Source organism: Eumetopias jubatus, unplaced genomic scaffold (assembly GCF_037043125.1).
Source record: "Eumetopias jubatus isolate StellerSeaLion01/CBP00866 unplaced genomic scaffold, mEumJub1_p1.0 scaffold_2, whole genome shotgun sequence".
Taxonomy (NCBI): Eukaryota; Metazoa; Chordata; class Mammalia; order Carnivora; family Otariidae; genus Eumetopias; species Eumetopias jubatus.
Window position 1 is genome coordinate 135,656,029 of NW_028274808.1, and position 135,512 is coordinate 135,791,540.

At 40.8% G+C, this 135,512-nt stretch overlaps 3 protein-coding genes, 1 long non-coding RNA gene, 1 other non-coding gene and 1 pseudogene across 7 annotated transcripts; 4 read left to right on the top strand and 2 right to left on the bottom strand.

Annotated features, from left to right (window-relative positions):
* Positions 1-6,249: 6,249 nt before the first annotated feature.
* On the top strand, positions 6,250-28,919 carry COQ2 (coenzyme Q2, polyprenyltransferase). The gene is made up of 7 exons (XM_028124209.2): positions 6,250-6,506; positions 10,913-11,079; positions 21,938-22,059; positions 23,329-23,414; positions 24,834-24,967; positions 25,971-26,159; positions 28,276-28,919. Exons 1-7 carry the CDS (start codon positions 6,260-6,262, stop codon positions 28,444-28,446), a joined length of 1,116 nt encoding a protein of 371 aa, XP_027980010.1. The 5' UTR covers positions 6,250-6,259; the 3' UTR covers positions 28,447-28,919.
* Positions 28,920-32,941: 4,022 nt separating this feature from the next.
* Positions 32,942-86,772, bottom strand: LOC114224892 (uncharacterized). Its single transcript, XR_003612477.2, has 3 exons — positions 86,516-86,772; positions 63,175-63,237; positions 32,942-34,123 (listed from the first exon to the last, which is right to left on the bottom strand). It is a non-coding gene; the product is annotated as an uncharacterized LOC114224892 (long non-coding RNA).
* On the bottom strand, positions 53,640-55,185 carry LOC114224891 (small ubiquitin-related modifier 2 pseudogene; annotated as a pseudogene).
* On the top strand, positions 69,479-93,914 carry LOC114224890 (placenta-specific gene 8 protein-like). 3 transcript variants are annotated; one of them, XM_028124180.2, is made up of 6 exons: positions 69,479-69,586; positions 71,524-71,616; positions 85,825-85,953; positions 87,498-87,622; positions 91,929-92,043; positions 93,704-93,914. In XM_028124180.2, exons 3-5 carry the CDS (start codon positions 85,854-85,856, stop codon positions 92,031-92,033), a joined length of 330 nt encoding a protein of 109 aa, XP_027979981.1. In that variant the 5' UTR covers positions 69,479-69,586; positions 71,524-71,616; positions 85,825-85,853; the 3' UTR covers positions 92,034-92,043; positions 93,704-93,914. The 3 variants fall into 3 exon arrangements, with proteins under 3 accessions (XP_027979981.1, XP_027979983.1, XP_027979984.1); XM_028124182.2 differs by lacking the exon at positions 71,524-71,616 and having other exon boundaries at positions 69,491-69,586; XM_028124183.2 differs by lacking the exons at positions 69,479-69,586; positions 71,524-71,616 and adding an exon at positions 79,806-80,038.
* On the top strand, positions 81,315-81,444 carry LOC114224938 (small nucleolar RNA SNORA18). The gene has a single exon (XR_003612486.1). It is a non-coding gene; the product is annotated as a small nucleolar RNA SNORA18 (small nucleolar RNA).
* A 15,550-nt stretch (positions 93,915-109,464) lies between the features above and the next one.
* Positions 109,465-134,804, top strand: PLAC8 (placenta associated 8). Its single transcript, XM_028124156.2, has 5 exons — positions 109,465-109,549; positions 122,740-122,881; positions 124,961-125,085; positions 130,848-130,963; positions 134,526-134,804. Exons 2-4 carry the CDS (start codon positions 122,770-122,772, stop codon positions 130,950-130,952), a joined length of 342 nt encoding a protein of 113 aa, XP_027979957.1. The 5' UTR covers positions 109,465-109,549; positions 122,740-122,769; the 3' UTR covers positions 130,953-130,963; positions 134,526-134,804.
* The last annotated feature ends 708 nt before the right edge of the window (positions 134,805-135,512 follow it).

Here is a 135,512-nt window from a genome sequence, read left to right on the forward strand (position 1 = left end):
TGTCAGGGGCTGTAGAGGCGGGGATAAGGTTGCACATGCGCCTTAAGTAAACAGGCTTTCTACACTTGCACATATACTGTATGTTATGTAAATGAGGCTGAGTCTCCTTAGGTGGTCATCAGTCATTCTAGAGGTTACTCCTTTGTCCGTCTGTAGAGATGCAAGTCAGGAGTTAAGCTCAAACTGGTCTGGGCGGGGTGGAGGTCTTGCCTGAGCAGTCAGATCCCACCATGGGCGATTTCGCTTTCCATTTGCCTTGAGTTAAACTCTACTTTCCAGCTTATCTCTTAAGGAAAAATGTGGGACAAAGGTCCATGAGTAGAAGCAGTTGGGCAGGTCTAGCTGGTGACAGTTTTGTCTAACAGCCACATATCACAGTAAGGACAAAAAAAAAAAGATTCATGATGGAAGGCTTGCTGAAAACTCACAACTACGAGATTTCTTTCTGTCCCCCTCCACTGTGGTGTCTAAATGTGGTGTCTCTCCCGATCAGATGGGGGCGATGATCCCGTGGCAGCTTGGCAGCTTGGCAGCATGGTGCGGGCAGTGAAAAGAATTCACCTGGGTGGCTCAGTCGTTGGGCGTCTGCCTTCTGCTCGGGTCATGATCCCAGGGTCCTGGGGTCGAGTCCTGCACTGGGGAGCCTGCATCTCCCCTTGCCTGCCGCTCCGCCTTCTTGTGCTTGCTCTTTTTTTTGATCATCATTTCACTTCGAAGTCAAAAGAGATGTTTTCCACAGCAGGTGCTCCCCATTTATATGAACTTAACATGTTTCTGCCCTGCTTTTGTATTCACTTTGTTGTGACATTTTGTTTGGTTGAGGTATATGAAGAAAATCTGGTTTCATACAGACAGCCCTCCAGAGGCTCTACATGCACATTTTCATGGTAGAACTTCACTTTAGATTGATCAGGTGGGGATAGAATGGTTTGGGGTCTCACAAGCAGCAGTTATAAGTAGTTCTCCCTTGGATAATCAGTATCTTTGTTACAGGATTTCTTTAGTGCCTGTGGTTCTTGATCACGCCACTTGGTAGAATGCAGAGGTAAGACCTGAGGAAGAATGGTGGGAAGCAAAGCGAGGTTTATGGAGTGATAGTGAAGCTTATAGTACAAAGCTCCCCCAAAGAGGGAGGGGACCTGAGATGGTTTCCACTGGAGTTTCTAAGTCTAGGTGTTTTTACAGGCTTGTTGGTGGACTATTTTAATCTGATTAACTCTCCCTGAGCCTGTCACCCCACTGGGTTTTTGTCATCTACCTATCACATGGGAAAGGGTGGAGGGCTCCTTTCAAGGTGGTGTAAAATGCTTTTAAGGGTGGTTTCCTCTTAGGGTGGGGGCCCCCTTATCCCTTCCTGCCTTTCTTTCAATTATCCGTCATCATCTTCAGAGAGAAATTTTTTTTTTTTTTAGATTTTATTTATTTGACAGAGAGAGAGAAAGAGAGCACAAGCAGGGGGAGCGGGAGAGGGAGATCAGCAGGGAGCCCGATGTGGATGCGGGGCTCGATCCCAGGACCCTGGGATCATGATCTGAGCTGAAGGCAGTCGCGCTTAACCATCTGAGCCACCAGGCGCACTTCAGAGAGAAATTTTTGTGTCTTACCTTGACTAGTATACACTTGGTTGGCCAAACTGAGAAAGATTGCTAATGATCTTATTCTTAAATATATATACTTTATTCAGAGGTCAGTGAACTATTGCCTATGGGCCATAATACTTTATTAAAACACAGCAATATTCATTCATTTTGAAGCAGGAGAGCTAGGTTCTTGTCTCACGAAGTTGAAGAATGAATCTCGCGGACAATGGAGAGTGAGTGAAAGAGATAGAAGTTTATTAAGTGAAGATACAGAAAAAGCTCTCAAGAGCGAGAGGGGTCCCAACAGGGTTGCCCCACTTTTGCAACTTTAACATCCCATGTGGGGAGTCAAATTATTTTTTTAAGATTTTATTTATTTGAACAGGAGAGAGGGGAAGTGCAGAGGGAGAGGGAGAAGCAGACTCTCTGCTGAGCAGCAAGCCCAACCTGGGACTCTATCCCAGGACCCTGGGATCATGATCTGAGCCGAAGGCAGATGCTTAACCGACTGAGCCACCCAGGTGCCCCAAATGATTTTTTTTAATCTAAAATATCTTCTTTAGGACTCACCCTCCAAATCAGAGGAAACAGCAGAGAAGTAAAAATTGTTCTAAGGATCAAATATTATTATGAGTACAGAAGTGCTTAAAATTTGTAAATCTATTAAAGGATACACTTACATTAGCCTTCTCTTATCCACAGGAGGTAGTTGCCGAGACCCCCAAAGGATGCCTAAAACCACAGGTAGTACTGAGCCCTAAATATGCTATGTTTTTTCTATGCACACATACTATGATAAAGTTTAGTTTATAATTGATAAAGTTAAGAATAATAACTAATAATAAAATAGAACAATTATAACAATATACTATAATAAAAGTTATGTGAATGTGGTCTCCCTCTCTCTCTCAAAGTATCTTATTGTACTGTACTCACCCTTCTTGTAGGACACCCTTCTTCTTATGAGATGATAAAATGCCTGTATGATGAAGTGAAGTAATTATGTAGGCATTGTGATGTAGCATGAGGTTCCTATTGGCCTCTGTTGATATATCAGAAGGAAGATCATCTGCTTCTGGATGATGATTGACCTCCGGTAAGCGAAACCATGGAAAGTGAAAGCATGGAGGCGGGGTTGGGGTGGGGTGGGGTGGGGTGGAAGGATTACCATAAGTGAAGTGTTCTGGTTGACTCATCATTTGAACAAATATTTGTGGAGTGAATGAATTTATTCACCATCTACTAGGTACTATGCCCCCGTATTAGGCAGGATTCTCTAGAGAAATAAAACCAGGAGATTCTATAGGAGAATTTATATATAAATATAAATATATAGATATGATTTATTTTAAGACATTGGCTCACATGGGTAGGGAAGCTGACAAGTCCAACATCTGCAGAGTAGACCAGCAAGCTAGAGACCCCGGAAAGAGCCCCAGGAGACTCAGGAGAGAAGAGGGAGGCTGGGGATGAAGTTCAATAACCAATGGCCAGTGATTTAATCAATAGTGCCTATACAATGAAGCCTTGATAAAAACTCTTGAACAACAAGATTCAGAGTGCTTCCTGGTTGTTGAACATGTTGATGTGGCAGGGGGATGGTTTACTCTGACTCCACAGGGACCTATCTGTGTTTTGGACCCTTCTGAACCTCGCCCTATGTACCTCTTCATCTGGCTGTTCATTTATATCTTTTATGATAAACTGCAATCATAAATGTAGTGCGTCCTTGAGTTTTGGAACTCATTCTAGATCATTATCAAACCTGAGGGAGGATCACAGGAATGCCTAAATCTGTAATCCATAAGGCAGAAGTGCAGTTAGACTGAAGACTCCATTTGTTACTTGGCATCTGAGGTAGAGACAGTCTTGGGGGACTGAGCTTAAGTCTTGGGGGACTTAACGTATGGGGTCTGCACTAACTCTGTCCAATGAGTTACAGAATTGAATAGAATTGTAGGACACATAGGTGGTTTCAGAGAATAGGAGAACTGGGAATTGTTGGGGAAACAACACAGAACTTAACCTAGGAGCCTAGTTTGGGCTGTAACCATGTGTCCCTTTCAGGGAGATAAGAAATTTTATTATCCTTCTGGATCAGAGCAATTCACTAGACAAATGGATATATCTGATCTTCTTGGTATATAAAAAATAAAATACTCCTAGGGGAAGTGAAGGCAAACATTCTCTATCGTTATACTATATACATCTCAGTATGCCAGGAGGTTAGTGCTTTTTATAGGAGCACCAAGAAATTTGGGAAGATCGGGCGCCTGGGTGGCTCAGTTGGTTAAGCGACTGCCTTCGGCTCAGGTCATGATCCTGGAGTCCCAGGGTCGAGTCCCGCATCAGGCTCCCTGCTCAGCGTCTGCTTCTCCCTCTGACCCTCCCCCCTCTCATGTGCGCTCTCTCTCTCTCTCTCTCTCTCTCTCTCATTCTCACTCTCTTAAATAAATAAAATCTTTAAAAAAAAAAGGAATTTGGGAAGATCTATTTCCCTGCAGAACTTTGTATGTGCTCTTAGACTAGCACATCCTGCCTCCATCCCTCTCCTTCCCCTATCCTATCTTGGGTTAGTTACTTTGGACCTGAGCTTCAGATCTCAGACCACACATCCCTTCTTCTGGAAGACTTTCTTGACCTCACCACACCAAGCTCAGCAAGATGTTCCTCCAGAGTGCTCCCACAGTGCCCTGGGTCTAGAGAACAGAGCACTGTCACCTAGTATCGAACACTGTTTTCCCCTCTAGTCTGTGTGCTCCTTGACAATAGGACTTTTCCCCCTTGACATGCCCTCTGCTAAGTACAGTGCTTTCATGAAACAAGAATTCAATACATATTTTGTTAAATTTTGTTAAATATCTAACTCTAAGGAGTTTACAATCAAAATGAGAACATAAAATTAGTATAATACAAAGGAAAATTACTTAAATTCTGTAAAACAGAAAAAAGCAAAATTCTAGTAGTGTTTAAGGAGAAAAAAATTGTATATAGTTGAAGGACTATGTCTACAGCTCCAAATGCCACAGCAGTAGTGATGGAAAGTTACTGCTCTCTCATGTAACGTTCAGTGGTAAAGTGTAATCAAAGAAAATACTGAACTCAGAAACTCAACTTTCACCTTCATCGCTGCCCCCCGACCCCAATTCCCCCCACCCCCCACCCCAATCCAGCTCTAGGGCTCTTTCTCCAACAAACACAAAAACTGCTCTGATGACAGGTCTAATGATTGCTCTGAAGTAATGAGCCCACCAAGGAAGCTAGAAGCCTAGCTCCAGACAAGGGCACTCTCACTGATGGTGACAATTGCAGGACCATGTCTGGGAAGAGCACTTTTGCACCAAGCTGCAGAGGAAGGGCTGTCCGCTCTGAAAGTTTGTTTTCTCTGTACCTCCCCTGAGCTCCTTTCATCAGAGACAGGACAATGCACAGCATTCTCACTCCAAATCTAAATCTTCTAAAAATGGTGAAAAGGAAAGGAAGGGGCACCTGGGTGGCTCATTAAGTTAAGCGTCTGCCTTCAGCTCAGGTCATGATCCCAGGGCTCTCTGCTCAGCAGGGAGTCGGCTTCTCCCTCTCCCCACCCTCCCCCTCCCCCTCCCCCCCTTGCTCACTTTCCCTTCCTTTCTCTGAAATAAATAGATAAAATCTTTAAAAATAAAAAGGAAAGGAAAATGTGGGATATTCCCCCTCAACTCTACATAAATATACACTGCAAGGCTTCCAAGAAATATAACTAAGGATCACATGGCATAGATATATTCCACTTTGGGGACAATCTAGATCCTTGATATGCCTTGATATACAGAAACCCATCTTTCCAAAGGCCAAGGCAATTATATAGCAAAATTTCCCGATGCCTTGATCCCTCCGTCTACAACCAGCGAACAAGCGGTGAGCTAGTTTTGTAGAATTATCAAGGACTGCCCCCTCCTCACCCACCACTGGAGACTCAAGATAGCTCAGAATCACTTCTGGTTTTAAGGAAAAGAGCTTAAAGACTAACCCCATTCTCTATAATACTACAATGCAGATGAATGACTAACCTACGGTTACTAAATGGTTAAATGGGATAATACATGCATAGCGCCTGTAACAGTGCCTGGCAGACAGCGCTATCCCAGAATTGTCTATAATTAAGAGCACGACCAGATGTTCTAGCTGCAGGCTCTTACCATCCCACAAGCTCACTGCCTCTTGATTACACAAACTCCTCTGAACTGTCTGTCAAATTTAAGGTTTTCATTTGTGTAATGCATGAATGTCCCTTAACTCTGAGCACGGTTTTAATTTACATTCTTACATTTGGCGCTTGGTGCCCTTTCCGCTTTAAAAAGGAAACACCTGCCCGCAAATCAGTATTTTGGTAGGTTTTACGAGGTTTCCTTTTTTTCTTGCTACAACTGTTCCAAGTGAGTAAACACTATCCTTGTTCATTTATTAGAAAAGCTGATAATAGGAATTCCTCTTAACGCTAAGTGTCTTGGGGAACGCCGCCCCCAAGGTTACAGGGACCTCGATAACACTCCCTCGGCGTTACTAGAAACGCTCGGACCACATCGCCACTCAGACCCGGTGGACGTGGACCGTCACTCACTGACGTCACTGCGCAAGCCTGCCGCGACCTGACGCCAGGGAATGACCTCAGGCCGGTGCGGGGCCACGCCCTCCCAAGCGCCATGCTGGGCGTTCGCGGCGCGGCCGTCGCGCGGGGCCTGCAGGTCCTGACGCACTCATGGCGGCGGGACTCCCGCGCCCTGGTCCTGGCGCGTGCGTGTGGCGCGCCCCCCACGGGGCACTGGCAGCCTTCTGCGGGGCCGGGACCGCGCAGGCGTCGGCTCAGCCTGTCGGCCGCAGCGGTCGTGAATTCGGCGCCGCGCCCTCTGCAGCCCTACTTGCGCCTCATGCGGTTGGACAAGCCCATTGGTGAGTGCGGGCGGACGGGCCGGAGCGCGCGGCGCCGCAGGTCGGGGAGGCTGCGGGCGTAATGGAAACGAAGGCGCCCGGTACTCTCCGGACACCCGGACTCCGAAGTGGCCCCCCGACTTTCCCATTCCCCTGAATCCGGGGTGCTCCCGGCGAGCAAAAAGTTGGCTCATTCCACAGTCCTCATTTAAACAGTGCATCGAGCGGAAATTCCGTTCTCGTGCCCCTTTATTTACAGTATGGAAGCACTTCCACATTCATTGTTAGAGCCTTCCCATTATTCTGTAAGGCTCCAAAGCAAAGAACTAAAACTGTAATGACGTTGAGGAAAGCAGAGCCAGACCGGGTGAACCATATATGGGACATTTCTATCTAGTGCCTACTGTAGAGCCTGGCGGTAGTATCAAACGAATTGCTACCACATCGCCTAGTCTCAGGTACTGAAAGATCTCTGGAAACTCCCTGCTTCCAAGGAACTCCTAGTCTAGTTGAAAAAGACAAATTATTGGGTGAGCTAGGAAAGTAGGAGATCAAATGTTAGTGGTACAGAGGGCAAGTGCTACAGTTAAAAAGAGTAGTTACCATGGATCTCCATTGCTAGAAAGTGTCAAGAACAAATTGGATCTCAAAGAGCAGGTAGATTTTGTAGAAGAGAGAAGAAATCTTGATGGGTGGGAGAGATGTTTTTGCAAAGACTCAAGGGTGGAGAGGTGAAACGCCAAGGATATGAGCTGATCTGGAATGGCCAGTGGGTGTAGAAAACACTGAGAGGCAAGGCTGGATAAGACCGAAGAAGGATGGACAGTGGGAAGGGAGGGGCGGAGCCTGGATTCCAGGAACCTAGATGATGGCCATTTGCCTGGCAATGCATGGAAATCCATTAGGATGCCTAGATATAGTCACTCCACCTCTGCCCAGCCAAGACCCCAAATTAGGTCTTGCTTATGGTATTCTAGATTTATGCACTACTTATTTGGGAGCAGAGCACTAGTGTTAAAACAATTAGCTATTAAAGTATAAAAGCAAATTAAAAGCGCAGTCCTGCCTTCACAACCCCTTGTATTTTGGGGCCAGATGAAAGTTGATAGGCATACATTTCCAAGCCCAGTTCTCATCTGAAGCGTAACTATAATCCTGTTTTGGTCTCTGTGTCACGGAGCAACAGTATAGGCCTACAAACATCCAGGACGGATCAACAGCTGCCATTATTCCCATTTCCACAAACCTCTGGCTTTTACATTAGTGGCTAAACTACCCCACCACATAATGAGAGGCTAGCTACCAAGAGGTTATGAATAAAGCTCTGGAATCAGACCTCTTCATTTCTCATCCATAAAATGAAGATACTAATAGTACTGTCTTTATAAGGTTGTCAGGAGAATTCATTTATACATATGTGTGTGAAGTCCTTAGAACAGGGCCTGCCATAATAAGTGCTCAAGAAATGTTAGGCATCAGTACTTGAGAAGTGGGAATTGAAGAAGACTGGGTTAACAGTTACGTATGTTAAGAGGATACCAGCCTGCCTGCCTTAGTTCTAAATAAGATGATGATTACAGGGTTTTTTAGACAATTTACTAATAGTACTATGTTAACAATTCATTCAACAAACATTTTTTGAGCCCCTACTATATGCCAGGGACAATAAATTGACAGTAGAATTGCAGGTTTGATATTTTTTTATTTAAATTATTCTTTCATGGGGCAATTTCACGTTCATTGTTTTACTTTGTTGAAGTTGGATCTTGTTTTTGTAAGCCAAAGTGGAATTCATTGTTTTTCAGAATGGATTACAACTTCTTTCAAATGTGTCACAAACCATGGTATTTCAGAAAGTTTCAGCAGGTGGCACTCTTTACACTAAATTGGTGGTGTAATTTTTGTTTTACTGCATTTATGGGTGATTATGTTGTCTTGAAGATAATATGCAATTAAAAGAATCTTAGGTTCTATTTTCACAGGTTTTTTTGGTCTGCCCACCACCTCCTCTCAGAACTTGTTCAATTTATTTCATCTCCCAGAGAATTTTTCCTTTTTCTACAATAGACATTTCTTTCTGAAATGCATCCTCGTTACCTCTGCGTCCTTCTTCACGGAGGAGAGAATAATGAAAGTACCAAAGGGAAGAGGGGCAAGAACTGTGGCTGAGAATCAGGAGCGCAAAGGAGCAATAAGAACTTAAGTGTATGTAGAGATTTAGGTATGCTGAGTGATAGTATTGGCCTTAGACAGACTAGAGCCAGGCTACGTGAGTTTAAATTTGAACTCTGCCACTTTTTGCCTTTGTGATCTTGGGCAAATTACTTCCTCTGTGCTTAAGTTTTTGTATTTGTTAAGTGGGTATCATAAAAACTGCCTATCTCATAGATTAGTCATGAGAATCAAAAGTGTTCAGTGACAGCACCTGGGACATAGTAACAGGTACATGTTTGCTCTTACTGTTTTTGCATCGTCACCAGTATCCTTTGCTAATAACAGTTCTGAGGTAGATAGTCTTTCCCCTCATTTATACATGAAGAAGACTGAACCTTAAAGTTTAATATACTTTAGTGTCTAGCATCACTCCATTTCTTAGTGGCAGACATCAAACTGAATGTCTGACTTTCCCCTTCATTATAGGAAGCCCCCCTCATCTATAGGAGTGCCCTACAGATTCCTATAGGTAAGTGAATATAGTACCCGTAATGTAGACTGATGGCGAAGGAAATTTTGTTGCTAATGCAAAAATGCTGTAGGTGACTACACATCTTTTCTCTCCAGAATTCTTTTTTTAAATAGTTCTAATTGCACCAGGAAAATCACGCCTTTGAAGTGGTGTTCTTTTGTTCCTGTCAGGGCAGGGTCACTCTGTCCCTCTGAGCTATACTGGTAGATCCAGGAAAAAGGAAGTAAACACTTAACCTCTCTGAGCGTTTGCTTCCTCATCTGTAAAATAGGAACAGTACTGGTGCCCACTCTGTAAGGGTGTGGTGGAGGATTAAATGAGTCTGTGTGCATAAAGCATTTAGAATAGTAGCTAACATTTCAGTAGATGTTAGCTGTTGTTGCTTTAGTTTTCTATGGGACACACCAAATAGGAATCTGTTCAGGACAACCTGAATCTGAATTCGAGTCTGAACTGGCCCTTTCTTGTTTTCAGCCTCTCCTTGTCTTTTCTGCTGTGTCCTCCGTGGTCCCTCCCCCAGTGACTTGGGTGGCGCTGTTATTTATGCCTTTGTAGGACCCTGTATTTGCCCTGTTTTTGAATTGATGTATTTTATTATTGTTTAACCGTGTTTCTTCCTTTTTATTTATAAGCTTCTCTCCCTTAGTCACTGTTGTATTCTCAGTTCCTGTATGTGCTTTAAAAATACTTATAAATGAATAAAGCTTAAACTTACAAAGTTTAAATATGATTATAGGCACTTTGTCATTTAGTCATTTTTATATAAGATCTCATCTTTATTTAGCCACATCTCCTTTTTCTCTGATGTACCTAAATTGGGAAGTAAAGATCAGAATTTATCGTAATAGGCACCATATCCAAACACTTGTTGAAAGACTTTCTTTTTAGAATATCAAAGTTTACATGTGAAATCTCTTTTCTGTACAATCTATTTGGTTTTAGCTTAATTTCATCTAGTTTAGGGGCTAAGTACCAAGAACTAATGCCATCTGAGCATGGAGCTGCAAAATATTTAAAAAACAGTAGGTTAATGACCTCCTTCCTGCAGGACCATTTTTCTTTTATTGTACTAACAATAGAAGAAAGTTTTGCTAACCTTTTTTTAGCAGATAGTATATGCATATGATACAAAATTGAGAAAGTGCAAAGGTGTAGAGTGAAAACTAAGTCTTTCTCCCCTGTCTCCCAGCCACCCAGTTGCCCTCCCCAGAGGCAAGTATCAGTTTCTGCTGTATCCTCCCTGACATGGCCTATGAATATACTGACATTCAAGTGTATGTATTTGGTGTTTGGGGATGCATATGCACGGTAAAAATAGTTTGGTTGCCCTCCATAGGGGTGGACTGCTTTGTAACCTCATGAGAAATGTGTGAGTATCTGACTCCCCAGGGTGTGTTGTCAGAATCATTCTGACATGTGAAAAATGTTACCTCGATATAATTTTGATGTGTTATTCTGAAAGTTGATCTTTCATATAAATAAGAGTCATTTGTATTTCTTTTTCTGTGAACTTCTGTAATCTTTTTGGTCTGTTTTTCCGTTGGGACTATTGATCTTTTTTCAGTTTCTAGGAACCCTACGATTTGGGCCAAAGATATGAGTTGTTCATTTACTTTCCCAGTTTTGTCATGTGTTTTTTTGATTTTGTGTTCTTTACTTCTTTGGGATGTAGTGTTTGAACAAAGGAAGACAGTTAACTAACTCGAATGTGTACCTTTTTTGTCTTTTTATTTTTGCTTAGGCACCTGGCTGCTGTATCTGCCGTGTACTTGGAGCATTGGGCTAGCAGCTGAACCAGGTTGTTTTCCAGATTGGTACATGTTATCCCTCTTTGGCACTGGAGCTGTTCTGATGCGCGGAGCAGGCTGTACTATTAATGACATGTGGGACCGGGACTATGATAAAAAGGTAGTTTCTTCCTGAAAAGGAATAGGGAGGCTCCTCTCAATTCCGTAGAGTGACATGGTGGCATCACTTTTGAAGTCCACAGGTGGCAAAGGATCATTTAGTGGACTCACTGAGATCCAGCATGAGAAGTACCGTTTTTCAGTTGAGTAGCTGGTATTGCACTGTGCATCGCTCGTCCTTTCCTTTCCTCACACGAGAGCGGCCCTGCAGGTGGGGTGTGTACTTCATTCTTACAAAATTAATTAGAATTTAGAAGGCCAAGGGAAGGATGTTAGGAGCAAAGTGAAAAGTTCATCCTGAACCTTTGCGCATCCAAAAGAACAGTTGCTCTTTCCTTTGAGATATATACTGGAGTTGTAACTATTCTTCTATAAATCAAATCTTAATTAAAATAAGCCAAGGAAGCCCCTATTAGCATTTGCTATAATTGTTTCTTTAAAAAATGTAACTTTTGTTCTTTTTTTCTCCTTAGAAAAATAGTACTTATTTAATCTGAAAAATTCAGACAGTACATAAATAGAAAGTATGGAAAGTGCAAGTCTTTCTTTTTTTTTCTTTAAATTTTTTATTGTTATGTTAATCACCATACATTACATCATTAGTTTTTGATGTAGTGTTCCGTGATTCATTGTTTGCATATAACACCCAGTGCTCCACGCAGAATGTGTCCTCTTTAATACCCATCACCAGGCTAATCCATCCCCCCACCCCCCTCCCCTTTAGAACCCTCAGTTTGTTTCTGAAGAGTCCATCGTCTCTCATGGTTCGTCTCCCCCTCCGATGTCCCCCCTTCATTCTTCCCCTCCTGCTATCTTCTTCTTCTTCTTTTTTTTTTTTTTAACATATATTGCATTATTTGTTTCAGAGGTGCAGATCTGTGATTCAACAGTCTTGCACAATTCACAGTGCTCACCATAGCACATACCCTTCCCAATGTCTTATCACCCAGCCACCCCATCCCTCCCACACCACCCCCACTCCAGCAACCCTCAGTTTGTTTCCTGAGATTAAGAATTCCTCATATCAGTGAGATCATATGATACAGGTCTTTCTCTGATTGACTTATTTCACTCAGCATAACACCCTCCAGTTACATCCACGTTGGTGCAAATGTCAAGATCTCATTCCTTTTGATGGCTGCATAATATTCCAGTGTGTGTGTGTGTGTGTGTGTGTGTGTGTGTGTGTGTGTGTGTGTGTGTGTATACACACCACATCTTCTTTATCCATTCATCTGTTGATGGACGTCTTGGCTCTTTCCACAGTTTGGCTATTGTGGACATCGCTGCTATAAACATTGGGATGCACATACCCCTTCGGATCCCTACATTTGTATCTTTGCGGTAAATACCCAGTAGTGCAATTGCTGGATCGTATGGTAACTCTATTTTCAACATTTTGAGGAACCTCCATACTGTTTTTCAGAGTGGTTGCACCAGCTTGCATTCCCACCCACCGTGTAGGAGGGTTCCCCTTTCTCCGCATCCCTGCCAACATCTGTTGTTTCCTGACTTGTTAATTTTAGCCATTCTGACAGGTGTGAGGTGGTATCTCATTGAGGTTTTGATTTGGATTTCCCTGATGCCGAGCAATGTTGAGCACTTTTTCATGTGTCTGTTGGCCATTTGGATGTCTTCTTTGGAAAAATGTCTGTTCATGTCTTCTGCCCATTTCTTGCTTGGATCATTTGTTCTTTGGGTGTTGAGTTTGATAAGTTCTTTATAGATTTACAATACTAGCCCTTTATCTGATATGTCATTTGCAAATATCTTCTCCCATTCTGTGGGTTGTCTTTTGGTTTTGTGGACTGTTTCTTTTGTTGTGCAAAAGCTTTTTATCTTGATGAAGTCCCAATAGTTCATTTTTGCCCTTGCTTCCCTTGCCTTTGGCGATGTTTCTAGGAAGAAGTTGCTGCGGCTGAGGTCGAAGAGGTTGCTGTGTTCTCCTTTAGGATTTTGATGGACTCCTGTTTCACATTTAGGTCTTTCAACCATTTTGAGTCTATTTTTGTGTGTGGTGTAAGGAAATGGTCCAGTTTCATTCTTCTGCATATGGCTGTCCAATTTTCCCAAAACCATTTGTTGAAGAGATTCTTTTTTCCACTGGACATTCTTTCCTGCTTTGTCAAAGATTAGTTGACCATAGAGTTGAGGGTCCATTTCTGGGCTCTCGATTCTGTTCCATTCATCTCTGTGTCTGTTTTTGTGCCGGTACCATACTGTCTTGATGATGACAGCTTTGTAATAGAGCTGGAAGTCCAGAATTGTGATGCCACCAGCTTTGCTTTTCTTTTTCAACATTCCTCTGGCTATTCAGGGTCTTTTATGGTTCCATACAAATTTTAGGATTATTTGTTCCATTTCTTTGAAAAAAGTGGATGGTATTTTGATAGGGATTGCTTTGAATGTGTAGATTGCTCTAGGTAGCATTGACATCTTCACAATATTTGTTCTTCCAATCCATGAGCATGGAACGTTTTTCCATTTCTTTGTGTCTTCCTCAATTTCTTTCATGAGTATTTTATAGTTTTCTGAGTACAGATCCTTTGCCTCTTTGGTTAGATTTATTCCTAGGTATCTCATGGTTTTGGGTGCAATTGTAAATGGGATCGACTCCTTAATTTCTCTCTCTTCTGTCTTGTTGTTGGTGTATAGTAATGCCACTGATTTCTGTGCCTTGATTTTATATCCTGCCACTTTACTGAATTCCTGTATGAGTTCTAGCAGTTTTGGGGTGGAGTCTTTTGGGTTTTCCACATAAAGTATCATATCATCTGCAAACAGTGAGAGTTTGACTTCTTCTTTGCTGATTTGGATGCCTTTGATTTCTTTTTGTTGTCTGATTGCTATGGCTAGGACTTCTACTACTATGTTGAATAGCAGTTTTGGTAGTTGATACATCTCTAGGAATGCATCCATTTCTTCCAGATTATCTAAGTTGCCCATAATATGTTCTTATAATTGTTTGTATTTCTTTGGTGTTGGTTGTGATCTCTCCTCTTTCATTCATGATTTTGTTGATTTGGGTCATTTCTCTTTTCTTTTTGATAAGTCTGGCCAGGGGTTTATCAATATTGTTAATTCTTTCAAAGAACCAGCTCCTAGTTTCGTTGATTGGTTCTACTGTTCTTTTGGTTTCTATTTCACTGATTTCTGCTCTGATCTTTTATTATTTCTCTTCTGCTGGGTTTAGGGTTTATTTGCTGTTTTTTCTCTAGCTCCTTTAGGTGTAGGGTTAGGTTGTGTATTTGAGACCTTTCTTGTTTCTTGAGAAAGGCTTGTATTGCTATATACTTTCCTCTTAGGACTGCCTTTGCTGCATCGCAAAGATTTTGAACAGTTGTGTTTTCATTTTCATTTGTTTCCATGAATTTTTTTAATTGTTTAATTTCCTGGTTGACCCATTCATTCTTTAGTAGGATGCTCTTTAGCCTCCATGTATTTGAGTTCTTTTCGACTTTCCTCTTGTTACTGAGTTTTAGTTTCAAAGCATTGTGGTCTGAAAATATGCCCGGAATAATCCCAATCTTTTGGTACCGGTTGAGACTTGATTTGTGACCTAGGATGTGATCAATTCTGGAGAATGTTCCATGGGCACTAGAGAAGAATGTGTATTCCGTTGCTTTGGGATGGAACGTTCTAAATATGTCTGTGAAGTCCATTTGGTCCAGTGTGTCATTTAAAGTCTTTATTTCCTTGTTGATCTTTTGCTTAGATGATGTGCATTTCAGTCAGGGGGGTGTTAAAATCCCCCACTATTATTGTATTGTTGTCAATGTGTTTCTTTGCTTTTGTTATTAATTTCCTTATATAATTGGCTGCTCCCATGTTAGGGGCATAGATATTTACAATTGTTAGGTCTTCTTGTTGGATAGACCCTTTAAGTAGGATATAGTGTCCTTTCTCCTCTCTTATTACAGTCTTTGGTTTAAAATCTAATTTGTCTGATATAAGGATTGCCACCCCAGGCTTTCTTTTGGTGTCCATTAGCATGGTAAATGGTTTTCCACCCCCCTCACTTTCAATCTGGGGGTGTCTTTGGGTCTAAAATGAGTCTCTTGCAGATAGCATATCGATGGGTCTTGTTTTTTAATCCAATCTGATAGCCTGTGTCTTTTGATTGGGGCATTTAGCGCATTTACATTCAGGGTAACTATTGAAAGATATGAATTTAGTGCCATCGTGTTGCCTGTAAGGTGACTGTTACTGTATATTGTCTGTGTTCCTTTCTGGTCTATGCTGCTTTTAGGCTCTCTCTTTGCTTAGAGGACCCCTTTCGATATTTCTTGTAGGGTTGGTTTCATGTTTGCAAATTCCTTTAGTTTTTGTTTGTGCTGGAAGCTTTTTATCTCTCCTTCTATTTTCACTGACAGCCTAGCTGGATATAGTATTCTTGGCTGCATATTTTTCTCGTTTAGTGCTCTGAATATATCATGCCAGTCCTTTCTGGCCTGCCAGGTCTCTGTGGATAGGTCTGTTGCCAATCTAATGTTTCTACCATTGTAGGTTACATATCTCTTCTCCCGAGCTGCTTTCAGGATTTTCTCTTTGTCTCTGAGACTCATAAGTTTTACTATTAGATGGGGTGTTGACCTATTTTTATTGATTTTGAGAGGTGTTCTCTGTGCCTCCCGGATTTTGATGTCTGTTTCCTTCACCACATTAGGAAAGTTCTCTGCTATAATTTGCTCCAATATACCTTCTGCCCCTCTCTCTCTTTCTTCTTCTTCTGGGATCCCAATTATTCTAATGTTGTTTTGTCTTATCGTATCGCTTATTTGTCGAATTCTGCCCTTGTGATCCTGTAGTTGTTTCTCTCTCTTTTTCTCAGCTTCTTTATTTTCCATCATTTGGTCTTCTATATCACTGATTCTCTCTTCTGCCTCATTTATCCTAGCAGTTAGTGCCCCCATTTTTTATTGCACCTCATTAATAGTGCAAGTCTTTCTTATCTCCTCTTCCAAACCCCCAGAGAAGCTTCATTTAACAGTTTGATGCATTATGTTTCTCTGGATTATTTTCTGTGCATATTCTAATGCATGTGTATAATTATTTCTTCCTCAACACACAGTTATTTTCTCAAGGGAAGCATCCATCCTGTTTGCCTTTTATCCTAGCGACTCTCCCATAAAAAAGTATGAGATGATTCATTAAATGCTTGAGTAAATAATCAAATAAACTTTCAATTTAAAAGAAACCCATGGTGAATTATATAAAATACATAATCTTATATACATGTATATAAAGTGAATAATCATCCTTGTTTGCCTTTCATACTGATCTAAATTTTCCTTTAGCAAGACACACCTGTAATGATTTTTAGTTTATAAGAACAGTATCACAATGCCTTTTTTAATTAAAAAAATATTTATTGAATACTTGCTGTGTGTGAGGAATAGTGATAGGCTTTCAGAGATTTCATGGATGAAAGACAGTATTCCTGACATTGCAGTTTCATAGTTACACTCCAGCAGTACTCTTATGAGAGTGGTGTCCACAGGGGAACTTACTGAAGATCCCCTATCTCAGTCGAAGGGAGCAGAGAGAACTTTCCAGGGGGGTGACTTATGAACTGTGTCAGAATAAGATGGCAAGAAAAGGGTGGGCTGGAGAGTGAAGGTGGCTCTGGGCAGAGGGAACAGCGGATAAAGAGGCATGGCTGGGAGATAAACTATAAAGTTTAACAACTGCAGGGCTGTGGTTTGTGTGTCGCTGGAGGATAGGATTGTGGCAGGTGGCAGGAACTGATGCTGAACACATCTCTCTACCCCGCTGACCCAGTTGAGATAAGTCGATTCATTCCAGGAGATGCATACTTGCTTGATTTGGGGTTCATAATTCTGCATAATCATATGATTGAGGCTTCTGGTATATATCACTTCAAAATAATTCTTGAACATGTTTAGAGCAGCTAATGTCAAAATCCTGGTTGTAATATTTTATTGAACTGTAAAGTTTTGCAGATGTTACTCTTGGGGGGAACTGGATAAAGGGTATGTGGGATCTTTATATTTTTTAAAATGCAAAGATGTTTTTTAAAAACTGCATGTGAATCTACAGTTATCTCAGAAGAAAAAGGCTAATTAAATAAATAATATATTCAAACCAACCAACTTTTAATTAACAAAATCTGACCATTTTCGTTTTCCCTTAGGTGATTCTTTTTCTCCTTAGGTAAAAGGTTATTGATTAGATACCTTTTATCTCCCCTATGACATTTTTCTCTGATTAGAAGAGTCCAGATTCTATATACACATATAACAAAGCTCTTAAATGAATGTTTTACAGCTATTGAGGAGGTTTTGCTAACATGACTTAAAATGTTATGTGCCTCTTTCTTTTTAAAATCTAATTTCTTTTTTTTTTTTAATTTTTGTTCAGTTTATTTAAATGGAAGAAAAAAAAAATCAGTTCACCCATTTCTCCCACGCCACCCCTCCCCAGCCCCTGCCTCTGGCAACCACCAGCCTGTTCTCTTTTTTTATAAGCTTGAGTTTTTGTTTTGTTTTGTTTGTTTTAGATTCCATATGTAAGAGAGATCATACAGTATTTGTCTTTCTATCTGACTTATTTCACTGAGCATAATGCCCTTGAAATTGATCCATGTTGTTGCAAAATGGGAAGATTTTTTTAATGGCTGAATAGTATTCCATTTTGTGTATATGTGTGTGTGTGTACAACAGTTGTTTTGTTTTTTTTTTAATCCATTCATCCATCAGTGGACACCTAGATTGTTTCCATATCTTGGCTATTGTAAATAATGCTGAACATGGGGGCACATACATCTTTTGGAATTAATATATTCATTTTCCTTGGATAAATACCCAGATGTGGAATTCTGGATCATATGGTAGTTCTATCTTTAATTTTTTGAGGAACCACCATACTGTTTTCCACAGTGGTTGCAACAATTTATGTTCCACTAATAATGCACAGGAGTTCCCTTTTCTCCACATCCTCACCAAAACGTACTTCTTGTCTTTTTGATAATAGCCATTCTAATAGGTGTGAGATGATACCTCATTGTGGTTTTGTTTGCATTTCTCTGATGATTAGTGATGTTGAGCATCTTTTCATGCATCTTTTGGCCATCTATATGTCTTCTTGGAAAAATGTCTATTCATGTCTTCTGCCCACTTTGTATTCGGATTTTGGGGGTTTTTTTTGTTTGTTTGTTTGCTTTTAGTTATATGAATTCTTTATATATTTGGATATTAACCCCTTATTGGATATATGATTTGCAAATATTTTCCCCCATTCAGTAGGTTGATTTTCATTTTGTTGATGGTTTCCATTGCTGTGCAGAAGCTTTTTATTTTTTTTTATTTTTTTTTTTAAAGACTTTATTTATTTATTTGAGAGAGAGAGAGAATGAGAGATAGAAAGCATGAGAGGGAAGAGGGTCAGAGGGAGAAGCAGACTCCCTGCTGAGCAGGAAGCCCGATGCAGGACTCGATCCCGGGACTCCAGGATCATGACCTGAGCCGAAGGCAGTCGCTTAACCAACTGAGCCACCCAGGCGCCCTGTGCAGAAGCTTTTTAGATTGATGTAGTCCCACTTTATTTTTGCTTTTGTCGCTTTTACTTTTGGTGTCAGATCCAAAAAAATCATTGCCAAGACCTGTGTTAAGGGGCTTACTGTTGTTTTCTTCTAAGAGTTTTATGGCTTTAGGTCTTATGTGCAAGTCTTTAAACCATTTTGAGTTAATTTTGTGTATACTGTAAGATAGGAATCCAGATTTATTTTTTCGTATAGCTGTCCAGTTTTCCCAGCACCATTTATTGAAGAGACTGTTCTATAGTTTTGGCTCCTTTGTCATAAATCAGTTGACCGTAAATGTGTGGGTTTATTTCTGGGCTGTCTGTTCTGTTTCATTAATCTGTATGTCTGTTTTTATGCCAAAATCATACTGTTTTAATTACTGTAGCTTTGTAGTATAGTTTGAAATCAGGAAGTGTGATGCCTCCAGCTTTGTTCTTTCTCAAGATTGCTTTGGCTACTTGCAGTCTTCTGTGGTTCCATACAAATTTTAGGGACATCTATTTCTGTGAAAAATGCCATTGGAATTTTGATGGGATTGCATTGAACCTATATATTGCTTTGAGAGGTATGGACATTTTAGCAATATGAATTCTTCCAATGCATGAGCATGAAATATCTTTCCATATATTTGTGTCTTTAATTTCTTTCATTAATGTCTTGTAGTTTTCAATATACAGGTCTTTCACCTCCTTGGTTAAATTTGTCTCTAGGTATTTTATTCTTTACTGCAATTATAAATGAGATTGTTTCTTGTTTTTTGTTTTATTTTTTAAGATTTTCTTTATTTGACACACAGAGAGAGATAGCTAGAGAGGGAACACAAGCAGGGGGAGTGGGAGAGGGAGAAGCAGGCTCTCAGCTGAGCAAGGAGCCCAATGCGGGGCTCGATCCCAGGACCCTGGGATCGTGACCTGAGCCAAAGGCAGATGCTTAACGACTGAGCCACCCAGGCGCCCCGAGATTGTTTTCTTAATTTCTTTTTCAGACAGTTCATTATTAGTGTAAAGAAACATAACAGGTTTTTGTATTTTAAAGGACGAGTTAAAAAGCTTGGCCAAGTTGTAATGCGTATCTCAACAGTTTCTTAAAGACTGTATATCACTAAGGATATGTTTGTGGCTCAGGGTTTTGCTTAGTATGTTAGATAATAAGTAAATTGCTAGTATATTAAATGATAAGTAAATTGTTATTCAGGTATGAGTTAAGTGTGTTCTGTTGATGTTGTGTATAATCTACCAACCCTGTGATAAGCATTAGGTCCATAAACATTGAAATAATCTCAACATACAGGTATTAATGATTTAGTTTTATTTTATTTTATTTTTAAGAAATACTTATTTCAGAGAGAGAAAGAGAGAGAATGAGTGGGGGAGGGGCGGAGGAAGAGGGACAAGCAGACTCCCCACTGAGCAGGGAGCCTGATGCAGAGCTCCATCTCAAGACCTCTAGATCATGACCTGAGCCAGAGTCATATGCTTAACTGACAGCCACCTAGGCGTCCCAGTGATTTAGTTTTATAAGCTATGAGCAAATGGTTTCATTAAAAACCACATAGAATATGTTTTGATCATCATATTATATCATTTTTAGTCTTTTGATGGAGTACTTGTTTATTTTCAGCTTTCGAATTTAGCCAGGTAATTATCACTACTGAAGGGACAGTGTAATCTGTGGTTAGTAGTGTGGTCGGGGGACTAGACAGATAGTGCTGCCCACTGTCCATGACCTTGGAAAGTTACTGAGCCTCCGCTAAAACAGATGGCAAGAACTTGTGAGTGGCTAAAAGTCACGGTTGTTATAAGGATTCAATGGTGTGATGCACACATAGCTCTTAGAACAGTAGCACATTGTAAGCACTCGTGTACTAGCTGGAATAATCATAATGTTCTAAAACAAATACAGGACATAAATATATTTCCAACTAAAACTATAGGGACCAAATCAAAGATAAAAGATCAAGTCTGGCACTCTAACCAAGGTGAGTCATTATAGTTTTTGACAAACTGTTTTATTGCACAGTGAAGCATGCTATAAAATGGGTCAGCAAATTTTTTCTATAATAGGAACAGATAGTAAATATTTTAGTCTTTGTGGGCCATACCATCTTTGTTGCAACTATTTGATTCTGTTGGCACATGAGAGCAGCCATATACAATATGTTAACAAATGGGTATATCTCTGTTTCAATAGAATTGTATTTATGGACACTGAAACTTGAATTTCATATTATTTTCATGTGTCATAATACAATACCCTTTTTTTGAACTGATTTTCAATTGCCTAAAAAAGTAAAAACTATTCTTATTAGCTCACAGGCCATATAAAAATAGGCAGTAGGCTGGATTTGGTCCATAGGCCATAGTTTGCTAACCCTTGACATAAATCAAAATCAAAATGGAAATCTGTTATATTAATAGTTTCAACATTTATTGCATACCTGTATGCTTTAGATACTGCATTTACTCTATGAGGTAGTGCTCTTGTTGCCTCTTTCTCTTCTTCTCCCTCTCTCTTTCTGTTTTTCTTTTAACAGGTAAGTAACCTGAGTCCAAGAGAGGTTAAGTAATTTGCCAAAATTCACACAGCTGGTAGGTGATGGAACTGGATTCACATGCTGGGCTCTTGGATCCCAGATCCTGAGTTCTTCTAACAATGTTGAAAATTTTGGTTATGCTTTTTTATGCTTCAGTTTAGAATAATCACATTTCATGATCTTTAGACAGGAAAAGAACAACTAATTTATCTTATTTGTCCCCATAATAGCTCTGTCTGTTCATATTCTTATATTGAGTCTGCCCTTTATATTTGGGTACAATTAATATTAGATTATAGATCCATCCTTAAATAGCCTGGCAAAAGCACTCCCATTTTCAAACCCAGGTAATCTGTCTTCTTTCTTTATTTACATTTGATTGCTGATTGCAGTGCTTCCTATAATCAAAACATTCACTGCAATTTCCTCTTTCCTTAGAATTACCATTATTATTGTCTCTCTTTTCTCTGTAGAAATTAAACATATACTTGCTAATAAGCTGGGTAGCTAACTAGCCAGATAAGGAAGTTGCTTCATTTTGTGTGTTCAGAGATGGAGATGGGAGATGGAAAGAAAGGAGAATGAGTGGTGGGAATTTTTAGTGCTTTCAAAGCTCTGTTTTAAATATGAAGTTTTGATTTTTGGCAGTGTTTCCAATGTTGATTTCACTTTTTATTCATATTTTTGCCTTAGTGCCTGCCTTGGGCCATTCTCTTGATTACATGTTTACATCCATGATTGAACCATTACATGAGGCTAAGGTATGTGTTTTTATGTATTAAGGTTATAAGAACAATGAATCGCCCAATAGCAGCTGGAGACATTTCAATTTTTCGATCCTTTATTTTCCTCGGAGGACAGCTGACCTTGGCGCTGGGTGTTCTTCTGTGTCTGAATTACTACAGGTATAGTAAATGTGTTTTTCAGAATCACGTATAAAATCTCTCTTTTGAAATGGAGAAAGTAGGAATAAATAAAATTGAAATATCTTTATCACAAAATTGTTTATTGGCTCCTTATGGAGCATCTGTAAATTAGCAAGTATAAAGAAATCACCACATGTCGTAAAATCAAGAATGCTTTCAGCCAAAGGAATGAGAAGATCAGCATTTAATTTATTCTGAACCACCGTTATACTTCCGTTACGTGTTTCCTAAGAAACACATGTCACTTTGATAGCTTTTCCAGATGCATACATGGATGTGTGTGTATACCCTTATGTATAATTTTATTTATCCTGACAGTGTCTGTAAATTAGATAGAAGTGATTATACTCATTTTGCAAAAAGATTAACCAGGTCTTTCCCAGAGTCACGCTCATAATCGATGACAGAGGGCAAAAGTGGAAGGATTCATTCCTAGATCTCTAATAGAGACAAAATTAAACTTTTGTGCATCTGATGGCTACTTATAAAGTATATAAATGAGGGAAAATGAGATAAAAAATAAGTGTCATTTTATAGAGACTAGACTTAATTACAAACTTTGCCCTGATAGCATCACATGAAAATGCGTTTAGAAGGTTTTTCCTGGAAGGACAGTGTTAGGTGAGCTGTGAGATACCTAAGAACACCTTATACTGTCATCCTTTTATAGATGCTTTATCCTCTCCTAGAGAAGTAACACCCATGTGCATATTGGGAGGGGGATCCTGACTCTAATTCTGTTGGGACACCTCCATTTACTAGCTGTCTTACTGTTGGAAAAACCACTTAGGCAGTGGCATATGGTGGGTATTAAGTTGGACTCTAGAGCCATCCTGCTCAGGATTCAGGTTTGAATCCTGGCCCTGCTACTGACTGGCTGGATGACAGTCAACAAATTACTTAATCTCTTTGTGCTTTAGTTTCCTCATCTGCAAAAAGCAAGTGGAATAAAACTGTCTCCCTCTTAGGTTTGTGGTGAAGATTATAATGAGTGAACCTGTGTAAAGCAGAACAGCGCCTAATACACGAAAGCAGCATATGTATTATTATTTTGTTCAATTGTTTTGTAACACTTAAAATATTTTCTAATCATCTTTTACCCTAATTAAAGTCTGGGAAAATAATTTTACATAACAAAAAATATAATTGAAGGTAAGTCATTTTCCAGTTAGTATTACTACTATTGTTGTCTTTAGTGATTTCTAAGAGATGGTGATACTAATCTTCAATGGCTTTTCTTGATTTCAGTATAGCTCTGGGAGCAGCATCCCTGCTTCTTGTCATCACCTACCCACTAATGAAAAGAATTACATACTGGCCTCAACTAGCCCTAGGTGAGCTTGAAATAACTACCAAGTATTTCCTTCAGTACCCTCAGACTTGTGTGTTTGTGTGTGTGTGTGTGTATGTGTGTGTGTGTGTGTGTGTGTGTGTGTGTGTGTGTATAATGTGGCAGAGAGAAAACGTCAAGTCAGTCATGAAATTTTCTAAACCAAGAATAGATTTTCATATTTAAGAGAGGGCAATTAGCCATTTTTATTGGCTAAGAAATTTTGCATACTGACTAAGATTCTCATTATTATTTTCTGAAATGCTCTTCTAAAAATCGAGGTATGTCGTGAAGAAAAAATTAACTGATTGGACCCTGCCCTTCTCTTTAGGTCACCGACCTGGATGCCCTGAGGACTTGGGGGAGTGGGGTAGAAAGCACAGTCAGGCAAGAGAACCAGGGTTAGTATGTGAAAGCTTAGATGGCCCATCTCTTTGAGGAGAAAGTGAGCCAATCTTGCCTCTGGCTCCCACAGTGCTCTGGTGTGGTGCTTACTCGTTTCACCAGCAGTAACTAAAAGAGAAGATACTGAGGGCTTTGTCTGTCCCCCCAGTTGTAAATTGTATATGCCTAACAGATAAAGCTCTCTTTGCCTTTGGATGGCCCAGTGTCTAGCATAGCACTTGGTATATCATGGGTATTCCATAAATATTTTTTTGGCAGAGAGAGCCAAAGGTAGAGAGGTAGGGAAATCAGAATCTATTGCAAAAATGCCTACTCCTAGAATAAGCTAGAGTATTCCTAGAACTATTCTAGTTGTTTGAGCTATTTTTTTAGTGAATAAAAGAAGAAAAGGGGTTTCTGAGAAGAGACACGTGGGACCCACTGAGTATGAGGTACCTGAAGGACTTGCAGGTAGGGACGTCCAGCAGACAGTCCAGTGTCTAGTCTCAAGTGTGGGGAAGTGAACAGGTTGCACAAGGAGATTTAGGAGCTGTTCACATGTAGATGTTTGTCTATAGTCCGCAGAGAAGATGGGCTTACAGAATAAATAAGTGTACCAGCCTATACTCTTGTTTCTGTAGCTTATGGGGGAAGTCCAGTCATAAAGGAAAGAACACAGGATTTTGACTCAGGTAGGTCTAAGTTGAAACCCCAGCTTCTACTACTCAATGCCTGTGCCAGGCACTGTACTAGGTAGAGTAAATGTTGTTCTCACGAAACCTCCTGTTTATCAGGGTGATGTGACTCTGTTACGTGTGTTATTTTAATTTCCCATTCATCTCTCTGAGCCTATCTCCTTTTTTGTGCAATGTAGCTAGTCACCACCATGGAGAGGTGAGAGAATTTCAGGAAGAGACATAGTAGAAAACAGTGCACAGAGCCTAATGCATAGAAGCACTTATTACGTGCTGATGCCCCCTCCTCTTTTGGGGAGTCTAAAGTGCATTTAGACTTGTCCTCTCTGTCTCACCATTTGTAGGGCTGACTTTTAATTGGGGAGCATTACTTGGATGGTCTGCTGTCAAGGGCTCCTGTGATCCATCTGTCTGCCTGCCTCTTTATTTTTCTGGAATCATGTGGACTCTAATATATGATACTATCTATGCCCACCAGGTAAAAAAAAATATCTTTTTTTCTTAACTTTAGTTTAGTTATTATTGTCATTTAAGAACTTTATTAACCACGCTTCCTTGGCACCAACAAAATATTTTTGTTTCATGTGTATATATGTTTACTAAAGAGATCAATTCTTACTTCCAAGCACTTAAACAGTCTTTATGTGCCAAGCATATCAATATTTTTGTTACAGTTGTTGTTTTGTCTTTTAAAGATTATTTGAGAGAAAGAGTATGGTGGGGGGGCAAAGGGAGAGGGAGAGAAGCAGACTCCCCTCTGAGCTTACAGTATGAAAGGAAAAACATACACTAACCCCACATTCATTATTTGGATTTGGTGCCCAGAAGATAGCCTATCAGATAGCTATCTGCCTGCTGGTAGGTGCAGAGTTCAGCATGTAGCCTCTGATAACACATGACCATATTTACAACGGTATGTGGAAATGCTTAGAAATTAAATTGCTGGAGGAGATCAGTCAGCTAGATGTGAGTGTACCACCAAAACCTAGCTCTACTTTATACAGAAAGGATTTGATGGGAGAGGCATGGAATAAATTGAGCTAGAAGTGAAATGTGAATGGATGTGGTTAGGTGGCAGTTGAGCATTTTTCTATATCTGTGATTTTAGCAACATTGAAACTAAAATGTATAGGAAATTGTTGAGATTTGAGAACTCTAATTAGACTTGAGTTTTACTTCGAATGTAGTCAGTGTGTTGTTACTAGTCATTAATAGGGTTATAAGAAGTACAACGACATGTGGAAATGGAGCTGGAAGATAATCTTCCAGCTTAAGTGACACTTAACTTCGATTCGGCCTGCACGTTCGTTCATTGCCAGTCAGCCTGTGTCTCTGAGTTACTGTCGGCTTTCACAGCTTATGTCCTTTGAAAGACACTTTCTTCTGGGATTAGGTAGTGGTGATGGTTGTACAATCCAAATGGTGAATTTTATAGCATGTCAATAAAAACCGGACAATTTCTTACTGCCTTCTGGTGTTAGGACAAAAGAGATGATGCCCTGATTGGTCTTAAGTCCACGGCGCTGCGTTTCCGTGACAACACCAAGCGGTGGCTCAGTGGCTTCGGTGTGGCGATGCTGGGGGCTCTGAGCCTGGTGGGTGTGAACAGCGGTCAGACCGCGCCCTACTACACTGCTCTGGCTGTTGTAGGAGCCCATCTGGCACACCAGGTTGGACCTTTTTCTTACCTTTCCCCCTCATTTTTCCTTGGTATAAATTTGTAAAAATTATTTAAGCAAAACAACCTCTGTGTTTACCAAGCAGGGTACTTCTTAAAACAACTACTTGGCGTATACTACCTTGAACCCTCCCCTCTCCCAACATGTCATCCATCCAAAAAATCAAGCTGAACTATTTTAGAGAAGTAGTCTAAAACTAAACCTAGATTTATTTTTTTTCCCTCTGATGTTTCTGGAATTTTGTCTGATTCATGTCTGGAAAATTTCAGCAGTGTCTGAAGGTTGTGGGTTGAGTTGAATTGCTCTGAAAGTAAACTGATCAACATAACTATATTTTTACTCTGCGGCCTTCAGTGATGGATATGGTGGTTAGCAAACTAATCATTCATAAGTTTGGGTCCCCCTGGCAGTAGCAACGAAGGCCAGATAAGACATGAAGTGCTAACTTGTCAGAGTTCTGCCTAGATAGAGGGAAACTGTCATTTCAAGATATCCAGCCAGCACCCACAAGCTTATATTGTGAATCTACATTAGTGACTTTTGTAAAATAAATGAACTAAATCTAATCTTAATGAAATAGCTAGCTTGTACATGGACTCTAGTTTTGTATCAGCGTTATTTTTATTTTCTTCAAACAGATCCAAAAAGATGTTAGCCTGTATGTAAATGATCTGTTGTATACAGATTATTGCAAATTACTTATCAGTGTAAGCAAGACTTGCATAGCAGTATGAAGGAAACTGAAATTCAATGTCCATAAAGTAAACCCCATGCCGTATCACCTTCAATGTTTTCTTCACAAGGAAAGCTAAAAGACAGGAATTGGTGATCTCCAGTATTCTCTAGATTTCACCACTTTCCTCCTCAGAATTTCATAGCATCCTCTCTTACTCATAACTCAGCTCTGTGGGAGTTGTCACCATCAATTGATTGTCTGATCAGGATAATGGATGTGTATCCATATTTAATAAAGCACTTGGATATTAGTGGAGGAAGGCAGAAATTACAAGGAAAACTATAAATACTGTAGAAATATTTGGAGCTCACCTTATAATTCTAAATGGCATTTGTGGTCTTCTCTCTAGTCCTTGTCACAATATTTTAAGATGGAATAGCCTTCTAAGCTTTGGAAAAAAAGGAGATCATGATGTTGTTTTTTTTTTTAAGATTTTATTTTTATTTACTTGACAGAGAGAGACACAGCGAGAGAGGGAACACAAGCAGGGGGAGTGGGAGAGGGAGAAGCAGGCTTCCCGCGGAGCAGAGAGCCTGATGCGGGGCTCGATCCCAGGGCCCTGGGATCATGACCTGAGCCAAAGGCAGCCGCTTAACTGACTGAGCCACCCAGGCGCCCTGGAAATCATGATGATTTAAGTCCGCAGGCCATATAATAAAGAATAGTTAGGGAAATGAGGGATGCTAATGCTTAATAAGCCTAGGAATGACTAAGACAGGGACATGGGACTTTTCTTGATACGTTTGCAGGACTCCTAGAGAGAAAAAGGAATATGTTTGTTCTAGGTCACTAACAGTAGATCTAGGTTGCCAGATCCCCTTCTCTGTGTGGGAATGGGAAGACTTACACAAGCATGGGGGTGTATTTGGTTATCATAAATAAACTGGGGAGGGGTCACCGCAGCCATTTAGTGAGTGGGGCCAGGTATGGTAAATATCTTTCATCACACTAGACAGCCCTGCACAGTAGGGAGTTGTCCTTCCCAAAGGTGACTTGTCCCCCTGTTGAGAAACACTGCTCCAAGGAATAAAGCTAGAATTGGAGGGTAGGAGTTGGAGGAGGCAGATTTTAGAACAGTCACTGTAACTGGTTTAGAGCTTTCTAAATAGAAGTAAAAATAGCATGGGTTGCTTCTCAGAGCATTCATGCACCCCTCGAGTGGAAGGTTTTAGGACATGGCTTGGATGATACCCAATGAGAGAGATGGTAGATTTTTCTATGCTGGGAAACAGTTTGGGGTACATTAAGGGCTTCCCATGGCTTAAAATCCTGTAACAAAGTGCTGTTGTCTTCTCTGTACTAATGTGTTTATTTATGATGCCAAAAAGTTTATACTAAGTGCTAATGCAGCATTGTGATCTTCTCTTACAGATCTACACTCTAGACATCCACAGACCTGAGGATTGTTGGGATAAATTTACCTCCAACCGAACACTAGGACTAATAGTTTTGTTAGGGATTGTCCTTGGGAATTTGTGGAAGGAAAAGAAAACAGATGAAGCAAAGAAAAGTAAAGATAGTAGAATAAAAATTAGCAAATGACATTGATCTAGGAGTCTTTAAAACAAAGTTTGGCAAAACACTCTCAGGTCTTGTTACCACATAATTAGATTTGAAGAAGCAGTCTTGCAATGTGTTAATGAATTAAGAACCAGAAGATGAAGACGTAGACCATATTTGCCTGGATTTAGTTCACGTATTTACTAGCAAAATCCTTCCCCTGTCTCAGAAACAAGGAACTCTTTAGGATTTGAGCGACCTTGAGTCTTCTGCTCAGGATGATTATGAGTTTGGGCACTTTAAAAGACACCTGATTTGTGTCTCATCTAAATGAATGAATGTAGGAAAATGGACTTTATTTTTAGGGAAAAGTAAAAGCTGCTGTAGAAAGTTGGGGTTTATTGTTCTTTGTTGTGACCTTTACTCACTACCAAAAGCTGTACTTGAGGAAACCAGTCTGTTTTTTGTATCTTTGGAGAATTTAAATAAGTAAATAAAAATTTTTATCTATTTTATCCATACGTACTTCTGTTGTTACCAGTCCTGGACGTTTACTTCACACCTCCAGTCTCTGTACCGGCATGGTGACCAGAGGTTGTGGGTTGAGTTGAATTGCTCTGAAAGCAAACCGATCAGCAGAGTCCCAGGGACTATTTTAATTTCTGTTGATATCTTTTTTTTATCTTCTCAGATTGTGATATATAGGATAATGGCATGTTGGCTCAAGTGTCCTAACAATTTCTTCCCTTGCCCCCTTCAGAATGTTCTCAACACAGCAGCCAGAGTGATTTCCTTAAAATCTATGTGAGGTTCTGTCATTCCTCTACTCGGAACCCTCCAGGATCTCCCAGGTTCCTCAGTACAGACTAAAAGTCCTATCAACCTGCCAGGCCCTTCGTGATGTGGCTTCATCTGCAGCTACTTTCCCACACCCCTCTCTAGCCCCGCTGGCTTCCTCACTGCTGCTCAGCAAGCTGGCGGACTTCTGCCCCAGGGCCTTTGCATGTACACTTCCCCTTGCCTGGAATGCTGTCCTTGAACTATGTCAGTCCTCCACAGCAGGTCTTTTCCTAAATGTTACCTTCTCAGAGGCTTTTTCTGACCACTGTTTATAAAATTACATAGCAAGTGCTACCTACACTTCCTTTGTTGTTTTTTTTCTCTTCAGAAATTTGCAGTATTAACCTAAAATACATTTCACTTGATTTAAGTGGCTCTTGTGGATAGTGGGGTGTGGGGGAGGCAGCAACCTTGTGTATGTGGATTGGGGGTGGCACTAAACACTAAATTGCATAATGGTGATAATGGTGGTGATTATGCAGCTGACAGAGCCCTTACGTGTGCCAGGCCCGGATAAATAAGCACAGGAAAATGTAGTGAACTGTTTATTCAGCAGGTACTGAATCATGGAGAGTGAGTGTTTAGATTTACAACAGTAGTAGCAGCCATAATTCTACTCTACTAAAGCAGCAGTGAGTCGAAGGGGAGAATAGAAATGTATCCTACTTTAAAGGAAATATGATTGGCTTCTATTTTATCTAATTCTGACATTGTATCAGGATAGATAAACTTTAAATCTGTTGATTTCTGGGTTGGTTTTTGTTTTTTGTTTTTTACAAATATATGTTTTTTCCTTTGGAAAAAATTAGGAAAATATACAATTTAAGTGTTGAGAATAAAAATACAGAGTTTAAACACATGGAGGGATGTTTTCAATAATGAAAGAAATGAGAAATGGAAAAAATTGAGCTTAGAAAAGGGTTATGCCTCTTGAAAAGACACCATTTCTCATAGCAAAAAATGTTGATTTCTAAATGCCTTTTCCCAGGCGTGGGCTCTAGAAGGATGTTGGCCAGGTTAAATGGTGGAGGAACATGGCCACTGGGGCTCTGTGCTTAGCACAGCAAGGCCTGGTGTGGCATCCCCTACATCGTACCCTAGACGACACCTTAGAGCAGAATCCCTTTTTCATTTAGGAAAACGTTCCAGTGTCTAAAAGGGCAATAACTATTAAGGACACCACTGTGACTGGTGTCCTTATTGAGGATTAGCTGTATGATAGGCCAGAATCTATCCATAAGCTATTCTAGACTAGCTACATAATTTGCAGATCACCCTGTATTTTAAAATGCTTAAAATCTTAATCCATTAGCACAACTCCAATTGGAGGAGGGTAAGTACAATGTATTTCAGTTTCATTTTCCTAAGTTGGTTGATGAAAGTTAATATGGAACAAATCCTAGAATCAGCAAAGCTGCAGCCATTTATGATAAATGGGAATAGGAGAGAATATAGATTAAAATTCAGAGATTGTCTTGCCTTCAAAAAGCTGCTCAAACTTAACTGAATTATTTTAGTTCCTTTTCATTTCATTTCTTCATTCTTCTGCCAGGTAGAAAAGCTGAAAAAGTAGTATAAATACGTAAGGGGCAGATTGAGGGGTTGGAGAGAGATGAAGTCAATTATTAGCCTCTAAAGTCATGGACTTAAAAACAATTCAGGGTTGGAAAGAGGTTTAGCTGTCACCCATCCCATCATCTAGTGCTGGGGGTGTCAGTCTCCCGCATAACCAGGAGGAGTACCATAGCTTCAAATAGATTACATCTTGTTTTGGGAGATGGCCCTAAGTTTCTGCTGCAGAATCACTGTGAGGTTGTCAAGAGCATGTGAAAGAACTTTGTAAACTGAACAGTTAACCTAGTAGAAGTTTATGGTGAGGGTGGGCATGGGGTGGAAGCTACAGGAAATCTGGCCACAGGGTCAGAAAGTAACCCATCACAAGTATGGCCTCTCCTCTTCCTGGACTTCTTTGCTAGATCGCTTTATGGCTCTTGCAGATTGTAAAGCCTTCCACGGGTCACACCCTGCTATTTCCCCTAAATCAACATATACTCTTCCCCCTTAGGCGAGTCTCTTCCCTAGCCACAGGCCACACTCATCTGCCCAGCTCTGCCATTACAACTGTCCAGGAGGCTGGTACATGGCGAGGCCTTGGTCTTTGGAGCAGGCAGCCTCGTGTGTGAATCCTCCCTGTCGTACTTGCCAGCTGGAGACCTCTGCGCTCGGCCACCGCATTTTCGTCTGTCCAAACTGGGCTTTTGGGAGCATGAGACAGAGTTGGCATGCAAACGTTTAAGCCTGTTATGGACTGAATTATATTGCCCCCAAATTCGTATATTGAAATTCTACCCCCCAGTAACTCAGACTGCATTCATGTTTGGTGATAAGGTCTATAAAGAGGTTATTAAGTTAACGTGAGGCCATTAGAGTAGGCCCTAATCCACTGTGACTGGTGTCCTTATAAGAGGAAGTCCGGACACGTGGATACTTGCCCCCAGGGATGACTGTGTGAAGGCACAGGAAGAAGATGGCCACTTACAAGCCAAGGAGACTGGCCTCAGAAGAAACCAACCTTGCCCACACCTCCATCTCAGACTTCTGGCTTCCAGAACTGAGAAAAATAAGTTTCTCTTTTTTAAGCCATTCGATCTGTGGTATTTTGTGATGGCAGCCCTAGCGAACTTAATACAAAGCCCCGGTACCTAACTTAGTCCAGAAAAAGACACTCTTCAAATACAGTTCCCTAGAAAGCTCTTCCTTTTCCACCCAACCCTACCTTTTTATCCTAAAGCACAAGTTTTAGCGCTTCTGGTAATTACAACAATGGTGGACCGAATAAAATCCTCCAAAGATGTCCATTTCCTAATCTCCAGAAACAGTTTATGTGTTACCTTATATACTAAATATATAGTATATATACAAAAGTGGCTTTGCAGATGTGATTGAGAACAATCTTGAGACGGAGATTATCGTGGTTCTCTGGGTGGGCACGCCGTAATCACAAGGCTCTTTGTAAGAGGGAGGCAAGAAGGCCAAAGTCAGTAGCAAGAGGTGGAACAATGGAAGGACAAGGTTAAAGCGATGCAAGGGGGGGGGGGGGGGCGCAGGCGTGGGCCAAGGAAGGCAGATGGCTTTTAGAAGCCGAGAGAGACAGGGACACGGGTTCTCCCCTCAGAGCCTCCAGAGGGAACCAACCAGCTGACACCTTGACTTCCACCCAGTGGAACTGAGTTTGGACTTCTGACCTCCAGAACTGTAAGATTATAAATTTGTGTTGTTGTAAGCCACTACATCTGTGGTAATTTGTGACAGCGGCAACAAGTAAACTAATACAACTGTTCGAGCTCTGACTGACCCTTCCTCTGAACGGCCAGAGCACGTGGTCGGTGCCAGTGGAGTAATTGCTAAGAACGCAAGTCCAGGAAAACAGCCTGTGTGGATTCGGGTCTCTGGTCTCTGCTCTAACACCTGCTGGCTGGGTGAACGTGAGCCAGTTACGCGATCTCTCTGTGGTTCGGTTCCTCAAATGGGACTAATGATGGTACCCTTCTCGTGGAAATGGTCAGTCTCCATCTACTAGAATGCAGAGTCCATGGTAACTGGGACTTTGTCTTAGTCACGAAAATAGCCCCAATACACCATACCGTAGGCACTTGACAAATATTTGTAATTTATCGTACATCAGTGTGCTTTTTTTTTTCATTTTTATTGTGAAAGTGTCGTTGACATGCACGTTAGTTTCAAGTGTATAACATAGTTGATTCAACAACTCCATACATTATGCAATGCTGGTGTGCTAACATTTGAATACCCACCACAACTACTGTTAGGTGCAACCATTAGAAATTATTAATGCCATACAACAACATATAAAAAACTTCACCATGTGAGACACCATAATAAAAATACACATTTTCATGTACACATGATTAAAACTGTAAAAATACATATAACAGAGATTAAAGAAACAAAAATAGAAAGCTATGTTATGGGTAGTAAGTTATTATAATTTTGCTTTATAATAAAATTGGGGGACACTGGTCCTATATTGCACATTTTAAGCTAATTTATGAATGTAACATTCAGTTCTTCCAGTATTATTTTTACTTTTTATATTTACATTTATTTTTAAGATTTTATTTATTTATTTGACAGAGGGAGACACAACGAGAGAGGGAACACAAGCAGGGGGAGTCAGGGAGGGAGAAGTAGGCCCCCCGCGGAGCAGGGAGCCCGATGCGGGGCTCGATCCCGGGACCCTTGGATCATGACCTGAGCCAAAGGCAGACACTTAACGACTGAGCCACACAGGTGCCCCTATATTTACATTTAAAAAATAGACTTCAACACAACCTATATGTAGTCCCTATAAAAACAAAGGAAAGAAGATTATTATCATCATGTTAATAACTTCTTTCCAAAATAAAGGATAGGATTACATACTATCGGAAGGTCTGTAACTTGCAGTCCCAGACTTTCATGCCTTCAAGTGATCATCGTTATCCACATCTGAAAAAGAATTACAGTTCTAACAAAGAAAATAAACCCCAACGGAGTACCCAAGTTGAAACATCCTTTTGGCTACCCATAAGTCACACTGTAAACAGTCACTTCCCCATCTCACTGTGGAACCAACATAGTTTCTTAATCAGTGATGTCCAAAGGGTTCCTAGAATGTTGGGCAATGAGTCTCCACACCTTCCTTGTTATCTGAAACATATGGCCAGGAAGAGCAACACCACCTTCTTGTCCTCGGCAATAGCTGACAAAGGGTATGAAATGAAATGGTGCCCATAGCTTTCTTTTCTTCTATCTTTTAAAAATAACATTAACCGCATTTTTTTCGTGGTGCAAAAGTAACATGTACGTTGTGGGAAGTCTAGAAATACAGAAAAGCACAAAGGGGAAAATAGAATTGATTTTAACATCATTGCCAAAAGGTATGCACTATTACCAGATTGATAGTCTTCTAGATTTTTTTATACGCATATAAAAATATTTTTAATAAAATTGGAGTCACATTGCACTTCTTTTTCAAAATCTAATTCTATTTTACTAAATATTTTCCCATCACATTAAACCTTCTTTCAAAATATGAGCATTTATTGGTTGCATAGGTTATCACATATGCCTGTACAATCATTTAATCCTATTATTGATTATGTAGGGTTTTTACTTTTTTTCCTCCACAAACACTAGTGCTATGAATAGATTCATATCTTTGGGTACATCTCTGATTATTTCCATTGGATAAATTGCTAGAAGCAGAACGTCTCTGTGTGCATATTTCCAGGGATTGTGGTGTGGGATGAGAAGGTTAGACATGGTGATAAGCACGTTTTAAAGAAAGGCCTATATTTTTATCTGCAGTACTTGAAGGCCTCTTTCCTCAGAGTCTAGTCAACACTAAGACATCATTTTTTAATCTCTGCCAGTTACAAGGTAAGATAGTACATTGTTCCACTTAGATACAGAGATATTTAGTTACTCTTCCTCACCTATTGACATTTTAATCAGAAATGGGAAAACTCCTTAGCTTTCCCGTCTCAGCAATGAGCTAGAATCGTAAGACCAAAGAGCACAGGGACTAGAACAGCATGAGCAGACACTACTTGCTTGTTGGGTGGATAAATGGAGCTGTTGGGGCAGGTGGGGGTCATAGAGACTACCTAGACCAGTGAATTTCTCTAACTTTTGTTAAATTGGCAACAGAAATACATTTTTCCAATAACATCTTATAAACACAGATGAAAGCGGAGACATGTCCCTTTAACCTGGATGAAGGTGCCTGAATCGTCCCTTCTGAGCATCCCTTTCTTGGTGAAGAGAGAGCCCCTGCTGGACTTCCGGGGAGCCTTAGGATTCTCACACAACCCAGTTTGAGAACTGTTTATCCCTTCATTTTGTTTGTGAGGAAACCTAGGACCTAGAGAAATAATTTACTCATAATCACAAGTTATTGTCAGATGAGACTTGAGATGAGAATGAACATTTAAATTCATGCAGTTACTAACTATATGACTTAGAACAAAATATTTAAACTTTTCTGGGTTCAATTTGTTTGAAACGAGGATTGAAATAACATCTACCTCATGGTGGCAGTGTAAGGATTGCACAAGAAAATAAAATAATCTCCAGTCTCATGACTAAATGTCCTCTGTGTATTGATTACTCCCAAATATGTACCTCCAGCCTAACTTCCCCCGTGAACTTGAACGGGGCAGAATTGGATATTGAACGGCCTACTCGGTATGTCTCTCGGAGTGCTAAACAGGCATCTCTAACTTAACGTGTTTCCTTTAAATTTTTTTATTGTTATGTTAATCACCATACATTACATCATTAGTTTTTGATGTAGTGTCTAACTTAACATGTTTGAAACTGAGCTCCCGCCCATCCCCCTCAAACCTCCTCCCACCCTCCGCACCATCTCACTAATGGCATCTCCTCTTCCTGTTGCTCTGCCCAGAACCTTGGGTTTGTCCACAATGCCCCCCTTTCTCTCACATATCCATGTCCAAGACATTAGAAGAGCTTCTTGGCTCTACCCTCAAAATGTATGCAGAACCCCACCTTTTCTTACTACCTCCACTCGACCACCCTGATCCAAGTACCACTCTCTCTCTCCAGATTAGTGCTTCCTAACTGCTCTCCCCTCTCTTCCCTTCCCCTCTCATTCCATTCTCACCCCAAGAGCCAGGGTGACCCTGTTAAGACATAAGCCAGCACCTGCCATGCCTCAGCTCAGAACCTGTCAGGGGCTCCCAGTTCTGTCAGTGTCAAGCCAAAGTCCCAAGCATGGCCCCCTGGCGCCGCCTGCCCCAGCCGCCTGTCACCTCCTGACTCTCCCACCGCCCTCTCCCTTGCCACGCGGCTCCAGCCTTCACCCGCCTCACAGTAGCTCCTGGACGGCCTCCCCCAAGGTCCGCCCGGGCTGCCCTCACCTCCTGCTATCTTTGCCCAAAGAGCACCACCCCAGCACAGCCTTGTCTCCCCTCTCTAACATTTGTCCAGAAACAAACGCCTTTTTCTCTTGGCTTTCTTTTCCTCCATAGTAAGTTTTACTTCTTCATTGTCTGTCCTCATCATCTAGAATCTAAGCTCCATGAGGGCAGAGATGTTTTCCGCCTTGATCAATACTTTATCTCCAATGTCTGGAAGAGTGCCTAGCACAGAGTAAGCGCTCCCTAAATGTCTGTTGAATGAATCATATATGGAGAGCTTTTAACAGCACAGTATGTGCTCATTAAATATTGTCTTCCTTTGCAGGCATTTTCAGCACCGGTGTTCCTTGCCAAACACTCTCGTTTCCTAAAGCCATCTAGGAGGAGCTACTCACTTAAGAGACAGCTGATTTTAAGGTGCTATTTTTTTTAAGATTTTATTTATTTATTTGAGAGAGAGAGCACAAATGGAGTGGGCAGGGGGAAGAGGGAGAAGCAGGGTTCCCACTGAGCAGGGAGCCCAAACACCAAGCTCCATCCCAGGACCCCGGGATCATGACCTGAGCTGAAGGCAGACGCTTAACCCACTGAGCTACCCAAGAGCCCCCCAAATTAAATTTATTAATTAATTTTTTTCCTTAGGCAACATTGAGCATTGTAACAAAAGTAAATTATCATGACTCTTACTTCCTTTATACTTAGTAGAAATATGACACTATCTGTGAAGAGAATTACTGGGATCCAAGGTCAGGTCCTGTTTCAGGAATGCCTCATAAACACAAATTGCTTTCCCTGTACATTATTTTCTCCAAGAGAGATAAGGACAACATTAACACTTTATTTTTTTTGAAAGATTTTATTTATTTATTTGACAGAGAGAGACACAGCGAGAGAGGGAACACAAGCAGGGGGAGTGGGAGAGGGAGAAGCAGGCTTCTCGCGGAGGAGGGAGCCTGACATGGGGGCTCAATGCCTGGGCTCGATCCCAGGACCCTGGGATCATGACCTGAGCCGAAGGTGGACGCTTAATGACTGAGCCACGCAGGCGCCCCAACATTAACACTTTAGAATCAAGAGTGAGTTTATGTCTGTGATCATCAGTATTTTAGTACTAAAGATAAACACTCCGTAAATATCTTAAATTCACTTGAAAATGTTACCAATAAAGTTTTTAGCACAAGCTAATTAATTAATCATTGAAAATTGTTGAGGTCTCAGGATATGCAGAAGAATGTTAGGAAAAAGGTATATGGCTTTGTAATCTTTCCCCATTCATGTTTCTGGTTTTCTTCCTTTCCTTTCTGGCTGGTCTTTCTCATCTGTGTAGACGGGCCCTCCTCTAAAGTCAATGTCAATGAAAGTTATAGTAATACATGTAAATGTGTTCTAGAAAGAAGGAACCACAGTGTAAAGCCTTACAATAGGGACAGATCAAGCAGAACAAAAAGGTCAAATTTCCGATCGTATTTCCATAGCCATGCTACATTAAAAAAGCAGTAGTGAGAGCGCTGGTGGAAAAACAAAATGCGTTTACCATATGACCCAGCAATCTCACACCTACATAATAGAGAAAATAAAACTTGGTTCACACAAAAACCTGCACACGAATGTTTACAGTAGCTTGAAACATAATCAGTCCAAACTGGAAAAAACCAAATATCCTTCAATTGGTGAAGGGTTAGCAAACTGGTGTGTGGGGGTGGGGGTGGGGGTGTACATATATAAATATGAAATGGAATATTACCCATCAATAAAAAGGAACAAACTAATGATACATGCAGCCACATGCATGGATCTCAAATGCTAAGTGAAGGAAGCCAGGCTCCAAAAGCAATGTCCTGGAGGATTCCTGGGAAAGGCAAAACTATGGGGACAGAAGACCAGGCAGCGGTTGCCAGAAACCAGGAGAAGAGTTGAATACAAAAGAGCACAAGGGAATTTGGGATGTCATGAAACTGTTCTATATCTTGATTTCAGTGATTTTACAAAGTTGTATGCATTTGTTAAAACTCAGAACTGTACACTCACACACATACACACACACACACACAAGTAAATTTTATGGTATGTTAATTATACCACACACAAAGTGAATGGAACTCATTTTCATCAAGTTGGGGTGAGAAGAGCCAAAATGCAAACACATTGTTGCTGTGCTAATTCAGTTAGGAGCTAAACTTCTATTGCTGTAAAGCTGTCTGCATATGGATTTACGTTCCAGAAGAACTACCCTTTTTCTGAGACCTACCTTCCTAAAGCTGGCATTTTAATAAGAAATAAAGAAGTGAGTAGGTAAATAAATGTGCACAGCTAAATAAATAAATATACTATTTAAAATAATATAATCTGACATAGTGGTAAGTTATTATGAAGAAAAACAAAGCTTGATAAAGGGAAAGAGTTACGGGAAAGGGAGGATGTTTGATAGATGCTGGGGAAACCATTCTGAATCACAGTTGGACAGAGGCTTCCATGATGTGATGGGGGAAGCTGTGTAATAACTGGAGCCACAGGGGCATCTGGGTGGCTCAGTCAGTTAAGCATCTGCCTTTGGCTAGGGTCATGATCTCAGGGTCCTGGGATCGAGCCCCGTGTCGGGCTCCCTGCTCAGTGGGGAGTCTGCCTCTCCCTCTCCTTCCCCCTGCTTGTGCTCTGTATCTCTCTCTCTCTCATTCACTTTCTCAAATAAATAAATAAAATCTTTAAAAAAAAAAGTAACTGGAGCAACAATGTTCCAGGAGAAGGAATAGCAAGAGTGTCAACCTTGTCAACCTTGAACCGGGGATGAATCAGATACAAGGAGCAACCAGAAGGGCAGATTTCTGGTCTTCTCTCCATAGTCCAAAACATTATAAATTCAGATGATTTTAATTAACACTTATCAAAATTATAAAATACTGGGAAAAATTTGGTCTCTCTCTTTTAAAACGATAACTTGAAGATACGCACAACTACTGTTAAAAGAAAATTGGGAATCTAAAGCAAATGTGTCAGTGTGACTACTTGCAAACTAGTCAATATAGGCAGATAACTTATCAAGAGCATATCAGGAAAAACCCAGAAGTGAAGAACCAGTGTGCTAATTATTAATTTTTGCCTCTCAGCTCTAAATTCAGCCTTCATTACTGGCTCTGCAATAATGGAAGTGGACCCTGTAAGCATTTCTCCTTGGTAATGAGCGTGACATGAAGCTTTGTCAGTAGAGGGCGCTGGAGGGACCCTGCAGGAAGAAGGGCCCCTCTTCCTGGTTCAGGCGTATTTCAATTTGCTTCTTGCTTCTAACATGTGGCTGTCAGCAGCATGTGCTGGGGACATCCAATAATGCTCCTTCCTGAGTGTTAAGAACTGAATTGTGAACCCCCAAAATTCTTCTGTTGATGTCCTAACCCCCAGTACCTTAGAATGTGAATGTATTGGAGATAGGGTCTTTAGAAGGCTGATTAAGGTTAAATGAAGTCATTAGGATGGGCCCTAATCCAATATAACTTGTGTCCTTATAAGAAGAAGAGCTCACACAGAGGGAAGACCATGTGAAGACATCAGAAGAAACCATCTACAAGCCAAGGAGAAATGCCTCAAAAGAAATCAACCCTCACAACACCTTTTCCTTGGACTTCTAGCCTTCAGAACTATGAGGAAATAAATTCCTGTCAGTTTAAGCCACCCAGTTTGGTGCTTTGTTACGGCAACTCTAGTAAACTAATATACCATTAATGCACATTAGGGCAAGCCCTTAGCCCCATTGCAGCCCAGCGACCACTTAGCTGCAACCACCCTGACATTAGGCTTCAAGATTCTCAGCTGGAAAACGGGTTTCCTGATGCCCTAAATCCCTGCACAGTCCCATCCTCCAGCCTTCATTTTCCTGCACCTTGGAGTGGCTTGCCACCCTCGCCCACACATACCCCAGAGGTTGTTTCCTGCTTGCCAGTCCTGGCCATGATTTCCTGGCCCGGCTCAGCCCTCTTGCCCTCCAGAAGGGTGTTCCCTACTTGTCCAGTGCTACAGACCAGCTCTGGCCAAGGGCCACCCAGCAACTTGGTCACCATCTAGTGGGCTGAAACCACTCCTCCAACCAGGTTTGAGTCCCAGCTCTGGGAGAGGGGACCCCTTCCAAGTTTATTTTTTCCTTACTAAGACATTCTTTAGCATTCTTTTTATTCCTTATAGTTATTACCCTGTTACCATTAATAATTCTTTTCTTTAAAGATTTTATTTATTTATTTATTTATTTATTTATTTATTTATTTATTTATAGAGAGCATGAACAGAGGGAGGGGTAGAGGGAGAGGGAGAGAGAGAATCTCAAGCAGACTCTGCACAGAGTCTGCGCTGAGCACGGAGCCCCACATGGGGCTCAATCTCACAACCCTGAGCTTATGACCTGAGCTGAAATCAAGAGTAGAACACCTAACCGACTGAGCCACCCAGGCACCGCTAGTTAATAATTTTTTATATTAAACTTTCCCTGTTCAGATGTTGTTTGGACTCTCATGGTACACTCTGACGGATACAGATTTGGCACTGGGAGCAGCCCCAGGAGGGAGACCTGCAAAGGTGGGATTTGGGGGTTGGCTTGGTCATGCTCTTTGGTTAGAGCTGAGCGCCGAGCTCCTTGCCAATGAGAAACGGGAATCCCTGGCATGTTGGGACATCACAGCCACATCATCACCCGTGTTTGATTGTGATGAAGTAGAAACGGAAGCAAGGATCTTAGCAGCCGAAGTGGTTGCTGCATTTGACCGTTGAGGCAGTCGATGAGGACAATGAGGAGTGTGGTGTGAGATGGGGTGTGGAGAGGGCACCTGAATACTTATAAAATGACAAATGCGACTCTTTGAACCCTCAGCTTTCTCAAGCCAGAAAGCTTCCATGACAGCCCTTGAGCAATCTTTTCTTTTTACCCAGAGGGCTAATATTGCTGAAAACTAAACACAAAATGTAATTATCTAGGTTGCTGAATTATAACAATGGTTGAATTTACAGTTTCTGAGCCTTTCTTTCCTGTGGAAACAGCACGCAAACTAAGCCCAAGCAAATGAGTCTTCCTTTGCTTAAATACCTGTGAAAACCTTGTCTGGGGCAAATTTCTTGGAGGGATCTTTGATTCTCCTCAAGGCCCAGCCCAGCCACCTCCTTTTATAGTAGATGCATAAGCTAGAGTGAAATCTCAGCCTGTTCCCAGAGGCCGGGGACGCACTCTGACCCAGGAAGAAATAGTTTACATGCCCAAAGAACTGCCACACTTCTCTAATATATCATCAGAAACCTGGGGAACATATGTGGGAGACCAAGAAGTGGGAAATATAACACAGGGCCTGGCCAAATTCACTGCTAGGAGTATGCTTACTAAGAGCCTTCCCGGCACGATGTGGAGGCGGCGGTCCAAAGCCTTAGGGAGTTAGGAACACTGGACTGGATTCATCATGGGCAACCTGCGCATCCTCCTCCCATCTATGTTCCAGGAAAAGATCCAGAAGACCGTTTCTCTTCGCTAAGGCATCTGCGTCCTTGGAAAGCTCTGCGGCCGCTCTCTTTGATAGGCTAGCTGATTTCAGTGGGATGGGATGATGGGAACGCAGAGTATCAGAGGCCTACCGGCAGCATTTGTTTTTGAAGATTTTATTTATTTATTTATTTATTTATTTATTTATTTGACAGAAAGAGAGCAAGCACAAGCAGGGGGAGCGGCAGGCAGAGGGAGAGGGAGAAGCAGGCTCCCTGTTGAGGGACTCCCAATGCAGGACTCGATCCCAGGACCCTGGGAACATGACCTGCGCTGAAGGCCGACACTTAACTGACTGAGCCACCCACGTGTTCCCAACTGGCAGCGTTCAACAGCCAAAAACAAGCTGTGCGGGCATTTTCACCATAAAGGGCGGCAGGGACATATCAGTAACCAGATTGCTTTGGCTCACAAAGATCTGGAAGCAGCTAAGTGATCAGAATACTTGGGCAGGCTGCCATATGGCTTGATCTGGACCACAGGGAAAAGTCTAACTCTGGTAGCCAGAGACCAGGCTTGAATTATTTTACTGACAACTCACTGCCATTCCCTCAGTTTCTTGAGCTAAGTGAATTTACAGACTCAGAGGTCTTCGAATGAAGAGGGTGGGTGTCTTGTGGCCCACCCTAAACAGAGCCACACAGGGAGAGGAATTCTGGGCCACCCCCCACCCCCACCACACACACACACACAGTAAGGGGAAGAGCGGGGATTTGAGTGCCAGCCCCTAATCTTAACCACTATTATCTTTTATCTCCCTGTGGGGCACGAGGTGCTAAAACCCTCAACCCCGGTCTGAAAGACACGTAATTACGTCCAGCTGGAGCTCACCATGACGTGAATGTTGAGGACAGTACATGGCATTCTAGATCCTCAGTGGCAAATCTGCAGGGGCAATAAATATGACTGCTTTTCCTCTTTCCTCCTTTGGGAGAAGAGGCTCCTGGGAACACACAGCCAGAGGACAGTATCTGATGCCTATGTGTCCACCCTAGTTTTTTCCCTATTGTGGTTAATAACTGTACCGATAAACTCAGCGCTGCTGTATCAATAAACTCAGACCTTTCTAGGCTGGCATGCGAGGACTCCTTACCCCTTAGCTAGGTCCCGCTTTGCCTGGGACTGAGCTATTTCCTGGGATATGAGACTTTCTGTGCTACAGCTAGGCAACTCCCAGGCAAACCAGAACCCTTATAATCCTGTTGGCTTGCCCCCATTCCCACAGCTGCATTGCCTAGGAGTACAGGAAAACAGAAAAATGAATCGCTCAGATCTTACCTGATTTGGGCTCTACTTTAGGATCGAATTAAGTATGTCAATCTATGTGTAATTTTTTTGATAAAGGCCACTCTAAATTTTATATATATTTTAGCTACTAGTATTGATTCCAATCAGATGGTAAAATATTTATCATAAACTCAGTGGATGAATAGTTCATGTGACGCAGCCTCATGGCCCCAAATTCCATAAAGTCCATCATAAACAAACCTGACTTCAAAATAATTTCCCCAGAATGTTCAATATATCTTAACACCAGTAAAAAAATCTACAACTTTTCAGGGGGAACAAATAGTATATAGATGAACTTAATGCTCAGGCAACGTGGAAACTCTTTCAGACTTTCTTTCAACAGCTGCCCACTGAGCCTTTTTTTTTTTCTTTAAAAGATTATTTCAGGGACGCCTGGGTGGTTCAGTCGATTAGGCATCGGCCTTCGGCTCAGATCACGATCCCGGGGCCCTGGGATCAAGCCCCGTGTTGGGCTCCCTGCTCAGTGGGGAGCCTGCTTCTCCCTCTCCCTCTGCCAGCCTCTCTCCCTGCTTGTGCTCTCTCTCTCTCTCTCTGTGTCAAATAAATAAATAAAATCTTTTAAAAAATAAGAAAATAAAAATAAAGTAAAAGATTATTTCAGTTCTATTTTTAACGCTTTTATTTCTTCATATAGGAAGACTAATAATCAGGTAAATGTTTAGAAGGCAGACCACAGATAAAGGACAATAACGAAGCAATTTTCTTCCACGCTGGAATCACAGGTTCAAGCACTAAACTTCAAAACAACCCCAGCAGCCATCTGACCTGGCACCTCTAGTTACCTAATAGAGAGGTAGGTCATGTGACATGCTAAGACTGATAAAGTACAGAAGTACTTGTTACTGGTTTTCTTCTTTTTTTTTTTTTAAAGATTTTATTTATTTATTTGACAGATAGAGACACAGCGAGAGAGGGAACATAAGCAGAGGGAGTGGGAGAGGGAGAAGTTATCTTCCTCTGACCACAGGGGTTAGCCATTATGGCCAGTTCCTTAGAGGAGAGGAACGGGAAATTGACATCAGGACCTTTAGAATTGTGTAAAGTGCAGAGTGGATTCAGTTCTTTTTTTCTTTTTTTTTTTACGGTTTTGAGGTTTTTGAAATTGAAGTATGATTAACACACAGGGTTACATTAGTTTCAGGTGGACAGTAGAGTGACTCAACAATTCTCTACTCAGTGCTCATCATGTTAAGGGTACTCTTAATCCCCATCCCCTATTTCAACCATTCCCTCTCCCACCCACCCACCTCCCCTCTGGAAACCACTGGTTTGTTCCAAGTAGTTAAGAGTCTGAGGTTTTTTGTTTATCTCTTTTCTTCTTCGTTCATTTGTTTTGTTCTTTAAATTCCACATACGAGTGAAATCATGGCATTTGTGTTTCTCTGACTTATTTCACTTAGCATTATGCCCTCGAGCTGCATCCTGTTGTTGCAAATGACAAGATCTCATTCTTTTTTTATTAAAGATTTTATTTATTTATTCATGTGACACAGAGAAAGAGAGAGAGAGAGAGAGAGGCAGAGGGAGAAGCAGGCTCCCCGCAGAGCAGGGAACCTGATGTGGGACTCGATCCCAGGACCCCAGGATCATGACCTGAGCCGACTGAGCCACCCAGGCGCCCGATCTCATTTTTTTTATGGTTCAATAATATTCCATTGTTTTTATATACCACATATTTTGTATCCATTCATCTATCAGTGGACACTTGGGCTGCTTCCATATCTTTGCTACAGTAAAGAATGCGGCAGTAAACACTGGGATGCATGTATCACTTTGAATTAGTGCTTTTATTTTCTTTGGGTAGATACCCCACAGTGGATTTATTGGGTCATATGGAGATTTCTTTGGCTTTCTCAGCAGCAAAGCCTATGTGAAGCCTGCGGCCCTGAGATCAAAGCCAGGTCTCACATGGGGACCCCGCTTTACCACAGAGGACATTAGCATTGGTTCTTGCTATATCTCACACTGGTAATCTTGAAATCCATTAAGTGAGGTCTGAGATCCTTCACTACCTGAGTCATTATCCCCATTTGAGATACCTAGGATTTATCAACTCGAAGTGTCCTTGCACTCTGTGCAGGGGACACAACGGGAGGCTTCTTTCCAGTTTCTTAGGAGACACTCAGCAGTATGTATCCACATTGAGTCACGATTGGTTTGGTCAAACAGCATGAACAGATAAAACAAGTCAGCTCCTCTTCTAGATTGGAGGCAGTCATCTTCCTTAAATGACATCTGTAGTCAAAACTCTGAAACCAGCCTTCAACAGCCAGCCTTGGTGGTCCTGCACAGTTTTTAAATAACTTCCACTGCCTCTTCCTTCCTCAATAAATTTGATTTTTAAGTCCTTTTTATTGCCTTGGAAATTTTTCACAAGCATCACATCATTACAAGGATTGAGCTTCCTGACAATTGTCTTTCAGTTCAGGGCCAAGTGAAACTAACCCTCGTCCATCTTTTGTGCGTGTCCTTTGATAGCTGACTTTCCTAGAGAATTTACTAGGCTGCTAAGTGTGTCACTTTAGATAATTCTCCCTTTTCTTCCTATCCAAGATCATCCTTGTTTGCAAGATTTAGAATCTGATTTTAAAGCACTTCTTCTAGACACTTGTCATCTTCCCTTTAAGGGTGGTCCAGGGACTGCTCCCATTTATCATAAAATTTCAGGTCTGGGGGCACCTGGGTGGCTCAGTCGGTTGACTGTCCGACGCTTGATTTCGGCTCAGGTCACGATCTCAGGGTCGTGAGATGGAGCCCCGCGTCGGGCTCCACACCCAGCACGGAGTCTGCTTGTCCCTCTCCCTCTGCTCCTCCCCACCGCCATGCCCCACCCTCCATCTCTCTAAAATATATAAATAAAAATAAAATCTTAAAAAAACATTTCAGGTCTGTGTCAACAAAATCTACGTTACCTATCTGATCACATCCAATCCTCCCTACCATGAACCCTAGAATAACCAGATTACTTCTTTCCCATGAGTTCATGTCACTTCTACTTCCCTGACCAGTTCCTCTTGTGGCTAGCACTTAGTACTTACTTCCTCTACATTCTGAGAAAACTTCCAGGTTTAAAAAAAAAAAAAAAAATTGCTCACTCCCTAAGGCATGATAGTTTTGGGACAAAAAAGAACTTTGAAGTCAGTAACCACTGCTTCACTTTGTTATATGAGACATCCGAGGTCCTTAAGGGTTTGAGGTGTTTGCCCAGAGTCAGGGAATAAAACTGCACTGAAACATCATCTCCATCAGGGCCACTGTGTACTGTTGGGCCAGATGTTTATTGCCGAGGGGCAACCAGCCAAGGGCTGAGTGGGAACTTAATTTAGTGTGGGCTCCACTCCCTGCTTGAGGCTCTACCCCTCCTCAGGGGAGACAGTTGCTCTCTAATTAGTGATCTACCGTCACTCCACCATCCCATCTTTTCATCCGAGGAAACGGCACTTTCAGAACCAGAGCATAGTTACAGGAAAGGAGAATGCTGCATTTTTTCAACCTCTGAGTGCAGTTCAACCCATTATACCTGGCCCTTCCAGTTCCAGGAGGCATGCTGTGCACATTATCCAGGAGTCACAGAGTTCAAATATAAATTGTCAGTGTGAGTCTTTTGATGCCCTTGAGGCTACTTTTGGGCATAGAAAAAGATTATTCAGAGATTAGTTTTAAAAATTAATATTTAATTTACTAGTGTTGCAATTTAAAAACTTAGCTTACCTTAAGATTTTAAGTTCAACTTAGAATTCTTATTGTTCTTTTATAAAGAGAGAAAATTTTAAAAACCACTTTCAAGGCCCTGAAGTATTATATGATGCCATTTATAAATGTTATTAAATAAACTCCCCCAAACCTTTCAAAGTACATTTATAGACCTAATATTTTATTTTCCTCATAAATATAGAACTATTTGATTAATATTAAAACTTTCCTGGGAATCTAAATAATGAACACAAATCTAATAAATCAAACTTATAAATATGGTGATTTTTAAATTAAGAGATTTAATAAGAATCTGACTTATAAGTGTAAATGATTACTCCCTTTGACATTTTATTTTTAAAATATTTTATTTATTTATTTGAGAGGGAGGGAGAGAGAGAGAGAGAGAGAGAGAGAGAGAGAGACAGATCACAAGCAGGTGGGAGAAAAAGGCTCCTGCTGAGCAGGGAGCCCGATGCGGGACTCGATCCCAGGACCCTGGGATCATGACCTGAGCCAGATGCAGACCCTTAACCGACTCAGCCACCCAGGCACCCCTCCCTTTGACATTTTAAAGTGGAATCATAATCAAACCAGAAGTTAGTCTTAAGGCTTAATTTAATTTGATCTAGGTTGAACATTTTGGGGTGAAATACAAGTATCCCCCACTTTCCGAAAGTTCACGTTATGCCACTTCACAAAAGACCTATAGTAGCACCTGTTTTGGCTAACCAAAAGAAATCCAGAGAGGATTTTTGCTTTTATGAAAAAAGTTGTAACCATGCTGGGGGGGCGTCTGGGTGGCTCAGTCGGTTAAGCGTCTGCCTTCGGCTCAGGTCATGATCCCAGGGTCCTGGGTTCGGCCTGCATTGGGCTCCCTGCTCGGCAGGAAGCCTGCTTCTCCCTCTCTCTCTGCCCCTCCCCCCACCTCCACCCCTCACTCATGCTCTTACCCAGCTAAAAGACCCTGTAGGTCTTTTATAAAGGCAAAGCAGCATGAAGCAAACTTTCAGAAAGCAGGAGATACTTCTTGCTTTATGCCATTTCAGTTTACAAAAGGTTTCAGAGGAACATTCTGCTTTCAGATAGTGGGGGAAACCTGTACTGCATCAGCTATTTCATCAGGAAGCAGAAGATGCTGCGTTATTAATGATGCTAAGTGTGGTCACTTGGCTAAGATGGTGAGTGCCAGATCTGTCTACGGGAACAGTACTTCTCCCCTTTGCAGTTAGTAAACGATCTGTAGGGTGATCCTTTGGCACCCTGGGGATATGCCATTCCCTAAAAAAATTTCACCTAATTCATTGTTGGTCTTTGCCTAAATTTATTATTACATTGGAGCACAAAATGATTTTTTAATTCTATTATTCTTTCCTTACTTTCTGACACAATAAAATGTTCTAGGTTCACATGGTCCTTTCCTAACCCGGGACATGGAATTGGCCATTTCTTGAAGTCTTACTTCTTTTTCCTGAGAGGGATGTTTCTCAGAAACCAAGATCTGGGTGCTAGTCATACTTCTTGCTACTGGAGTGTCATCATTTCTAGACTCTTTCAGTGGACATATGGAATATTTCTTTTAATTAATAAGCTCATATTGATATTTTAAAATTCAAATTTATATTTAAAGAATTTTCTCTTTACTGAGTTTATTTCACATTTATATTTGCTTCCTCCTGCACTGAAAATCATGGTCCTAAAAACCTTAATGTGTTTACTTATTTTTTTATTTTATAATATACATAAAATAATTTCAAAATTATGATACCAATATTACTACTAACAAGGCACCCACTGGGAGAAGTCTAAAATTTCTTTGCAGTTCTTTATACTCTTAGAATATATCCCACTAAATATATACAATCAGAATACTCTATTAAATAATCTGCTTAAAATAATACTTTTCTTCGTGTGATTATGTTATCCATTGGATATACAGTTAGAGTTTATATGCTCCTGTTTGTGCTCAATTTTAGCAATTTTTATTGCTTTTATTTAATTGTGTTTTTGAATATGTAGAACATTTACATGGTTCAAAAGTCACAACTGTATAAAAAGTCTATGTAGAAACATCTGCATCCCCTTCCTCTTTCCTGCCCCCCATGCCCCCTCTCCATCCCCTATGGGTGGCCATTTTCATTAGTTTCTGGTCTCTCTATTTTTTTTTTTTTTTTTTTGCGTAAATAAGTGTTTGTCCTGTAAGAGCCTGATGTTAAGCTCTTGATTGTCCAGGCATCCATTTCAAAGACATCCATCTTGAATAAGCACATTGCTAATTGAATGGCAGCTACTAGCTAACCGACCAGGCTGCTCCCACCCAGGTAGTTGCCCTTTGAGAAAGCCCATGGTAACCTAGAGAACTGACACTTGAGTGACTCTGCTTCTCCCTTCCCACTTCCTAATTCCTTTTCTTTCGGTTTTAAATTCATCATTGAAGAGTAAACCCACGAAAACCTGGGCACACACCCTTGGACCCTAACAAAGGCAGAGCCCCAGGTCCACACTTCCTCCCCTTCCCTTCACCTGCAAACTGGTTGTGTGGCCCCAGGCATGCCTCATACCCTTCATGACCTGTGAGTAATAAATCTTTTTATTCAAAATTCTCTGATGGTTGTTGCCGAGGTGCGTCTTGCAATCACAAGACCTACAAGGACTGGTTCAGCGACAACACTGGCCATAGTCAGGGCAATGTCTATGAAGGCTCGCTACAGGTAATACGGGCCTAGGCATTTCTAGCTGATAGCACTGCTGTGGATAGGCTTAGACTAACACAGCAGTGTGTTATGTATGTATGCATGCATTACATGATCTCCCCTTTATCCTTCACAAGATGTAGCATAGTGGATGCACCCACCTGAACTTGCTTTTTTCATGTAACAATATAACCTGGAAATTATTCCATATTATTTCATAGAGATCTTTCTCATTCTCTTTAAACAGCTACAAAGGCTCTTGCAATCAACATGTTGGCTGAAGCCTGCAGTCATCTGAAGACTTGACTGGGGTCTGTTGAGCCACTTTTAAAGATGACTTTCTCCCATACCTCCCCCATTGGTGCTGGTTGTTGACAAGAGCATCTCCTCGCGGGCTTATCCCCAGGCTGCTAGAGCTTGCCCACAACGTGGCAACTCAATTCCCCCTGAGCACCTAATCCAGAGAGCTGGGATAGAAACATCAGTGGCTCTTATGACTTAGCTTGGTCACATACTATCCCTTCCAGAACATTCCATTTGTTAAAAGCAAGTCACTAAGTCTGGCCCACATTCAAAGGAAGGTGAATTGGGCTCCACCTTTTGAAAGGAAGCATATCAAAGAGTCTGTGGACATATCTGATTCCTCAGTAAGGGAACATTCTGCACAGGACACTATTTACCTTGTGTGTAAAGTAATGTAAATTTTTCATTACGATAGCCAAGTAGTGTTCACTTAGCTCTGGAATTAATATAATAACATGATATATTATTATTTACATTATATTATATATGGGCATACATAGACATATATATATATACATAATGAATATATCAATAGATAGGTAGGTAGATAGATGATAGATAAATTCCTGGAGCAGCTCTTTATTTTCTTTATGAAAAGAACAAGGATTTATTGAGAATTTTTTCATGTAGACATCTCCATTTTATTATACATAACTCAAGGTCCTACTTCTCAAATTAGGGGACCTGTACTCCCAGGAAGGCTAAGGTGGGAAAATGCACAGGAAGGGTCAGATCTTACAGGAATGACTTTATGTGGTGGTACGCAATATGAAAACATTTTTATCCTGAAACAACTGTAGATGTATTTGTGGAGTAAAATGCAGTGTCTACACATATTTTTTTAAAATCAAGCATGAAAGTTCAAAGAAATTTTGAACTTAGGGAGTTCAAAATAAGCTACTTTCGCCTACTTCTTCCAACCTCCCTGAGGTGCTTTTCCAATTCTCTGTCCTTAATGGTACATCAGTACAAAAGTCTGAGAAGTGTTGGCTTTAGAGTACATATCTGTATTTTGCCCATGAGGAACTGGTGGGAACTTTTCTTCTAGTCTTCTAGGGCATCTAAAGGAATCACCCTTGTTCCTATGTGAGTTATTCCAAGTCTGCTGTCTGCCCTCTTCCAATTTGGATAAGGGTGTTTGTCAAGTTATTCGAGGTTTATGTCAAATGCACTGGGATGGGCCTCCTTGGTTCATAGTTCTTATTACCACTTGCAGATTTCCTTGGCCTTTTTATTTTTTAAGCAGGCTCCACACCTAGCATGGAGCCCAATACAGGGCTTGAACTCACGACCCTGAGATCAAGACCTAAGCTGAGATCAAGAGTCAGAGGCTTAACCAACTGAGCCACCCAAGTGCCCCTCTTGGTCTTTTTTAATTGTTCAATGTTTAACTTAAGTGCCATTTATCTGTTGATTTCTACAAAGCTTGTGCCTTTGGAAAACACAGGTCCTGGTGTCTTTCTTATGTCAGGAATGGCATCTCATGCTAATGTGTGCTCTTCCTGGATCAGCCCTCCCTGTCCAGGCAACCCAGCAGATCACTGATCCAGGGAGAGGACACATTACAGCCAGGTGCCATCACTGGGACCCTCTGCTCCTTTGGGCAGGGAGCTTGATTGGGCTCCAAGCTGAAAATGGATTTCCCTCCTTTGCCATACTCCACCCAGAGCTGAATTACCCAACAGATGACTAAAGCAGAGGCATCCAAACAATGTTTTGGGTAAAATAATTAAATATTTCCCCCCAAAATCAAAATTGTGATGGCCTAATAATTATTTTATGATTTGGCATAGTTTTAAATTTTAATTACATCGAAGGGGAAGAAGGGAGAAATCATCTCTTCTGTCTCAAGGTCTCTGCTGGTCTTACTAGGGCTCTGGCCACAAAGGCCCTATAACACACCAAGGACCCTTCCCTTGCTGGCCCAGCTCTGGTTAAACCCTGTGTGATCACTCTTCTGCCTACTCTTAGAAAAGTCACACATTTGGGAGCATGGCTACAGTTCCCGTCTCTGTAATCCTCTGTTGGAAATACACGTGTGGTCTTACTACCCTTGACGCTACCATGGTCGGGTACCTCAACTGTGAGGACTAAGCTCATGGGTAGTTCATTGCCCCTAGTTCCTAACCATGGAAAAGGAAGTATGAGCGGCACGGCTCGAAGGCAGGGCTCTCAGCTGGGGTCCCGGAACAAGGATGAGGGGACAAATACATCTTTATTCTCACTAGCCTTAAAATGAAATTTAGCATTCCGATTGTGAGTGTAGGCAACAAGCTGCAGCCGTTTTAACAGAACCCATGACATTTTCACCAGAAGAAATCAAGATATTCTCATATCCAATTCAGTTGTTAAAAATATCTTGAAATATCACTTCACTCATCACTGCTTCAAATGTACGGAGGTGTTCAGATCCCTAGCAGATCCCGTGTGGTGCAGCATTCTTGTGCATCACTGCTATTGAGCCATATGAGCCCAGATGGCCCACATTCTACATTGCTTGTCCAGAGATATACATTGCTTCTTGGCTCCTTCATATCTATAAAATTCCCTATTTCTTTAAAAAGAGAGAATATCTGAACTGAGCTGAGGACATCTACAAACACTTAGAACTCTTTCAAAACTTATTTCTATCATAATGGCATCAAAGCTGACCATGAATTTATAATCATTTTCTTTTTAATATAAGTCAATCTATTGATCTATTGATAATCTATTGACATTCATCTATTGATCTTTGACAAAATACTTATTTCAAATAGGGTTGTACTTAAGTCTTGGATGATTCTGGTGTTCCTTACAAGAAGCCTCCTGTGTTTGCTTTGTAAAATGAGATATGGAAGGTTTCATTTCCTTTGCAATAATATATGTTTGTGAAACAGCCTTCTTAGCCCTCGTAATAGCAAAACAAAAAATTAAGATGCATTGAAAGTCTAGTATGACATGCATATTTCCTTGTTGTTTTAAAATATGGGTTTCATTGTTATTCAGATATGGCAGGCCAGTAGATCAGGAGACCATTGCCGTTGACAAGATAGCTATTTATTATATTTATCTGCTCAGGCTGCTATAGTCTGGGTGGCTTAAACAACATAAAATTCATTTCTTTCAGTTCGGGAGGATAGAGGTCCACAATCAAGGTGCCAGCAGATTTAGTATCTGGTGCGAGCTCTCCCCCGGGGGTGTAGACAGTCAGTACCCTTCTCCCTGTGTGCTCACAGGGCCTTTCCCCGGTGCATGTGCACAAGGAGCAAAAAGAAGGAGAGGGAGGGAGGGAGGGAGAGAGAGTTTTCCGTGTCTTCTTACAGGGATTCTGTCAGATACTAATCCTATCAGATCCGGGCCCCAGCATTATGACCTCATTAAACGTTACTTCCTTAGAGGTTCCATCTCCAAATACAGACCCACTGGGGGTTAGGGCTTCCACATTTGAATTTGGGGGGACACACACATTCAGTCCATAACACACTGACGACCCCCAAGAGAAGGGGTACATCATACCGTGGGGTTGGGGATAGGGTCCCAAGGGAAGCACTGGGGTCTGTCAGGAGGCAGACTAAGTTAGAGGGAAACATGGACATGGACCAGGTGAGGCAGGGGGGCAGGGTTAGGATTGGCTCGTTTGAGTCAGTTCAGTGGTCTCTGGGACGTAGGTGATCTCCCTAGTTGTCTGGTACCTGGCCTGGGGGGATTAAGGCCAGTGGCTAGTGGATAGTGGAGTGGGAGAGGGTATGTACGGGCTCTGAGGTGATTGGTTTGCTTGTGAAATGTCATTTACCATCTCTGGGAAGTTCCTAAGCCCAGGAGGGGCAGCTTCTCCAAGGTCTGCAAGGACCCAGGTAGCACAGCAACAAATACAGAAACTAGAAGATGTGATTATTACAAAGTTTGCCCCACTTTTTTTTTTCGTTTTAAGCAAGAAGTTTATTTAAACAACAAGACTTGAAGGGAAAACTATCTAGGATTCATTTCTTTTAGAGTAATTTATCCCTACTTAAAGACAGATTGCCCTACATGTAACAGCTACGTACAAAAAAGTTGTAAAATTGTCCTTGATTTTACAATGATAAATGAAAAACATTAAAATTCTCCAATCGAACAAAGTGTGCAAGGATTTTTCTGTTGTTCTTTTTTTGTTAAATAGTGAGAGCAAAATAACTTACTGGAATATAAAGATAAGAGCTGACTGAGCATGCCTCGAATGGAGAGGGGTATTTTCACAGAAGCAGTATTTTCCCCATCCCATCTCCATTTGATGTCGATCAAAACATACCACTGGCCATTTAGTTAAAAAAAATGCAATATGCTTGTGCACATACACAGTTACTTTATGTACAATAAAGGAATAGGGAAGGGGAAAATGAAAGAACAGAGAAAACTATCCTGCAGTTGTCAGGATGTGCTGGAACCACATTGCGGCTTTCTAACTGAGACTGTCTTCTTGGTCTGGAGGAACAGAGTTCTGGAGTAAAGTAGCAGGTTCCCCTTTTTTAGTAGACACCTCCTGTCTGCTGCTGGAACACATCAGTTGTATCTTCATTTCTATTTCCAACTGTCGTTCACAATAGGCTTTCATTAGTTTACTAAGTGGTGTATGGTTCTTAATCTTAAACTGCACCACAGAACCGTCCTGCCCCGCCACCTTCAAATTAATATGATCGTTGTTCTCAGTCTTGACTCCTTCCTTGGGCTTTTCATCGGCCATGGTGAGTGCCGGAGTCTCCTCAGCTACTGCTTCATGAAAGAGGTACCGGGTCCCCACTGAACGAGCACACGAGAAGCACTTGCCCCACTTTTTAATGTTCTTATTCAAGCTAAAGAGCAACAGCTTCCATATTGATGTGTCTTCTAAAACATAATTTTAACTTTAAAATGCCTATATTGGGAACATATTTTCTCATCACTAAATACCACACATATATCCCAAATTTGCTTTATTTTAATGTGTTGACGTATTAGCTACTCATTGCTGCGTAGCAAGTTACTCGAAAACTAGTGATTGAAAACAACAAGCACTTATTATTTCACGGTATGTGTGGTCAGGAATTCGGGTGCAGCTTAGCCAGGTGGTTCTGGGTCAGGCTCTCTCCCGGGGACAGAATCAAGGTGTCAGCCAGGGTCTCAGTCTTCTTGAGGCTGAGCAGGGAAGAATCTGATTCCAAGCTCGTGCACGTGGCCGTGGGCAAGTCTGAGTCCCTTGCCACCTGGGCCTCTCCATGGAGCTACCACAGGCCAGAGCAGTTGGCTTCCTGCTGTGCAAAGTAACCCGAGCGAGAGCAGAAAAAACCACCCAGGAAGCCAGTCTTTTTATAACCTAATCTCAGAAGTGACATCCCATAACTTCTGTCATGTTTTGTCTTTAGAAATGGGATCATACTGGGTCCAGCTCAACCCCAGGGGGAGGGAATTCGTCAAGGGCACAAATACCAAAAGTAGGATCACTGAGGGTCACCCCCAAGGCCGCATATCACAATTGATAACTATGTTTCGATACAATTACTTTTCCTTGCAATTCTTTGTATTTTATTTTTTGAATTTAAACACGTTATTCTATGAAGAAGTGCAAGGGCTTCTCTAGCTATACGTAGCACGAATAGGTTAAGAGTCCTTGTTCCAGTGCCAGACAGATCTGGATTCAAACCCTGCCTCACCTCCCACCCGTGTGGACCCTGAGCAATCACTTCCCCTTTGTGAGCATGGGTGGCTCCAACAATAAAATGGAGATGATAATAGCCCGTCTCCCAGACCTGCTGTAGGGATTAAATGAGATCATGCGTATAAAACATTAAGATTCTGCCAGATTGTATTAAGCACCCAGTAAATGGTAGCTTTTATCCACAGAGAAAAGAACGTGCCTGAATTTCACACATATGCATGCTTTTCTATTTCACGTAATTACAAAAGCCCAGGGATCACGTTTATTAATGGTCGGGTTCCACTCTTTCCCCCTGTTGTATACCTTAAAAATCTTGAGGAATATATGTGATGAAGCCCAATGTGTCTGTACCTGCTCCCTCACCAGAAAGCACCACATAAAATCCTAAGTATTATTGCAGCTGGAAGGACTAACGGTCAGCATAAGAGCCAGACGCTGGGCCAAGATCATCCATAGGGTGGGGACATATAACTCAAGAAATCGCATACAGCTGACAGAATCTCAACCCCAGCAATTAGCATTTTCAATCAGTAAAACACCAGCCATGCAGGACACAGGTAAATAGGGAAGATCAATCCCCTTTTAAGCTTTCCAACTAAGTGTCCCTACCAGCCAGTCCAGTTCAAAAAGGAGGAGGCAGGGAAGGGCCCGGGGCTACCCTATTATCGTTTTGTGATTCTTTTATGATTCTTTTAACAGAGAGGATGCATTATATAGGAATTCAGTAACAGATCAGAAACAACGTGGAAAACGGAGAGTCGGGAATGGCTTGCTGCCTACATCTGTTTGTTCCCATGCGTCTGGAAATCAGAAAGATGGGATTCGCAAGAGCAGGGCTCACTTCCTGACCTGGAGCCTGGACACAGGTAGAAATTGCTGGTTGGACTCCCCTAGAGAAAGCCTCTGTTCTAGTTGTCCTCCCTCATCTGGAGTGGCTATGACTCACAGCGCACACACAGATGGAACATGATAACAAAGAGGGGCAGCACCTGTCACCATGAAGAAGTAAGCACGTTCACATGTTAGTTTTGATTTCCCAGCAACCACGCGGGGAAACTGAAACACCGTGTTCCGCTCCACTCCCCACCCCTCCCCGGCAAGCTCACTCCCAGTTCCTGGGCACAGCTGTTCAAAACCTGGTGTACCAGAGAACTGGATTTGAAAGATCCTGATTAGCACCAGAATTAGAATTAAGCCTCACAAGCAAAGGGTACCTGGGCTCTCTCTGTGTTGTTTCTTACAATTGCATGTGAATCTACGGTTTTCTCAAAATAAAAAGTGCCATTTTAAACATCAAGCTACTCAGTGTACAAGCTACTACAATATACCACAACAGGAAGAAAGAAATAGCAACCCCCACTCACTCCATAAAAAAAGCCCCATTCTGAAAATCAACTTTTTGGTCTTTTATTAGATGAACTTCCTCAATCAAGCTAGTCCCATATAGTTGCCGTTCTGTGCCGAGTGGAAGGGGGTGCAAGAGAAAAATGACACCCATTCCTTTTTTCTCCTTTCCCCTTACCAAACTGACAAGTTTCTTAAGAGCAACTGAAAGAATATTCTGGTAGTATAAACAAGAACTGGGAAGACACATTTTTGTCTGCTCTCCAGAGAGAGCAGAGGAAGGGGCGGGGAGAGAGAGAGAGAGGAAGATATACCCTTTCATGACAGATACTTTTGGACTTTTGAATTTTATATTATGTGCACATGCTGCCTGGTCCAAAACACGATTCCCCAAATTTTACATGTCCCTTGAAGGTCTAGAGCAAACACAGCTTTCTCCATGAGCGTGTCTCATCCTACCAGTTTGAATACAGCCTTCTCTCCTCTGTTCCATAACGTGACGGTTCTCAATCTTTACTGCCAGTTGAAAAAACTGAGAGCTTTTTTAAAAAAATATCCACGCTCAGGCCCCTCCCCAGACCAACTGAATGAGAATCTCAGAGGGGAGGAGATCAACAGGGATATTTAAAAAAAAAAAAAAAATTTCCCCACTAGTGTTAAATATGTACTCAGGATTGAGAACTTCTGCCCTGGTGTTTTATGGAGCCCAGATTCCAGCACTCACCCTGTAAGTAAAATAAGTGATTACAAAAATAAAATAAATAAATAAAAAACCACTTTCACATCTTTGATCTCATTTTGTCTGCAAAACTGCCCTGTGAACTGGGTGTCATGGCCGCACTGCCCAGAAGAGGAAAGGGACTGTTGAAGTGTGAGAAGTCACAAAGTGTCCTTTGGGCTTCTGGGTTCTATACTTTGTTTAACCGGCTCCCCTGAGATTACAACTGGAGTCTCTGCTCCCCACCCATATTCTAGCACAGGACCTCATGCATAGGTGGTGTTCAACAGCAAGTTATCTGGACGGTAACAACCGAGTGGTCCCGAAGAGCGGCAGGAAGTGTCTCAGTCACCCAGAGCTCGCCCTCCACACAGAGTTCCCAGATGGGAACTATTAGCTATTAGCTATTCAGGGTGCTTTGAGATTCCGTATGAATTTTAGGATAGATTTTCCTATTTCTGCCAAAAAAAAAAGTGCCATTGGTATTTTTAAAGGTATTGCTTTGGATCCGTGGATCGCTTTGGGTAGTATTAGCATTTTAACAATATTAAGTCTTCTGATCCATGAATGTGGATGTCTTTCCATTTATTTGTGTCTTTTTCAATTTCTTTCAGCAGTGTTTTGTAGTTGTCAGTGTACAAGTCCTTTGACTCTTTGGTTAAGTTTATTTCTAAGTATTTTATTACTTTTGATGCTACTGTAAATGGTATCATTTTCTTAATGTCCATTTCAGGATATTCATTGTTAGCGTATAGAAATGCAACTCATTTCTGCATGTTAACTTTGTATCCTGCAACTTTGCTGAATTCGTTTCTCAGATCTAACAGTTTTTTGCTGGTGTCTTTATGGTTTTCTACATATAAGATCATGTCATCTTGAATAGTGATAATTTTACTTCTTCCTCTCCAATTTGAATGTCTTTTATTTCTTTTTTTTACGTAATTACTCTGACATCTAGTACTATGTTGAATAGAAGTGGTGAGAATGGGCATCTTTGCCTTGTTCTTGGTCTTAAAAAGAAAGCTTTCAGTTTTTCACCATTGACTATGATGTTAGCTGTGGGCTTTTCACGTACAGCCTTTATTATGTTCAGGTAATTTCCTTCTAATCTTAATTTGTTGAGTAAATGAAAGAGTATTGAATTTTGTCAAATATTTTTCTACATCAACTGAGGCAAACATGTGGGTTTTTCCCCTCATTCTGCTAATATGGTATATTACCTTGACTGATTTTTGTAAGTTAAACCATCCTTGCATTCCAGAGATAAATCCCACTCCTCTTGGTCATAGTGTTTAATCTTTTTAATGTGCTATTGAATTCAGTTTGCTAGTATTTTGTTGAAGATTTTTACATCAATATTCATCAGGGATATTGGTCTGTACTTTTCTTTTAGTATTGTCTGATTTTAATCTCAGAGTAATACTGGATTCATAAAATGATTTTAGACATTTTCCTTTTTCTTTAATTTTTGGGAAGATTTCAAAAAAGGCTGGTGTTAATTCCTTCCATAAATATTAATTATAGGTCTGTTTATACTTTTTAATTCTTCATGACTCAGTCTTGGTAGGTTGTATGTTGTTAGAAATTTATCCATTTCTTTTGGGTTATCAATTTATTTGTTAGCATATAATTGTTGATAATAGTCTTAGTCTCTTATGATCCTTTTTTATTTCTGTAGTATCAGTTATGTTTCCTCTTTTGTTCTGAGTTTTGTTATTTGAGTCTTCTTTCTTTTTTTTTTCTTAGTCTAGTTAAGGGTTTGTCAATTTTATTGATCTCTAAAAAAACAACTTTTAATTTTGCTGATTTTTTTTCTATTGTTTTTCTATTCTCTATTTTGTTTATTTCTGCTCTAATCTTTATTATTCCTTCCTTCTGGTAACTTTGGTGTAGTTTGTTCTTTTTCTAGTTCCTTGAAGTATAAAATGAGGTTGTCGATTTGAGATCTTTTTTTTCAATATAGGTATTTTTCACTGTAAAACTTGCCTCTTGTGTTTTGCTACATCCCACAAGTTTCAGTATGTTGTGTTTTTGTTTTCATTTCTCTCAAAATATTTTCTAATATCCCTGTGATTTATTCTTTGACCCATTGGTTCAAGAGCTAACTTCCTAATTTGGGGTTGGGGGGACGTTTATATCCAGATGATTTGAAGACCAGGTGCAAACAGGGCAGAGCTCTTCTCTTGCACAGCATGGACTCAGAAGGCACAGGCTGTGAAATGCCCAGTTTGGAAAAGGGTCATCAGAACCAGCTGTGGAAACCATGATGCTAATTGAGTCTCTTGCTCGCTATCTCCATGTGAGGCTTTGTGTCTATTTGTGGTTCTGTCCAGACAGAGCTTTGGTTTGTAGTGCAGTGACTATCCCCTGAGCATAGCACAGATGTTTCTGTACCTAATCTTGTCCCCAAACTCAGAGAGAACTAGCCACAGATAGAGAGATAGTCCATTTGGTCTCCTTATTACTTCCTCTACCTACCCCTTCTTTGGAAACCACTACTCCCCTTTCTTCTCTCTACTCCTTTCCTTCATTCAAAGGGGGAGGAAAGAGAGGAAATAACATACCATTTACTTAATATGAATTGTCTCATTAAAACCTCACTCAGCATTACTATCCTCATTTTATAGTTGAGAGAACTGAAGCTCAGTTAAGTAACTTGCTCAGTCACTGTTAAATAAGTAGACAGTAAGAGGAAGAGATTGGACCTCAAAATAAGTGCTTCTGGATCTAACACCCAGACTCTTCCCAATGCAGCTACCTTTCCCTTTCATTCAACAAATACCTACTATGTACTTGCCCTGTGCTAGGAGCTCAGGGAACTACAAAGGAAAACAAGATATGGCTCCTGGCATCCAAGGAAGCCACTGCTGGTAGAGAGACAGATACCAAACCTCTAATTACAAAGGTTTTTTTTTTAATGCTAAAGTGGTGTAAATACTATGGGAGCACAGAGAAGCAGGGATCCTAGGATATAAGTAGAGAGAAATCTCACATTTAGGGCAGGATTTCACTAGGGAAAAAAAAAGAGGAGGAAAAAGGACATTTGGGAGTTTTGAAGAATAAATGCCAGATAGTAAATATTTTAGGTTCTGCAGGCTAGACAATCTCTGTTGCAGCCACTCGACCCTGCCGCTGTAGCACAAAGCAGATGCAGACAAACATAAATGAATGAGCATGGCTGTGTTCTGATAAAACTTAATTTACAAAAACAAGAAGGCAGATGGATTTTGCCTGGAGGCCATAGATTGCAGACCCCTAAAAAATCAAAGGTGATTAAAGCAGAGAAGAAATCAGATTTTTATTCTCAAAAGACCACTCTGTACATGTAGTGGAAAGATTATGTCTTCCCTATCCTTTTCTTTGGAGTAGCTCAGAGAAATGTGCAGTGGGCCATAGGCTTTGGGTTTTGTAAGATGAGGAGAGTAGTGGGTCTGGGAACTTTCACATAACTCTCTCACTCCTTCATTCTATTCATCGTCCCAATTCCATTTCCTCCTGTGTATTTTTATCTGGCCCACCCTTTGGATGTAGATTTGCCAGATTTAGCAAATAAAAATAGAGGCTATCAAGTTAAATTTGAATTTCAGATAAACAATAAAAATTTTTTTAGTATAAGTATGTCTCATGCCATATTTGGGGCATACTTATGCTAAAAATGTATTCATTATTTATCTGAAATTCAAATTTAACTAGGCTTCCGGTATCTTATCTGGCAATGCTACTAGGGGGCACCTTTATTACCCAAAACTGGCTCCAACTCTTGGTGGATGCTGAGCTGGAAGACACAACCAAGTCAAAGAACAGGAAAATAAAGAGTTTTGATATTTTCCAAAGCAAAGTCTCCCTGAACAACAAAATGAGGGAAGTTTTAAGCTAAGAGTGGATACATATTCGTGAAGGGGCTTGAGCAATGGGGACTATAGCATGGAACTGGGGCAGAAGTCATCTTAAGCTGACAGAGTCCAGGTTGAAGTCACAAGGCTTGTAAGGGTCAGCATTATCAATTCTCTGGTTTCAGTTGGTCTAGTATCTGCATGCTCAAATGGGTTTAGGTCCTACAAAGCTGACTTAAGTATGTGTGTCAGGTCAATCTTTACTTTGAACCAATACTGAGAATTTTACCACTGATTTTTTTGTCTCTGATATGATTAGGTTATTTCCTATTTGTTCTTAACATTCTTTCACAAGATGGCCAGGGAGCTAAATGAATTTTCTTATATCTAGAAAGCTATGTCTTGTCTTTCTTTTTCTGGGGACCCCTAATTCTTTCTGCCTACACCTTCAGTCTGAGTTGCTCAGAATTCTAACATAAGAGATGGGGATCAGGGCAGCCTGATGTCTAGATTGGATTGTGAGTGATAGGCATGTGGTCAGCAGCTCCATGTAGGTTGGGCCATAGAGTGAGGCCTAAGAGAATAAGTATCAAGGTAGATTCCAGCAAAGTCTGGAGGTTGAGGGAAGGGGTTGCTGTTGAGATGTGGCTGTGAAGCCTGTTGAATAAAGTTTGGGCTGGGAAGTGAATCAAGGGTAGGTGTGGTACATTTTATAATCCCTTGCATTTGAATAGAGCTTTACAACTTTACAGAAGTGACTCCCACAGAAACCTTGCAGGGAGAGGGCATGAGTTTTAATAGTCAATGACCTCACCTAAAAGTGATAAAACCGAAGACTCAATATAGGTCAAGCAAGTGCCCATGGATGACCTAAGTTAATGGCCCTGTTGAGACTTAAATAAGGTCTTTTTTATTGTTATGTTAATCACCATATATTACATCATTAGTTTTTGATGCAGTGTTCCATGATTCATTGTTTGTTCATAACACCCAGTGCTCCATGCAGAACGTGCCCTCCTCAATACCCATCACCAGGCTAACCCATCCCCCCAATCCCTCCCCTCTAGAACCCTCAGTTTGTTTTTCAGAGTCCATCATCTCTCATGGTTCGTCTCCCCCTCTGACATACTCCCCTTTTCTTCCTCTCCTGTTATCTTCTTCTTTTTCTTTTTTCTTAACATATGTTGCATTTAAATAAGGTCTTTTGACCAAACTTCACTTTCCCTGCTTTCTGAATGCTTGTTCTATGGCCAAAGAGATGAATAATAATTATAAGAAGCAGCAGCACCAGCAACAGCAGCTAACATTTATCAAGCACTTACCATGTGCCAGGCCCTGTTCTAAGTGCTCTGTATTTTTAACTCACTTATTTCTCACAGTATCCCTATGAAATAGGTATTATCATCCCTATTTAACTGGCACAAAGAGATCAGAGCAACTAGCTCAAGATGATACAGAATGAGAATCCAGATCCAGTCATTCCTGTTCAAGAGCCCAAGTACCTGATACAGATGCTCTCCTTAACCAAACTTGAAACTCCTCTGAACCCCCTTCTCCACTAGGCCTCAACCTTGCCCCCACCCTATCCTTGCTGTGTCTCCTTGTAACAAGAACCTTGCTAAGTCAGTTGAGAGAATCCTCCCCCTTGATATCTGATCAAATTCCTCATCCCCCACCCTTGATATCGCATCAGTCTGGCCAGTCTTGGGCAGGAACCCCCCCATCCTTAATGTCTTCTCTTAGCACTTTCCCATGTACTGAATCTTCAGTCTGCTCATTGGCTATCAATCCCCAGCTGCCTTGCTGTATTTGGAGTTAAGCTCCATTTCTTTCCCCTGTTTTCTCTTTTCCTGACACCTGTGACAATAGTCCTGAATAAAGTCCTCCTCACCATTTTGACAAGTATGAGAATAAATTTTCACCATAACTAACCTGTGGGGTATGCTGCCTCCTCAGGTCCGAGGGTTGAAGACATGAAGAATCAGAGGTAGGAGGCTGGAAAGCAGGAGTTAGCACGAAATGAGACAAACTGGGTGACTGAACATCTCATCCTTCCCGGACTCCTCATCCCTTTGCACAAGCTGTCACCCAACTGGCCCCACCACTGTTCCCCACACTTCCTCACCCCAAACTCCTAGGCACCCTTCATCGCCCAGCTCAGATGTTGCCAGGTAGAAGTACCCTCCACTTCCCTAGGTAGTGTTTAGAACTCCTTCCTCTGAGCAGCAGATTTCTCTCTTAACGCCTGTGTTAGAGGACTGCATTGCCATCATTCACAAGCCTGTCTCCCTTAATAGACTGTGTTCTTTTCCATGTGAGGGCCATGCCACCTGCAACCCTAAATTCAGGACTTTTAAAACAATGCCTGATTCTCAGTGGCTCGCACAATAGAAGTTTACTGTGAATTTCAAAGGACAATTACTGATCTGCCGGAAGACTTCCACTTGGTCATTTAAAAACTTAGGCCCCTTTTCATCTTGTGACTCTACCTTCCACTAGGACCTTGAAGTTCCCTATATTCAGCTGGAAGAGGAGGTAGGAGGATGAAGGACTGCATGTGGAAGCTGGAAGTAGCGCTCTTCACTTCTGTTCACGTTCCATTGGCCACAACTCAGTCACATGGCCACAAGCTAGCTGCAGGGGAGGCTGGAAAATGCAGTCTCACTGTATGGTCTAGAAAAGTGGAAATGGGCCATAGCCAAACTGCCTGGCTTTGAATTATGGTTCTATTACTTACTGGCTGTGTGACCTTGGACAAGTTCCTTAATTTTTTAGAGTCATAGTTTCCTCATCTGTATAAATGAGAATGATACCTATAGCGTTGATATAGGAAATACATGAGTTAATATACGTGAAGTACTTAGAACAGTGTCCAGCATCTAGGAAATGCTATATGAAGGTTAACTGTTATCAACATTAATATCCTCTAATCACAATTCTCCTATACCTTCCCCGCTGACTCAGAGTAATAGTCTTTACAATGGCCCATGAAATTCTTATGGGAGATGAACCCAGTTATCTCCTGCTTCTGTCACTACACAAACCACCCTGACCTCTTTGCTCTTCCTTGAAAGTGTCAAGCATATTCCCGCCTCATGCTTTGACGTGCAGTCTCTCTGCCCAGAAGGTTCTTCCTGGGTTTCTAAAGGGCTCACTACAAGACTCCTTCCAATGTGTGCTCAAATGCCACTGCCCTGACTATTCTAACAAAAACTGCTAAGAGCCCCCCTCCTATACTTCCCATTGCCCCTCCCTAGATTATTTTTCTGGGCCATCAGCTTCACAAGGACAGGAATTTTTGCTAGTCTCGTTCCCTCCTGCTTCCCTAGCACCTACAATAGTGTGTGGCACAGAGTAGGCACGCCATGACTGTTTCCTCCGTACGTCAGCAAATGAATGAATGGCGATTCTCCACTGACACTCTAAGGTCTCTGGCCTTATTAAATGTCTGTCACAAATTGTGGTGACTCTGATTTCTACATTGTCAGACACACAATTCATCTATTAACTACGTGTAATATGCAAACACTCTGAACCAAGGGACAAAACAAACTTGTTCCCTTATTTTTTTTGTTTTAAAAGAAAGGGATTCCTTCTTCTGGTGTTCGTGTTACTTCTGCAATTGTGTCTTGTCGGTACTTTCCTGTCAGCTTTTTCTACGTGTCAACTTGGGGAAAGGGAGGAATGTAGATAGAAGTCAGCTTTTCAAGATTTGAGTCAAGCCAAACAGCACTATTTTCCTCACACAGATGCGAGAGATGGCCATCCCTTGCTTAAAGTAACACTAACAGAATTGGTGATGGGTCCGGTGTCACTTCTCCACCCAGGGGCTAATTTTAATATTTGTTTCACACAGAGTGTGTTTAAACAGACATACTTCACAGAGTATGTATTTCCCAGCCTGTGAAAACACTGAAACCGGTTTCAGCTGGTCTGGGTGGGGATCAGACGGTCTACCCACAATTCTATTGAACCCACCTGTGCAGTAACTGATCCCTCCCACCTAACAAAACAAGATTGAATGTGTCTGGCTGCAGCCAACAGCAATTAAGGACAGGGTCCTGAAACTTAGCTTTCAGAGGAAAACAAAGTGTGTGACGCCTTCCACTTCCACTCCCCCACCCCCACCCTCACCCCAGCCTAGGCGTGGTCCCTGTGTTTTATTCTCTCAAAGCACCTGTTCGTGATGTTTAGCATTTGCGGGGATTTGTAATTTTTGGTCTTGGGAAGGGACTGGCTCTCTTGGGTCACATTCACTAAACTATACTGGATGCCTGGCGCAGGAAATGCTCAATAAATACGTGTCTCGACGACCAAGCCACTGACAACCTTCTAGCTGTGGTAACACCTGCAGGGAAATTTAAAAGAGCACCGCCTTTAATCCGAACCCCTGAGTCTCATCCTTGACTCTACCTTTTCCAGCTCTGTGACTCTCTGGAAAAGTTACCTAGCCTTTTTGAGCTTTTATTTCTCCATCGGCATCTGCGTGATAAGGATGCTAATAATACTATCCTCCTCTGGGGCATTTCTAAGAAGCAAATGTGATTACGGGCTTGGAAGGACTTTGTGGATACTCAAAGCACATCAGCCAAAATCAGTTAAGTGGTCAACATTTTAGCATTCATGTTATAAAAGAACTTTGTGGTGGAAAACAAGAGGAGTAATCCCTCACTCACTTTTGCTTCTTAAAGCATTCAGCATCATTGCCCCCGCTTCCTTAATGGAAAGTTTCTACTTGCTGTCTCCAGGTGCGGTTTTCTCCTTTTCTTCTGCCTCCTCTGACTCTATCCTTCCTGGTGTCTTTGCTCTCTTGTTTCTCCTGTATTCACTCCATATTTCTGGAGGGACTGCAGTGTGCCAAGCACCATACTCCCAGTAGGAAGCAATAGATGTACAGACGGCTCCGTTGGGGTTGTTAAAAAGAAAACCACAGGCCCAAGATAGAGTCACTGATGCCAGGCCAAGTCACCAAACTGAGGCTAAATACTCAACATAACTGCAGTTTCAAAGTCCCCCAGAAATGTAATTTTAACTGCTCAGTGAGGAATTTTCTGGTAAGTCCCAGTGAGGCAATCTGTCAGATGCACCCTCTAGATCCCACAGAGGAAGATGAGGTAATCCACATGATAAGACCTCTGTTTCTCCCCCCCCCCCCCTTAGAGTAACACGGACAGAATAGCTGAACGGGACCATGCCTGAAATAATTCTATCTTTTCTTTTCCTAATAACTTCCTTGCCCTGAGAAGTTATTAAAACCTTCCTTTTTTTTTACCAGTCCTCAGACCACCTCTCTAGTAGGTGGGATGCTGCCTGATTCATGAATTGCTTAATAAAGCCAATTCGATTTTCAAATGTCTTCAGTCGAATTGTGGTTTTCAACAAAGTGCCCCCAAGGGGGGAGAGACAAGTGTGGATCAAGTCATCACAGCAATATGGACTTGCAGCGACAGCTTGCAATTGCCACGGGGACCCTGGGCCACGCCAGGGTTATACCAGTTTTGACTGGTATAACAATGGTATAACATTGTGTTACTTGTTGAGTTGAATGATCTTTTTGACTATTAATTCTAGCTAATTGTGAGCAAGGTATTTCAAAATCTCTCATTATAATCATTTAAAGTCTCCTTCCTGCCTTTATGTATTTAGTTGCTACATTCTTTGATGCCTCCCTCGACTACTATCTCTTCTTTATTATTTGTGCCTTTATCACTACATACGGATGTTCCTTACACTCTCAGTGCTTTTAGCCCAAAGTTCTACCTTGTCTGACATTAATGTTACCACTCCTGCTTTTATTTGTCTTCATTTGTCCAGTGTCTCTTTGCTCACCCTTTTATCATCAACTTATTTCAAATATGAATCAATATGTCCAATGGGCTGTATCTCTGCATGAATGCTTTCCTAGCACTTCAAACTTTAGCTCTCTAATGCTGAGCTCCTCCTTTTCTCCCTAGAGCCCCTTCCTCTTTCTTTTCCATCTCACTCGTGATGGAAAGCTCTTGTTTTGCTTGTGTGTTCTGAATAGGGTATCCAGATCCCCTTCTGCCGGGTGGTCCCTCCCCTTGCCCAGCCCAGGAGCCCTGCATGGTGTTTCCTTATGCCCACTTTAGGATGGGCATGTGACTGCCACTGGCCAAGTAGACATCACCTTCTTCTAGCCTTAGGGACCCCAGCACAACTACCATAGTACAAATGGGTCCAAAAAGATGATGGCTGTTTTTCAGAAGAGATTCTTTTTTTAGCCATAATATTTTTTTCAATTTAAATTCAATTAATTAACATATAATCTATTATTAGTTTCAGAGGTAGAGGTCAGTGATTCATCAGTCTTATATAACACCCAGTGCTCATTACACCACGTGCCCTCCTTAATGCCCAGCACCCAGTTACGCCATCCCCCCACCCCCACCCTTCCAGCAACCCTCAGTTTGTTTCCTAGAGCTAAGAGTCTCTTATGATTTGTTTCCCTCTCTGATTTCGTCTTGTTTGATTTTTCTCTCTCTTACCCTATGATCCTCTGTTTTGTTCAGAAGAGGCTGTTTGGAGCACAGACTTTGAAACCAGATGGCTGGCTCAAATCTTAGCTCTGTCTCTTATTTGTAAACTTTGGTCTAGTTACTTAATCTGTCTCAGTTTTCCTACCTACCTCATTCTTGTAACAATCACAAGAATCAATATATGCAAAAAAATTAGAACAGGGGGTGCCTGGCTGACTCAGTCAGTAGAGCATGTGACTCTTGATCTCAAGGTTGAGAGTTCAAACTCCGTGTTGAGTGTGGAGCCTACTTTAAAAAAATTTAGAACAGTACTTATGATATAGTGTGCAAATATGTGTGTTAACTATTGTCATTTTCTCTTGCCCCAGGACCTGAGAGATCAAGCCCGGAGCTGTTGGCAGCCCAGGGCATGTGAAGTCTGAGAAGGAGTGGAGTCCATATGAAGAAGAGGAGAGCCAAGGGGAGGACAGACCCAGGCCCTGCACAGGCTCGAGCCCCGAAACAAGTTGGTCCCAAACCTGGTTGCGCCCAAGATTTTTCAGACATCAGGCAATAAGTCCCCTTTTTGTTTAATATTCTGTGACTGAGTGAGAAAGCCTTAAATGACACAACTTTCAAGCAGTGTGCTGGCCTAGAAATGTGGGAGCTATTTCGATTTTCCCCTCTCCCCCACTGTCCACATGCTATGTGGCATGTCTGCACATTCTCCTTCCTCAATTTCTTCTCACTATGATGCCTTTTCTCCACTTCCCTAACTCAGGATTGAAGAAAGAAAATCAGTATTGGCAAATACCCATTACGTACTTATAGACTGTGAGGACATGTTCACTTTCTTTTTTTTTTTTTTTAAGATTTTATTTATTTATTTGGTTATTTGAGAGGGGGGAGAGAGAGAGCATGAGTGGTGGGGGGGGACAGAGAGAGAGGGAGAGCAGACTCCCCTCTGAGCAGAGAGTCGGATGTGGGGCTTGATCCCAGGACCCTGGGATCATGACCCGAGCCAAAGGCAGACACCCAACTGACTGAGCCACCCAGGTGCCCCCATGTTCACTTTTTAATCCTGACAACAACCCTGTGAGGAATCGGAAGCACGGAGACAGTGACTAACTAGTCCAAGGCCGCCCAGTGAGCCCTTGGTGATTCCAACTCCAGAGGCCACACTTAATACCACCCTGCCATACTAACTTGATAAACATTTGCTGAACAGCTAACCTCGGGAGCAGTACCATAGAAACCACTCCAGGCAGTACCCCACATGGCACAGGCCAGGGATTACTTAGTCCTTTTTGAAAATGGCAATGACCCTAACGCAGTTTGTTCATGTCAGGAGTCACACACACCCGTCCTGACTATGTTTCTCAGGGAATGTGTCATTAATCACTAAATCCACCTGTTCTTAACTCCAAAGCTTGCTGAGCCTGTTTGCAGAGAGAGAGAAGCAACAGAAGCTAGGTTGTGGCCATGCCACTTCCTTTAATCAATCATGAAAAGACTAACACATGGCCCGGGTGATGTTCTCAGCATGAATTCACACACGCATGTACATACATGCATGCATACGGACAATCCAGTCTGCCCATCTGTCTTTAAAATACAGCATTCCATAGAGGCTCTCCTGAATAGTCCTGTAAAACTATTTCCAGCTCCATTCCTGGGCTCCTCCTATTGAAAGAGAATCTTCATTGCTTGTCCTGCAGCAACCCCCCTCTCAGTTCCTTCAAATCCACTGAGCTCATGCTGGGACTTCTGCATCTACCGGGTTGCTCCTCCCACCTCCTCCACCCATCAGCAGCTGCTCTTCCTTTGGCACTGCTTCAGGGAGGCCCTTCCTGCCCACCCTGTCCAAGGTAAGACTCCCTTCTTACCAGCCCCTTAGTCAGAATCTAAGCCCCTTGACAATTTTCTTTGAGACCCTTAGAAAAATGTGCAACTATTTTGTCCATTTGTATGTTTACTTAGGTTTTATTTGTGTTTGCACGTGCTTTTCCTCTGTCTTTCTCCTTTATAAGGATGAATCTGGATAGGCATCACAACAGCAGGGAAACTGGTTGTTGCTCTTGTGTCCCTAGTATATTTCATAGGCCTGATGTATGTAACAAATTCTCGATATGTTATTTGTTGGATGAACAGTAAAAAGAATGAGAGACTAGGACAGAGGTCCTGGGAGGCTGATTTCACCCCGATCCTAGATGAGCTGGTATGGCTCTTTTAACCTGCTTAATTGGTATAGATGGGCAAAATGGGCAAAATCCCCCAGACCTGGATCCTTCTCCATTTGATAGATGGATTCTCCTGTTCATGGGTGGCTAAAACATTTACCGCGAATTGTCTGAAAACATGTTCATGTTATCCCACGAGACCCTGAATTTCATGCTTCTGTCTGGCTTGGCCCCAACTGTAAAGTCATGCTAATGACAAAGCCCTACCTTCTTCAGAGGGCTCAGCATCCAGCTGGGGAGCCAGGCAGGTGAGCCGTCCTGCTGTGGAGGAGAGAGGACTTAGGGGACTGGAGTGGAGTCGTGAGGAAGAGCATTTATTATACCGATAGTGAGTTTTCTACTTAATGGTCCATGTGAATGTGAACAGTCGAGGCAAATGTTCCTCAAGAGAAGTGAGGACCCAAGAACCCTTTTCCACTTATCTTGTGCCTCCAGGAACAACTCCCTCTCTACACGCCTCTAACCTGGGGGGAACAGAAAACAGTTTGAATGATGTGAATCATTCAAGCTTTCTGTTCAAACACCATAAAAGAAAATACAACTTGTTAGGGTCACACTGATAAGACTGAAGGACATTTTAACCTCTGCTAAGTTAACACATTTTTAGTTAGCAACCTGGAAGCAATTGTGGTTTTATATACAGTATTGGGTATCTATGTGCCTATCTAATGATTCAGTAAGTGAGTCATTCCCTCTTCTGTTCCTCTGCCCAATTCCGAAAAGCTACCTTTTCCTATTACAATTTTTTTTTAAAGATTTTATTTAGAGAGAGCGAGCGAGAACGTGGGTGGAGGGAGGGGCAGAGGGAGAGAGAGAATCTCAAGCAGACTCCCCACTGAACAGGGAGCCTGACACGGGGCTCGAACCCAGGACCCTGGGATCATGACCTGAGCCGAAGGCAGATGCTCAACCAACTGAGCCACCCAGGAGCCCTCCTATTACGATTTTTTGTTAAATCTCTCCTCTTGCTTTCCATCCCTGCTCAGGCCCTCTGCATCTTTCACTCGCTATGAAATTGCTCCCAGAGTGGGCTCCTTGACATCGGTCTCGCCTTTGAGAACCTGGCCCCACACTGGCACCAGACAGGTGGCACCGAAATGCCACTGACCACATCCCCACTCTGCCCCCTACCCTTCAATATCCCCTCTTGTCCATGCCACCCCGCTCCTTAGCTGGGAACTGAAGTCCCAACCACCTGGCCAGAGGAAGGTTGCCTATCTCTTCAGCATTTCTGAGACCTCAGACCAGCTGCCCAGTGCTTACTTTTAAACACATTTCATGCCCCTTAAATGCCTTAGGGATGAATAAATTAGAAAAACCCTAAATAAATAAACAAGCCTTGGGCCTTCATAAAACATGTCGCTGCCTAATCATAAATAAATCTCGCTGTCTAAGGGAGCAATGGTGTCAGGCAAATGTCACAGAAAATAAATATAATGAGATAAAATGCAGTGCCCACTTTCTTAAATAGAAAAATACTGACCCCCAAGGCAGTGGAGATAACTAGATTTCCTTCCTCCAGTTCCACCTCCTGACTTTGCCCACCCCTAACCCCACCCTTGCAGTCTACAGTCCAAGGCTGTGCCAACAAAGCCGTTGTGTTCCAGAGACTTCTCCTATTTGGCCTGAGCTGCTGTCTTCTAGGTAACTAGAGTGTGGTAAGTATTACTGCAATACAAAATACCTTTCAGTGTGTAAGCTTTTTCTTTCCCATCTTCTTTCAAAAGAAAAACAAATTATTAAAAAAATAAACCGTAGAACGAGTAAAACCTTACTATGTAATTAACACAAGCCAAGGCAGAATTGAGTGGTAGGTATTCATCATTTGCCTCATTGAAAAAAAAATTTTTTTAAAACTCATATGTCTGCAGCATGCGGTTGTCTTTTAAATTAAATTTGGCAGTAGTGATCCTAAGAGCCTAGTAGACTGTTTCTTTAAAATGTGCCACTAGAGATACATTTTTAAGAGGAAAAAAACTTTCTTCATCATTGCAGAAGAAAGCATTGTGTTACCATTCAGACTGGTGTGTTTAAATGGAATATTTTAAATTGCTTCTAGAAAGTTTCTTATTTTATAATTGGTTTCAGGAATTGCTGTTGGAATTAGTTTTGCTAGTAGGGAGGCACGATTTCTGCTTCCATTTTGAGGTTTATTATTATCTTATTGTCAGAATTAACTCTAAATGTCTCTGTTTTTATATAACAAAAACAAATTTTTTTGAAATTGTGATGATCTGGCCACTTGTTACCTTTCCTGATTTGTAGCATTGTTGTTCTCAGCAATAATACCACTGCAGCTCAGGGCGTCTGGTGGCTCAGTCGGTTAAGTGTCTGCCTTCGGCTCAGGTCATGATCCTGGGGTCCTGGGATCGAGCCCCACATCAGGCTCCCTGCTCAGCGGAGAGCCTGCTTCTCCCTCTCCCTCTGCCTGCCACTCTGCCTACTTGTGCTCATTCTCTCTATCTCTCTGTCGAATAAATAAATAAAATCTTTAAAAAAAAAATACCAGGGCAGCTGTCCATAGTTTCCCTGTTGAAGGAATGAAAAGCTTTTCTCACTTGCATGATTTAAAGGAAGAGGAAAAAAGAAAGTTTTTTCTCCCTCTTTTGTCCAGATCCCCTAAGACAAGCACCTTTCTTAAAAATGGTTGTTACAAGGGAGGGGGTAGGGGGTCGGGAGGTGGTATTTCTGACATCTAGATGTCTAGGCTAGAGACTTTAAAATCGTGTGTATGAAACTTAAAATTTCTAACAATAAAAAATTAAAAAAATAAAAGAAACTTAAAATTTCTAACTTCATACCTTTATTTATTTATTTATTTATTTATTTTAAGATTTTATTTATTTATTTGACAGAGACACAGCGAGAGAGGGAACACAAGCAGGGGGAGAGGGAGAGGGAGAAGCAGGCTGCCCGCGGAGCAGGGAGCCCGACGCAGGGCTCGATCCCAGGACCCTGGGATCACGACCTGAGCCGAAGGCAGACACCTAACCAACTGAGCCAACTGTTTGTTCATTTATTTAAAAAAAAAAACACCCATTGAGCATCTTGTCTGCTCCAGGCTCTGTAGTAGGATAAAAAGTTGACTGGCGAGCAGCGGCACTGTCACCCTCACTCCAGTAGAAGAGAAGGACCTGAAAACAACTGACCTGATGGGAGTCTTTAGACGTCTTAAATGCGCTGAAAAAGTTAGAGTGTGCTCCCTGTCTATACCCTTTCAGATGTAAATAAGTATAAAGTCCAATATAATTATGATTATGTCCCTCAAGGGTTACATTTATTTGAGCAGGGAGGCTAAATATTTTTCTAAAATTTTCTCTCATTTATTTTACTTTATTGCTCCAGCTTTACTGGTGCCCTAAGGATGGGCTGAGTTTACCTCCTAGTTGGTAACCAACCTTAAGAGCACCTGAAATTGTTAGCAAAATGTAGAGGAAGTCCAGCGGCTTGAGCGGGCATCCCATGGTTAGCCATCAGTTTTATTGAGACATTAGCACTGAATATTGCATGGAAGCTCACTTGGGTTTAACTTGAGGGACTGAAAATGGAGACAAATGTGTGTGAATTTAATGGATGACCCTCTTAGCACATTGACCACGTTCTGGAAGAATACATCTGGAGGCTTTTGAGAAAAAAATATTTTATAATCAAGTGTTTGTAGAGTCTGCTGCCTTTTCCCTGAACTAAAATTGTCAACATTTAAGTGTTTCATGGCCACGAGTAACTGTATTTTCACTGAAGTTTTGAGATCTATTTACACCAACTAGAAGACTCAAAATGGTTGTGTTGTTGTCTTATAAAGTATTGTATGGGTCCTGCTCAAGTTTTAGATTACAGACACCACCCAAACTCAACAACCTGCAAGTTTTGATAGTTGACTTTATGGCTAAGGACCAGCACTATCTTAGCCTGCTTTACTTCCATCATCGGTACAAGTGGTTGACAAGGGGAGGGGCGGATTGGGGTGGAAGGGACGCTTCCACCCACTTACAATAAAACAAAATTTAAAATCACTTAATGAACTTCACTGTTTAGCCAAATTAAAAAAAAAAAAGTCTATTGGCGATGTTCTGTACTGGAGTGGATGCAGCTATTGGCTATGTTGACTTACCAGGTAAGGGACCTCTGGCCCGCATATTTAAAAAGGACAGGTAATTCCAATTCAAATATGAGTCACAGCAAGATTTAAAATAGAGTGCTATGCTGCATAGCTCTTCTAGTTCTTTTAGCCAAAATATTAAATCTGAGACATCTACAGGACAGCTGTCCTGTAGATGCAGTAGATGCCAGATAGGCTAAGCATGGGAGAGCCAAACCCTCTGCAGGTCCAGTTGCTGGTGATACCCTCTTCTCCTTTTGAGATTCCTCTCTGCTGAGCTCCTACTGGAGACAAAGAGTTCCAGGAAGGACATGAAGAGAGAAACAGAATAAAGGCAATACATGAGTCTGGGGAAATAGACCATTGCCTAAGTGAGGGATCTGGTTTTAGTTGAGGGATTTTAGGATATTTGCATATGAGTTGTGACTTTTAAGTTAACTCAAAGATCGAGTCACTCAATTAATAATATTTTAACCTTTAATTCTGCAGACAGAAATAAATTGTGGGATGAGCTGGAAGAATTCCAATTAAACTCTTTCTTAGAAAGAAAGACCCTCTCTGCTCTTCTACACCAACTCAGGAGTCATAGCAGGGGTCTTAACTAATCAGATAATAATTCTGAGCTAGAGCACAATGATTGGCTATCACTTCTAAAAGAGATGAATGCTTGCTCCCCAAGTGTAATAAACAGCAAGATCTACCCTGTAGGAGAAATGGATTTATTGCCATATTTAGGAGAATATTCATTAAAACATAGTCCTGTGCATGAATTATTTTTTATTGGACTAAACATAAGGACATACATCACAAATTTCAATAAGGTTCATTTTTGAATGGTGGATTTATGAGAGATTCTTTTGATATTTTTGTGATTTTTTTAGAGTATCTTCATTGAACATATTATTTTGACTAAATTTTTGTAATTATACATGTTTGCAGTAAAAATTTAGGTGGTAGGGGAAATTTGAAACTGGGGGGGGAAATGTGTGTTTTATTTTTGTGTAAAAGACTTAAGCTCCACTACTTCAGTACTCAAATCTTCATTTCGGCTAGACTTTCTTTAATACGGTGATTTTCAACCCTCACCACACCTTGGAGTCACCTGGGAAGCATTAAACATATCCACTCCAAGGCCGCTAACCCCCTCGCCCAGACCAATGGGTCAGAATAAGAGTGAGGCCAAGTGGTTGGTATTTGTAAAAGGTCAACTCTTTGCACTATCTACGATTCCATGTTGCAGTTCTTTGGTCTCCATAACACTGCCCAGGAAGTTAGTTATTTAAAATTGGACTCCAAGGGTGTTTTACTGCCTTTTTTTATTGCCACAGTGAGTAGGTTTTGCTAACACCTGATATAAGCATTTTCCAGATTCTACAGTGCACAGCTTTGGGACTTTGATCACTCCTCTGCTCACATGCAGCTCATTAGTACATGCAGAAGATATACCTCTTAACAAAATAGTATCTGCTTCTTTTAAATACTCATTTAAATGTCAATTGTAGTCTGTATTGGCCATTTTTCCTTTCTCAGTTTCCCCACTGTTCACTTGCTAAAGCAGGCCCAGAACTGGTTTCTGAGGAAAACAGGCCTTCTCACAAATATGCCTTTAGCTTATCTCCATGTTGAGTTAGGATGGCCATTAGCTCACCTCCATGCTACACCAGGGTGCCTTCTATTCAGCTGTGTGGCCTGGCTGCATCATTTCATTTTTATAACCATGCATTTCATGCATTTGCCTTTATAACCATGTCTTTCCTTCTGCATACCTGTTCCTATGCATGATAAGCAGCCCTCATGGGAATCTGAACTTGGGTTCTCACCAAAGACTTCTAATTCAGACCCATTGGTGCCCAATTTTTATCAAATCCTAGCTGGTGAAAATACTGCTCATGAAGGGTTTCCAAGAATATACATCCACATGTCTCTCTGAACAATCTACATTTTAAATCTGATTTTTAATCCTGAATCATCCAGATGATTAGAGAGAGAAGGAGTTCCCTGGGATCATGTTAGCTGCTCATCGATTGCTCTCAGTGAATCTACACCAGCATTGCCCTTTAACCCTATAGTAGGAAATAAGTTCTCAGAAATCACTGTTCTGTTTATTGTAGATACTGTTAAAGGCTTTGACCACCTCATGTCATATATCATCTCCTTTTTGAAGACCTTGATGAGAAATTTCTCTAGGTGTCAGTCTATTTTTATTTTATACACATGGTCAATTTCCTAAATGTTTGTATTCCCTCTTTGCTTTGCCTGACAGGGAGCCCAAAACCTCATACACAGCCCATGTCCAACACTGTACGGGAATCTTAAAGCATGTGCTAAATTTGCTCCAGACTTTATTTTCCCTGTGACTGATTTCTTCATTTTTCATTTTGTATCTTGTTTTATATGTAAGTTTGTAAGCTGCTCAAATCTTCTTAAGAACAAGATGAGAGTACGAATCAGAGTTTCTCAGCCTTGACACTGTTGGGCCAAATAATTTATTGTTGGCCCAAGGGGGGATTTTTATTTTTTTATTTTTTTTATTTTTTATTGTTATGTTAATCACCATACATTACATCATTAGTTCTTGATGTAGTGTTCCATGATTCATTGTTTGTGCATAACACCCAGTGCTCCCTGCAGAATGTGCCCTCTTTAATACCCATCACCGGGCGAACCCATCCCCCCACCCTCCTCCCCTCTAGAACCCTCAGTTTGTTTCTCAGAGTCCATCGTCTCTCATGGTTCGTCTCCCCCTCTGACTTACTCCCTTTCATTCTTCCCCTCCTGCTATCTTCTTCTTTTTCTTTTTTCTTAACATATGTTGCATTATTTGTTTCAGAAGTACAGATCTGTGATTCAGCAGTCTTGCGCAATTCACAGCGCTCACCATAGCACATACCTTCCCCAATGTCTATCACCCAGCCACCCCAACCCTTCCACCCCCCACCACTCCAGCAACCCTCAGTTTGTTTCCTGAGATTAAGAATTCCTCATATCAGTGAAGTCATATGATACATGTCTTTCTCTGATTGACTTATTTCACTCAGCATAACACCCTCCAGTTCCATCCACGTCGTTGTAAATGGCAAGATCTCACTCCTTTTGATGGTTGCATAATATTCCCCAATGGGGGATTTTTAAATGGGGAGTTTGGAGGAAAGAATGGGAGGTGCATCCTTGACCTCTATCCACTAGCTGTCAATAGTAGTTCCTGGTACTGGGAAAGTACCTTTCACTTGACAGATTTATCTCCAGCTTTTAGGGAAGAAGGGCAAGAAAAAGAGGTAAAAATGACCTTCCAGCTTCTGCCATTTTCTCAAAGTCCTTCAGCTTAATAACATTCAACATGCCAAGCTGCCATATTTTAGGGTAGTGTATCCTGAACCCCAATACTTAGTATTTTCTAGGATATGTGCAAGTCACTGTTTGGGGGGGCCCAGACGACTGAAGCCCACTTTCACCCTCAGAAAAACCTGCAAACAAACAAAAAAAGAAAACAAAATAAAAATAAAAGTGCTCAGTTTGCACATCTCTGTATCTCATATCTCAAGTTAATGTAGCTTCTGAGGGCTTTCCCGATGACCCTTGGGAAAAGGAAGTGGAGATACTATTACTGGCATTTAAACAAAAAAGGCACAGAGGTAGCCAAGTACCTAGTGTAGCTAGTGCCCAGCGTGCGGACTCCCGCGTCCAGCAGGCTCTCCACCATATCATGAGAGTGTTGAAAAAGTTGAGCAGGAAGATAGGCAAATCCAACTTGGAGGATTAAGAATGGCTTCATGAAGGAGGTGACATTGAGATGTTAACAAGTAAGCAGGTAAACAAGGGACAAGAGCTCAGGGCAGGAGCGGGATGGAGGGAATTCTTGCAGACTGGTGAGCACTGTGGTCTGACTGGATAGATAAGGGAAGGAAATGGTAAAGGACTGGAAAAAAATAGGATTGGTCCTTTTCTGAGGGCACCCTGAAATGGTTCAGGAGGGAACGGGCATTCTTCCCCAAGAGCCATGTATGCCTGACAGCAGGGTACAAACTTTAAGACAAAAGCAGCAGAGAAGCTGAATTAATTAGGTCACCAGAGAGACTAGTGATGGTAGAAGGATGAGAGACCTAGGAGGATCCAGTGGATCCTGTGCTCTTTACCCCCCAAGTTAAATGTTTTAGTGGGCAAAAATCTTTACTTCCTTAATGAAAGTAGGATAAAGGACTCTCTGGTGTCAGAAAAATTCCCAGTCGAGCACTATCAAATATGCAAATACTCCTGAGAGGGCTCTTACTTTAAGGATAACAAAGCACAAGCACCATTTTTAACAAAAGGGGAAATGTTTTGGAGTAGCTTTTTGGTTATAGAAATTGTTTAGCTTCAATTAGGAAATGTCATAACTTCAATTACACACAATTGACTTTAAATTTACATATAACATAGTTTTCCTTGTTTTGGCTAAAATTTTCAGAAAATGATGTGATTGGTGGTATATTAGTCAAGGATCCTATTGTGATACAGGCAAGGCAGGGCTCTGTAGGTGATCCTCATAGCTGGCTCCAGAGGCAGATCAGACTCAGGATTAGCAGCAGGCCTGCTTTGGTGCTTCCGGGTGCTGGAGAAGCTCAAAGAGGGAGATTTTTGGGGAGGAGCAGGATCTGAGTGTGTCTGGGGAGAGAGGGAAGGCTAGAAGCCAGATACTGGTAAGCGAGGAAACTCCTTTCCAATCCAAGTCTATAAGGAGAAGGGATATATCCTCAGCTAAGGCCCAACGTGAGGGCTTCACTAAGTTGGGCAGAATGCCCTCCTGCCACCACTCCATCACCGTGGACAGTGACCAGAGGCTTTTTGTTTCCAGATATTATTTAGTTTAAATTAAGAAATGTCATCCTTTCAACTATGCATAATCATTTTTATAACTGAGAGTTTTCAGGGTTTGGCTAAAATTTCAGAAATGACTTTGTAGGAGAGAAAAACTAATTTACCCTCTACCCTTCTAAGTTCTCAACTAGGGCCCCTGGAAGAAAAGACAGATTAAGAAGAGAAAAACAGAAGTTGATTACACATGTATCTCATATACATGGGAGAGATGAAGGAAAATGAGTAACTTTCAGAGGTGGTTTAGAATTCAGGCTTAAACGCCAGCTTCAGCTAAAGGCACTAGAGAGAAAGTGTTGGGGGGAAGCCAGTTATGGGGAGGGGAGCAGGAAAATAAGGGTAAGATTTGCTATGCCGATTTAATTCCATAAGTCTTAACATTGATTAGAGTCCCTTGTGATATAGAGTCATCCCTCTCTTTCTGATAGGAGAGTGGGACAGTTACAAATGGAAATTTTCCCTTATAAATGTAAACTTCCCTTAAGGGTAACTTTGACTCTGTTTTCAGAGCTTCTCCTGTGTGTGCTGTTTCTCAAAATAATGGACTCAAAATAACTCTTATGCCAAAGAGGCATATTTTGGAATGGCATTTTCTGGTCTATATGCAATAGGTACAAAGACAGAGTCCCCATGTGATGCAGAGAAGACAGAATTCTGTTTGAGACGCAGGGTAGTGGGATAAATGGTTCCAGATGCAGACTCAGAACTAGCATTGAAAGACAGGCCTGCTGGGGGCTGTTTGGATGCTGGAGAAGCTCAAAGTGACTCAAAGCAGGGCCTTCCCAATTGACTTTATTTACTTTGCTTTTCCAGAAATGGGTTGCATATAACCCATGGAATGATCTAGTAGAAAGCTGAAAGCCAGAAGGAAGTGGACAGAGGAGAAAGGAGGGATGGAAATAGAGGGAATGAGGAGCCTGGAGAAAACCAAGATGAGCGATATTCAGTGGTTTGGTGGATCCCATCAACAAAGCTGAGACTGGTTGAGAGAAATGGAGCCTATGCAGGCCCGAGGCCAGTCAGTGCGACTCCTCCAAAGATAGGACTTGGAAGACAGGACTTGGTAGAATGGAAGAATATCGACTTTGGCTTCAGCTTACCTGCCTGGGAACTTGGCTACGCTGCTCCAGGTATTTGGTTTCAAATTAGGAGAAAAGATTGTTATGAGGCTAGAATCCCATCACGAACCTAAGATTACTTAACATGGAAACTGGCAGTAGAAACTGCTCAAGAAATTTCAGTTTCTTTCCTTTATCCGTGAATAAACAATTGCATTCCCAGAGGAAATGCTCTTCTAAGAATTTAGATAGAAAATCATAAATCGTGGCCACCACTAGGGTCCTTGGCCTCTGCTCACTCCCTGGTGGGAGCTGCAGGGTGCAGCTTCCTGCACAACCTAAGAAAGCCCCATTGTTTTGGTTTCCCCTACATCAATCCCATTCCTGTAAATTGGGAGGCAGGAACTCCCCCACCCACCATGATATTCTCTAATTCCAAAGTTATTCCGAAAACCCTCCAGATAAATGGAGAATGCCCAGTTAAATGTGAATTTCACTAATGGCTTTCTTTAGTTGAAATTTGAATTTCAACTGAAGAATGAAAAATGTTTTAGTATAAGTCTGTCTCACATATTGCTTGGGACTTACTTATTCAAATTTAACAGAATCTCCTTTATTTTTTCCCCTAAATGTGGCAACTCTATTTAATCATGTAATCATAATTTCTGTTTTTCTCAGTCTTATGCCTAGGCTTCTGCTTCCCAGATTCTTGTAGCACCTTATGGGTAAAAAGAAAGATGGTGGCATCACCAGGTATTGACAAGGACGTGGGAAAAATGGAACTCTCATCCATTACTGATGGGAATGTAAATTGGTACCACCACTTGACAATACTGTTTGGCACTATCTACCAAACCTAGGACCCAGCAGTTCTACTCTAGGTGTAGACACAACAGAAATACATACCTCATCGACCTAAAGATATGTACAAGAATGTTCATAGCACTAGGATGCTGTTCCTAATAGTCCAAACTGGAAACAATACAATGGTAGCATGGATAAATATGTTGTTTATATCTATGTGATGATTTATTATATGTCAATAAGAATAAATGAATTATCGCTGTATGCTACCTGGTTGCATCTCACAGTCCTAACTTTGTGCAAAAGAAGCCAGACACAGAAGAATAAATAGTGCATATAATTCAACATGTGTAAGGCTCAAACACAGGCAGAGGCAGAAGGCCTTCCTAAGAGAGTAAGGAGGGCTTCTGTGGTGCTGGTAATGTCCTTCTTCTTGAATCAGGCTGTGGTACAAGAACTGTTCACTGTTAAATTCATCAGTCATGTTGACGATTTCGGCACTTTACTGAATGTATATTGTACTTCAGTTAGAGGTTTACTGAGAGTTGAGGTCTATCCCGATGGGACTCTTTCTGTAGACCCACATGGTTGGAAACCCCTCTAGAGTGTATGTGTGGTTTCCTTTGTTCACAGAACTATGTGTTAGATCTGGGGGAAGGAACTGCAAGACATCTATCTGCTAAAACTATGTGAAAGACCTAATAGTCACATTTTTAAAATCTTAGATATTGGTGTATCCCAACAATCTGTATAACTCTAGGGTGTGATAGTTTAGGGGTGAGTATGATTTGAACTCATTCATGTTTAGAAGGTGTTTGAAACTGAGAACCAGGCAGATCCATCTACTCTGACCCTAACCATGGCCCTAAAGTAAAGAAATTGGACCCCAAAGATTACAGGTGGGGAATTTTTGAAGTATGTCCATATTCAAGTGGAGATCAAAGAAGTCCAACTGAAAGAAAGAACTCTACCACTTTGAACAAATTTCTTTTTAAAAGGGCTATTTTGAGGATTATGATTCTGACTTTGGAGGAACTATGGTGATTAGCAGTGGAAAGAATCACATGTAAAATTCCTTAAATAAAAATTTATTGACTTTAAATTTAAAAAAAAGTTTATTGAAAGAGAAAAAAAAGTAGAATTGAAGGGTTGCACTGTCCACATAGGAACAAAAGCAGAAGGAAAAGAGGCAGGTGGGTGGGAGGGGAACGACTAGCAGGAGGTGCCACACAGGAGAGGGATTTCGGAACAGGATGTGAACAAATCTATGGGAAAACCGGGGCATGTAATGATCCCTGAGTTCTAGCCTTTGAAACATGTGTGACTAGGAAGCAACGTTTTAGGTCCCATTCCTCACAAGGACTGCTTGTCTGGCTACTGTAGACACGGTTTTTATACCCCTGGGAAACTGAATCAGACACCATTAGAACCCCTCCAGAAGCTCATGCTTCATGATGCCCTTGATGTTTTCGAACCATGGTTTCTCAGCACTGTTGTTGACATTTGGGGATAGAACTTTATTTGTTGTGGGGGCTGTCCTGCGTTTTGCAGGATGTTTAGCAACATCTCTGGCCTCCATCCACTAGAATAACCATAGCACCTCACCCCCAATTGTGACAACCAAAAATATCTCAAAGCATTGCCAAATGTCCCCTGGGGGCGGGGGGTCAAAATAATCCTGGCTGTGAACCAGTTAACTGAATGTGTGTGGTGGAACTCTAGAGGAAGTTTTTGGGTTTTTTTGCATTTTCTTCCTCCTTTACTTTTTTTAAATAATTTTTATTGTTATGTTAATCACCATACATTCCATCTTTAGTTTTTGATGTAGTGTTCCATGATTCATTGTTTGCGCATAACACCCAGTGCTCCACGCAGAACGTGCTCTCCTTTATACCCATCACCGGGCTAACCCATCCCCCCACCCCCTCCCCTCTAGAACCCTCAGGTTGTTTTTCAGAGTCCATCGTCTCTCATGGTTCGTCTCCCCCTCTGACTTACTCCCCTTCATTCTTCCCCTCCTGCTATCTTCTTTTTTTTTTCCCTTGACATATAATGTATTATTTGTTTCAGAGGTACAGGTCTGTGATTCAACAGTCTTGCACAATTCACAGCGCTCACCATAGCACATACCCTCCCCAATGTCTATCACTAGAGGAAGTTTTTGAGTGACTGGGTTCAAGATACTAAAAACACATCCCTAGATAAATACACACGAGCACACACATACAGACCAACAGGCGTACTTCAAAGAAAGCAAAGTTAGTCACAAACTGTCCACCTCCCTATAGTTCCAAAATTTGCCTGGGAAGGGACACCTTAAGAAATGCTTACCTTTCCTTCCCAAACAGGTCTTGCTCACTTTAGCTGGCCAAGATTCATAATCCCAGATTGAGAAACTCCTTGGAAATAAGCGTAACAGCTTTGGAATCCCAAGAACTGAATTCAAATCCCAGCCCTGCCACTCTGTCACTGTGGACGTGTGACTTACTTTCTGTTTCTTTCCCCTTCATCTGTGGCTTTGTGGAAGACATGCCTCATGTCCTCATCTATAAATTAAGGATGTTGGACTAGCGATCATGACTTTTCCTTGGCCCTGGCATGTAACCTTTTTGGGAATTTACAGGTTGAAAAACAGGTGGTAAGAGTCCCTGTGTTAGATTAGGAATTAAATTAATTGACCTAACACACACAATACAATTTAGGATAGATGTGATTTGCATGTAGGGCAATCGCAGCAGATGCCCATTTCAGGATTCCTATCAGAACTGATTCTCCAGCCTGCTCACTGGCATTTTTTTTTTTTTAAGATTTGATTTATTTATTTGACACAGAGAGAGAGAGTGAGAGGGAACACAAGCAGGGGGAAACGGCAGGCAAAGGGAGAAGCAGGCTTCCTGCTGAGCAAGGAGCCCAATGCGGGACTCGATCCCAGGACCCTGGGATCATGACCTGAGCCGAAGGCAGACGCTTAACCAACCAACCATCCAGGCATCCCTGCTCACTGGCATTTTGTTTTTACACTAAACACAGCAAATTTTATACTTACTGTAAACTAGTGACTACAACAAATAGATATTTCCAGGGCTGTACAAAGGGTAACAAAGCGCTGGAGGAATAGTTAAGATAGAGTCTTTGCCCTGGAATAATTTTTAGGGTTGGGGTCTTGAAAAGAACTTTAACATAGTTTTCCATTTTGGTACGTTGGCTAAACTGATTTGTGTGGTTATGTGAACTTTTTCACCCAAAGCATTGATTCTTCTAAGAAGTAATTTTCTATTAAGAATACAGCCTTACTGGTATATTTTTCTTTTCTTTCTTTAATGATACACTCGCAGCAGGAATAGCTATATGTACCTTTCGTGTCATGCTTTTCCCAGTATATATTTTGAAGGCATTGGATCATTCATCCTTGAGGCTTCTCTATAACATTCAGTATCGAACAACACATTACCCGTGCAATTTATTCAACTTTTGTAACTATTTCTCAGGTAGTAGATTGAGTTCACATCATGTGCCCACTCTGATTGGATGATAGTAGGAAAGATATCATAATCCTCCTAAATAATCAGAGAGGAGAAAGATCTCTGGACTCCAATGAAATGTTTATCTAGCCCCATAGTTTCAACCATAATTCCGGGTGCAAGGTGACAGTAATTATAGAGCCTTCTCAATCTGGTGTTTTTCCCTTTGTGTCGTAAAGCAGGTTCTTGATAATAAATATTAGAGGCAGCCTTTTAACGTGGTCAGAATGCCCTGGCTTATATTATTCCATAATACCTCCACCCCATTTGTAGGGACTCACCTAGTGGGGTAATCAACTGATCACAGCCACGATCTCAGTGGAGAAAAAATCAATCAGGAAAAAGAGCAGGGCAGGGGAAGAGCTAAGAAGACCGACTGGTAAGGGCTGAGTGAGAGGGAAATGACCTGTAATCAATCAGTGGTCCGCAGAGCTGTCTGCATCACAGTCGCCTCTTAAAACTTTTACTCGCCCAGGGTCCACCCCAGCTACTGAATCAGAATCAAGTATGTGTGTTTTCAACCAGGCACTAAGGATGAGCCTAGTGCACAGTCAGGACTGAGATGCCCTCCGGGGGCATCTTTGATTGGGGCCCTCCCTGGCAACAGGGAGGGGCAGGTGGACAGATAATGGGGCCGGATGTTCCTTGTACCTGGCTACGGGAAGTGTTAGAGGTGAGCAGGGTCGAAGGCTACAGAGCACAGCATATGGTTAGATATGAAGTAGTAAAGAAGAAAGTTTTAACATTAACCCTTGTGAAACCAAATACATTATCTCCCTCGGGAGTTCTGAAAACTTCCAGGAGACTTCACTTGATCACTGGATGAAATCTGAGAAGTATATAGGCACCACTTTGTTTGAGGGACACTATTTCTTAGTGGCTTTACAACTACTGGATTTTTCTGTGGAAGCTTGAAATCCACCCCCCCCCCTTTTTTTTTTTTTTTTTTTTACAGATTCTGGCCTGATGATTTCACAAAAAGAAGTTAATCTTTTTTTTTTTTTTGTAACCGAGGACATCTGTTAAAACTTTAGCTATCAGGATACCACTAGCAATTACGGAATGAGGACTGACATTATCTAGAAGCATCAGTGTAATGACAACTTTTTTGGAGAAGTAAAGAACTTTATCTCACCAAGTTCTTAAGGGGCAATTGAGATAATGTCTATGCAATAGCTTTGTAAAAGTCATTACAATCACTATTCAATAAAACACCTCATGTGCAAAAAAGACGTTGTTCAGGATGGTTATCTTGAAATAGAAAAAAAAATCTTGCTGATAAAAAGAAAAAAGGGATCAGAGAAAGGGGCAACAAAACCCCCCAGAAAACCTGTGGAAGGAACCCTCACCCCACTTCCTTGATGTTTCTCATTACCAAGTATCGACAATAGTCCAGAAATGTCTTGCTAAGTCAGTTGAGGGTGGCCACCCCGATCAAGAAAAGTGTGATGAAATGTCTTCTCGACTGGGGTCTACATGCTATCCAACCAATACTGGTAGGTGTTTGATACCTTTTTGATTTTGTTTTCACAGGCAGTGCCCTTTGGAACTTAGCCTTAAAAATGAATCCAGTCGTTTCGCAGCCAGGGTATGGTACAGGAGGTGGGATGAATAGTGACTGGCAAACTGGCATATTTGACTGCTGTGATGACCTGGGGATTTGTAAGTGCACCTAATTATTGCTCCTCCTCGACTCCCAGAATGCAGGTTCCTGACCTAATAAAACCCGTCTAACTTTTCCTGTCACTGAGCTCCTGCTCTACTGTCCAACTCGGAAGTCACAAGCTGCAAGCCCATGGGTGTATTTAGCCACCGGATGTGTTTTGTTTGTCCTGTACATGATGAACTCGCTTCATGTAGTAATTTAAAAAATACAAGGAAACATATGAAAATAAGATTTCACATAAAAGTCTGGCTTTCCAATCTAGATTTCCAACTCCTCTCAAAAATTGGAAAATGTGGGAAGATGAGCCTTCATCACACATGACAGAGTTCAGCTGCTGCTTAGCATGAGCTAATCCCATTAAAAGAGATTCTCATTCTACAGTTTGCCGTATTTATTTATGCCCGCTATTGGCTATTTTGTGTTTTTCTCCCATCCATCACTCATTTTACCTGCATGATCTTGAGTTTGTGCTCCTTGTTGAGATCAATCGCCATCTGCCATTTTTCACCTCTTAGTATCCATGCTCTTAACACATGCTCCAGCTTGTCTTCTACTTACCTCTCCCTTTTTGGACAATGCCATTCTGTGTTTTCCATCTTTCAATGCCATTCTTGCAACTCTTGTCACTGTTCCATTTCAGAAAGCACTGCAGCCTTCTACTTCTTTCCCACTACAAAACACACTTTGGTATGAGAAGTTTTTTTCTTATTTCAGAGTCTCCTGCCATATGGGTTGCAGACATTCTCTGTGGGGCTCATCTCGACATCATGTGTGAGAAACAGCCTCCTTTTTTTGTGTATGATGGAAGTGCCAGGTTCTTTGGAGATAGCTTTTTGCTTAAAAACAATCAATCAAAAAACCACTGACTCTCTTATCGTATCTAGGATACAGCCATACTGCAACTCCACCCCAGCACTTTTCAAAATAGACTTTTTACTCAAAGCATATTTGAGAACAGTTTCCTGTTTGTTGTTATTTCCTTGGGCCCTTTCTGTGCCTTGCAGAGACTCTTTAAAGTGAAACTGTGCTCAACTTTTTAAACAACTGATACCAATATCCCTTAATTTCTGCTTGCTTCCATCCTCATAACGATGATAGAGTCCTTTTGCCTGAATGACCTTCTAGAATCTATTTCCGCTCTTTGTCCCTAATGATTCTTCACTCAGTGTTTTCTGACCCTCAACCCCCTCCCACGGTTTTTCGAGGGCTTCTCAGACACCCTGACGCCACAAACTTCCTCCCCAAGCATGACCCAGAGGTAACATGGGCAGGGAAGAGAGAGAATGTGAGCACGCTCAGATTGGCAAGGCAGGAACTTCTGCAATTGAATCGGACCTGGTACAGTGACTCACAAATTATCCCCAATTCCTCCACGGAGGGCTCTAGCAGCAAGACATAAGGAGCCAGATGACAACATTGTTTTCTCTGAGGGCCCGTGAAAGCCATTTCCTAAGCCAGCATCTTTTTGAAAGAGGTGTGATTTCTTTGAAAGCATGATGCCTTTCACTAACTCTTCTGTGTGCCTTCCCCCTGCACTCAGGCCTCTGTGGGACTTTCTTTCCCTTGTGCCTTTCGTGTCAGATCGCCTCTGACATGAACGAATGCTGTCTGTGCGGAGCGAGTGTCGCTATGAGGACCTTGTATCGGACGCGATACGGCCTCCCGGTGAGTCCCCCGCGCGCACCGGGACACACAAGCCGGGACACCTGAGGGCTCCCTTCGGGCTGACCACATCTGCGCGATTGCCCCCCTCACCTTCACGGCTTCACCCTAATCTTTTCTCTACTCCCATCCTAAATTTTTGAAGTGATTGACAGGAGCCGCGCTGCTGCCCATACCGGGGAACGTATTAGTAATAATATCTTATGTTGTTCCTGTAGAGGGGTCTCTGAAACAGTTGCTGGAAGTGAGTAGGTGAGGAATGGAGAGCCTTTAGCCTCTCCCCGCTTTGCTCAGCCGGACCCAGGACCCTGCAAATCTGCAGGCTGGACGATAGTTTGTTAGAAAGCCTTGGGGAGAAAATGGGTGTGTGGTAGATCCCTTCCGAGCTGGTACATCTGCCTCATAAGCCAGTGTTCATTCATTCAAAAGGGGTTATTGAGCATCTGGGCTCTGGCTAAGTCATAAATTGGTATTCATTCATTCAAAAGAGATTTGTCCTGAACATCGGACATGCCCAGTACTATTCCAGATGCTAGATCTAGGCACCTCAGTGAACAGAGCAAATCAAAATCCCTGTCTACATGTAGCTTACATCCTTTTTCTTCTTATTTTTTTAAGACCTTTATTTTAACATAGTTTCAAACTTAAGGAAAAGTTGCAGAAATAATAAATGGGGTGGGGGGAAGAGAAACAATGCAAGGAATTCCTGAATATCCTGCACCCACATTCCCCAAATACTAAAATCTTGCCACCTTTGTTTTATTTACTCTTTTTCCTCCACCTATTTGTCTATTCTTTTTTTTCTGAAACATTGATAGGAAATTACAAACATGATGTCCTATTACCTCTATTACATCATGTATTTTTTTTAAAAGATTTTATTTATTTATTTGAGAGAGAGAGAATGAGAGATAGAGAGCAGGAGAGGGAAGAGGGTCAGAGGGAGAAGCAGATTCCCTGCCGAGCAGGGAGCCCGACACGGGACTCGATCCCGGGACTCCAGGATCATGACCTGAGCCGAAGGCAGGCGCTTAACCAACTGAGCCACCCAGGCGCCCACATCATGTATTTCTTAATAACAAGGACATTCATTTATATAACCATAATACAATGATCAAAATCAGGAATTTAACACTGATACAGTACTATTAGCTAATTTGTGGATCTTTTTTAAACTACCAATAACATTCTGTGGATGAGAAGAAAATCAATCTGGGATCACACATTGTATTCAATTGTCCTTCCTCTTTAGTTTCCTACAATAAGGAATAGTTTCTCAGTCTTTCCTTGTCTTTCTTTTCCCCCCAAATACAGATCAGTTATTTTGTAGACTATCCTTTCAATTTGTTGTGTCAAATGTGTCCTCACAGTTAGACTTAGGTTTTACACTTTGGCAGAACCTCCATAGAACTGATGCAATATTTGCTGTGCTTCCTATCAAGAGGCACATAACATCAGTGTATCCCATTATGGTTGTTGTTTACTTTGATTACTTAGTTAGGGTAGAGTCCACCAGGATTCTCCACTGTAAGTTTGCCATTTTCCCCTTTATAATGAGTAAGGACCATGTAGAGAGATGTAAATATCCTATTGCTCATCAAACCTTCACCCATTGGGATTAACATCCATTAAAGCTTCTCACCTGAACTAGTTACTACTATGATGGTTGTCAACGGTAGAGCTTACACTCTAATAGGAGAAGATCGCTACACTGTAACTAAGTAAAAACCTTATAGGATGCTAATAAGTGGTACAGAAAAAAAAACAAAGCAAAGAAGAGGGATAAAGAATGTTGAAGGGTTCTAATTTTATTTTATTTTTTTTCAGCATCATAAAATATATTTTTATCTGAGCAAGGTTTATCCCAGGAATGCAAAGATGGCTCAATATCAGAATATTCTACTTACAGATTCAAAAAGAAAAACCATATGATCATCTCAGTTGATGCAGAAAAAAAGTTCAACAAAATTCAATGCCCATCCACATTTTTAGAAAGGGAATTCTACTTTTAAATAGGGTTATCAGGAAAGGCTTGGTACAAAAGTGAAAGGATGAGAAGATGACCCCTCTGGGGAAGCACCAGGCAGAAGAAAGAGTGTCACCGAAGGCTTTAAAGTAGAGTTTATCTGGAATGTTCCAGAAACTGCAAGGGGCCAGAGAGGCAGGAATAGAATGAGTGAGAGGGTGGGGGTAGGATGTCATAGAAAAAGATGACATTAGAGCAAGATTTAGAAATTCTAGGGCCTCAAGAAACCATTATAAGGACTTCCGCTGTTACTCTGAGTGAGCAGGGAAGCCACTGAAAATGTTTTAAACAAAGAAGTGACATGATGGATTCTTTTCCTGGAAACATAGCCTCTGCCCCACTCACTGCTCCCATTGCAACAGGAGCACGTTATTAATCTCCCTAAGCCTCGACCCCCTCACAGCTAAATGATCACAACAATACCTCCCCTTTAATGGGGTAGCAAGAATCATGTGAGGTAATGTGTGGAAAGGGCTTAGCACAGGACCTGGCAAGTAATAAGTGCTCAGTAAACAATCACTTTTATTTTTATTCTTTTCTCAGAGAATTACTCAGCCATTTCCTCAGGGCAGAGGTGTGTTCAGGGCCCTGGCCTCATTTTTCCTGTGTGCTTGCTCAGCTACCTGACTTGCTCAGCACTCAAGGCTGCTCTCATTCATGCTACTCCTAAGGCAGCATAACACACAGGGGTTCTTAACTTTGTGCCTTGACCTTGAACTTCCTGAATTGTATGCAGAGTGTCATGCATGGGTACTTATGTGTATGGTGTGATGGTAAGGTTCTCAAAGCAGCCCAAGACCCCAACATGGTGTATAGGAAGGGGCACTTAACTGGATCCTGGAGATAAGACTTTGGGAATAGCTCAGCATGTTCTCTGATAAATCATGTGGTGGCATCAGTTTTCTCATCTGTCATGAGGAAGTTATGCAAGATGATTTCTAGGTCTAGGATTCTAGATATAGTAGGTTTCCTCAACATACAATGCAGCAGTATATTTATAGACAGTGTATCTCTATTTCCTCCTTAGAACAGACCTAAAACTAATTCCCACGACTGATTTGTATCACTCAGGCTCTCTGTTTTCTTTCCCTTTCATATCTGTGCAAATTTTTATGAGACTGCTACAATGCAGCCTCTCTGATCTGCCCCTCCCTTCGTGAATACAGCCAAGAGAGCATCTCTTTGGCCAGGGCACAACCTGTGCAGGAGAGAAGGAGGAAGAAAAGAGACAACCACTGATTGTACTACCATGAGCTGGGATATTATTCTGACATATATTTGCTCATTTACTACTTGCAAACTCTTATGGTGTGGAAATTGTTACCGCCCTTTATAAGTATGGATTGGCTCTTTGCCCCAAATGCTTACTCTGTTACATGACGATCAAAATCACTATAGCAATGGGAAAAATTTTTTTTCATTAAAAATAAATCACTCATAATCTCACCATTTAGAAGCTCCTAACTATACACCACACCCCCGCCCCACCCCACCCCACGAGCTCACAGTGTAAATTGGGAATTATATTAAACTCAACATTTAAAAACATAAATGCTGTCAAATAACGGAGCTCAAAATTATTTCAATCTGTCAAGACATGCAGTAATAAAACCAGGTTATCAGACTATAACTCCCTGGTTCCCTCAGTGACTCATGCAGCAGAATAGGAATCCCTTCAAGGGCATGTCTTCCAGAAGGTCATTGAGGACCCAATTGGACCTTCCATTGAGAGGGCCCTCAAATCCTTGCAAAGTACCCTATTCCATGGCTTTCCAAACAATAGTCATTTTTTTCTTTCTTCTTTCCACCATAATTTATGTATCTCCCCTTTGCTCCAAACTTCTTCCATTGCAGAACTTGAAAGATGTCAATGAAAATGGCTATAGAGGGATACAGTGTGGGGCCTCATCTGGCTCTGCTCACAAACTACAGAAAAATTGGTGCATTTCACAACAGGCTTTAAAGGGAAGCATCTCAGAAGAGATGTTAGAGGATGAGGCCTTTAGTCATAACCTGAGGATCAGTTAAAATCATGTCATATATGGTTAAGGGCACTGGCTTGAGAAAAGAAAGACCAAGTGCCACTACCAATTTGTTATGTGTTCTGAACAAATCATTTACCTTCATTTGGGTCATCAGAAAAATGGGGATAATGAGAATTCTCACGATAACCAGGGACATAAAATATACCTTTTAAAGAGTTTTGAAAAGCTATGTAAATGCAAGGACTTGTGTGACTATATTTATGGGCTCCATGTGGATCCACTGTTTGTTTTTTAACAGGGATCTATTTGCGGTGATTTCCTATGGCTGAGTTGTTTCCCTCTATGCAGCCTTTGTCAACTCAAGCGAGATATTGAAAAAAGAAAAGCAATGAATGCTTTCTAAAAGGTGCTTGGTAAGTTGGTGGGAATTCTTTGATTTAAGAGTATCAAAACAAATGCTCAATAACATCCTTTATTTCCTTGGTCCTCTCTCACAAATACATGAAACATCCCTTACAAAATGGAGGATAAATGATTTTTAATTGCCAGCCTACACCAACAGTTGGTAGTCAGCTTCCATGGGTTGAGAGGGCTAAACCTGGAAGGATAGGAAAGAATTCTGAGGTTTGTTAGGCTGTCTGCCATGTGATGTACCAATGAGCATGCCCCATACCAACCATGTGTATCTTAACTAGATCATGATTGGAAGTAGTCAAGATAGGTGTGTGACCAGACATTCATTTCCCTAAGTCTAGTTCCTAGGTATGCTGCTACCAACACTAATCAGTTGAGGTGTTAGATACTAAGTGTGACTGTATAATGTGCCTAGTCCGTGTTCTTGACAACACCAGAATATTAGTATAATAATCCTTCCTCCAAAGTGATGGGAAGCTATTTTAGTCTCCATAAATTCAGTGTGGACATTTCACCCAGTTATCCAAAATTCCTAAAGCCCTTACTATGAAGAGGAGTTACTGACTTTTTGGTGGCTGTATTGTCGAAGTTGGGTAGTCTCTCATTTACCTATTTCCTAGTTCCCCTAGTCACATTTTTAATCTGAGTATCTGTTTCTCTCAGACATGCAGTCTGTTTACTTGTCCTGTCTTTCCATCTCTTATTTCTAGTCCCCGTGGAATTTGCAATCAAAGTTTAGTTTTCACCTGGAAATGACAATTATCTATAAAATCCTTTCTCCCAAGAGGTCTCTGGGAGTGTTTGATCAGGATGGCACATTCCTGTGTAGAATAAGTTGTCACTGGTGCGATCTTTTTCTTAGTTATTTTGCCACATGCCCCACAAAATGGTGTCTTCTTCACGAACATTTTAGTTCATTTCATGTTGCATTTTTGTATCCTAACATTTGTCTTCTGATTGTTTCAATGGCTTCCTGGAATGACTAAAGTGCTTTACTCAGTTTCAGGCAGAGTCAAGATGGGGAGTTTTCTTATCATTCTTTTTCCTCCTTATATTCTACCTCCTGAGAATTGGCTGTTGTCTCTCTTTGCAAGCGGTGACATTTGTTAAAAGTCCTATATTAACAACTTGACTCAGAATTTGATGCCAAAGTAGCCCTAAGGCAAGGAGGATGTGACAGTTTACTGGCACAGTTAATGAAAATGATTGTTTGGTGTTCTCTGCCTTTTGGAGACTCCTACCTTGCATGGTTGATGACCCATTGACATTTGATAACAGAAGTTAACTCTGGCAGTCTACAGAGCATTCTACTGGTTCCCTCAATCACCTAACAACAATGCTTGACACCTAGTAGTCACTTAATAAATATTGTGGAAGAATAAATCAATGCAATTTTCAAGCAAGGAAGCATAATGAGACCCTAACCTAGGAGACTCATCTGAATCTTAACTATTGATTGTGACTCTTTCTAATATATTGTACTGAATCAGGGGCCATGATTTGATGTAGATCTTAAATATGTAGCAATTTGGCAGTAAGAGATGGGTGGAATGGAAGTTTTGATATTTGGGACAAGATAATGTAAAAGATGAAACTGATAAATCCTAATTTGTTCATTCATTTATTCTCTCCTTTTTTTTTTTTTTCTGATTTCTACAGGTCACATTCACAATGTGGTGAAAGAAATCCTAGAATCACATACTGCATCTGTTGAGTACTATCTCACCCCAAATCTTAGAAACTAATTCAACTAATCATATGGTTTCCAGTGGCTTCAAGACATTTTAAGTTTCTAGTTTATTTCAAAAGAAATACATTTCCAGTGCTGTTCTCTAACATGACTGCTATTAAAAAATTAATGTCCTCAACATTTCTTGTGTCTTTATTTTTTTATTTAAATTCAATTAGCCAACATATAGTACATCATTAGTTTCAGAGGTAGTGTTCAGTGATTCATCAGTGTCTTTAAATACAGCTTTATGAAAAGTTACAATATAATTTTTTTAAAAAATGAACCCAAATTTGTCAAAATGTTAAAGCTGAATGATGGGGTACATGGAGAGTCTTTTTTTTTTTTAATTTTGAAAGTTTTTTTTTTTTTTGGAAGTATAGTTGGCACATAAAGATTCCTTATTCCACTTTTCTATCTTTATATATGTTTGGAAATGTCCAGAATAAAAAGTGTTTTAAATGTTGTCAAGCCTTTTCTAATTTTAGACTTTCCCACCACTGGTAGGCAAGGTATCACCCTGTGTAATCCCTCACCCCAAGAGAGGGTGATACTTTATACAGTGACTAGCATAATAAAAAAAAAAAGAAAAAAGGAAAAAGAAAGGGTGATATTTTGATCCACCTTGGGCCTCCCTTTGGGAGTCAGGATAGCATTTGGCACTTCTTACAACCCCATAAAGTAAATCCACTCCAGTAGTATTTGCTGAGCAATGCAGAGTTTGCCATAGATTATATGGACCAAAGATAGTATTTCTGTCATAAGCCACACAATTTCTAACTGAAATTGCCATTAGTCATTTCTATCCTCTGTAAAGTCATCTGCAGCAAGCCAGCCACAGGAACTCCACATACCTTTCTTTCTTTTTTATTTCCCCCCAAGGTTAATGTGGCATTTTTAAAAATTGAGGTATAATTGGGACATAGGTGTACAATATTATGGTATGTGATACATGTACATATTGCAAAATGATCACCACAATAAGTTTAACTAACATCTATCCCTGAACATAGTTACAATTTTTTCTTGTGTTGAGAACTTTTAAGATTACTCTCTTCACAACTTTCCAATATGCAATACTTTACAATATATAATACCATGCTCTACATTACATCCCCATGACATATTTATTTTATAACTGGAAGTTTGTACCTTTGACTCCCTTTACCCATTTCACCTTCCACCATGCCCATCTGGCAGCCACCAATCTGTCTATGAATTCAGGTAGTTTATTTATCTTAGATTTCACATATAAGCAACACCATGTGGTGTTTGTCTTTCACTGTCTGACTTACTTCACTTAGCTTAATGCCTTCAAGTTCTATCCATTGCTGTCCCAAATAACAGAATTGCCTTCTTTTTTAATGGCTGGGAAATATTCCATTGTATGTATATATGTATATATATATGTATATATATATATATACACTCACATCTTCCTTACCCATTCATCCTTCGATGGACTCTTAGATTGTTTCCATAGTGTGAAGCACTATCTCATTGTAGTTTTGATGTGCCTTTCCCTAATGATCAGTGATGTTGAGCATCTTTTCCTGGGCTTATTGGCCTTTTATATATCTTCTTTGGAGAAATTCTTCAAGTTCTTTGCCCATTTTTGAATCGTGTTGTTTATTCTTTTAATGTTGAGTTTGAATTGTTCTCTGTATATTCTGGATATTAATCTCTTATCAGATCTGATTTGCAAATATGTCCTCCTATTCTGTAGGCTGCCTTTTTCTGCCAGTGTAATCTTTGTCTGGGTGGGAAGACAGATTCCAGTGTTTCCTACTCTGGGCTCCAAGGGCTCACCTGAGTTTAGTCACAAACACTGTGAATAGGGAAAGGTACTATGGTCCCTAATTCAGTCCTTATAACACAACACCACAAAAACACCACTGAGCATTGGCCTTAATCATTTGCCAAGAGGGGAGAGAAGACAATAATAACACAGCCACGTATGTAGCCAGAGATCTGTTTATCTGGAATAAAAATGAGTAACAAGGGATATCTTCAGGAGCAATGAAGCCTGGTGGCATGGTGGACTTTGCCTGCAAAGTAATCCCTTGGGTTGTTTGTTGGTTTCAAGAATTTTTGGCTGGTGATAGAGATGAAAATTAAATTGCACAAGATTTCAGAGTGAGGGCTGAATATTTGCATCTGGGGTGAATCCAGACTTCTCCTTTTGTCACAAAGCCACAATCCTTAGAGAGGGCCTGGCAGAAGAATCACACACCCATGAGTGGGGGACATGGGCAGGTGGGTGACCATGTGATTTCAGCAGAAACAGCAAGTGGTGGGGCACCTGCTCTGAAAGCCACACAACACAGAGTATAAGCTTAAGGATAAGCAAGGACACTTAAGAGTAGTTGATTCAATGCTACCTCTTGTCTTCAGAAATAACCTCAACACAGAACTGTTTAATGGAGAAAAATAAAAGCAGTCCCCCAGCAATCCTACCCTCTCTCAGAGATTTTTTTCCCATCTGCTCTTCTCCTCCAACTCAGAGACCTCCAAAATATGGCTTTCTCTCTCCCTTTGCCTCATGCCATCTTATGAAAAATACCTCCCCGCTGTACTCCTTCCCCTGCCCACCATGTCTCCCAAACCACCAACAAGGAACCAACTTCTAGATTATTAACCAGTATATTTAACGTCCTAATCTGATCTATTTGCCTTTGGACAACTTCATCAAAGTCCAGATGTTCCCAAAGATAGTGGTGGCGGGGGGTGGATAGCAAAGGGGGACCCTGGCAGGAAGACCGGTCTTATATTAGTATACCCAAAAATGTTCACCTCGTTGTTCAACTTTTTGTTTTATTGATTAAAATAAAATATAAAGATTATTTACCTGAGTCCCTGAAGCTGATGAATCTCTAGTTTTAAATTTGAGAACAGAAGCCAGCGTGATTTCCCCTAAATGAGTGTCCCCTGATGCTCCCTTAGTCGCTACCTCAGCACTGTCCCAGTCCCACTCTCAGGACACAGTGCATACCAAGTCTCTTCAGTGTGGCCTACACCAACCCAGGAAAGGCTGGTGAAGGGAAATACTTCCTGTTTTGTGTGTTCAGGTTCAGATATGACTATTATTTACATTTAAAACCAAACTGGTTTCCCAGAGTCAAGAGTTTCATATGGTTTGTCTTCTCTGATTTCCTCCCATTCAGTTTCCCCCCTACCCCTGTTGCCCTCTGCACTATTTCTTATATTCCACATATGGTTGAAACCCTATGATAATTGTGTTTCTCTGATTATCTTGACTCCAGGAAACAAACTGAGGGTTGCGGAAAGGGAGGTCGGTGGGGGATGGGGTAACTGGATGGTGAGCATTAAAGAGAGCACATAATATGATGAGCACTGGGTGATAAACTAAACTAATGAATCATTGAACATTATATCAAAAATTAATGATTTTCTATACCTTGGCTAATTGAATTAAAAAAAAAAAAACTCAGGTGCTTCTGAGCACTCTAGCCCTGCATGTTAGATATGCTTTTGAAACACCTGATGATTAGTTCAAATCAAGGAACTACCTTTTCTTTCTAAAACTGAAAACAAAATTGTTTCTCCCAGAACAAAAGAAGAATCCTCCCTACAAATTTGCAATTTTCACTGACTGCAAAAATACAAATTTCTAGCAGTTAAAGGATAGCTATTCTTTAAATGCTTCTAGCCTTCAAGAGTACGTAGGTCAAAACTCTGAGAGACACAATCAAGAAAACTATACAGTAACGAATTAGTTTGGGGGTGGAGGGGAGTTTTCCCTTCTTGGTTGGCCTAATAATTAAATTGACATAGATTAACAGAAGAAAAACAAATTTAATTTTATATATACAGGAGTTCTTGAAAATGTGAGACTCAAAGAAGTGACCAAAAACAGACAGACTTTATACTTTTTAGACAAAATAATAATAATAATACATTTGTGAAGAATCAATAAGACTGATTTACACCCCTAGCCTTCCTATGAAAAAAGCCTATCTACTTGAGCTGGAGCCTTGGCAGAGGGGCAGGCTTCAGGTTTACCACACGTTGAGAGGCTACAGAAGTGCTCTCAGGGAATGCAGGCTGGGAGAATGCCATTTTTGAGCTCTCATTTGGCTTTACTATAGCTTCTCCCAGAAAGGAGCTTACTTGTCTAGAGCCCCAAATTTTGCAGTTGTCACTAAGGGGACACTTCTAGATCATTTGGACTGGAGACTAGCATGGTCTACAATTATAGTCTCACAGCTATGTATATTTGCAAACCTTAAGGGTCTAGCTTCCAACTAGCCTGAAACTAGGTGCTGACTGAGATCCCTTCCTCTGAAACACTCACAGGTCTCAGCACATTCTCAACAACTGGAATTTACCAATAATAAATCAGACTGCTTAGGCAATCACAAAAGATTAAGAGACATCAAAGAGCTAGGGCAAGGTTAAACTGCTTTATCTCCTACATAAGGCCACTCCTGCAAGACTAGAAGAGAGAGTTCTTTTGCCTAATACACAGAAGTAACATGAGAGTCAAGCAAAATGAAGAAGCAGAGAAATATGTTCCAAATAAAATAAAATCCCAGAAAAAAAACTTAATGAAAGAGAAATAAGTAATTTACCTGATAAAGCATTCAAAGTCATGGTCATAACCAAGCTCACCAAACACAGGAGAAGAATGGATGAACACAGCAAGAACTTGAACAAAGAGATTGAAAATATAATAAAATACCAAGTAGAAGTCACAGAACTGAAGAATACCATAGCCAAACTGAAAAATACAGTACAGGGGAGGTTCAACAGCAGACTAAATGAAGCAGAAGATAGAATCAGTAAGCTAGAAGACAGGGTAATGGAACTCACCCATTAGAGCAACAACAACAACAAGGAATTTTTAAAAGTGAAGATAGTTTAAGGGACCTATAGGACAACATCAAGCAGAATCACATTTTCATTATAGAGGTTTCAGAAGGAGAAGAGAGAAAAGAAGAGGCATGAAATGTATTTGAAGAAATAATGGCTGAAAACTTGCCCAGCCTAAGAAAGGAAACAGACATCCAGATCCAGGCAACCCACAAAATTCAAACAAGGTGAACCCAAAGAGACCCACACCAAGACACATTATAGTTAAAATGTTGAAAGTTAAGGATAAAGAGAGAATTTTAAAAGCCGCAAGGGGAAAAAAAAACCTTGTTACATACAAGGGAGGCCCCATAATGTTATCAGCAAATTTCTCAACAGAAATTTTGCAGGCCAGAAGAAAATAGATGATACATTCAAAGTGCTGAAGTGAAAAATTTCCAGTCAAGAATATTCTACCCAGCAAGGTTATCGTTCAGAATTGAAGGAGAGATAAAGAGCTTTCAAGACAAATGAAAGCTAAAGAGTTCCCCCAGGGATGCCTGGGTGGCTCAGTCAGTTAAGTGTCTGCTTTCAGCTCAGGTCATGATCCCAAGGTCCTGGGATCGAGTCCCACATCAGGCTCCTTGCTCAACAGGGAGCCTGCTTCTCCCTCTGCCTGCTGCTCCCCCCTACTTGTGCACGGTCTCTCTCTCTCTGACAAATAAATAAATTAATTAAACCTTTAAAAAAATAAAAATAAAGGAGTTCCCCAACACTAAACTAGTCTTACAAGAAATATTAAAGGGACTTCTTCAACCTGAAAAGAAAGGGTAGTGATTGGTAACCAGAAAAAAATATGAAAGTAAAAATCTTACTAGTAGAGGTAAATATATAGTAAAAGAAACAGATTAATCACTTTATAAAGGTTAAAAGAAAAAAGTAGTAAAAATAACTATAACTATAATAGTTAATTAATAGATACACCAAATAGGGGCACCTGGGTGGCTCAGTTAGTTAAGCATCTGATTTTTGATTTTGGCTCAGGTCATGATCTCAGGGTCATGAGATTGAGACCCATGTTGGGCTCCATGCTGAACATGGAGCCTGCTTAAGATTCTCTCTCTCTCCCTCTGCCCCTTGCTCCCCTCAAACACACGAGCTCTCCCTCTCTCTCTCTCAAAAAAAAAAGAGATACACATAATAAAAAGATGTAAAATATGGCATCAAAAACATAAAATATAAGGGATAAATAAAAATGTAGAATTTTAGAATGTGTTTAAACTTAATTTGCTATCAATTTAAAATAGAATGTTATAGGGACACCTGGGTGGCTCAGTCGGTTAAGTGTCTGCCTTCAGCTCTGGTCATGATCCCAGGGTCCTGGGATCAAGTCCCGAATCAGATGTCTTGCTCAGTGGGAGCCTGCTTCTCCCTCTGCCTGCTGCTTCTCCCTGCTTGTGTGCTCTCTCTTCTCTCTCTCTCAGACAAATAAATAAATAAAATATTTTTTAAAAATAGACTGTTATATATGAGCCTCATGGTAACCACAAAGCAAAAACTCATAGTAGGTACACAAAAGATAAAGAGAAAGAAATTTAAGCAAAACATTATAGAAAGTCATCAAACCACAAAGGAAGAAAAAAAAGAAAAAAGGAAGAGAGAGGAACTACAAAACAGAGAAAATACAATTAACAAAATGATAAGTACATACCTATCAATAATTAAATGTAAAAAAAAATTAAATGCAAGTGGACTAAGCTCTCTAATCAAGACATAAAATGACTGAATGGATTAAAAAAAAAAAGACTCATTTATATGCTGCCTACAAGAGACTCATTTCAGCTGTAAGGGTGCACACAGACTGAAAGTGAAGGGATAGAAAAAGATTTCTCATACAAATAGAAATCAAAAGAAAGCTTGGGGTAGCTACCCTGATATCAGACAAAATAGACTTTAAAACAAAGACTTTAGTAAAAGATAAAGATTGGCATTACATAATGATAAGGGGATCAATCCAGCAAGAAGATAGAACATTTGTAAATATTTACGCACCCAAAATAGAAGCACCTAAATACATAAAGCAAATACTAACAGACCCAAAGGGAGAAGTTGACAGCATTACAATAATAGTATGGGACTTTAATATCCCAGTTACATCAATAGATAGGTCATCCAGACAGGAAATTAATAAGGAAACCTTGATCTTAAATAGCACATTAGAGCAGAGGGACTGAATAGATGTATACAGAGCATTCCATTCAAAAGCAGAAGGATACACATTCTCCCCAAGTGCACATGGAACGTTCTCAGGATAGATTACATGTTAGACCACAAAACAAGTCTTGATAAATTTAAGAAGATTGAAATCATATCAAATATTGGGACACCTGGGTGGCTCAGTCGGTTAAGCGTCTGCCTTGGACTCAGGTCATGATCCCAGGGTCCTGGGATCGAGTCCTGCATCAAGCTCCCTGCTCCACAGGAAGCCTGCTTCCCCCTCTGCCTCTCTCTCTGTCTCTCATGAATAAATGAATAAAATCTTTAAAAAAAAAAGTCGTATCAAACATCTTTTCCAACCACAATGGTATGAAACTAGAAATCAGTTATAAGAAGAAAAGTGAAAAAGTCACAATTATGTAGAGATTAAGCAACATGCTACTGAGCAGTCACTGGGTTAATGAAGAAATAAAGAAAAAAATAAAAAAATACTTTGAGACAAATGAAAATGGAAATAAAATATATCAAAATGTATGGGATGCAGCAAAAGCAGTTCTAAGAGGCAAGTACAAAGCAATACAGCCTCCCTCAAGAAAAAAAAAAAAATCACAATCTAACTTTACACCCAAAGAAAGTAGAAAAGGAAGAACAAACAAAGCCCAAAATTAGTATCATCGAGGGAATAATAAATATCAGAGCAGAAATAATTGAAATAGAAACAAAAAGTAGAAAAGATCAATGAAACTAACAGCTGGTTCTTTGAAAAGATTAACAAAATTGACAAATTTTAGCTAGACTTACTAAGAAAAAAAGAGAGTGTTCAAATATAAAAAACAGACAAGAAAGAGAAATTACAACAGAAAAAAAATGCAAAACCTTATGAGACTAGTATGAACAATTATTTGCCAACAAATTGGACAACCTAGAAGAAATGGATAAATTCCTAGAAATATATGATCCTCCAAGATTGACTCATGAAAAAATAGAAAAATTTATAGACCAATTACTAGTAAGGAGATTGAATCAGTAATCAAAAACCTCCCAACAAACCAAAGTTCAGGACCAAGCAGCTTCACCAATGAATTCCACCAAACATTCAAAGAAGATTTAATACCTATCCTTCTCAAATTATTCCAAAAAATTAAAGGGGAAAGCCTGCTTCAAAACGTATTTTATGAGACCAGCACTACCCTGACACCAAAACCAAAAAGGACACCACAAAAAAGAAAATTATAAGCCAATATTCCTGATGAACATAGATGCAAAAGTCCTCAACAAAATATTAATGGATTCAACAATCCATTAAAAGGATCATACACCATGATCAAGTAGAATTTATTCCAGGGATGCAAAAATGGTTCAACATCTACAAATCAAACAATATGATATACCACCTTAGCAAAATGAAAGCTAAAAATCATCTGATCATCTCAATAGAAGCAGAAAAATCTTTCAATATCCATTTATGACAAAAACTCTCAACAAAGTGGCTATAGATGGAACATATCTCAACATAATAAAGACCATTTATGACATGTTCACAACAAATATCATACTCAATGGTGAAAAGCTGAAAGCTTTTTCCTTAAGATCAGGTCCAAGACCCAGGATGCATGGGTGGCTCAGTCGGTTAAGCATTGGACTCTTGGTTTCGGCTTAAGTCATGATCTTGGAGTTATGGGATTGAGCCCTGCTATAGGCTCTGTGCTCAGTGTGGAGTCTGCTTGAGATTCTCTCCCTTTCCCCTCTCCCCACTCTCTCTCTCAAAAAAAAAAAATCAGGTACAAGACAAGTATGCCCACTCTCACCACTTTTATTCAACAGAGTATTGGAAGTCTTAACCAAAGCAATTAGGCAGAAAAAAGTAATAAAAGGCATCCAAAATGGAAAGGAAGAAGTAGAACTGTCATTTATTGAGAATGACATGATTTTATATAGAGAAAACCCTAAAGATACCACCAGAAAACTGTTAAACTAATAAACAAATTCAGTAAAGTTGCAGAATATAAAATCAATATACAAAAATCTATTGTGTTTTGGAACGCCTGGGTGACTCAGTTGGTTAAGCGTTTGCCTTCAGCTCAGATTGCGATCCCAGGTTCCTGGGATCAAGTCCCACATTGGACTCCTTGCTCAGTGGGGAGCCTGCTTCTACCTCTGCCTGCCACTCCCCCTGCTTATGCTCTCTCTCTCTCAAATAAATATATAAAATCTTTAAAAAAAAGTCTATTGTGTTTTTATGCACTAATGATGAACTATCAGAAAGAGAAATTGCAAAAGTTATCCTCTTTATATTGCACTAAAAAAATAATAAAATATCCACGAATAAATTTAACCAAGAGGGTGGAAGACCTATACACTAAAAACTATGAGACATTAATGAAAGACACTAAGGAAGACACAAATAAATGGGAAAATATTCTGTCCTCATGGATTGGAAGAATTAATATTGTTAAAATGTCCATATTACTTAAAGCAATCTATGGATTCAATGCAATCCCTGTCAAAATTCTAATGGCACTTTTCACAGAAATAGAAGAAATAATTCTAATATTTGTATGGAGCTACAAAAGATCCTGAAAAGCCAAAGCAATCCTGAGAAAGTACAGAGCTGAAGGCAGTGCACTCTCTGATTTCAAACTACTACAAAACTATCAAAATAATATGGTATCAGCATAAAAACAGACACATAGATGAATGGAACAAAATAGAGAGCCCAGAAATAAGCCCATGCATATATGGTCAATTAATTTACAAAAAAGGAAACAAGAATATACAATGGGCAAAAGACAAGCTCTTCAATAAATGGTGCTGGGAAAACTGGAAAGCCACGTGCAAAAGAATGAACCTGGACCACTGTCTTACATCATACACAAAAATTACTCAAAATGGATTAAAGACTTGAATGTAAGACCAGAAACCATAAACTTCCTAGAAGAAAATATAGGTGGTAAATTCCTTCATATTGGCCTTAGTAATATCTTTTTGGATCTGACTCCAGAAGCAATGGCAACAAAAGCAAAAATAAACAAATGGGACTACATCAAACTAGAAAGCTTCTCCACAGTGAAGTGAACCATCTACAAAATTAAAAGGCAATTTACTGGAATGGGAGTAGATATCTGAAAATCATATATCCAATAAGGGGTTAATATCCAAAATATATAAACAACTCATACAACTCAAAAAAATCCAATTAAAAGCTGGGCAGAGGAACTGAATAGACGTTTTTCCAAAGAAGATATACAGATGGCCAACAGGTGCATGCAAAGATGCTCAACATCACTAATCTCAGGGAAGTGCAAATCAAAACCACAGTGAGATACTACCTCAGACCTGGAAGAATGGCTCTTATCAAAAAGAAAGAAAAAATTTTTGGTGAGGGCGTGGAGAAAAAGGAACTCTGTACACTCTTGGTGGGAATGGAAATTGCAGTATGAAGTTTTCCCTTCAAAAAAACAGTATGGAGGTTTATAAAAAAAAAAAAATCCACCATATGATTCAGCAATTCCACTTCTGGGTATTTTTCCAAAGAAAATAAAAACATTAGTTTGGAAGTACATATGTGCCTCTATGTTTATTGCAGCATTATTTACAATAGCCAGGTCACGAAAACAATCTAAGTTTCCATCTGTGAATGAATGGATAAAGAAGATGTGGTATAGGGATGCCTGGCTGGCTCAGCTGGTGGAGTGGGTAACTCGTGATCTTGGGGTTGTTCAAGTTCAAGCCCCACATTGGGTGTAGAGATTACTTAAAAACAAAAATCTTAAAAAAAAAAAGATGTGATATAGATGTACAATGGAATACTATTCTGCTATAAAAAAGAATGAAATCTTACCATTTGCAACATGGATGGTCCTTGAAGACTTTATGCTAAGTGCAACAAATCAGACAGAGAAAGACAAATATGAGTTCACTTAGATCTGGAATTAAAAAACAAAACAAAATTCCTAGATAGATAGGTGGTTGCCAACGGGGTGAGGAATTTAGGGCGTGAATGAAATATATGAAGGGGGTTAAGAGGTACAAGATTCCAGTTATAAAATAAATAAGCCATGGTGATATAATATATAGCATCAATAATCTTTAATATTGTATCACAGATTTGGATGTTGAATAGAAGGTAAATCTTAAAAGTTCTCATCACAGGGGGAGAAACTGTTGTGAAGAAAAATGAATAGAAGCTTCAAAGAAAAAAAATTCCTGACTCACCAGCTAATTCTGTGACCTTTGGCAATTTGCTTAACCTCTCTGCCTGGCAGTTTCATCACTAATAAGGTTAAAAATAGTACTTCCTCATAAGGCTATTACAGGACTAAGTTAGTTAACAATTATAGAGCAATTAGAAAGGTCTCCATAAATGGATAAAGAAAATTGAAGCTTGGCTGTGTCCATAATGATATTCACATAGCCATGATAATGTTAATATTGCCTTTTCAAGTATTGAGGTTCAACTATCAAGTCAAGTACAAATTACTTAATTATGGGTACAGAACAGGATGTTCTAATAAGTTTAAATATATATCAGAAAATATATAAAATAATCGGGGAACATGGTGTCATAAAAACAGCAAGGAATCTATCAAAAACCAATTTTAGCATCAATAAGAAGAACATCTGCAATAGGGAAACCTGTCCGGCTCAGTCGGTGGAGCATGTGACTCTTGATCTTGGGGTTGTAAGTTCGAGCCCCATGTTGGGTGTAGAGATGACTTAAAAATAAAATCTTAAAAAAAAGAATAATATCTACAATGGATTGAAACATATGTTTATTCGTTCGTAATGATACACATTTTAACCCATTGGATACTTGTGAAAATTCTAGGGAGTAGCTCATCATTTTGCAAACTAGTAAATAAAGGGAACAAGTAATTTATTTGCCCTTTTATAGAAATTACACCTTAAGGTAAGCAAATAGTTGATGAAGAGGATTTTCTCTTTTTAGAACGTTCCAGCTAATAAATGAAGAAGGAATGTGTGTCCGTCCTTGTCCCCTGAGAAGCAGATGCCAAAACTGGATGAGAAGTGCAAGGGGTTTTCCTGGGGAAAATTATTATGTGAAAGGAAGTGGAGAGGGAGCAAGAAAAGGCCAGGATATCTGTTGGACTGTGATGCAAATCCCACTGGGAGTGAAGGAGCGGGAAAGAAAGCTGATTGAAAGCATTCTAAGGGGCCATGCAGTCTAAGGAAGGTTGGCCAAAGTCAACTTACAAAGAAGTCTATGTCTGCCTTAATACCCACACTGTGCTCAGTCACTGGAGGAGTTGCTGGTGGGAGTTGTGGCCTCAGTACCGAGCAAGGCAGCATTGGATTTCAAAGCCCAGCAGCTGGACCCTAGTTAATTATGCTCTGGGTAGTAGTAAGTCTCCAAGGCACATTCTCAAGACTGCCAGAGAATGGTAAAATTAGAATACAATTGCTTTGCACCCTCTAATGAAAGAATGGACCTAGGCAATGATCATCAACCAACATCAGAGAAAGAAAAACAACTAAACTTTATGTGCCTTGTTATGGAAGTATACCGCAATACTGTGAATTGCTCTAGCCAAAAAATTTTTACCTGAATCTGCTCAAGCTTCTAGATCTACAACCACTTTACAGGAAATACTGGGGACAGAGGAATATGTTAAATGGCATCATGGGGATGTAATCTACCAAATCTAGACCGTAGGACACACTCCAGACAAACAACTAGGTTTATTTCCCACAAAAACATATGTGGGGAGGAGGGTAAGGGGAGTAGGGAACAGAGAGAGGAAGAGAATACCCACAGATTTAAAATGACTGAAGAGATGTATCAACTAGTGCCAATGTATACACCTTATCTGGATCTTGATACAAACTAACTTTAAAAAAGCAAATTTATGAGATAATCAGAAAAACTTGAACACTGATTGAATATTTGATGATATTAAGAAATCAGGGGGCTAGCTATAGCATTTTGGTTTATGATTTTTTAAGTTTCTTTTAGAGATAATACTAAAATAGTCACTGATCTTTATCTTTTAGAGATACATACTAAAATACTTACTGATGAAATGATATGATGTCTGGAATTTGCTTCAAAATTATCTAGAGGAGAAAGAAGTTGTATTTGGATGTGGATATAAATAGAACAATGTTGGGAATGAGTTGATTATTATTGAAGCTGGGCAATGGGTCCATATGATTCTCTCAACTTAATTGTAGGCTTTAATACAATGATACAATGATTTTAACAATTTGTGAAAGCCAAGCAGAGCCATATGAAACCTTCCCTCCTTCACGGTCTATGAACCACAGATAGAGTTAGGCAGGTGGCTATCCCATGTCCATGTTCTTCCCAGGCTGGAGCACTGTGACATAATAAAAAATATATAATTGTTCTTTGTCCCCAGTTCCTGGTTCAGAGTCTCTAAAACCCTGGTAATTCCATGAGTGGTGGGGTGATAGAAGCATCTTTTAAGGATGGGAATCCAAAATTTCAATGAAGACATGTTAAGCTTGAGATGCCTATTAGACAGACATTCGAGGGATATGTAAAGTTAACAGTTTTTCTGCATATTTCGATGCATCCCTTTATCCCCATGAAGTCAAGGCATTGGGTCAGAAAAGTAATCACTTGACTTTCCTGATGGTTCCTATGTCTTTATCTTGGCTCATTCTATTCTACCTCTGCATCGGCACCAATTCAAATCCTATCCTTCAAGATTTACTTCCCACAGAATTAATTTACTTTCCCAGCCCACAGTGAACCTCACTCGTAGTCAATTCCTATTACATTGTGTTCTGCCCACATTTTCTGTCTGCAATATGTCATCTTACCTTCCCCAGTTGCCTCCAGCATACCTCAAAGAGATGGGCTGGGTGGTTAAGCTCTTATTCCCCACTCTTTTTCCCCAGCACAGACGTGGACATGATTTGACCATTTCCTTCAATGTATTCATTCAGGGCTGGGACCAGGCTGAGGCAAACAAAGTGCCTCTGGGTGCAAAATTTAAGAAGACACTCACTCCTAGCGAAATTGTAGGGACAAAGGATTTTTTTTTTATTCTGCTATGTACTGTATAGCCAATACTGCTTTCCAAAAAAGAGAGTACCAATTTCTAATGCCACCAAAATCAACAAGTCTATCCATTTTGCAACTTTGTCAAGACTTCATGTCATCTCTGTGGCAAAAAAAAAAAAAAATCACTGGATCAGACTATAGTTGGTATCTCAAGCATCTTTCAGTGGTATCGGCTTACATATATGGAACATTAAAATGGGCCACACACCGTCAATGACTCACTAATGACTAGTAGGGTGAGCTTTATTTCTTTAATTTTAGAGGTAAGGAAATCAAAGCTCATGTTTCTGAACTGACTTTCAGAGGCCACATAGCTAATAAATTGCACGACTAGGATTTGATCTCATGTCAGCTCAGCTATAAATTATGACTTTTTTTTACTACATCAAGTCCAAGTTATTTATGACATTTTTCTACATTTGTATGTTTTCTTTGGAAATACTTGTTCATAGTCTTGATTTCTGATTCATAATTTAAGCCTTTAAGAACTTCTCACCCACTCTGAGGTTTTTGAAATGGCAAGTATTTCCCACAAGAGCAAGGCTAATAATGTTTGATCGTACTGTGAGAAGGTGAGAGAGTATGTGGTGCCGATACCCAAGTACACAGATCAGAGTCCATTTCTACCAATTCCAACTGCCGCCTGCTAGCCACTTAACAGCTGTGACTCCGTTTCCTTGTCAGTCCAATGGAGGTAATAGTCGTTCCTGCTGCGCAGAGCTGTGGGGAGGATTCAGTAAGTTCAAAGCAATGAAAACAGTGCCTAACACATAGCATTTAATCAATGTTAGAGAAAACAAAGAAAGACATCCAAAGAAGCAGACAAAAAGAGAGAGGAACAGAGAAGTGTCTGATTACATATGGAATGCCAGATAGCCTGTTTTCTCCCAAATACTACCTACAAACTCCCCAATATAAAGATGGCAATAAATATGCACTAAATCAAGGTTATTTACTGTGTTAAAGGGAGAAAGTAAGTTTTGAAAATTGGTAAGCTCTGCCAGGCACGTAAAACCAAATTATATAATGAATCAAATCCTTTTCCCCCAAAAAAGATATATGATTGTACTTAACATAGGAGAAGGGAACACACCTTTTTTTTAGCAAGAAATACTTTCATTTTCTTTTTTTTTAATTCTTTATTTAAATTCAATCTAGTTAGCATACAGTGTATTACTAGTTTCAGGGGTAGGATTCAGTGATTTATCAGTTGCATACAACACCCAATGCTCATTTCATCACCTGCCCTCCTTACTGCCCATCACCCAGTTACCCCTTTTCTCTACCCACCTCCCCTCCAGCAGCCCTCTGTTTCCGAGAGTTAAGCTTCTCTTATGGTTTGCCTCCCTCTCTATTTTCATCCTACTTTATTTTCTTTTTCCTTCCCTTCCCCTACGTTCATCTGTTTTGTTTCTTCAATTCCACATATGAGTGAAATTGTATGGTATTTGTCTTTCTCTGACTGGCGTATTTCGCTTAGCATAATAGCCTCTAGTTCTGTCTACGACGTTCAAGATAACAGCAATACACCTTCTTGCCTGAATTATACTGGCCAATAAAAACCTCTGAATCTGTTCTTCGTACTACGTCTGCAAAAGAAACACGTTCACTTCTCTGTTTTCACGTATCTTTCTCTTTTAGTGAGATACTTTCCCAAGCCACTAAACACTTCCTCCTTGGAACCTATTTCTTAACCGTAAGTACTTTGAAATTAAGTGATTGTTTAAAAGCTTATCTTGGCACTGAGTGGGGGGAAGAAAAGGTTTGTGTTTTTTTTTAAGTATTTGATTTATTTCCAGCTGAAAGACCAATCTTTTCTTACCTAATTGCTTTAAATTCAGTCAAATTCAACAAGTATGTGCCAAGCATGAGTTAGATGCCATGCTTTTCAGAGTAGTGTAGCCTTGAATCTTTATCAACTACTGTTTCCAGCAGAAAACACACATCAGGTATTATGTTTACTAACTGGATCATTAATTTCATTCCTTATATTAATACATACGCATGTTTACTTGTGCTGGTCTAATTTCTTTGTGCTTTGAAAATATTTTACTTGATCTATCCATGTAAAATATTAGAAATAGGAAATGGGATTTTTTGGATTTAGCTAATGAATCATGAGAATCTTTGAATTTTCAGTATGAAAGTAAGAAAACAGACTGGAATGCTACAAAATTAAATTCTGGTGCTTCATTTATATGCATAGAGGTGTTACCCTTCTCACCTATCATTATATTTTTACTTTTGATAGCTTAGGAGATGAGAGATCATGAAATGAAAATGTTTCAAATAAAGTGAAAATAATCGGGGTGCCTGGCTGGCTCAGTCGGTGGAGCGTGTGACTCTTGATCTCAGGGTTTTAAGTTCCAACCTCATGCTGGGTGTAGAGATTACCTAAAAATAAAAATCTTTTTAAAAAAGTGAAAAAAGGGCACCTGGGTGGCTCAGTTGGTTGGGCCACTCAGTTGGTTGGGCGACTGCCTTCAGCTCAGGTCATGATCCTGGAGTCCCAGGATCGAGTCCCACATTGGGTTCCCTGCTCAGCGGGGAGTCTGCTTCTCCCTCAGACCCTCCCCCCTCTCATATGCTCTCTCTCTCAAATAAATAAATAAAATCTTTAAAAGAAAAAGGGAAAAAAATCAAAATTTAGCATTAGTAAACACTAGAAAGAAGAGGAAAATCTAAGTAATATATTTAGTACCTGGATTGATTAATAATAATGTAATATAGTAATACATTAATGTAATACATTAATACTATCGGTTAATATTAATAAGATGACAGGCTGTTCTCAAGAGTGAGGTGTTCCAAGGCAGGAGAGACAGGTATAAGGTTAATTGTAACTAACACTAATTGGTGCAATTAGGATGTTTAAAATGTGAGCAGAATTCTGCAAGGTTTCCTAGCATTGAGGCCATTCCGTGAAAGGAACCTTCTGGAGAAAGGAGTTGTAGTCTCTCTTTGAAACTGGTGCACCAAGATTCCCATTTCAGTTCCTCCTGTCTCCATTTTTTTTTTTCTTTTTCCTGAGTGGAATTTTCCATCACCCTCGGCTCCTGTGGGAACAAGGACGGCAGCAAACAAAACAGCTAGGTTGTCACTTAGTGATGGGTAGAGCCGCTGGCCTCAAGAGGGAACTACGAATATCCGCTTCGTCCCTACCAAATGTAACACAATGCTTTTACATACATTGGCTGCCCAACAAATGTTTGCTGAATTAGACCAGATCTGTAGTTGTTTGTAACAGAAGAGAAATGACAAAGCCCAGGGCGTGGGTGACAAAGTGTGCTCTGCAAAGCCATTGGCACTGGGCTCTCCTGGGATGCCAGGGTTCTGCACTGGCAGCCAGCAAAGGTAGGAGCAGGGCTGGTTCAGCCTGTGCTCCTCAGGCAAGCTGGAGGCACCAGCATGGGCTGGATCTCCCTGGAGAAAGGGTACGATTGTTCTAATTCTCACCAAGCTGTGTCTACACGGAAGCGCGACCTTTCTCTACTTGGGACAACAGCACCTTCTGGCTTCAGAGCATCCCCTTGAGTATGCTCTGGACAGAATCCTGCAGCCCAGCCCACCTAATTAACCATTTTGGAGCATAGTGCCCAGGAATCTACGTCGTAAACAAGCTCTCCACGTGTTTTTTACGCTAAGTAAGCCTTGAGGACCACTGAGGTTGGGAGACAGGCTTGTAGATCAGGTCTCCGAAATCCTCAGCGTCTCTACTGGACTTTGATTTCAGGACAGTTGAGCTGCCGGTGAGTGTATTTGCTTTCTCCTCTCGGTTTTATGACTATCAAGGAGGTATTTCCTGGAGTAAGAAATCTCATGTGGGAGTTTACAAAAACCCTTTCCAAATAAGCTAAATTGTTCAGATGAAAGTGTGGGACCCTGGTTCCCTCCAGCGCTGCTCTTCTGGGCTGGGCTGGACAGAGCAGCCTTCCCGGCTCTTGCAGGCAACCTTCATTAGAGATGAACTTCCTTCCAATAACAAGAGAAATCTCTTGAGGCGCACCCTCTCTGCTCAGTTACGCGTACTAAAAGGTCCACGGAAGCACCTGGGTTCCCACAATTTCCATCTTCAAAAGAGGAAATTAAAAGTAGTGAAAGAAACAGAAACCTAAAACTGACTGTTGGGCTGAAGACTGTTTAAGTCACTAAACTGAGAGATTAAATTTCTGTACAAACGAAGCGGCCGTCAGCGTAGGAATATTTTGGATGAAGCTGCTTGCTACAAAATGAATATTCAGACTGGACTCCAAAGGCCCTCCAAGAATGTTTGGGTCTCCCGCTGCTCTCAGGGCTAACAGCAACCAGTTTGAATTCACAAGTACACAGCATATACTGAGTGAACACAGTCAGGGGAAGGAAAGGGCAGTTCTATAATTGCAGACAAGTTTTTATTCTGAAATCTTCAAATTGTTCTTATATTTAAAATCATAGCGCAGACTTCTTGAAAGATAAGCAAACAGGCGCCTGGGTGGCTCTGTGAGTTAAACCGCCAACTCTTGATTTCGGCTTAGGTCACGATCTCAGGGTCTTGAGATGGATCCGGCTCTGCGCTGGGCATGGAGGCTGCTTAAGATTCTCTCTCTCCCTCTCTCTCTGCCCCTCCCCGCACTCGCGCTCACTCTCTCTCTAAAATAAATAAAGTCTTTAAAAATATAAATTTCTTTTTAAAAAATGAAGAAAGATAAGCTAATTACATGAACATGTTTTTCCTCTGAGAGATATTGTGGAAATAATCTATTCATTCAGATGGTATTTATTGAAGGCCAGTTGTGTGCCTGGCATCGGCTAGCCTGGAAAAAAATATAAGCAGCTATAGGATAATCAGCGTAACCCCTTTACAATTTTTTTTAATCACTGTGGATTTATTGTTTCCAAAATGGATGTTTCCTGTGTTGATAAAAAAGAAATGTGTTAATTGTAATTGTTTAGACAATATACAAATAGCCTTTCAAATTCTTTTCCTAATATCTGATCGTTAAAAGGAAATGCAAAAGAAAACGTGGAATTTTTTTTAGTATTTCCTGCAAAATGCCTCTTCTTCCCAGGCCCTAAATGTAGGAAGCTATCACCCAAAAATACGGCTTCTATCATTGGGATACAGGGAAAAACTGGGTCCTAGTACTCTGCTAGTCTGAAAGGGTCCTGTGAAGAAGGCCATTGCTTCAGTGGACACTAACGGGCGTCGGGTGTACAGCACCCCTGACTGGCGTCACGCATTGCCTCCGCAAGACGGGAATAAGAGAACGCGGGCATGGGAACGTCAGTAGGCACCGACTGTGTGCCAGGCCCTGTACTAAACTTTCGAGATACATCAGCGAAAATAGACCACAGAATTCCCTGCCCTTGCGGAGCTTCTATTCCAGACTGGAGGCTTACTTTTCCCAAAGTGAAGCTAATTATTGTGAAAGGGGTGAGCACCAGAAAAGAAATAATTGAAATTTCTTTACTTCCTTTTTCATGGGATTGACAGAACGAATTTGTTCGGAGAGCTGTGGTTGCTGCCTATTAAGATAAAAACCGGGCATGTGCACCAAAAGTAGAATCTAGGGCCGCACCTAACAGGTGTTAAGAATCAGTGAGATGTGTTAGTTTCTCTGTCTTACTTCCTGATCAGAAGTAAGCTGGTCAGCCCAGGGCAGCTGATGAAAACTTTGCTAAATTTATGTAAATGCCTGGTGAGACTGGGTGGCTGCGGCGGAGGAGGGGAGCGGCCGGCTGCCAGCGCGGGACACCGCTGGCGGACCTGTCCCAAACCCCGGCTCCCTGCTCCTGACGCTGGGTCCTCCGCTCAGCGAGTGCCCAGCCGCTGTCTAGTCCTGGCGCGTCCACCCCGCCGCGCGCGCTTCGGCCGGTGCGTCCTGCCGAGTCCAGCCGGAGGGAGCGGCGGGTCCCAGCCTCGCGGCCCCGTGGGCAGACGCTTAGAGCGGCCGACCCCGGACTGCGGTCGACCCTACCCCTGGGCTGTGTGCGGGTCACCCTGGACAATTCGGAGGCACCCGGGTCTGGTCCCGGCAAGGGGACACAGCCGGGAACATAACCAACGGTAGCGGGAGGGAGAACGTGGGTACCCGGTGGAAAACACCTTCAGCGCCCAGCTGCGGCTGGCAATCACCATCCTTGGTGGCGAGGGGTGAGACCGCGTGAGAAACCCACCCCACCCTCCAGGCGGCGGTGCTGAAGCCCGCCTGCCCTCGCATCCGGGAAGGCCGCTTCCGCCGTGGGCCGCAACTGGGAGGTGTCTATCTTGAGGTGATGGAATTCAGTGAACTTGCAGCTGGCTGTGCTCGGGCTCCCTTCCGGGGAGGTCAAGGCGGCCGAGAAGGGAGGGGGTCGGTGTCAGGAGGAACCAAGCTGCCAAACCCTCCCTTGCCCAGCCTCTGCTTTTCCTGGTAGGGCAGAGGCTGGGCAGGGAGGGTTTGGCAGCTTGACCTCCTCCCTGGGAGGGAGCCCGAGCACAGCCAGCTGCAAGTTCACTGAATTCCATCACCTCAAGATAGACACCCCCTCCCCACGTAGACACCCACAAACAAGGCAGCCCCCACTGATTTTGCGTTCACTTACTACAGCACTCCTTCACATTGTTTTCTTTGACATCCACGATGGTTAGCCTCTCCTGTATTGTCAGATTTACAAATTAGGCATAGTAAGAGATTAACAACAACAATAATAAAATAGAACAATTATGACAATATACTGTAATAAAAGTTATGTGAACATGGTCTCTCAAAATGTCATTATATCTACTCACCCTTCCTGAGATGATAAAGTGAGGTGAATGACATAGGCATTGTGACAGCTCTAGGCAACTTGACCATATGTCAGAAGGAAGATGCTCTGCTTCCAGAGCTCGGTTGACCGTGGGTAGCTGAAGCCACAGATGAGGAGGACTACTGTATTGTATGTTTCCATTTATGTGAAATGTCTAGAATAAGCAAACCAATAGAGACAGATTAGAGACTGTTTGGAGCTGGGGGAGGTGAGGGGATGTGGGGAGTTACTGCTAATGGTTATGGGTATTTTTTAAGGAGTGTGTGATAAAAATCTTCTAAAATTAGATTATGGTGATGGCTGTGCAACTATGGATATACTAAAATTGCTCAAGTATATATTTTAAATGACTGAATTTTACAGCCTGTAAAATATATCTCAATAAAGCTACTTTTTTAAAGTACAGTGTCCCTGTGTACCTTTCACCCAGCTTTCCTGATTCTTAATGTAAATTACATGACCATAGTGTAAATATTGAAACCAGGAAATTAATGTTGATAAACTATTAACTAATTAACTGACAGATCTTATTCAGATTTTACTAGTTGTCCCACTAATGTCTCAGGGAAGAGAAGAGCAGTCCTTGGCACTGGGGAGTTGGACTGGTCTTGCTAGCACAGCATTGGTATGGCTACCTGCTGGCCTGGCTCTCACACTGGGTCTTTTTTTTTTTTTGTCTTTTTGGACATATAATTGACATCTAACATTATATTAGTTTCAGGTGTACAACGTAATGATTTGAAATTTGTATATATTATGAAATGTTCACAATAAGCCTAATGAACATATCATCACACGTTTCAAAGTTTTTTTGATGAGAACTTCTAAGATTTATCTCTTAACAACTTTCAAATATACAATAGTATTGACTATAATCACCATGCAGTACAATACATCCCCAGCACTTATTTTGTAGATGGAAGTTTGTACCTTTTGATCACCTTCACCCATTTCTCCCGCGCCCCACCCCTCATCTCTGCAACCGCCAATCTGTTCTCCATATCTGTGAGGTTGGTTTGCTCGGTTGGTTGGTTGGTTGGTTGGTTTTAGACCCCACATCCAAGGGAGATCATACAGCATTTGTCTTCCTCTGTCTGACTTATTTCACCGAGCACAGTGCCCTCAAGGTCCATCCATGCTGTCGCTCACACTAGGTCCTGATGTTCTTCTCTTACACATAAAGAATTTCATAGAGCATCAACATCAGATAAAGCTAGTCTGTGACCATGATGGATCAAGATAAAAACATTCACACTCCATAATCATATTTGGACATATATTTGAACTTTAAACATTATCCAAGCCACAACATACCAAACAGTGTCCTTTCCTGGCTAATATGAGTGATTATTGCTGCAGCACCTCTCGCAGGATTAACCTTGCTCTCCTCAGTGCTCCCTGTAGAGAGGGTCTATTAATAGACCCAATCATAGAATTGTATTCCACTTTCTGGGCCACCTCCATTTCCTTGATCCTCCTCCAAATCTACCCAACCGAAAAGTGTTTTCTAATACTGTCACTGAAATTCCCCACAGTCCCCATGGTGTGCCTTCTTCCCTGCTATAATACATAATACACCTGACTTGCTCAACTGTAGTTGTGTTCTTCATGGTCTCTGGTTGGAGAGCATTGATAGCTCCTTTTCTGTTCCAGGATTCAACTCAGGATCCCATACTGAATTTGGTCACCACGTCTCCTTCGTCTCCTTCCATCTTGAATATTTCCTCTGTTTTCATTCATCTTTCATGATCCTGACACTTTCTACCGGCCAGATATATTGTAGAATCTTCCTCCCTTTGTGTTTGTCTGATACTTTCTTATGAGTGGATTCTGAGTACGTATTTTTGGTAAAATAACACAGAAGTGATGTCGTGTCCTTCAGTGCATGACAATAAACAAGCACATGAGCATCCGTGTATAAGCCTTGCCTTCAACAAATATCACTGTGGTGGTGCCTGGGTGGCTCAGTCAGTTGAGCGTCCTATTCTTGATTTCTGCTCGGGTCATGATCTCAGGGTCATGAGATCAAGCCCTTCGTTGGGCTCCATGCTTGGCGTGGAGTCTGCTTGTGATTCTCTCTGCCTCTGCCCCTCCCCCCTCAAAATATATCAATAAAATCTTTTTTAAAAAAATTATCACTGTGGTGTTTGCCAAATGGTGATCTTTTATCTCCATCATTCCTTGTACATTCATTAATGGGAATTCTATCATAAAAAAGCATTATACCTTTCCCCTCATTTTAAAATTTGTTATTTTATTTACATCAGTATGGAATTATGGATAGTTACATTGGGTTATGAGTTATAACCCATTATTAACAGTATTTTGTTGCTCAAATTGTCCTGGTTTGGCCACTGCAAGAGCCGTCAGATGGGCTCTGAGGTCATGTCTCTAATCCATTCTTGAGCCCTTTTTGACCTTTTGGTCCTGAAACAAGAGGTTCCAGGCCTCTCTTGTACTTTCCCTGCCCCAGCCCTGGAATCAGCCATTTCTCCAATGAACTCTGGCTCCCTTTTATTGGAAAATGGCATTTCAAAACCAAGATTTGCGCACAAGGTGTATACAGTGATACTGGGCTTTTGTTGCTTCTAGGTCCTCTGAATGGGCGGAGCTAGGAAATATATTTATGTATCACACATAACTGTGTGTGTGTGTGTGTGTGTGTGTGTGCATAAATAATCATGAGTCTGTACCTCTGATTCCAGTCCAACAGCACAGGGTTCACGCCAGCCTTCCTCCTTTCCTCATTTGTAATTTCCTTCTCCGACAGTAAAAAAAACCTCAGTCTCATTATCCACAATATATTTATTTGTTCAAGCCTAGCACGTGTATATATATAAAGAAGTTTCAGAATTGCTAACCCATACTCTTGTGAAAAACAAGTTTACTAACTAAGGTATAATATTTGTTCTTTTTGTCTTTGACCTTACATTACATCGTCAAAACACTGCTTTCTGAAGTTATTATGGTGACCTTTCTCTTCCTCACTTCAGCGTGTTCCTAATACTAATTGTAAGACAGTTAGGTTAATGTGTCACTGTTTATATTGCCTATGGGGTTCCTTCCACATTCTGGTTGACTTTCATTGTCCATTTGCGTGTTGACTTACCGTGTGACGTATTAGCATGATTTAGAGGAAGAGCCATACAAAAAGGCACACTTGAGCTGTCAGCCCATCCCTACCATTCCATTTCCATTCTCCCATTCTTTTCACCCCACTTACTCTGAACATAACACATTTATTCATCTCTGGTTTATTCTTTCCGTAATTCTTATTGTATATGTATGTTTTCTTATATCCCTTTATTTCTCACATGAAGGATATCAGACACACATACTCTTTTGTCCATGGCTTTTTTCACTTAGTATACCCTGGAAATCATTCTATATCAGTTTATAGAGATTTTCCTCATTCTTTTCTTTTGATAGCTGCATAATGCTCTGTTGTATGGATGTACTGTTAAAAAACAAAATTCAACTGAGTAAAATTTAAAGATCTTATTGGCTTTATTCAATGATTATGAATCAGGCAGCACCCAATTTTCTAACAGATAGAAAGGAGCTCTGAGGAGCTGTACAAAGTGAAAGACTTTTATAGACAGAAGGGAGCAGGAACAAGGCACTTATACTATACAAAAAAGCAAATAAATTGTTATGGCAAGGTCACTTTTCTTTAGGGGTTAGTGGGGTCTATCTGGCAGATTACCTAACAAGTGCAGATTAGGCAATTCCTGACTGACTGGTTTAAGATTCCATTTCTGGGAGGGCTGAAACTAAGTCTTGGTGTGGTGACATGGGGTTTAGCATAAGTGGCTCCATTTCAGGCCTGCTGTCTTGTTTCTAACAGTACCATAGTTCATTCAACCACTCTCCCATATATATGAAAAACCTCAGGCATATATATTTTTACATTGTTAGAGATATATCTTCAGGATAATTTCTAGAAGTGAGATTACTGGATCAAATGGTAAGTGCATATGTAATTATGTTAGCTATTGTCAAAGTTCCTTCCAAAATGGTGTATTGTCACCAGCAAAACTTGAGTGCCTGTTTCTTCAAAGCCTCGCCCAAAGAATGCATTGCATGCTTTTTAATTTTTGCCAATCTGACAGGTATTTAACTTGCATTTCTTTAACTTTGAGTGAATTTGACCATCTTTCTGATATATATCTTTTAAGGGTCATTTTTGTATCTTTTTTAGTGAATTATCTATCTGTTCCTGCCTTTTTACTATTTTCTCAACCTTGGGGCTTTTAACTGTCTCTCATTTTAGAGTCGTCTTTAAATACTCAATGTAGGGGCACCTGGGTAGCTCAGTCGGTTGGGCAGCCAACTCTTGATTTCCACTCAGGTCATGATCCTGGGGTCCTCTGTTCAAGCCCCACACCGGGCTCCTTGCTCAGCTGGGAGTCGGCTTGAGGATTCTTTTTCTCTCCCTTTGCCCCTCCCACTGCTCATGTACTCTTTCTCTCTATATATAAAATAAATAAATAAGCTTTAAAAAAATAAAATAAATAAATAATTGCAAATTTTGTACTCTGAAATACTTATAATCATTTTGTTAAAACTTTAAAAATGTGCGGTGTTTGCATACTATACCCACTAATGGGAAGGGAAATACCTAGAGCTACTTTCTTTTTTTTTTTTTTAAGATTTTGTTTATTTATTTGACAGAGATAGAGAGCACAAGTAGGCAGAGCGGCAAGCAGAGGGCAAGGAAGAAGCAGACTCCCCACTGAGCAGGGAGCCTGACGGGGGGCTTGATTCCAGGACCCTGGGATCATGACCTGAGCCGAAGGCAGATGCTTAACCAACTGAGCCACCCAAGTGCCTCCTAGAGCTACTTTCTGATAGTGAGGATGTTCAACAGAAACAAATAGTTAAGGGAACATTTTTAAGCTTTTCCTGCTTTCTAAAAAAAAAAAATTTAAACTAGTTTGTCCTCATCCAAAATAACTGAGCATTTATTTCATGAGACTCTTTGCCAAGATTCAGGGGACCGTCTGGGAGTGTGGACCTGGATGATTTATAATTAGCTATGGTGAAGCCTGGGCAGATTTAGACATGTTTGAACCATTCCTGCATGATACACTTTCAGTTGTGCAGAGAAATATCAAAGACATTACCCTGCTTTTAAAATTATTCCTGGTCTCCTATACTGTGCTCTCTTCTTGTTCAAGGGACCTAGCAAACTAGCTAAGTGTTAACTAAACCATGAGATCTGTAAAGAAACCAACTTATTCGAGAAATAGAAAAGTGTAAAATGATATGGAACAACTGAGGCACTTTGCCTGTTTTTGGACCTGCTCTCTCTATGCAGAAAATCATATAAAAAAGGCAAATAGTATGACAATGCCTGAGGATCTCAAGGCACTGTATTTTCAACTTTAGCGTGTGTGTGTGTGTGCGTGTGTGTGTGTGTGCGCGTGCGCTTTTCAAAACATGTCCTGAATTCTGAAGTGGAAATGTATTACATCCCAGTGCCCAGCACACTGTAAGGAAATCAAGCGTATTTTACGGACTTAACTCAATGAGGCAATACCTTTATGAGCGTAACATTGAGCTTGTTGCTAAAAGAATAAATATGAAAAGAGGGTTCCAGGTCTTAAGGAGATCACAACAAACTAGTGGCAATGCCACATGGTACTAAGTGCTGTGATGGAGTGGGAGTCCAAAGCTAAGAGGCAAAGGGAAGAAATGGCTGTGGAATGAGCCTGAAGAGGATTTGAATTCCACAATTTGCTTAAACTCTGAGTGTCCATTTCTTTATCAACTCAATAAAGATAATAGTTTCTACCTGGCTGGGCTATTGTAAGATTAAGTGGACAATGTGGGTCTAGCACAATGTCTGACATAGAGTAGAATCTCAGCGACTATTAGCTGATATTATTGCCAACAAACGTATATGGAATTCATCAGATTTCCTTGCTACACTTTTGTACATGATAGCCACTCTCCCTTATATTTATCTGATTCCTTATTGCTCATTAAACTCATCCCCAGACTATATCTCATTTAATACTCTCAATAGGGCATCTGGGTGGCTCAGTCGATTAAGCGTCTGCCTTCGGCTCAGGTCGTGATCCCAGGGTCCTGGGATCAAGCCCCGAGGCGGACTTCCTGCTCAGCGGAGAGTCTGCTTCTCCCTCTCCCTCTGTCTGCCACTCTGCCTGCTTGTGTTCTCTCTCTTTGTCAAATAAATAAAATCTTAAAAAAAAAAACACTCTCAAAAAACATGTGAGATGGTTAGGTCAGAAACCACTTTCATGTTACAGACTAATAATCAGAAACTTAAAATGACTGGACTGGTAAGTGACTAGTCCAAGATCACAGAGTTTAAGAAACCAGGATTTGAGCAAAGATAACTCTCACTCCAAATCTCATCCACATTCTACGACCCCACCTTGCCTCTCCTGATAGAAATTAGGGTTAACCTCACAAAACGGATTTCATAATACACTTTGCTGAGACATACTAGCAGGACTTGCCCCAAAATATGCCAAAGGGCCTCCAAGCCAGCACTGAGAGGGGGACATGGGCCCCAGGTAAATTTGAAGTGAAGAACTTGGATACAAAAAGATTGGAGAGGACTGCTGTGATATTGTGGTTTATAATAAGAAATATATGTATGGTTTTCATCCCTGTTCATGGCACAGAACTTCTAAAATCTTTGGAATCTCTTAACTGATAAGAGCGATAAAGGTGTTCTTTTATTTATACCAAGCCCCTCTCAACTACCGAGGAGTTTAACCTAAAGAAGTGATTTTTGGAAAGCCCTTGAGGATGGGGCTGGTTGCCAGGGGAACCAACCTTGTGATTAGAGGGTTGGAACTTTCAACCCCACCTCCCAGACTTCCAGGAAGGCCAGAGGAGGGCTGAAGATTGAATTCAGTTACCAGTGGCCAATGGTTTAATCAATGATGCCTAATGCAATAAAGCCCCAAAAGGATGGGGTTCAGGGCGCTTTTATGTTAGGGAGCCAGCAGGGTGGCAACCCCAAATTCCACATGTTCTGAACTTATGTATCTCATCATCTGTTCATTTGAATCCTTAATTTCCTTTGTAAAATAGCAATAACCTAGTAAGTAAACTGTTAAACTGTTTTCTGGAGTTCTGTGAGTCACTCTAATTAATCGAACCCAAGGAGGGATCATGGGAACCTTCAGTCTATAGCTGGTAAGTCAGAAGCACAGGTGACAACCTGGGCTTGTAATTGCCATCCACAGTGGAGAAGTAGGAGCAATCTCACGGGACTGAGCCCTTAACCTGTGGGATCTGAAGTTATCTCCTGTAGACAAGGGTCAGAATTGAGTTGGATTGTAGGACACTCCAGCTGGTATTGCAGAATTGCTTGGGGTGGGAAAAATTACCACCTATTTGGTGAGCAAAAGTGAAGTAGACTATTTTGTGGGTAAACAGAAAACAGGGGAGATTTTTTGTTTTTGTTTTTGTTTTACAACTGCTAATCAGAAATAAATCCAAAACAAAAGGGAACTTATAAAAGGAGCAAGAGGGGAAATGTGTGTGTGTGCTCACAAGCTCAGGATGGTGCAATTTTAAAGAAGCCTGTTTTCTGCAATTCACTACCACTGACAACTATAACAAGTTGGTCATTCGTTCCCCCATCTTGTGTGGATACTAGGTACCTGTCTAAAAACAGTACCAATAACCCGGTTTTGCTCCCTTACTTCAAGAGAAGCCATTGTTCCTTTGACCAGTTCAGTGAATTCCCTCCCCCAGGAACCTCTGTCTTGGGAGAAGTAGAGACAGAAATTATGTTCTTCAAAGATCAGCAAACAGGGGCACCTGGGTGGCTCAGATGGTTGGGCGCCTGCCTTCAGCTCAGGTCATGACCTCAGGGTCCTGGGATCGAGCCCCCGCATCAGGCTCTGCTCAATGGGGAGTCTGCTTCTCCCTCTCCCTCTTCCTCTCTCCTCCACTCGTGCTCTCTCTGTCTCTCAAATGAAAAAATAAAATCTAAAAAAAAAAAAAAACAAAAAAGATCAGCAAGCAACTTAATCTAAATTGTCCCACTTGCCTGTGAAGCAAAATGCCTCAAAACAGGTTTCCATGAGCAACCTGGGAGTGTACTTACACCAACTTTTTCCTTTTCAGACCACGGCCATTGAAGACCCTGCATCGAAAATGCAAGCTCAGTCACCAGTGGTCATCGTGACTCAGCCTGGATGTGTTCCCATGGCCCAAACCTCCAACTGGCAGACAGGCATGTGTGATTGCTTCAGCGACTGTGGAGTCTGTAAGTGCTGGGAAATGCCCCCATAATTGCCGTGGAGGTGAAGGACCAAAGGCCAAAGCTTTCCCTCATTCCTCCCTTATGGTGTAGTAAAGGTTCCCTGCCTATTACAGGGCACCTGGCATGTCAGGCAATGAATAGTAAGTGAAGAAAAAAGGCTTGTGCTGATTATAGCTAATTTTTCTCCAGCACATCAATCAATAGTCTTACTTCTAAGATACGTCCTGGAATTAAGATGATATTAACGAAGCTGATGATTCTCAAAACCAATGGGTCTGACCTAATGATTATAAATAGACCATACATTAAAATAAAAGAGACATTTCCATTGATTTAAAAAAAGAAAAAGAAAAAAGACTCTTCTTACATATGTAAACTCATTACTTTAGAGTTACATTGTGCCCGGCACACAAGACATGGTATTCATCCATGGTTTCAACATGAACTCAGCAAAGAGCTATTTAAATTTATACATTTAGGTTTTTATATAGCTGAGAATAAAGAATTCTAAAGGCAGTCAGCTTCTCATCAGGAAAAGAATCTCTAACTCTACTTTGTTTCCTTTTTGTGAGATTTCTCCAAATAAAGTTGGGGAAAGTAAGTTCAGGGATGGGATGGTGGTGTCAGAGAGGACCAAAGAGCTTAGTGCTCAACACCAAAGAAGAAACAAACAAACCTGCTTACAAAAAAATTTGCTTCGAGGTTTATTTGCCTGCCTCAAGTCCGCAGAGTGTTCTGAGACAAGGAAAGAAAATAAATTAACCTTACCAGTGAAATTGAAATTTGGAATCAAGTTGACCCCTGAGCAACATAGGTTTGAACTGTACTGGTCCACTTATATGCAGATTTTTTTTAACAGTCCAGCACTATAAAAGAATTTTCTCTTCCTTATGCATTTCTTAACATTTTCTTTTCTCTAGCTTACTTTATTGTGAGAATACAGTATATGATACATATAACAACAAAACATGGATTAGTAAACTGTTTATGTTATCAATAAGGCTTCCGGTCAAGGGTAAGCTATTAGTACTTACGTTGGCGGGGAATCAAGAGTTACACACAGATTTTTTTGACTGCGCAGGTGGTCGGTGCTCCCAAACCCCCACATTGTCCAAAGGTCAACTGTACATTAAAAAGCACAGAGAAAAGATTACCTAGAAAATGGAACGATGGGTTTGTTCATTGGCTCTCATTGTCTTACTGGATGACCTGGGGTGATGACTTACACATCTCAAGATATTAGTTCAACAGCTGCAAATCTTGGTAATACTAAGACTGACTACATTACTAAAACCCTCTAAAGATGAATAGTTTAATCCTCCAGCCCTTTGCATTGTCACTCAAATAAGTGAATTACAAGTTTTAATATAAGTTTAATTGCTTCATGGCAGGACTCCTTAATTGCAGCCCTGACCAAATCATTCTCCCTTCTTAAAATATTTCAGTGGTTCCTCATAACTTTCATGACCAACTCCACGCACTCACACTTTGTCATCCAGTCCCCAACATGCCTCACCCTCCAGCTTTACCCCCGTCCAGTCTAGCCACACTGAATGAACACCAGCCATTGCCAAGACATGCCAAGTGACCTCAGAGACACTCGGCTCCCTTTTGTCTACCTGCCAAATTCTACTCATCTGTCAATATCCCACTCAAGCAGCATATCCTTCCCAGAGCCTTTTGAGGCCTCATTTCTGTGGGTGACCTCTTGACATCTTGAGTAGATTTCCGTTGCAGAATTTTTCATTTTATTATCTGACTGCCCTCCTAGACAGAGGCAATCAGGTCTGGGGACAATCTCTGGGACATGGCTGGGTCTCAGTGAGGCATTCAATAGACGAAGGAAGGCAGGACTACCAAAAGGATGCACACTTGCCAAGGTGTGGTGATTCCTGAAATGACTGGGTGGGGAGAAGGGAGAAGCCGATGTAACGCCAAGCAAAAGCATCGCAGACGGCCTTGGCAGCAAGATGTGTGGCAAAAGCCCCAATGATTGGGACTGCTGTTTGTGAAAGCAAACTAGCTTCCAAAGGTGACAGGAACAGAGTAGAGTAACTCGTGCCTCTGGCTTCATGTGTCCAGGTCTCTGTGGCACATTTTGTTTCATGTGCCTTGCATGTCAAGTTGCAGCTGACATGAATGAATGCTGTCTGTGTGGGACATCCGTCGCAATGAGGACCCTCTACCGGACCCGATATGGCATCCCTGTGAGTCTCTTACAACACTGTATCATTCAGACATGCCCCCACTTTCAAAATCATCATTATAAACCTGCAAACCATTTGATGGTGTCCATCACCTGAATTTGATTGATAGGTCTTTCCTAGCATGTGCAACTTTGTATTCAGTTGCTGTAGCAATAGGTCCCCTTGGTTATGTGACCTCCTTCTAGGTTTCTGTTAAAGACCTTAGAACATAGGCAGCTCTCATATTTGCACTGTGTATCATACAATGGGCGGAGATTATTCAGAATCTAGCATGCCCCAAGTACATGACAGAGGACACCTCACTGAATCCTCACACCCTCCCTGTAAAGTGAGTAGGTCCACATTGTACAGATGAGGACTTTAAAGTTTTAAGGGGTGGAGTGACTCACCCAAAAACATGCACTAGAAGTAGAAGTTGTCAATATTCAACCCTGTCTTTCCATGAACGCACATTCCGATACGTCACAAGCTGCACCTCATGTGACAGGAGCTTGTGTCCGTCAGGACTTGCCAGGGAAAATCACTTCTCGGCCTTTTGGCTAAGATCAAGTGTAGGACTTGCCAGGGAAACACAACCAAAAAGAGATATAGATGACACAGACAGAGATAAATATAGACCCATCTAAAGAGAGACTTTAGGGAATAGGTTCATGTGATTGTGAGCGTTGGCAAGTCCAAAAATGCAGAGTAGGCTGGCAGGCTAGGAAGAGTTGCCGCTCGGGTCTGAAGGCAGCCTGCCAGCAGAATTTCTTCTTGCTCTGGGGAAGTCCATCTTTTCCTATTAAGACCTTCAATGGATTGGATGAAGCCTACCCACACTACAGGGTAAATCGCTCATCATCCACTGATTTAAATGTTACTCTCATCTAAAGAGTCTTCAAAGAAACATCTAGAATATATGGGTACCGTGGCCTAGCTAAGTTGGCACATAAAATTAAGCACCACAGGGAACAAATAAATAGGCAGAATATATTAGGAACTTATTTTATTCCACTGAAATTATTTTTTTCATTTAAAGATATTTCTTAGTTCTTTAATGACAAAAATAATACATGCTATATACCTAATTTTATGACAAATTCAAACACAGAATTATGGAAAGTAAAAAGTGAAAATCTCACCCCTTTACACACAGTTCCACTACTCAGCTACAAACTCTATTAATAATTTGGTATGCACTCTTTCAGGTTTTTTCTATGCTTATAAGGTATACAGATATAGATTAGATGGAGCTAGAGCTATGGATATAGACATATGGGGCTGGAGGTTTGCAGGGCTCTTTTGATTTGTGTTTATCTTTTAAAATGGGATCATACTATACTACAACTTTTTTTCCCACGTGACATTTGGTAGACCCCTTTTGTGTCTGCAATACAGATCTTTTTTAATGTGTTTGTAGTAGTCCACCATACAGATAATTTACTTAACCACTTCCTTACTGATGAAAGGTTAAATAGTATTGTAGATTAAGTAGTTGTTAGGACATATAATTCTGTATATGCACTGGTAATTTTGTACAATAGTGTCCGAGATTGAGTGATAGATCGCAATGTATGCACATTCAAAATTTGAAAGATACCATTAAATACCCCTCCAAAAGGATTATATCAATTTATAATCCATTAACATTATATGTGTGTCCCATATTGGGTAATATTTTTTATGTTGCCGGAGAGGCAAAATGATATTTGATTGTTGCTTTAGTTTAAGTTTTATTAGTTAAGATCAAACAACTTTTTAAAACTATTTTGTCCCTGGGGCGCCTAAGTGGCTCAGTCAGTTAAGTGGCTGCCTTCGGCTCAGGTCATGGTCCCGGGGTCCTGGGATCAAATCCTGCATTGGGCTCCCTGCTCAGCGGGAAGCCTGCTTCTCCCTCTCCCTCTGCCTGCCACTCCCTCTGCTTGTGCTCTCTCTCTCTGGCAAAGAAATAAAATCTTAAAAAAAAAAAAAAAAAAAAAAACTAGGGGCTCCTGGCTGGCTCAGTTGTTAAGCGTCTGCCTTCGGCTCGGGTCATGGTCCCGGGGTCCTGGGATCGAGCCCGGCGTCGGGCTCCCTGCTCCACGGGAAGCCTGCTTCTCCCTCTCTCACTCCCTCCTGCTTGCGTTCCCTCTCTCGCTGTGTCTCTCTCGGTCAAATAAATAAAATAAAATCTTTAAAAAAAATAAAAATTAAAAAGTTAAAAATTAAAATTAAAATAGAAAAACTATTTCGTCCCTTTGCATGGCTTCTATAAATTATCCATACATATACTTTGTTCATTGTTTTACTGGGTTGTTTGCCTTTTCTTATTGATTTGTGGGAGCTCTTTATTTAATTGTGCTATATTGGAACACCTGGGTGGCTCAGTTGGTTAAGCGTCTGCCTTCGGCTCAGGTCATGATCCCAGGGTCCTGGGATTGAGTCCCGCATCGGGCTCCCTGCTCAGTGGGAAGCCTGCTTCTCCCTCTGCCTGTGGCTCCCCCTGCTTGTGTTCTTGCTCTCTCTCTTTCTCTGACAAATAAATAAATAAAATCTTTTAAAAAATAAAAAAAAATGTGGCTATATTGTTTAACATGAAAGTTATCAAGTTTTTTAAAGGTCTAGTCCATAATCAGTTTTTCTAAATGCTTTTCAGGTATTTGAAAAATGAATAACAGTCTGAAAGTAAAACTTCACTTGGTTTTAACAAAATTTAAAAGGTTGGAGGGCAGAGGAAGAAATAAGGCATTCTAAAGACCTTATTTTGTATGAGATTGACAAATACAATTTTTTCCACTTTTTAAAAAAACTTTATTGATATATAATTGACTTACAATAAGCGGTATATATTTAGTGTATAATTTGATAAGCTATATACCCGGGATATATACCCATGAAACTAACCTCACAGTCAAGATAGTGAACATATTCATCACCTCCAAAAGTTACTCACGCCCATTTGTAATTCTTCCCTCTTTCCCCTCCTTACTTCCCCAACTAATGTTTTCTGTCACTATAGTTTGCATTTTCTGCAGTTTTATATAACAGAACTGTCCAGTCTGTATTCCTTTATCTAGCTTCTTTTAATCAGTATAATTATTTTGAGATCCATCCAAATTGTTAAGTGTTCTTAACACAATAAATTAGGGGGAAAGGAAAATAATTAGATGGCAAATAAGCACATAAAAAGATGTTCAACATCATTAGTCATTATTAGAGAAATGCAAATGAAAACCGCAATAAGATACCACTATTCAACTATTGGAATGGCTAAAATTAATCAGACTAAACCACACCAAGTGTTGCCAGATATGGAGGAACCGAAACTCTCATGCAATGCTGGTGGGAATGTAAAATGCAGTTTCTTAAAAAGTTAAATGCATCTACCATTTGACCCAGCCATTCTACTCCTAGATATTTGCCCAAAGAAATATATCCATACCAAGACTTGTTTCAAATGTTCAGAGCGGTTTTGCTTGTAACAGCCCCAAACTAAAAACAATCCAGATGTCTGCCAGCAGGTGAATGGATAAACGAAGTGTGATATATCCATAAAATGGAATACTACTCAGTAATAAAAAGGAATGAATTACTGATACACACAAAAACCTGAATGAATCTCAAGATGAATAGGATTTTAAATTGTGGGTAAAAATGGAGGGTCCTCACTAATTGGATAAAAATTTGTTGTGGGGGCGCCTGGGTGGCTCAGATGGTTAAGCGTCTGCCTTCGGCTCAGGTCGTGATCCCAGGGTCCTGGGATCGAGTCCCGCATTGGGCTCCCTGCTCCTTGGGAGCCTGCTTCTCCCTCTGCTTCTCTCTCTCTCTCCCTTCCTCTCTCTCTCTCTCCTCCTCTGTCTCTCATGAATAAATAAGTAAAATCTTTAAAAAAAAATTTGTTGTGGGACATCTCTAGGGAATAAAAGCAATCAGGCAAGACCTATGCAACAACAAGAAGAAAAGAAGTTAAAAAAAAAAAAAGCAGGGAGGTGTATGGGGATGCCTGGGTGGCTCAGTTGGTTAAGCGGCTGCCTTCGGCTCAGGTCATGATCTCAGGGTCCTGGGATCGAGCCCCACATCAGGCTCCCAGCTCAGTGGGAAGCCTGCTTCTCCCTCTCCCTCTGCCTGCCACTCCCCCTGCTTGAGCTCTCTCTCTCTCAAATAAATAAAATAAAATAATCAGTGAACACCAAACATAAAACAATTTGGCTATCTCATGAGTGAGAGCAATTTAGATTTCTCTGCTGGGCCAAAATGTCTTTACCCTTTATTCTTTCTTCCAGTATGTCTGTGTTAAGTCTTAGGGAGTCTCATCTCTTAGAAGATAGGTGAAGAACTGCCCCCACCTAGCCCCGTCCTCTCCTAGGACCCCAAAGCCCACCCCAGGGTCCTCTGTTAAATTCACCTGCCTGCTGTATCCTGGGGCAAAGCCACAGCTTGGCAATGTGGGGCTGGCCCAGCTGCTCAGGCAGTCTTCAGTGAACCTCCTGCCTTCCATTTCCCCGCCTGTTCGTCCTTTCTGAGTTCCAGGTTTTTAAGTTCGGGATTTATCAAATGCCCTGCCCATGACCCTGTTAGAGGTTTCTGCATCCCTAGCTCTGTTCTACTTTCTCCATCAGTGTAATCCCATTTGCTCCCGATTTCCAAAAAACTGTTCAAAATTCCTGGCCCACTAAATGACCCCATTCCTGTTTTCTAGTATAGCTTTGATTTATTTACCAAAGCTCTGCAAGCACATAGCTTAATTTTAGATTATCTAATTATTGTTAAGAAAAGTAGTAGCCCACAAACTTCTCTCTCCTACCATCTCCTCCCCAGAGCTCTGTAGGTATTTTCCTCCCTATCTCCAAATCATAGACTTGTATGGCTACTTTTTGAGTTTTCCATTTGGGGCATTGTCTATAGACCTCCCACTATAAACGATGAGAATTTAGTTCTGTTTTGTTCTCCTTCCCTGCCACAAACATGCACCCTCTCCCCACCCCACTTCTTCCAAAATAAGTATATGTAATTTGGGTTAAATCCATATTTGCTACTTACGTTATGAGACCTATGTTTGCTCTTCCGAGTTGAGTCATGTAGTGAACTATGATTGCTTTTTCCATCAGACTTTGTTTTTCCTGGTCTTAATAATTCTTGGCGTTTTAATTAGTAATTTTCCACTCTCTGACGAGTCATTTTCCACTTACTTTAACCCCCAAACTCTCCCAGTTTTCTAAGTCTCTTTCCAACATATTCAACATATCAGACATTCTACCATTTTTATCTTGTCAAAGAAATCACTCCCTGACCTACAACTACCCTTGGAACTAACTGCTCTTCATTTGCGGTGCCTAACTCTCTTACCCTGGGATCTCCTTCACCATCACCCTGGAGATTCCATTAGCGTCTCTCCTGTGTTAGGTTCCTGTTTCTTATATTCCACATCTTCCTCCTTCTTGGTTTCCTCCCTCATTGCGGGTGGAGATATCCTCTAATAGCTTCCTGAGACAGGGAAGTGGTGCAGAAGAAAAGAATTTTGAGGTTTTACTTTCTGAAACTCTCTGTTTTTCCCTCATACTGACAGCTTGGTTGATTGGTATCTTCCATATTCAATATTACAAAGTACAGGAAAACATTTAATGTCATAAAAAGAGGAGTTATATGGAAAAATCAGTTAACATTTTCCTAAATGTATCCATCCAAACTCTGAATTCAACGGATCAGTTCCTTCTGCTTCTCTTCCACGTGTCTTAAAAATCCATAAGTCTTACTTTCCAAACAGGTGGATTTTAAATTTCTATTTCTTTTATACTTTCAAACAGGGATCCATTTGTGATGACTATATGGTGACGCTTTGCTGTCCTCACTGTTCTCTTTGCCAAATCAAGAGAGACATCAACAGAAGGAGAGCCATGCGTACTTTCTAAAAAAACTAACGGTAGGTCCCAGAATCTGGGTTTTGTTTGAAACATAATAAGGGCTTTGTAAATTATGCATTATTTTGAGTAATAATTTAAAATAACAACTCCTTAAGTCTCTCAAATGTTGTCTTAATGTAAAGATTGATTTTGGTTTCTTCTTATGAAGAAGATAGCTGCATTACGTTACTTGGGCCGCCGTAACAATTTACCATAGCCTGGGTGGCTTACACAGTAAGAATTTGTTTCTCACAGTTATGAAGACTGGGAAGGTCAAGATCAAGGTGTGGGCCAATTCAGTTCCTGTGAGGGCTCTCCTTCCTAGATTACAGATGACTACCATTTCACTGTGTCTTCAAATGGTGGAGAGAGAGTAAACTCAGGTCTCTCTTATGAAAACAGCAATCCCATGGTGGGGGGCTCATCTTCATGACCTTATTTCAAACCTAATTATATCCCAAAGGCTCTACCTCCTTATACCCTCACAGTGGGGGTTAGGGTTTCAACATACGAGTTTTGCAGGGGGCACAGACATTCAGTCTACAACAATTAGCTTTATAATTTGAAACCATATTTTAGTAAATAAAGGGATGGTGATTTTTCTAGACTTCCAGAATTCTCTTTATCCATTAATAAGGCACTTACCACTTGTAAAATGCAGAGTGTGGTGAGATACAAAAGAAGTAGAAAACATGCCCCCTACTAAGACAATCAAATCGACAAAAGAAATTGGCAAATAACTATAAATAGTAGAGCAAATGAAAATTATATGTTATGTAACATTTGAATTGATTGCAGCATAAAGCATCTATCAAGAATGAGGGAAGATTATACAGGAAGATCCTATTGAAAAAAATGAACTCTGAAAGTGGTAGATATAGAATATTTGGAAATGTTATATAGAATCTGAACTTCTGAAAATCAATCAAATCATTTCCAACTAATTTTTCCAGTATTCTCAGAATTAGCTATTAAGCAGAAATAAACATGATTTTGTCAGTCTCCTATAGAATTTATCCTGAGTATGGGAAGGAAGCATTAATTTTTCCATTCTTTGTAATATGCCACTTCCTTTTTCAAGTGAATGAGAACCCTGCATAGGTTAACAAATATAACTTGTGGAGGATATATTTTAAAATGTCATTTATTTAGCAAATAATGTATCAAGTACCCAGTCCTATGCAGGACAATGCTAGGTGCTGTGGGGAGCAAAAATAAATAAGCTGGCCCTCTTGTTGTTAGAGACTTTATACTCTAAAAGAGAAGATTAGGCAGCCTTTAAATAAAACGTTGGGTCTGACTAATGCCTTTAGACCAAGTGCTATTTTATGTTCAGAGGAAGAACAGATCATATTCTGTGAGATGTGTAAATGAAAGTTTCTTGAAGGAAGTGGTTTTTTACTCTAAAGAGGAAGTGACTATCAACGTCACAACAGGAAATGGATGGCACTCAAATTGTAATAATACAAAGATTTAATGAAAACCACCCACAAAACAGGCGTGGGTGGGAGGTCTAGGGAAATGACAGGGAGGGTCTCAGAGCAACCTAGACTAGCAACAGTTGAACTGTTAACCACCCCTGGGCCTCAGGGAGCAGTTACCAGCATCCCAAAAGAGTGAGCTCTGAGAAGGAGAAGGCTGCCCTGAAACCAGTAACTTCTCACTAGAAAGACAGGAGCAGCCTGGGGCAACCTCACAGGAAGTAGGCAAGAGGAAAGGTACCCTGATCTCACTTTCCCGCGTCCTTCTAGGCTTCCTACTGTTTGAACCCACTGGTTGGCAGCGGGCAGGAAAGTGTTGCTGTAGTCCATAGGTCAGACTCCCAGGACACCCAGCAGGGCAAACAAGGATGGAAATGGATCAGATGGGGCGAACATAAAATCTCAGACACGAGATGTGACTTTAATTAATAGAAATGGATACTGCTTCTAATCAGCAACAACATTAGTGAAACTATAGAGGCAGAAAAAAGGAAAAACATCTTTACGAGCTTAGGTCCATCCAACTTGGCAGGAACATATAAGTAGGAAAATAATGAGAAAAGAAAGACTTTAAAGGTGAGTTGGGGCCATGGCATGCAATACAATGAAATTAGGCTAATGATTTGGCCTTTTATTTGGCAAGCAGTGGGGAGTTAGTGTAGGCTTTATGTAAGGGAGTAACATAAAGAGAGCTATTACTTTAGAAGAATTAAATCTGAGAGTGGTATATAGCCAGACAGGACAGGATGAAGTCAGAAGCAAAGATGAAGAGTTGAACAAGTTCAGCCCTGTTTATTTAAATAAATACATGAGACAAGTTGGATAAAATATATATCCACATATACATAATGAATCCTGACATCTGAACTTATTTTTTTTTAACCTCAGAGAAATTATCTTACTGAATCTTTGAATTGGTTTGAAGTAAAATACCTTGGTGATCCTGACTCTGGTGCATCACCTTGAACCCAATATTGATCAACAGTGAAACTTTAGATATACAAATACCTGAAGTGCGAGAATCAAGAGGCAAAGATCAAAGAATAACATGATTTATGTTAAAAATAGGTTGAGGGGCACCTGGGTGGGTCAGTCAGTTAAGCATCTGACTTCAGCTCAGGCCATGATCTCAGGGTCCTGGGATCCAGCCTGGTGTCGGACTTCTCCTCCCTCAGTGGGGAGTCTGCTTGTGTCTTTCTCTTGGGCCCTCCCCGCCCACCCCCCCGCCCCGATGGTGCTCTCTCTGTCTCTCTCTCAAATAAATAAATTTTAAAAAATAAATAGGTTGAAAGAAAGGGACATAGGAACCAGCAGAAAAAGCTCCAAATTGTGAACACTGGAACACTTGGAGCAACAAAGTAATTTTAGATTATAAATGAAATTTTTAGAAAAGATTATAACCAAAATAAAATATCTGTGAGTCCATACTTATATAAATACATGATTAAACAAACAAACAAATAAATAAACACACGGGGGAGAAGAGACAAATTTTCCAGAAGTACAGAAGAATTCCAAAAAATGTATGTGTGTATTCCTCCCTCAAGGAGATGGAGCATAACTGCCCACCCCTTAAGAGTGGGTTTGTACAGTGACGTCCTTTCCAAGAGTATAGTATGAAAAAGGGAAAAAAAGAGTAAATCTTTATAGTAGAGAAACCTGACAAGACAATTTCAGCCAGGTGACCAAAGGGAACCTCATCAGTGATAGGTATTCTGCAAAACCTGACCAGTAGTCGTCAAAACTGTCAAGGTCATCACAAACAGGGAAAGTTTGAGAAACAATTACAGTGTAGAGGAACCTATGGAAACATGATGACTAATGTGCTATCCTGGATGGGATCCCGGAACAGAAAAAAGACATTAGGTAAAAACTGAGAAGTCGAACTCAAGTGTATGCTTTGATTAATAATATGATGTACCAACAAACCTACCTTGGTAAGATGTTAACTGAGGGAAATTGGTGCAGGGTATATGGGAACTCTCTGTACTCTCTTTGCAATTTTTCTGTAAACCTACAATGATTCTAAAATTTAAAGTTTATTCAAAATAAAAACATAGATTAAGAAAATTCAAACCTATTCTTTGTGTGTCCCTCATAGGTGAAAAGCTCTTATTGAAGCAACTGAAGTTAGCAGACACCCTTCAGCTTGAGTCTTCCTCTGCGTTTTGCAACTGAAATATGATAGATCTGTTTAAGTACAATCGATGGGGTAAAAAAAAAAATGGAATTTTGATGTATTTTAAATGAATGTTTTCCCTTAGTTTTGCTAAATGGTCCAGCTTAGTTTCTCCTTGCTTTCATATTATTAAATTTTCTGGCTTATGAATTTTGTGTTACACTTGGCATGTGAACAAAATAAAAGATTTTACTAACAAGATTTTTCGTGCTTCTTTTGTTCTCAATGTCTTTATGTCATTAATTTTAAGGGTCAGTCTCATACTTTTGTTCTGATAATTTGGTTTCTTCACAGGAAATTTTGGCCCATGGCAACTCAGTTCTCTTTCTCTAAGACCTTGGAGACAGAAAAAAAGACTACAGATAACTATTATAAGACACTTATAATACTAATTTAGCCAATTTAGAAAAGATTATAACCAAAATAAAATATCTGTGAGTCCATACTTATATAAATACATGATTAAACAAACAAACAAATAAATAAACACACACATGCATTATATAAATACATGATTAAACAAACAAACAAATAAATAAACACAAATTTGCTCCTTATTATCTATAAGGATTATTAATGCTGACAAAACAACAGCACAATATGCCCTGCTTCCTAGCTGCATACCTGACAGGTTTGTTGTGTTGATACTCTTTCTCTTCTCAATACGAAGTATCAGGACAGGTAATAAAAATACAGTGCTAAAATTCAGTATGACCCAGTTGTGATGAAATATTGGTGATAAATGCATGAAGCAACATTTTTTCCACATTTATTATTCTATGTGTTCCACATGCATCATTTTGCCCTGATGAAAATCTCACTCCCCAGTTTCCTTTGGTTCTCTTCCTACCCTTGAATCCATTTCATTTGTTGGGATGGGGTAAAGGGGAGGCAAAACCACTGGATAGG

Bases quoted from the DNA above. Each gene is read 5' to 3' on its own strand.
- COQ2 (XM_028124209.2), top strand. From the start codon at position 6,260: ATGCTGGGCGTTCGCGGCGCGGCCGTCGCGCGGGGCCTGCAGGTCCTG. The intron at 11,080-21,937 runs GTAGTTTCTTCC...TTATGTATTAAG, and splicing joins ACCGGGACTATGATAAAAAG to GTTATAAGAACAATGAATCG. The intron at 24,968-25,970 runs GTAAAAAAAAAT...TTCTGGTGTTAG, and splicing joins ATACTATCTATGCCCACCAG to GACAAAAGAGATGATGCCCT.
- LOC114224890 (XM_028124180.2), top strand. From the start codon at position 85,854: ATGAATCCAGTCGTTTCGCAGCCAGGGTATGGTACAGGAGGTGGGATG. The intron at 85,954-87,497 runs GTAAGTGCACCT...CCCTGCACTCAG, and splicing joins CTGTGATGACCTGGGGATTT to GCCTCTGTGGGACTTTCTTT. The intron at 87,623-91,928 runs GTGAGTCCCCCG...GTTTTTTAACAG, and splicing joins GGACGCGATACGGCCTCCCG to GGATCTATTTGCGGTGATTT.
- PLAC8 (XM_028124156.2), top strand. From the start codon at position 122,770: ATGCAAGCTCAGTCACCAGTGGTCATCGTGACTCAGCCTGGATGTGTT. The intron at 122,882-124,960 runs GTAAGTGCTGGG...TCATGTGTCCAG, and splicing joins CTTCAGCGACTGTGGAGTCT to GTCTCTGTGGCACATTTTGT. The intron at 125,086-130,847 runs GTGAGTCTCTTA...ACTTTCAAACAG, and splicing joins GGACCCGATATGGCATCCCT to GGATCCATTTGTGATGACTA.